The sequence below is a fragment of the Pseudonaja textilis genome, chromosome 10 (genome assembly GCF_049901715.1).
Source record: "Pseudonaja textilis isolate UNSWEBS1 chromosome 10, rPseTex1.2, whole genome shotgun sequence".
Lineage (NCBI taxonomy): Eukaryota > Metazoa > Chordata > Lepidosauria > Squamata > Elapidae > Pseudonaja > Pseudonaja textilis.
In genome coordinates, this window is record NC_141999.1 from 16,327,233 (window position 1) to 16,470,747 (window position 143,515).

At 41.7% G+C, this 143,515-nt stretch overlaps 5 protein-coding genes across 12 annotated transcripts in view; 1 reads left to right on the plus strand and 4 right to left on the minus strand.

The window, feature by feature from the left end:
• Positions 1 to 8,713: 8,713 nt before the first annotated feature.
• Positions 8,714 to 11,588, minus strand: LOC148124915 (uncharacterized). 6 transcript variants are annotated; one of them, XR_015744806.1, is made up of 3 exons: positions 10,525 to 11,588; positions 9,948 to 9,992; positions 8,714 to 8,919 (listed from the first exon to the last, which is right to left on the minus strand). XR_015744806.1 is itself a non-coding variant. In XM_087939882.1 (3 exons), exon 1 carries the CDS (start codon positions 11,282 to 11,284, stop codon positions 10,643 to 10,645), a length of 642 nt encoding a protein of 213 aa, XP_087796008.1. In that variant the 5' UTR covers positions 11,285 to 11,588; the 3' UTR covers positions 8,714 to 8,919; positions 9,948 to 9,992. The 6 variants fall into 6 exon arrangements, 2 of the variants coding, with proteins under 2 accessions (XP_087796008.1, XP_087796009.1); XM_087939882.1 differs by having other exon boundaries at positions 10,643 to 11,588; XR_015744808.1 differs by lacking the exon at positions 9,948 to 9,992 and having other exon boundaries at positions 10,541 to 11,588.
• On the plus strand, positions 10,674 to 77,881 carry LUZP1 (leucine zipper protein 1). Of its 2 annotated transcripts, XM_087939880.1 has the most exons (5): positions 11,061 to 11,215; positions 26,761 to 26,819; positions 56,749 to 60,008; positions 68,561 to 68,733; positions 70,531 to 77,881. In XM_087939880.1, exons 3-4 carry the CDS (start codon positions 56,850 to 56,852, stop codon positions 68,720 to 68,722), a joined length of 3,321 nt encoding a protein of 1,106 aa, XP_087796006.1. In that variant the 5' UTR covers positions 11,061 to 11,215; positions 26,761 to 26,819; positions 56,749 to 56,849; the 3' UTR covers positions 68,723 to 68,733; positions 70,531 to 77,881. The 2 variants fall into 2 exon arrangements, with proteins under 2 accessions (XP_026558195.2, XP_087796006.1); XM_026702410.2 differs by lacking the exon at positions 26,761 to 26,819 and having other exon boundaries at positions 10,674 to 11,215.
• Positions 77,882 to 78,276: 395 nt separating this feature from the next.
• On the minus strand, positions 78,277 to 105,142 carry KDM1A (lysine demethylase 1A). Of its 2 annotated transcripts, XM_026702411.2 has the most exons (20): positions 104,740 to 105,142; positions 103,354 to 103,519; positions 97,185 to 97,244; positions 92,435 to 92,568; positions 90,646 to 90,724; positions 89,040 to 89,132; positions 87,987 to 88,093; positions 87,539 to 87,620; positions 86,809 to 86,903; positions 86,212 to 86,354; positions 85,766 to 85,856; positions 85,263 to 85,397; positions 85,056 to 85,129; positions 84,343 to 84,454; positions 83,394 to 83,526; positions 82,493 to 82,680; positions 82,138 to 82,252; positions 81,382 to 81,509; positions 80,598 to 80,744; positions 78,277 to 78,874 (listed from the first exon to the last, which is right to left on the minus strand). In XM_026702411.2, exons 1-20 carry the CDS (start codon positions 105,076 to 105,078, stop codon positions 78,689 to 78,691), a joined length of 2,607 nt encoding a protein of 868 aa, XP_026558196.1. In that variant the 5' UTR covers positions 105,079 to 105,142; the 3' UTR covers positions 78,277 to 78,688. The 2 variants fall into 2 exon arrangements, with proteins under 2 accessions (XP_026558196.1, XP_087796007.1); XM_087939881.1 differs by lacking the exon at positions 97,185 to 97,244 and having other exon boundaries at positions 104,740 to 105,139.
• A 2,000-nt stretch (positions 105,143 to 107,142) lies between these two features.
• Positions 107,143 to 119,558, minus strand: ZMPSTE24 (zinc metallopeptidase STE24). Its single transcript, XM_026702409.2, has 10 exons — positions 119,355 to 119,558; positions 116,989 to 117,135; positions 115,947 to 116,033; positions 114,872 to 114,988; positions 113,193 to 113,345; positions 112,394 to 112,535; positions 110,702 to 110,889; positions 109,914 to 110,018; positions 108,878 to 109,021; positions 107,143 to 107,967 (listed from the first exon to the last, which is right to left on the minus strand). Exons 1-10 carry the CDS (start codon positions 119,475 to 119,477, stop codon positions 107,743 to 107,745), a joined length of 1,431 nt encoding a protein of 476 aa, XP_026558194.1. The 5' UTR covers positions 119,478 to 119,558; the 3' UTR covers positions 107,143 to 107,742.
• Positions 119,559 to 125,530: 5,972 nt separating this feature from the next.
• Positions 125,531 to 143,515, minus strand: part of RLF (RLF zinc finger) — a 19,688-nt gene continuing 1,703 nt past the window's right edge. The window contains exons 2-8 of the mRNA XM_026702408.2: positions 136,390 to 136,544; positions 135,479 to 135,560; positions 134,743 to 134,875; positions 133,267 to 133,469; positions 132,659 to 132,795; positions 131,788 to 131,929; positions 125,531 to 130,636 (exon numbers count right to left, since the gene is read on the minus strand). Of these exons, the coding sequence (XP_026558193.2) occupies positions 125,978 to 130,636; positions 131,788 to 131,929; positions 132,659 to 132,795; positions 133,267 to 133,469; positions 134,743 to 134,875; positions 135,479 to 135,560; positions 136,390 to 136,544 (5,511 nt within the window). The 3' untranslated portion in view covers positions 125,531 to 125,977. The remainder of the gene's footprint in view (positions 130,637 to 131,787; positions 131,930 to 132,658; positions 132,796 to 133,266; positions 133,470 to 134,742; positions 134,876 to 135,478; positions 135,561 to 136,389; positions 136,545 to 143,515) is intronic.

Consider the following 143,515-nt stretch of genomic DNA (forward strand, 5'->3'; position numbering starts at 1 on the left):
TTTATTTTCCAGTGTAGCTTCCAGGCTGGAATTCCCCAATTAGTAGGAATTAAGACTGACCCTACTTACTTAGCTTCTGAGATTAGTTTAACACATCCAGCTATTGCCATTTAAACTGCTATTCTGTAGATAAGGTATCTTTTAACACGGATGAGGCAGGGTTCTGTGATCTCTGGTTTCATCATAGCAATGGGGTAATGGATGGATAGAAGACTGGATGGATAGAAGGGCACTGACAATATGATCCACCTCCATTTTTGCTTCTGTCTCCAATCATTGGCATACAACTCAAAAACAAATCCACAACCTTCACTTTCTGTTCTGGGCTGGTGTAACTTTTATCAGCTTTCCAAGCAAGGCAGATGTGTGCTTATATGTGTCTCTATTAAACCTGTGTTTAATATTGAATAAAATGGTAGTAATGCATGCAGTCTAGAGCAGATAATGTTTCTTCTGAGCATTGTCAATTCTCTGTATGGAAATATTTTGTTTAAAAAATGCAAAACGAATGGTCTTGTTTGGAAATGATTTTTCTACCTTTTCCCATGTTGGATCTGAGTTGTCAAGGCCCAAGCAAAATAGGCAGTATAAAATTAATTGATTTTCAAAAAAAAAACAATTTTAGTGCCTTCCTTCCACTCCAACGATCCAACAGCAGAAATCTGAACACCATTATTTCAATGATTTGAGCACTGGATTTAACACTGGAAGTTTTTAAGAAGAGATTGGATAACCATTTGTCGGAAGTGGTGTACGATTTCCTGCCTAAGCAGGGGGTTGGACTAGAAGACCTTCAAGGTCCCTTCCAACTCTGTTATTCAAATTTGATACATGCTGTAGCCTTTTTGGCTGACCAGTCAAGGAATAGGCATGGTAAGAACATGAGAGCCAGTTTAGTGCAGAGATTAAGGGATCAGACTAGAGACCCTGGGTTCTAGTTTTGCTTTAGACAGGAAACCAATTGGATGATCCTGGGCCAGTCACTCTCTTTCAGCCCCTAGGAAGGAGACAATGGCAAACCATTACTCAAATCTTGCCCCCCAAAACTGCAGGGATTAGTCTAGCAGTCACCAGGAGTCAAAAACTAACTCAAAGTCATCCCTACACAAACACTATTATTCTAAAGGATAATAACAGAATCCTGAAACGTCTCCCAGTTTCTCTCTATCCCATCTGATACTAAACAAAACCAAATTGTAATAGTTTTGAGTATCTTCCTCGCATTTCCTCTTTTTTCTCAGGACTCTATAATCCAGGGGTGTCCAACCTTGGCAACTTTAAGAACTGTGGACTTGAATTCCCAGAATTCCAGCTGGAGCCGTGGTGGCACAGTGGTTAGAATGCAGTATTGCAGGCTGATTCTGCCCACCTCCTGGAGTTCAATTCTGACTGGCTCAAGGTTGACTCAGCCTTTTCATCTTTCCAGGGTCAGTAAAATTAGGACCCAGTTTGTTAGGGGCAATATGCTGACTCTGTAAACCACTTAGACTGGCCTGTAAAACCTTATGAAATGATATATTGGTCTAAATACTGTTGCTGTTGCTTAAAGCTGCCAAGGTTGGACAAACCCTGCTATAATCTTTTCTTCAAATCCCTTCCTAATGGTGTGTTTCTTCTCCCACTTAACAGCTCTTTCATACTTTCCCCAAGGTCAGACCTCACTTCCTTTATGGCTGCTGACACTTCCAGAAAAAATATTGAGAGATTTAGAGATTTCCTTCTTAATTTCCCAATGTAATTTACTCTTTTATTTATTTTATTTTTTTAAAAAAAATATGCAACATTATGTACCCAAAGTTTTTGTTTCTGCCATCAAAATGATGAAGGCAGCACTGCACTGGTGTGATACAACCACTGTGTGTGTGTGTGTGCGTGTGTGCGTGCGTGAGAGAGAGAGAGAGAGACAGAGACAGAGAGAGACATAACGAACAGGAAGGATGCTAAAATGGTGCAGAGCACACACCACAACACTGATTGTGCTCTTTTGCCCCATCCACCGACCCTATTATAGCTCTATTTTCCAATCAATGTCATATTAAACCCAGCATTGATATTGGAGCCCATCTATCAGTAGTCCTTGTTTAGCGACCACACAACTGGGACTGTCAACTTGGTCTTTAAGCAAAGTGGCTGCTAAGTGAAACCCCAACTGGGCTTGTAATCTTCCTTCAGCTTTCCTTTGCTTTACAAACTTGCAAAGGTTGCAAATGCGAGGATCGTTAACAAGGTAACTGCAAACAGTCGCTAAATAAGGCAGTCGTTGAATGAGGACTTACTGTACATCAGCAAATCCTCACTGTTGGAAGGAAAAACATTTGATTCCCCGACATAACAGAGACCCAGAAGACTTCAAATTGGCATTTCAAGATGAGGCAGAGTCAGCACAGACAACTGTTTCCACTTAAGAAGTCTGAAAACGACCTCAATGTATCCAAGGGCAGAGATGTGTGACTTATTTTGAGAAAAGGGACATGTTTGATCTCGAGATGACAGCACAGCAGATTTATCCTTTCAGAAGCCAGAGTTGCCAGACCAAAGAAGCAGTCAAGGTCATGACACAAAAAACCCCCAATACATCTGGTTCCATTCACATTAAATTTAATTACGATTGAACAAATTGGCTGGATCTGGCTCGCCTGGTTGGTGTGTAAGAAAGATTTTTCTGCATGTTCAGCTCTGGCAGGAAGGAAAAAAATTGACCATCTGTTTTATTGAAGAAGTAGTTTGCTTGGGATTATCAATAGATCATTTTCTGTTTGCATGCCGGGCAATAAATTAGTCACACAGGAAGTCTGTCTTATTATGAATTGGGTTGGAACGTTGGAGCCGAAAGGAAAATAGTCTTATTTTTAAATTCAATTTAAACCAGAACTGTTAAGGGAATGAAATAACTGTCTCTTACTAGAAGAGGGCGCTATTTCCACGCAATTTGTTGTATTGAGAAAATATTATTAGGAGATTGAAAAAAATCAATTGGCTGAATGAGTATTATTATTATACATAAAAAAGACAGTTACACAGCAAATGAGATAACTATTCTGGGTTTTGTATCACAAATCACTGGTCGAACTCTTCCCAAATGTTTAGGACTGCGTGATGTATCGACGGATTATGTGAGCAGATCCCAGTAAGGTGGCCTTCTGCAGCTGACCAATGGTGATTTTGTCAGGGCCAATTGTTTTCAAGTGCTTGCCTAGGTCTTTAAGCACAGCACCCAGTGTGCCGAGTACCACTGGAATCACCTGCACTGGTTTATGCCAGAGTCTCTGCAGTTCGATTCTCAAGTCCTGATATCTGGTGATTTTTTTCAAGTTGTTTCTTGTCGATTCTGCTGTCACCAGGTATAGTAATGTCGATGATCCACACTTTTTTCTTCTCCACAAACGTGTTATCTGGGGTATTGTGTTCCAATACTTTGTCAGTCTGTATTCGGAAGTCCCACAATAGTTTTGCATGCTCATTTTTGACCACTTTTTCAAGCTTATGATCCCACCAGTTCTTTGCCACAGGCAGATGGTTAGTTGTGACACAAGTTCCAGTGGACCATCTGAGCGACGGAGTGATTATTATTGTTGTTGTTATTATTACTATTACTACTACTATTATTATTTATTGAATTTATATTGCTGCTTATTCGCCCATGGCGACTCGAGGCGACTTACAGAATGTAAAACCACTTTTAAAATTAAAAAAGAACAATAAAAACTAACAAAGAGAATCAAATAAATTAATAAAGTACAATAGAACAAAATCTGGAATAAATAAATAAATATATCACACCCCAACTGCTACTTCCCTTGCCCCGACAACAGATCACAAGAGCCATTTGAGGGGCTCCATCCCGCTCTGTGTTCCCCAGGCTCAGTCACAGAACCAGGTCTTCAGTGCCTTCCGGAAGAGCATTAAAGAGGGGGCCATTCTAATCTCTGGGGGGATGATGTTCCAGAGAGAGGGAGCCACCACGGAGAAGGCCTTTCTTCTGGGTCTCACCAGGTGTATCTCCCTCAGGGATGGGACCCCGCAGCATTCCCTGTCTCCCTGCTCTAATGGGGAAGGTAGATGTGACTGGCAAGAGACGGTCCCTCAGATAATCTGATCCCAAGCCATGAAGGGCTTTAAAGGTGACAACCAGCACCTTGAATTGCACCCGGGAGCAAATTGGCAACCAACTCTTCAGCTCCTGCAGGAGAGGTGGCACATGTGAAGTGCACACTGGGATCTGCACAAAACCATGCGGGCTGCTGCATTTTGCACCAACTGGTGCATACTAATTTACTTACAAATATCCTTCCAATTCTAGATTCCATCTCTCTCTTTTTCTGCGTAAGCATCTACAGCATTTTTTTTCTGCAGTTGATGTATCCAGTAGAAACCCCAAAGTGGCAGCGGGCTTTGCTAATTTGAAAGGAGATTGGGAGGAACATTCTCCCTGTAGAAAATAGAAATCTTGGCCTTTCCTAAGGCCCTTGAAGACCTGGTTCTGGGCCTGGGGACTTGTGTGTGTGAAGAGTCCCCACTCCAGCTTGTGCTAACAACCATTGATTGTGACAGTCTCCTTGGCTACTGTGTCTTTTCATTTTTGTATTTATGATAGAAAATGGCTTATTTCAAGATTGTTTGCCACTCAGAATCACTTGCTGAGATGGGCAGCCATACCAATTGAATGCATCAATGAAAATAAATTTTAAAGTGATTTGTGGTTTGATACCCCAAATGGGAACCTTTCCCCCCACACACCTTTGTTTTTTCTTTACTGGTGAAATTTACAAAACAAAACAAAAGGATTGCTGCAGGGGGAAAAAAAAGATTAATAGTATTAAACAGTGAGAGAAAGAACCTATAGCAGTGTTTCTCAACTTCGGCAACTTTAAGATGTTTGCACTTCAATTCTCAAAATTCCCCAAAGAACATGCTGGTTGGGGAATTCTGGGAATTGAAGCCCGTTACAGTTGCCAAGATTGAGAAATACTTGATCTATATTATAATGTTTAAAATCAACTACACCTAAAAAACCTCCACCAATTAATTGGGGAAAAGATCCATATCTAAATGCAATTAATTCAATTCTTAAGCAGTGCATAGGAAATCCATGGTACTAGTGATGGGTTTAGATTTAGGTCTGCTTAAAATAACCATGGGATATGTGGGAAACGTTCCCCAATATGGTGCCCTGGTGGTCTCTTCAACTCTGGCAAGGCTGACAACCTTTTGTACTCTCCCTTGAGCCAAACCATCTTTCAACGGCTCAAGCCAAGTGCTGAGATTTTCCGTATTCTTACTTGTACTCAGGGGTGGGATTCAAATTTTTGAACAACTGATTATGTGGGTGTGGCTTAGTTGGTGGGTGTGGCTTGGTGGTCATGTGACTGGGTGGACATGGCTTGGTGGTCTTGTTATTGGCTGGGTGTGGCCAACTCAATATCACTCATATCGAGGCACACATCTCCTCACTTGGCCTTTCATGACTGTGGGGATGCTGCAACAGTCATAAGTGTGAAAAAGGGTCATGTCACTTTTTTCAGTGCCATTGTAACTTTGAATGGTCACTCCACACGAGCAAAGTACCAGCAAAGGAGGGGGAAAAAACTCCAGAGAAGTTCCAGAGACAGGAAGTCTAGTCCTGCCAAGAATATAATAAGGGTTAACGGAGAGGCAGTTTCTGTAAGCAACACCAGAATGTTTCCTTCCTGCCTTCCTTACAGGATTAGGCCAGTAATTTCTTCTAACAACCAGTTCTCTGAACTGCTTAGAATGTTAACAACCGGTTCTAGAGAATAGGTGCAAACCTGTAGAATCCCACCCATTAGTACTGCAAGGTAACCTTCTCATCCCTCATATTAAGTGAAACTATTTAAATCTGGGGTTTCTCTAAACCAGGGGTGTCCAACCTGGGCAACTTTTAAGACCTCTGGACTTCAACTCCCAGAATTCCCCATGGGGAATTCTGGGAGTTGAAGTCCAGATTTTAAAATTGCTAGGGTTGAAAACCCTTGCACTAGTCCAGTGATGGCTAACTTTTTCCACATCGTGGGCCGAAAGTGCTCTCACATGCCTGCACCCGTGATGCAATGCGCGCACACACACCCCGCCCTCCCTGTGCACATCACCCCCCAACTCCCACTCCTCATGTCCTGACAACAGATCACGTGAGCCATTTAATGGGCTCCATCCCGCTCTGGGTTCCCTACCCCCTGCGCATACACATGTATCTCCTGCGTGCATATCTCCCCCTGCACATGCACGGCAGTTACCTGACAATCAGCTGGCTGGTGGTGTGTGTGTGTGTGCATGCATGCGCAGTGAGGCTCTTCCGGGCAACCTCTCGTGTGTTGGCAGAAATGGTTCTGCATGCCACGTCCAGCATGCGTGCCATAGGTTCGACAACAAATCAAAGGGGAACAGAGAATCTTAGTTTTTTATTTTTTGTTTCTAAAGTACAAAAATTACATGCAAGCTTGAAAGTAGGATTTTCAGGGTTTAGCACTTTCCAAACTGGGATGGGGGAGGGTGCTGATCAGTACAAAATCAGCTGGGAATTTCTATCCATTTCCTTCATGAACTTAGAAAGTCCTTGGCTGATGGAGTCTGGGTTATAGCATACTGTGAATACTTAAGGGGGAATGAGCTATTAACTAAAAGGATGAGGCTGGATCTAAGAGCTCTTCAGGAATTAAATGGGTTATATATATCAGGTTGGGAAGTGTGCAAAGAACACATAGTGTATGCTGAGTTAGCAAAGGAAGGAATAATGCACTGACAGCAAGCTTTGAAGCAGCTACCACAAGATGGTTTAGGTTAGCTGGCTTTGAACACAAAAGGCTGTGAATTTTTCTTATCCAACCCACTGAATAGATTTTTGCTCTGCCTTCTAGCATATTAAAACACGGGAACCTCCAAAGGTTGGTTAGGAGAGCCACGGATTTTATGAATGCCTTTCCCCCCACCCTCAACGTAATTTCTGCTTCCTGCATACAGTCTATTAGTTCAAGAATTTAAAAGCTAACCGGATGAGGCAGCAAAACCAGCATATTGTAAACAAAATCTGCATTTTGAAATGCAAGGTTCTGGGGGAGGAAATAAGCTTTTTCTCTTTACTTAGAAATTAACGAAGCCTCTACAAAACATTCAAGGTATGTGTAGCATCCTTTTGCATGCACCAATGCAGCTACTGTGCTAATGTGCCACAAATATCTGCAACCTTCCTGTCCTTTTCTATGCTGGCTCCTGAGTGAATGGATACATGTGAAGGTTTATGAATTGATCAAGGGAAGAATGAAAGGGGATAAAAGGAAAACCAATGTTTATAGTCCTTAAACAATTAAAACATTGGGGAAGTGAGGGAGATTTTAAAAAATCTCCAAGGCTAGAGAAGTTGGTTTAAATTAGTACTGTATATTACTCATTTTTTTGCTTTAAAATAAAGCTGTACTTTCAGGGTTCAAAAAGCACATCGCAGGGCAGAAGTATTCTACCTTGGCAACATTAGGACTTGCAGAGTTCAATTCCCAGAATTCCCTGGCCAGCCATGCTGCCTAGGGAATTCTGGGAGTTGAAGTCCACACAGATCAAGTTGCCAAGGTTGGACACTCCTGCTGTAGGACTTCTTGAAGCTTAGCAGGGACTTTCTTTTCGATCTAAGGGCCCCCACTGTGGTGGAGTCAAAAAGCAAGATTCCTGCTGACCAGGTGGTTTTTATTTCTGAGTTTTCACCTTCCTTCTCTATTAATCAGCTAGCATAAAAGCCAAATCAATGCTCGAGTTACATTAAGCTTTGTTAGTGAGATGATTATTCTAAGGCTATCCTAAGACTGCTGGTAACTCTTCTCACACTTGGATCAGAGTAATCTGATTGAACCAACATCCAATCCTTGATGAGAGGAAATGTGTTTACTAGGCCAAGGGTCCCCAACCACCGGTCCCTGGACCGGTACCGGTCCGTGGATCATTTTTACGGGCAAAATTTGAGCTGCCATCTTGCTGCCATCTTGTTTGGTTGCTTCGGGTTTCTTCCGGGTTTTCAGTTGGAAAGTACTTCCGCGGTTTTTCAGTTTGGAAGCGGCGTTAGAAGAGCCGTCCTGATGGCGGTGGAGTCTTGCGTTACTCAGGTACCGGTCCGTGGAAGAATAAATAATCGTGAAACTTGTCCCTGGTTCAAAAAAGATTGGGGGCCACTGTACTAGGCTATGCACAGGAGGTTTTGAATTAATCTGTAAAATGATTATACCACAAATCAGATTGTTAAACTTTCTCCTTGGTTTCATATCAATATTGAGCTTATGATTCTTTTCCCACATATGGTATAACATGTTTTTAGCAGTGGAGAACAACTGTACTTCAATCCAAACTTGTCTAAAAGGACAAGTTCTCACATCTGGAAAGATAATTGCCAGATTAAGCATATCATTGCTTTGCAAGCTTTTTTGATTAGAAGTGTGTAGACTTAAACAAGTGACATTTGCACTAGAACCATTAATGAAGCTAGGCTGCTACCCACACATGGACACCCACCAAGGAGACTGTAGCAGCTGTATTAAGCCTTCAAGAGAATGCTTTGAGGAAGGGCACTTTGCCAGCATTATATTTTGTAAAATGCCCATTCTGAATGCATCACACGCTACTTTACACATTATAGTGCCGAAACCCCACTAGGTCAGATGTGGACAAGCTTTTGGTGTTGGGTGTCAGGCGTGAAGAATGAGGACCACATATTAAATTCCAGTTAAGCTGCTTTATTGTTCATGCCTGTACACAAGAATCTAGTCAACTTATGGTCAGCACCAAATTGGTGCTAGGTAAGAGGTAACGGAATTCAAAAAGGGCTGAACGTGGATTGCTTGTGGGAACATAAGGACTCCAGACTGATTACTCTCTTGACTCTGCCCCCAGTCTCTGCCTCCTTCTTGTACATCAGGAAGCTCACTGCAGTAGATAAAGTGAAGATGCTTAATGGTTAGCACCAATAAGATTAAAAGCAAGACAACCTAACACAATTGTTTTAACACAGGGATGTCAAACTCACACTAAACTGGGTGTGGGTGTGACCAGCATGTGAGTTTGACAGCCCTGTTTTAAAGTTAGAGTTAATAACAGCCATGAAAAAAGAAAAGCTAATAAGATGAATGTATGTTATTGAGTTATCTTTTCCTTTTTCAACCAACCAGGAAAAAACCCTTTCTTAGATTCTGTCCATGGGTTATTCCTGCCTACTTGGGATTAATCAGCATGTATTTAAAACCACATTCTAACTCCTTTTGTGTACAGGCAGAGTGACAACTTGTACAATGCCATACCTCCTTGCGATTGTCTTGAAAATGCTGATTTTTTGAAATGTGTGCTAAATGTCAACCTGAAGATTTAAATGCTTTTTGATATCATGTGCTAAATATCAATCTGATTTAAATGCTTCTTAAAATATGTGCTAAATATCAACCTGAGGACTTAAATAATTACAAAACAATAACTATACATGTGAACTCTGCACATGTTTAAAGGTACTATTTAATAACTATTATATTTTCTAGTCAATGTCTCTAATAAACTATGACTCTATGTGGCCGCAAAGGAATGCAATGATGTTCACCAAATGTTACAATTACATACCATTACTTTCTTGCAATGAAAAATGTTTATTTACCAATTTCTATAGCTGCCTACCTCAGTCAATGATTTTGAGTGCTTAACAATTAAAAGAATACATTACAATTAAAAATACTAAAACATATTAAAACAATAAAAGCACATTAAAACATTTACAAAATCCATAGGAATAAGATATTTGGCCAATTGGCAATACAGCCAGAAATGAGGCCTTAACACATTATCTTATCTCCTTCCTATGCAATTGACTAAACAATAATACAATGCCTTTTATTATATCACTGTCTTTTGCTTAGACTAAATAATAATTGAAAAAACAAGTTTTTTTAAAAAACAGCAAGCTTACACACCTGAACAATATAATTCTTGTTGTTTTAACCCCTTTCCCTGGGCCTCTGGAAATGAATTTTTTAAGATTACATCAGATTTGTCTGCTCTTAACTGATGTTGTCTGTCCTGATAATCAGCAGCCTTCCAAGATGTTTACTAGATGTTTCCTTTGCTGTAAATCACTCCTCACTCCTTGCTCAAGTCAAGAGTGCTAGTGGGGCCTTTCATGTATTGCCCAAAACAGAGAAAGGCATACTAAAATAAGGAATCATAAAAATATCTCCAGGCAGTTTTCATGTATACGTTTATATACATTCATACCACTGAAACCAGGGGTAAATCTTTGACCTAACCCTACTTTTTCCTCTCTCTGACCGCATGGGCTGAAAATTAGGCCACTTTTTCCATACCGTCGTAAGACGGGAAGCCCCCCACAAACCCGCAACCTAAACCTGACACGAGCTGGACTCAGCCAGCAGCAGTAACGTTAAGCTAACCAGGTTCCCTCAGTGACCGGATTCGTATATTCATCTTAAACTTAAGCCCGGCAGATCCAAGCAACCCAGTCGCTGCGTTCGCACAATATAGGACGCCCACCCAGCTGGACACGGACACAGGCCGGGGCCACGCGGGCTTGGTCGAGGGCGGCGTTCCCACCAGAGGCCGAGCCACGAGCGCCCTCTCCGCGGCCACTCCGGGTGGGGGACATCCCGACCTAAGCGAGCGCGATTCCGAGGCCCGAGGAGAGGCCCTCGCGGGGCGCCCTCCACACGATCCCCCTCCGGCGCCCGGCGAAGCCCGCTTCTCTGCGCGCCGCTCCCAGGAAGGCCGTCTGAAAGTCCGGCCGGGTCTCCCGCCTCCTTTGGCGGGCGGAAGGCGTCTCGGGGGCTCGCGTCCAGGCAGGGAGCGAGGCGTCGCGGCCGTTGCCTCCGCCTCCTGACGTCAGGCCCGCCCGCAGGGGCTCCGGCTCTCTCGCCTCGGCTCCTCGCCGCCTCTCATTGTCGGGAGGAGAAGCCCCAGCTCGCCAGCCAGTCAAGTCCGCGGGGCCGGATCCGCAGCTCCAAGCGGGCCGCCGCCGCCGCCGCCCCCCGCCACCGCGGAGTGGGCGCCCCCCGGCAGCCGGGGTGGACAGAGCCGGCGGCTCCTGACGGGCCTTTTGCGAGAAAAGCGGGAGGGGAAAGGCGGAGAAGACGAAGGCGAAGAAAGTCTGGGGCGCCCTGGGCTCCTGCGCGCCGCGCCGAAGGGAAGGCGGCGGCGGTGGCGGCGGCGGCGCTGGGGAGGAGGACCGGTAAGGCGTGGGTCTGGGGGCCGGCGTGGGTATCGGGTGGGCTGGGGGAGCTTCGGCGAGGGGCTGCATCTTCCTCCTCCTCCTCCTCCTCCTGCTGGCCGATGCGGGCTTCCAAGCGCTGCCAAACCCGAGCTGGGCTGGGAAGGAATTCAAGGCATCCGCTTTGTTCAGCCTGCCAGTGTGTGCGGAAAAGCCTGGAGTTTAAAAAAAAACAACAACCCAGCAAAAGCCGGAGTCCCCGCACTTCCCGGCTGGCCACGGCTTCGGAGGCGAAGGAAAGGAGGGAGGAAGGGAGGGAGCAGGGAAGGCTGGCGCCCGGGAGAGTCTGCCGGCCTCGCGCTTGCAACTTCCGAAGCCATCCCCAAGTTTTCTTCCCGCTCGGACGCAGAGGCGGCCAGGCCCTTTTCCTGCCTAGGCAACGGCCCGAGGAGAAGTGGAAGGGGTGGGTGGGGGTGGGTGAGTGGGCTGCCTTCGCCAGGACGGCTGAGGGTCCGATCCGAGGGGCGGGTGGGTGAGTGGGAAGGGGGGGGGTCTCCCCGGGAAGGCAATGCTGCAAGGAGGGGCGCTCCTTCCCAAGGGAGAAAAGGGCGAGCGCGGCCCTTTCTGCAGCCGGATCCTGAGTAGCCTCGCTCGGGAAGCGGGGCTGGAAAAGGAAAAAGGTGCGTTTCCGAAGCGCGTTGGCGTCAAAGTCAGGCCCCTCCGTGTCGGGAGATCCGACTGGAGATTGCGGCTAGCCAGCCAGCCAGCCAGTCCAAGGTCATCTCAGGAATTGCGGGGAGGGGGAGCTCAGAATTATCGGCGGGACTACCATAAGGGGCCTCAGGACGTTTACCTGGGAGGAGGGCCGGGGGCTTCCGCGAACTTGGTAGGGTTTTCTTTGGCAGGCTGGGTGTGCTGAGGTTGTTTCCCGCAGTGGTTTGGGTACGTGATCCCATTGCAGTTGAAAGGGGACTAATCTTTTTTTCCCCAGAATTGTGCCTTGGAGAGGCTTCTGCGACACCCGAATAAATATATAAATAAATATATATATATTAAAAAAATGCAAACCCTGCCCTGATTTCCCGGGAGAAAGTAATACTTGTATGTATTTCATTGGGCTGTTAAACATTACTGCTGGAGAAAGTGCAGTTAAATTATAATGAGGTAGTGTGCTGGTTGCTCCTGACTTCATTTTTCTCCCATTAACAGTTCAGTTCCTTTGGAAAACAGGGACAGGTGGAAATTCAACTGATGTAATGCCTTGGCTTGCAAAAATGGCATCGGGCGAATATCTGCCTCTTAGCCTGACTTGTATGGAGTGTTTAAAAGAACAGGAGGCCTTCAGAGCTGGGGAAGCTGCACCTTAGAATTGGGAATAAATATGGATGCAGCTTGGATTAGCCTGACTGAAGATTTCTTAACTTCCAGTTTGGTATTTGGAGCTGCAATTCGGGTCCCCCTATTTAAGTTTAGGAAAATGTGTGCATCTTCATTGCTGAGTATAATTTACTGTCAGACAGCTTTTTTGTGGCTTCTCTTTCTGCAGTATTCTGGTGCAGTATTTTATTATCTTTCAAACCTTTTTATGAGCAGCACCTGGCTTTTCCCTCATTCTTTTATCTTCATGGCAGCCTCTCTGAGGCAGAAGACTGAAACGCCCACCTCTCTTTATATTGCTAGATCCTGGCTAGATCCTGGCTTTGCTCCCTCTTAACATGGAACTATTAACCATGGTTTTAAAGACATAGAGTTTGTGTTCATTCCATGTGCAAAGGTAGAAACAGGCAAATTTCACATTGTATTGTGAACTTTGCTTGTATCATATCAGGGGCTTCATCGGTTTCATGGGTTTTAGCTGCAGTGAATGTTAAATCCTTGGCTGTTTCCCAGAACATTGGTGGGAATGCAGTTGACTGAAACTATAGGTGGCCCTCTCCCTTCCTCCCAATTTTTTTCAGAGAGGACAGGTGGAAGCAGTCACTACTGCAGCATAGCTCTCTCTCTCTCCCTCCCTCCCTCCCTCTTTCCCCCTCCCCCCATGCTTCTGCGCAGGTATACCTATACAGCTTAGAGATTCTGACTTTCTTTACCCATGTTTGTGGTTTAGAATGACCTTAGAGCAAAGAGATACTTCTTAGTAGAAAAAAACTGTTCTTGGGCAGGGTGTTGGACTAGAAGACCTCCAAGGTCCCTCCTAACCTTATGATTCTCTATGACTAATGTGGACAAGGCTAATAAGAGCCAGTGTAATGTGCAGGTAGTCCTTGACTTACAATATTTGTTTAGTGACTGTTTGAAGGTACTGCACTGAAAAATAGTGACTTATGACTGTTTTTCACTCTTACAACCATTGTGGCTTTCCCGTGGTCACGTGATCAAAATTCAGATGTTTGTCCACTGACTCACATTTATGACAGCTGCAGTGTCCCAAGGTCATGGGATCACTTTTTGCAAACTTCTGACAATCATGGTCAATGCTGAAGCTAGATTCACTTAACAACCATGTTACTAACTAGTTTAACAAAAGCAGTGATTCACTTAACTGAGGTAAGGAAGGTTGTAAAATGGGACAAACCTCACTTAACAATTGTCTCACTCAGCAACAGAAATTTTGGGTTCAAACTGTCATTGTAAGTTGAGGACTACCTGTCACAAATCTGATGTCCAAGAAGGAACAGAGATTGAAGTTCTGGTTCCTTCTCAGCTATGGAATCTGCCTGAGTGACCTATGCCAGCCTTTCATCCATTCAGCTCAACCTATTTCACGAGATGGTTGTTGTGGAGAAAATGGATGGTAGCACGGTATTATATAGTTCACTTTGAAAAAACCAGTCTGATATATTGAATAAATTGTTGGATTGAGACCAGAGAAAGAGCCAGATTCAAGCCTCAGCCACGGAAGTTAAATGGCTGTCTTTGGACCAGTCCCTCATTCTCTCAGCCCTATCTTCCTCACAGGGTTGTTGTTGGGAAAATTGGAGAGAAAAGCTGGCCAGCTTGAGTTTCTGGAGAAAAGGTGGGATGGGAATGTTACTTTCCATCAAATAAATACAGCTGGTTCTCAACTTATGACTACAACTGAGCCCAACGTTTCTGTTGTGAAATGTTTTTTAAGTGAGTTTTGCCTCATTTTATGACCTTTCTTGCCCAAACTGTTAAGTGAAACACTGCAGTTGGTAGGTTAGTAACCCGGTTGTTAAGTGAATCCGGTTTCCCCATTGACTTGGCTGATCAGAAAATCGCAAAAAGAAGATCAGGTAACCTTGGGGCACTGCATTGGTCACAAATATGAACCAGATGCCAAGCCTCTGAATTTTTATCACCTGATCATGGGGGATGCTGCAAAGGCTGTAAGTGCGAAAAATGGTCGTAAGCCACATTGTTCAGCCCCGTTGTAACTTTGAATGGTCACTAAAACGAATTGTTGCAAGTCAAGGAATACCTGTAAGAAAAACAAAATGGAGATTGAACTAAGGGGATGGGAAAGTGCAGCATTTGCTGCCTTTTACATGGGATGCTGTTGGCATAACAGGAGAAAACATGTCTGTCGGTTTGCTGCTTCTTCGGTTAATTAAAATAGTGGTGTAAAAATCCTCTGGCTGCGCATGTGTGCGAGGGGAATCCACCTACGTGCAGGTGGAGCGGGGAATTTTTAAAACCCCACAACAAGCGGAGACTCCAAACTCCAAAAGACTTTAGATTAATCAGCCAGCCTCCCCCTCACCCCCCCTGGGTAGAAATACTTTTGCTCAATTTACTCTGAGGAATTTTTTCAGCATTTTTCCCTCCTTCCTCTTTTTTTTTCCCCCTCTCTCCCCCTTTCTCCCTAAAGTGAAACCATCCTTGCACTAAAAGGCAGGGCTTGGTGTGAATCTCTGCTTGTTTATTGCCTTGTAAGTCCATTTTTGTCCATTTGGAGCTGACAAGAGGGTGAGTCTGCTTCTGAGGGAGGGAAGGGAGAGTGGGAGGGAGGGAGCCAGGCCCCTGTTAAGTTTCTGAGGAAACATGGCATTTGTTTTCACTAAAGATCTCTGGAATTTAGCACTTTTGGCTGTGGCCCTCCTATTGTCTCGAAGAAAACCCAGGGAAGGGTTTCGGCTTTCCCGTCATGATTGATTGTGTTTGCCTGTGCCACGGTGTGAAAGCATGAGCGTGTTGGATAGCGGGAGTGCCTTTCCCTGGACAAATAACACTTGTGTTGCTGGACTCCTGGTTCAGGTTGGAAGATACAGGTAGTCCTCGGCCTCCAACCCCAACGGGGATCAGAATTTCTGTTGCTAAGCAACACGGTTGTTAAGTGAGTCATACCCTTTTTTTTTTTGCCACGATTGTTAAGAGAATCACTGCAGTTGTTGAGGAAATCATGCGGTCTTTAAGCAAGTATGGTTTTGAATGTGGCAAGGCCGTAAATGGTGATCCCGTGACCTCAGGATGCCACAACCGTTGGAAATACTATGCCAAACGCCAAACACACAAACAAACTTTTACTTTTAAATGTATTGATCAATATTTTTTGGTGTGGAAAATTATACAGGTAATCCTCAACTTACAACTGTTCTTTTAGTGTGCTGGTTGCAAATGCACGGACTGGTTGTAAATCACATTTTTCAGTGCCATTGTAACTTTGGACAGTCACTAAAAAAACAGTTCTAAGTTGAGGACCTACCTGTACTATAATTCCTTGCAAGTTTTTAAAAAAAAACACCGTATATTGATCAATGCATTTAAAAGTAAAAGTGTTTGTGTGTTTGCTGTCTGTCTGTGCTATTGAGTGGGAATACTGATTCTAAAAAAAAAATGGGTCTAGAATTATAGCAGCCATCCCTAATTTGTGGCCTTCCAGATATATTAAAACAAGAAAAATGCTCTCAGATCAGCCATTCACTATCTGGTCTGGCCTTTATGTAAGAGTCCACTGGGGCTGGGCGGGTGATAAATTTCAGTAAATAAAAAGTTTGAGTTGCAAACAGTATCTGAGCAAATGCTTTCAGGAAGTTCAGGAAAACGTGCAGCCTCCCCTTTTCATTGTTGCCCCCCAGCAGGTACCCTTTTTGAGGTATTGTCTGCGGTTCTGAAGTTAGCAAACACCCATATGGGCCCAGATCCCCTCTCTCAACTCAAGTGCACCTCACAGGGTTGTGTTGTGAGGAAAATAGGGGGAAGAAGGAGCATTAGATATGTTCCTGCCTTGAGTTGGTTATAAAAATAATAAAGCCTGGATATAAAATAAATTGCTTCAAGAAACAAGCAGAGAATCTAGTTCCAAACATTAGCCTCTCTTGGACATGGAACAGGAGAAGTCCTCTACTCCATTTTGTTTAGTATGGAGCCATCTTTAAGAGATCATCTGTCATCATGAGGTGAGGAATCACTGTAAAGGGTTCCCAGTCATATGTCTCCACCTGGCTGGAAAGGAAATGCAAGGGGAAGTCTTGACTGATATTTGGAGGCCATCATAGTTTGGGTGGAGAAAGACAGACGTGGGCTTAAACTCAAACAAGATGGAGTTGTGGTTCCAAGATGGTTCCATTTTTGACTCTAAATGAGATTGAGCTTCCTTGAAAAAGAAATCCTATTTAAGGATTCTCCCGGATTCATGACTCTGGCTAGTAGAGCAAGCGAAAGCCTGGCTAGGAAGATCTTAACTGGCATTAGGTGGTATACTAGCTGCATTTGTTCCTGAGAAAGGAGGCACCGACAATAATTATTTGTGGGTTTTTTGGCTCTTTGCTCTGCTGCCCAAAGTATAGTATGTAAGCAGAGGATGCCTGTTGAGTTCCATATGGGAAGCCAGGCAAAAAATGAGAATTCTTGGGAGGGCAGAGGTACTGACTGTTTCAGGAAATCAGAGAATTTATGAACTTGGAATGCAAGAGATGGAGCTATGCTGGAGAAAAATGCAACACAGGAGTGCTTTATTTGGCAATATTATGGTGCTGGGTGGTAGTTTGCATCTTGACTTTGTAAAATGCTTCAAGTTAAGTTTGTTTAAAGTGCCACAGAAACTAAGGAATCAATTTACTTCTAAAGAATATGCCTAGGTTCAGGTAATACAGTTAATTTGTGGTTAGTGAATTAACAATTGTCCTCTATCCCTGCTGCTCACTGAGAAGACTGTGATCCAGAAAGTAGTAAACTGGTAGTAACTTCATTTTCCATGAATTTGTCCAATCCCCCTTTAAAGCTATCTATGTATCAGTCCCAGATCTTCTTGTATTTCATTATAACATCTGATACACTTTCCTCTCAGTTCTTATATTATGAAAGAAGGGGGAAAGGCCATATTTTTCATGCCAAACATGTTTGGATCTTCTGATGCCTGCCTAAAATTCTAGCCGGTTTGGGCAGTGGGTTTGGAATTCTAGAAAATCTTAGCATATTTTGAAGTCCCAAGGTGCTTTTTCAAGAGGAACTGGGCTTTCTTTGTTTTTCCTTGCAGACATTTCACTTCTCATCTAAGAAGCTTCTTCAGTTCTCTTATTTCTTGGATGAGAAGTGAAACGTCTGCAAGGAAAAAACGAAGAAAGTCCAGTTGCCGCTTGAAAAAGCATCTTTGGGATGCTTGATGGTCACCTGGATGACTGAGAATCTCCATAGACACATTTTGAAGGCATTAGTAATGATGGTAGCTGGATTATCAGAAAGTACACAGTGTTTTGATGAATCTGATCCTGCACTGTGCTTCTCCCAAAGACCAGCTAGATGATCTTCTGAGAAGTCTTCAAAGATGGCACAAGAGTCATATCTCTTTTCTGCTAGGGTCCTCCAGCAACATGTTGCAAGAAACACATTATTTCCCAGATTGGAGGTGAAATACTGATATCATCAGTATTGATGATTATCGAGTATCATAACTGATTCTCCTTGTTTTGGGGGATTTAACACAGTCCAGATGTTGAAGATGCTGGAAGAGAATATCAATTTGGAGCAAAGAACAAGAGTATGGGGTTATTTGATGCTACTATGAAATCTGGGGATGAGAGAATCAAAATCCTAAATAAAAATACTCACATTGCTATTGTTATTTTAAAGGTGAATAAACAGTGAATATTTTGGTTGTTGGACTAAGATGGTTTTCTTCTGGACTAGTGCAGTTTTCCCTACTATGTAGCAAAAGGGAAGGTAGAGAGATGAAAGGTTAAAAATATAGAGGAGGCCATTAATCTTCAGGCAACAGAAGAACTTTACCCTTTCCTTCTTACCTTATTTTTATTGCTGTGGTACAACTACACCAAAAGAGAAGAAGAAAGCCAAAATATAGATACTCAAAAAATGTTAATCTCCCAGTCACTTACAATTTTTCAGGAATGTCTAGTCTACTGGCTTGTCAACTGTTTGAAAGAGCGCTGTGTGATTGCTCCTGTCTTATGGAATGGCCTGCGTTTTGCAAGACGTTGGACAAGGAGAAAGGAGATCCAAATTCAAAGCCATGGAAGTCCCCTGCAGGACTTTGGGCCAGTCCCTTTCTCTCAGCCTTTTTTAACTTCAGTGGGGAAGGTGCTAGACTGGGTGCTGGGAGACCCAGGTCTATGTACTTTGCTAAGCTGTGGGTAGATTTCATCTGGATCACTGCCCCTAACCTAACACTTTAACCACTATGCCATAATGACTCTCTTTTGATTGTTGAGATTACCATTAAATACCCAGATAAGGTCAGAGTAGCCCTTGATAGACCCGTCCTACTGGAATCTAAAGTCGTCTACTTTAGTGGCCCTAGATGTCAAGATAATCTCACCAATTGCAAGAAGGAGTGCTTTTATTAGTTCTAAAGCTCTTTTCAATCAGCTTCATGGACTGCCTCCTGATTTTAGTGTTTTGTGAGCAGGAGAAACTCCTATCCATTTTTCTCCATGTATTGTATGATTTGATATTCCTAGCTGATATTCCTTTATTATTTTTACAAATAAGGCAGCAAATATATCCAATATATTTCCCTCCCAACAACAACAACCCTGTGAGGTGAGGTAAGCTGGGCTGAGAGAGAGGGACTGGCACAAAGTCACCCAACTGGCTTTCATGGCTAAGGCAGTACTGGATTCACAGTCTCCTACTTTCGAGCCTGGTGCCTTAACCACCAAACAAAACTGCTCTAGCACGCATCATTTTATACTTAAAATTAATCACATTTGTTGTGTGGTTGATCCATCCTTCACTTAAACAAGACCTTTTTACAGTCTCTTTTGGTCCCTTTACCGGCTGAGCCATGGGAAAAGGGCTCTAGTTTGTGTTATGAATCACAATATGAACTTGCAGGAAAAGCTTCTCGGGCTTCGTGGCTGTTGAATCATCAATGGGAAAATGAGTTCACGAAGAGAAAATGACGTGAGCTGAGCTGTTCAAGGGAGAAGAACGGGCAAGAGTAATAATTAGTGAAGTTAGCGAGAAATACAACTCCGTTAAAAAAAAAAAATATTGGTGCAACGTCAACCAGTTCTACCTGGGGTTTTTCAAACTTTCTCTTTGTCAGCTTCTAAATGAAGAAGCAAATGTTTAATCCCCTCTCCATCTTGCCCTATCCATTTCCCCCTTAGAAATATGAAGATAAGTATAAAACAATCTGTAATATTAAGTGTGGGGCAGATAGGTTAATGAAAACTGGTGAAAGCAAGGCATTGAAAACACCAAGGTACATTTTATCGCCGGGGAAGGCGGGGGACGGGACTATGGCAACTTTACGATTTGTGAACTTCAATTCCTGGCTGGCTTAGGAATCCTGGGAGTTGAAGTCCACAGGCCGTAAAGTTGCCATAGTTGCTCACCCCTGCTTTAATGTTTACAACAGAGGTTGGAAAGTAATGTTTCATTTGATTTTTTTTGTTGTTCAGTCGCTAAAATCGTGTTCGACTGTTTGCACCCCAAAGCAATATAGGCTCCCTTGTCCTCCATTATCTTCCAGAGTTTCCCCAAATTCATGTTCATTGTGTTAATGACACTAACCACATTTGATCTTTATTGTGTCATGGAAAAAATACGATGCCATTGACGATAGGGTTGCTGGATTTTGTGTATGCGCGTTTGCACATATGACCGTATCTCTTTAAGTTAGTAGGCCTGTACGACACGCACACAACAGTTTGTTCTCTGAGTTTATGATAGTGGCGACTAAGACAGGAGTTGTAGCTTATATTTATTGAAGGAGCTTTCAGGGTCGAGTTTGTACGGTAAGCTTAACCATAATCTGTCAGCAAGATTGGCTAAGTGCCTGCGGCATGCTAAACTAACCCAGTAATCCATTTAGTGGCTTGGTAGCATGTGTGAATAGTTCTCCTGAGAGTTATATTGGCTTTCCCTAGAGAAATCCATAATTTTTGCAAACTTACTTGGGAGAAGAAGGATAGGATTTAAGAAAGCTGTGCTTTTTGGGTGGATTTCCCTATAAACTTGTTTTGTTTTGTTTTAAGGAAACAATAACCCTCTTGAAATTATTTCCCCCTCACATGTTTCTGTCAGTTGCCTGTGCTCAGGCTGACTGTCACAGTTTAGGAAGCAAAATAAAGTTTATCATTAGACAGGGTGGAAGAAGGATGCCAAGATATGTGGAATACCTCCCTCAAAACAAAAGAAAAATCTAGAAAAAAAGAAGATTCCTTCAAAATGACCGAATGAGGGTTAAGTAAAGAAGATGGCTGGAAAACAAAGCCTCACGCAAGTTCTTGTGTTAAAAATGCTCCTTTTCTTCAAAGGAAAATAAGGTATATATTTCACAATTAGCTATCTTTCCAGATTACATAAAAGTGACCTTTGGCTAAAAGGCAGAAAAGGAGGTCAACATTTTAAAAGTGATTTTCAGGGAGGTGCGGCCCATTTCTGTGGTGAAGCTAGACATCTGAAATTATCTACTCAGTAAAACAGTGTGAACGAATGCATTAGTCAGTTGAATTCCTGTATATTTCCTTCTTCCTCTGTCTCCAGCCCCAGCTTGTGATTAAATGTTATTGTTGAATAGTTCATTAAGCTTTTTAAAATCCCGATGATACATCCAAGCTACCAGGGTTCATTCCAAGCTTACTCATTTCTTTTGAAAAAGGTTATTAGCCAAATTATTGGACGCCCTTCAAGACAAGGGTGGCTTACAAAAGACTTAAAATCATAAACAAAACCAGTAGCTTAAAAAACATAGCACCTCACTGGGTATAATTGATCGCTGGACCTAAAAACAACACCATCAAATTTAAAGCTTGCAGCGCATCACCACAGAGTAAGAACATTAAAACATTTAAGAGTTGTATGTGGAGAAGAATCACTGCAATTATGAAATTTGGGATAATCACAAATATCTTAGACTCATTAATTTCCTTAGGCCTGTCTAAGAAGGATGACTTGGGTCTGGATCCAGTTCATTTCCTGTGAAGAAACACTCACCAGAATTGTACACATTGTAGGAAATTGTATAACAGTGCTTTGTGGGAGGAAAGTCAAAAATAGTCTTGATGGTCAAAAATCAGATGAAATCTAGTGGCATCTTTCTAGACCAGCGGTGTCAAATTCGATTTCATCGAGAGACGCATCAGGGTTGTGTTTGACCTCGGGGGGGGGACAGGGGGGCATGGCCAGCTGGACATCACTTGTGCCGGGGGCGCCTGTAGTGGCCGAAGCGCTCTGCCAGCGAAAATGGGCCCCCAAGCTGTGTTTTCGGCTGTGACGGCCACCTGAAACCCTCTGCCCACCCAAGCTCCATTTTCACTGGCAGAGCCACCGCAGGCCAGTCCGCTGTTTCCAGGGCAGCCCCACAGGCCAGATGCAAGCACCCTGCGGGCCGGATGTGGCCCGCAGGCCTTGAGTTTGATACCCCTGTTCTAGATTAACGAATTTTATTAAAAGGCAGAAGATTTTATAAGCTACAGTTTATGCCAATTTAATGAAATGTGATCACCTGGAAAGATGCTACTTACCCAATGTTTAGGATCATCAGAATGGTAAAATCTTATTGCATTGCAAGCAGTCTACAACTTACAACCATCCATTCAGTGACTATTCAAATTTGCAATGACGCTGAAAAAAAGTGACTTACCACTTACAAAGTTCTCATACTTACAACATTTGCAGCATCCCCACAATTACATGATCAAAATTTGGGCACTTGGCTACTGGCAGGTATGTTTTAGGACAGTTGTAGCATCTTAAGGTCATGTGGTTTCCATTTGCAAACTTCCCAGCTGGCTTCAGACAAGCAAAGCCAGTGGGTGGGAACTGGGATTCACTTAATGACCAAATGATTCCCTTGAAATGATTCACTTAAGAACCATGGCAAAAAAAAGTCAGAAAATCGTATGTGACTCATTTAACCACTGCCTTGCTTAACAACATAAATTTTGGTCCCAATTGTGGTCGTAAGTCTAGGACTGCCTGTGTGGGAGGGGAAGAGGTTGAGCCAGAAATATTTTTGAGAGCAGATGCACTGTAATGCAAATCACTCTGTTCCATAAATGTTGCAATCCTTTACTTGTTTACCTGGGACTTAGTCTCATTGATCTTAGTGGGGCTTAAGTATTTAAGGGTAGCTGTGAATAGGATTTACACGGATGACATTAATTTCCCTCTTTCATTAAAAATCTAGGGTGGATTAATGATGCCGCTTATTAACACTAACATTTCAGATCCAGAATCTTAGCAGCATAAAACAGTGAGATAAGACATAATCTGCAGAGGGATAATTTAGAGAGGCAGCAAGGAAAATCATAACATATCTGTGCTAGTAGTACCTTGCCTTGGTAGCATAAAATTGCACCAACAAACTATTAAAGCCAGATGTTGTAGGCCCCAGGTTTGTTTATAACAACATTTTTTTTTGCAACAGTTGAAATATTGCAAAGAAGCAGGATTTTTTTTAAAAAAATGTTCCTAGATGCAGTTTCCTTCTCAACTGAATTGAATGGCTCTTACTTACTTCCAGGAAATGGAATGCAATTTGGGAATTGGTCTTATTAAACTCAGTGGCTGCATTTGCTTATTATGCCAAGGTGGCATACGGTTTATTTTGTCTTTGATTTTATGAAAAGTAGCTTGTTAACATTCAGTACTATATTATACAATTTAATTGTAATACGTACTGCTTATAATTAAAATTAGAAAACATGTCTATATATTGTAATCTTTCTAAATGTGTAAAATTATATTACAATATTACCAGGTCATATGACATTATACAACTCTGCTACACCTTATTTTTATTAGCTTTATTTTCTCAATAGACAGCACATATTTTAATAACAGAGCAATTAAATATTGGCCCATCTTCCTCCACCTTCCAGACGGATTGAAATGACAATTTCCAAGTCGTAATGGGCAGGGCTGGAGAAATTTTATTTTTAGCATTAGATTCTCCCATGCTATGTAGCATATCGGGCAACAGGGTTGACAATATAGAAGTAATAATCCCAACATATCTAGGAGGCGTTTGAATGGAAAAGATTATCCTCCATTGTGTCAGTAGATCTTTCCAGTTTTGCTTAACTGGAGATGCCAGGAATTTCATTTGGAACCTTATAACCAGTGAGATCTCCAGATCTCTGGTTAACTTGTCTTCATGGACTAACAGTTTCCAGAGATCTTTCATAGCTTCACTTGGAGATATAAATGGAGCATGTTTTGCTTCTCATCCAAGAAGCTTCATCAATTCTGGTAAGATGGTGGTGGGTGATGGAAGGATGAGCTGATGAAGAACCGATGAAGCTTCTTGGTTGAGAAGCAAAACTTCTTCCTCAAGGAAAAAAAAAACAGTCCAATTGCCTTCTGAAAAAGCACCTTTGAGGCAACTATGACCTGGATGACCGAGAATCTCTGCAGACATCCAGGTTTTTAGGGTGAAGTCCTTCCAGGTCTGGTTAAAGATGTTGAGGCATTCTGCTTGAAGAACATACGTTTTATTACTGAGCTCTGTGTTTGGAATTGAGGCCTTCGGGAGCTCCAGTTCAGGTGCTGCTTAATGAAATGTCTTTAACCTTCCTTAGAGTTTTGTTTCTCTCACTCGCTGTGCTGGCCCTTTCACCATGGCCTAAGGCCTGAACAGTCATACTATGTAATAAGCCTATTAATGTTTGCATGCAGAACTGGTAACTGGTTCAGCATTTTAGCAACTCATCTTGAACCATCTCATTCTCCACCGATAATTAACTTTTAGAAGGATGGCTTTGATGAGCCTCATCTTGTTGGATAAGATAGCAAAAAATATCAAAGAGCAAAGATAAAATAGCTAAACTTCAAGGACGATTTAGCTCCTGATGGTGATGATGATGATGAAAATGATAATTTAGCTCCATGAAGATCAGCTTTCTAATCATGATGCTTGCAGTACAAGTACTGTAGTCCCCAACTTACAACCGGATACTCAAGGACCACTCAAGGACAAAATTTACCTCCCCAATGTTCCTTACCACCTGTTTTCAAAGTTATGATGGCCGCACACACCCCTGTGGTCATTTTGGGCTACTGGCTCACCTTTACAGCAATGTGCCGCATCCTGTGGTCAACATTGCTGCAATTTGTGATTATACCTTTTTTGGTTTTCAGTGTTTACTCCCAAGTTTCTGGTATTGACTTAACAACTGCTGCAAAAAATGTCATAAAGGAGAATTACCTTGCAGTAAGAGGGGCAGCAAACAAATCAAATGGACGGATGGATGGGAAGGGAAACATCTTAAGAGAAAAAATAGCCCAATTGCCTTTTGAAAAAGCCCCCCAAACAGCCCAGTTGCCTTTGAGACTAAAAAACCTGGAGTTTTTAGTCAAGTCATGCCTTTACTTGTGACCTCAACAATCTGTGAATATAATCCCAGGGTCAATTACATTCGTTAGTTAAGGTCTACCTATTCAGCATTTAGTGATTTGCTAAGCACAAAGGATGGAATACTAGGATGTGCTAGAATAGTCCCCCAGTGGTAAGCAAGATGCCTTTTGGAAACCAGAAAGCCATGGGGGGATTTGGAAATGAGAAGCGGGGGAGGAGGGGTGGCTCTGTAATTTTAAAAGAATGCATTAAATCCAATAATTTACAACATCAGGCATCCTTGAAAGTTGAGAAGGAATGAGAAAATTGTTAGCGTGTCAGAAGAGCACAAACGTTTCAGAAACAAATACTACATACATATAATAGGAACCACATTCAGATCGTGAACAAAAACATCATAATAGAAAACTAATTTCATGTTTGCATCCACACCACATACTTAGTCAACCGAGTCACTTAGAAACCTAGCGGCTACACTCGTTTTAGCCTTGGTTAACTTTTTGTATGGCTTTGTGTGATGTGTAAACCCAGATTGTTCAGTGAGTTTATGATGCAGTGTATTGTACAAATCCATAAACTGGGTTAATTAAACTGTTTGTTTGAACATTATCCAAAAAGACATAATCTGAGAAACTAACTTAAACACCCACATCGGAAACAACGCTTGATCTTCATCACTGATTGAATAAATTTAGGATGATTTAAGATGACGATGGCATCAGATTGGAAACGTAACATCCATCAAGACTCCCAAAGAATTAATCCCAACTATCCAAATTGCACAAGATCTTTGAAGTGTTTAATTTGAGATCTGGTTGATCTGTGTGATGAGATCTTGTGTTATTTTGGCAATTTAAAAAAAGCCCAGATATTTAACTCTGGAAAGGACTGTGCCCAACATGATCTCCAGCCACTTGATCTAACAGGGCAACATGATCTCGGCTGCACAACCCCAGATAACCACTAGATTGCAACAATGAGTGAGCATGTTCTGTATTTCTTTTCAACCACATCCCAGACACCTGTAGTTTAGCAGCCCAGCTACACTAATTCTAATCTCACCTAGTATAATCTGTTCTGATTGACCAATCCTTTCTAGAATCCGCCAGACAGAAAAGTGTCTCTGGTCAGCATGGATAATGCTGGTTCTAATTCTGGAACGTGGAAGACCATCCATTGGGAAAGTTGCAAAATCTCACGCCATGAATGAATGAATGCGTGAGCAAGTAAGCAAGCTCTTGATGTTCAGAATTGCACCTGGAATCTTCTGCATGCAAAACCAGCATGCTGCCTAATGAGGTTGCAGCTGGGGGGGAAATGATTTCAGCAGCTGCTAACCAGAATGTTTTGCATGCCTGTGGTCCCAGATTCCCAAAAGGGGGATGCGGGGGACCGGTTCAACCAGTTACAAGCCCCTTGATTAGGAATGGGGAACTGCTGGTGTCCGTAATCTCTCTACCTCCCAGGCATGTCAGTTTATTTAGTTATCCCCTACACACACACACACACAGAGGCTCAGCTGACTGTCTACACTATAAAGGAGGAGGGACAACAGCCCTGTCCACAACTCATGGGAAAAAGTAGCCAATAGAGCTTCCATGGGTCACCTTATCCCAAAAGTGTAAAAAAATGTAAAAGACGTTAGTTCAACTTGTGAAATGCAGACACTTTCATAATTCTTCAAAATTCTTCACATACTTTGGACTACTGCTCCCATAATCTCCTGCCCCTTGGCCATGCAGAATGGATCTTGTGGGATTTGAACATCTGCCTGGAATTAAGGTTGCTTGCCCATTTTCTAAGTGCCACACATTGATTTTATCATGTTCGTATTTTGCAGGACGCAAAACTTGGTTCACGTAAAGTTCTTTGATTTAATAAGCGCTGCCAGTTTAAGTGGTAGGTGCTTGAGATTTTGTTCTTTCTTGCTGCAAATGCGCAGGTTAAAAAAAAAAAAAAGCCAGAATCTGAGGCAGGTTTTAGGAAATAGAATTGTATTATAGGTAGTCCTCAACTTAAAACCGTTACTGCGTCCCCATAATCACAGGATCAGAATTTGGCCCCTTGTCAGTCAGCATGTATTCATGACAATTGCTGAATCCAGCATCGTGTGATTGCCATTTGTGAACTTCTCACCTGGCTTCCAACAAGTAAAGTCAATAGGGGGAGCCTGATTCACTTAACAACACTTATGTGGCAAAAAAGGTTGTAAATCAGGTTGATCACGTGGTGACCTGGTTTATGACTGTCCCAATTTATGACTGTGATGGGCAGGATCTACCCTGTTTCCCTGAAAACAAGACCCAACTGGAAAATAAGCCCTAGCCTGATTTTTCAGGGTGCTTGTAATTATAAGCCCTACCCCCAAAATAAGCCCTGGTTAAGATTGTCAGCCAGACAGATGCATTTAGTACCGTATTTCCCTGAAAATAAGACCTAACTGGAAAATAAGCCCTAATGCCTCTTTTGGAGCAAAAAATTGATATAAGACATGGTCTTATTTTGGGGGAAACGTTGTATTACGGACATAAGTTGAGGTGTACCTGTATTCCACCTGGGTGAACTGTAGCAGACTATGATTTCTTTCAAAATAATGGATCAGGGAACCTGGGCATTTGCATATCTAGATGGACATACAACACCTCTTGTTTCACATTCTCTGTATTGCAGTCACATTTGCTTTCTCTAGAATTTGTTTCTGTACTTTGTCATGCAAACGTTTGACATACAGAGCTTGTCATACATAAATTGAGACGTTATATGGGTGCAACTCCAGACTGAGCTCTTTCCTTCTCAGACAGCACCAGCTTATCCCAGTGTCCACCTCCATCTGTGTGAGGGTTGTACTGTGCTTGGTTAGGCCTATGGAGGACCACACATAAAAATGAATGTTGAATTATTTGGCAGAATACCAAAAGTTTAATGGGTGATGTAGGTGCCTTAAATGTCTCTAAAATCCTTTTGTCCACCTTCCTGTACTGCCTGGGCATTGTGGGAGTTGAGGTTCCCATATCTTTAAGTACCACATTGGCGTGGCTGCTAAATACTTTGATCTTTTTGTTAAATTAACAAGTTCACTTTGTTTGTTTGGTAATAATTTCCAAATCCCTTTCTCTATGAGTAGCACTTCCTACAAACTTGAAGTCATCTGCAGAGTTCAAGACACCAATTTTCGTAGTCAAGGCCATGAACCCAACTTCTGAATACATTGGTCCTGTGACTATAAGCTGGAGAGATCAGTTCCCCAACTGCCCCTGGGGTTGGCTTATGATGATTAATAGCTTTTGCTTTTGTATCTGTCAACACAATGGACAGGCTTTTTGAAATATAGATTTTTCATGGTGATGTAGGAGTTTTATCCCAATATTCTTCTGAGCTAGGAGGTCTTTCACCTGATGACCGATTCCACTTCAGTAGAATCTAACTCTGTGATATAGTCCAGTCCAGATAGATGTGTTTCTCTGTTTCTTGCTTCATCATTGTTGGTTCAGTTGTAATGTAATTCATTTATAATGCTAAGCTTTTATTCGTGCTTTGCTGAATGACTCTGCACACAAGGTTTATAACTCTTTTCACCTTTGAATAGTGAACCAGGGGGCTGCTGCACTCCAGGAAATCAAGAACATGTGAAATTGGGCAGATTTTTACTTTGGAAGAATTTGTTCTGATTACATTTAAATGTAATTAAAATTAAGAATAATAAATATGTTCAGAGAGGTGGCAGTCTCTGGTCTATCTTGCTTGAGGTCAAAAGCTAAGTAGGTTTAGAATTGTTTTTACTACTTGCATGAGAGCCAGTTTGATGTAGTGGTTAAGACATCTACTACTAGAAACTAAGACTGTGAGTTCTTGTCTCACTAAGGCTGGGCCAGTCATTTTCCCTTAGCCCTTGGAAGGAAGCAATTGCAAACCACACCTGAGTAACTTTGCCAAGAAAGCTGCAAGGACTTACTTGCCCAGGCAGTCTCTGGGAATCGGACATGATTGAACAGAAAACAAAACCCCTATTTGGATGGGAGACTACTAAGAAAAGCCAGAACTAACTCAGACTGGGAAACTCAAAATAATTGCGGAAAAAGGCAAAAGCAGGAAATGTGTATTGACCCATTGCCAAGGAAACTATTGGGAGTCCTTGGGAGCTGGGCTTGATTCAGAGTTTTGATTCTTTCTGTTACGTTATTTTAACATTTCTGCCTCTGGTCTTCCCTCCTTCAACTCCAGTGACAATTAATGTTCTTATATGTCATCACAGGAGAAAAGGGTGAGGATATTTCATAAATCACAGTTGTTTATTGAAATATTAATTCGAGCCATACACTTTGCACCCTTCTTTCCTTGTTGTAATTTTCAGTAGTGCTATTAATGAACTGCTTGAGTGTAGGGTGTTCATTTTTGGTTGCTTCTCATGAGTCCAGCTTTTCAGTAACATACTTATTAGCTCATTCCTATTTCCAGGCCAAAGACAATAGTGTTTAGAACATACAATCTCATTCAGAGGGGAGGAAGAATGCTTGATTGTTCTAGATGGAAGTCACCCTAGATGAATTTGTGTTTTGTTGGTGCGGGAATGAAAAATGACTAGATTGGGTCCTTTTGCTCCTTAGCATGATCCTAACAGCTCTGCATCAGACTGATACTGAGTGAGTGGGCTTGTTCAGAGGCTATAGAGTTCAGTGTATATTGTTCATAAGATGGATTATCTATATATCATGCCCAGAAGTTGGATCTTAGATTCTTTGATTCCTGTTTTCTCATTCTTTACCTGCTGATGGGAGTCAGTTCCATCCGTGGAATCTTTGCCTAAGAGCATCAAATAATATTCTCAGATAATCAGAGTTGGAAGGGACCTTGTAGGTCTTCTCGTCCAGCCCCCTGCCCAAGCAGGAGACCGGGTGTGTGTGTTAGAACGCAGTCAGCGATGTCACGTATGCGCGATAAGGACTCACTGGGCAGGGAGGGGAGGGAAGGGGCGGGCAGAGAAGAGCAGGATCACGATTTACCAATTCTCCGAAATGAATCATAACAACCGGTTCTATAGAAGCGGTCTGAACCAGTAGAATCTCACCCCTGGTCTAATCCTATCTTTTTTTAAAAAAATCTTGTGTATCCTTTCATCTTTTCTACTTTGGCTTTTGGAGGCCAGTTCTGTACTACACAGATTTTCCTGGCTGTTAGGCAGTGTGATGGTGAGATCCTCTGTTCAATATGCGCCAAAGTGCTGTTTGCGTTGCATTATTTGTGCTATTTTTCAAGAGCTGGGTGGCGGATATAACTCAATACCCTTTCTTGACCTTGAAAAATTTGAACTACTTCTTGCCGATGTGTTCCAACTGCTGGCAACCAAGCTGTCACTTAAATTTAGAAAGAAATGCTTACATTCTTGGCTGTCTCTTTGGCTTTATTTTGCTATAACCCTTTAAAAAAAAATTAATACTTCTTCCATTACTTTATAATTTCACCATCTTATGCTTGTTTTATTGCATTTTACAGCATGCCTTATAGCCTGACCTGTGATTACAACAATAAACTTATTTACAATTCTACACTTTCTTGTTTAATATACCTGCACTGATTTTAATAAACTATTTCAGGTTTAGGCCATAATCTGACACATATTTTAATCTGCTTAAAGTTTAATTGCAGTTACATACTTGGAGCCACACTCAGGTTTTAGGTGGGCTTACAAAGTTTTTTGTTTGCCTTTTAATTAGAAGCATTTCCTTAATTTAATGATTTCCTTAACAATCTTATGATTAATTGATTAATTAAGGTTGCAATCTTCCCAAGAGCCTTCCAGCAAAGTCAGTGGCAGTAGCTAGATTTCCTTAACAACTGCATGAATCACTTAATGACTGCAGCAAAAAAGTAAAGGACAGATAGTCCTTTACTTACAACAGTTCATTTAGTGATGGTTCAAAGTTACAACGGCACTGAGAGAAGTGACTTATGACCATTTTTTAACATTTATGATAGTTGCAGCATCCACAGAGCCTCGGTGGTGCAGTGGCTAGAGTGCAGTACTGCAAGCTACTCCTACTGCAATTTGGCAGATCGAATCCCACCAGGCTCCAGGTTGACTCAGCCTTCCATCCTTCCGAGGTGGGTAAAATGAGGACCCAAATTGTTGGGGCCCATAGGCTGACTCTGTAAACCGCTTAGAGAGGGCTGTAAAGCACTGTGAAATGGTATGTAAGTCTAAGTGCTATTGCTATCCCCCTGGTCACGTGATGAAAATTCAGATGCTTGCAATTGACTCATACTTACGATGGTTTGCAGTGCCTCGTGGTCATGTGATCACCTTTTGCGACCTCCTTACAAGCAAAGTCAATGGAGAGGCCTGATTCACTTAACAACCGTGTTGCTAACTTAACAATTTCGGTAATTCATCTGTGGTGAAGTCGTAAAATGGGAGTAAAGCTGGTGTCTCACTCACAGCAACAGAAATTTTGGGCTCAGTTGTGGTCATAAGTCGAGAACTACCTGCAGTGTCTTGGGTCTCTGAGTTTTCTTCTGTTAGACCTCACGTTTTGAAGGCTTTATATTGTGCCAATAAAAAAGGGGAAATGGAAGAAGAACGAGATAGGAGGAAAGGGAGACCAGCAGATCGGAATTACTCTAGGCCCTGCCTTTTTGGTTTCCCCATAATCTCATAGGAAGATGCATTGCATCGACTCAGATTATTTGCACACTGATTCTGCTTGAGGGCAGCTTTCCATCATTTCCAGCAAAGGCCGAAGAGCGCCAAGATGCCAGAGCGTGCCACTTGTTCAACATTCAGAAAGTCCTAGGTGAAATTTCTGACGTAATCAGGCAGGGTTGAAAAGCATCATCTCTTCAAAATTCTGGAGAACTATTGCAGCTGTGACCTGGATCGACCCCACTGGTGCAAAGGCAGGGATGGGATCCGACTGGTATGACTACCGGTTCTGTCGCTCTGCGAATGCAATTTACGACCTGCTGAGCTGCTCCTTAGTTCTAGGTTGGTTCTCTCCACGATTAGTTTTCATTCATTGCTTTTTGTCTTGCCTTCAGGAGCTTTGGAAAATAGGTTGAAACCCACCCACCCCTTTTTTTGTGGCAGCCCCTGAAATATTTCTCTTAACTACAAGTAGTCCTCAATTTAAGATCACAATTGGGACCAGATTTTCTATTGCTAAACGAGGCTGTTTTTAAGCGAGTCATATACCCAATTTTACTTTTTCTTGCAGTCATTAAGTGAATCCAGCTACCCTCATTGGCTTTGTGTGTTAGAAGCCTCCCTGGATAAGTGCTCCTTGGGTAAGAAGCCTCCGGAAATGCTCATTGCATGACTCCAGGATTCTGCAGGCATCATGAATCCATGCTGCTTGCCAAGCACCCAAATTTTGATCATGTGATTATGGGGACATGATTACGGTTGTGAATGCAAGAACCAATTTTAAATTATTTCTTTTTTTGGTGCCATCATAACTTTGATCACTAAACAAATGGTTGTAACTCGAGGACTATCTATCGCCTATTGCCATTTGAAACGTCACTTTTAATCTACAGCAAGGGTCTTCAAACTTGGCAAGTTTATGACTTGTGGACTTCAACTCCCAGAATTCATGAGCTAACATGACTGGAGGAGGAATTCTGGGAGTTGAAGTCCACAAGTGTGAAAGCTGTGAAGTTTGAAGACCCTCTGATCTACATCAATGCAGACAAATTTTTGTTACCTTCTCATTTCTTTCCTTGTGGGTCAAACGTGACCCACATTCAGTTGAGTCTAATACCAATGGGGTGCCCTGGTTCCAGAGAAACTATTGACAGGATCCATTCTCACAATACTGTAATCATGCAAGATCGGTCACCTCTTTTAAGTCTGTTTTGTTTCCTTCCTAGTTGATATACCTGGTCTTTTTCCAGCCAGAGACCTTTGCTTGCATTTAACTCCTCCTCCTCCTCCTCCTTTTTTTTTCTTTTGCTGAATTTCAATGTGCTGTGTTGTGTGAACCAAAGAGTGCAGTTTGCAGAAGCCCCATTTAGTTTTAACAAGCTGTTTTCATAATCCATAATGGATAATGGCTGGGCTTGAAACTTAACCAGATTTTGCCAGGAGCCAGATCTTATTCTAGTCACTTTCCTTTGGAGATCTTTCACATAAACTCCTGCACCCCAGTAACTGCAAAAGTCCTCATGTCACCTTTTAATACATGATGATTAGATCAGATCCTGGGCTCTGCCCGAAAATACTGTGCCCATTACTCAAGTTTTCCACAACCTGAAGCTCTTAAATGCCCCAAATTCTTAGCCAGGCAGCTTGGAATATGGGAGAGCTATTGAATTCAGCACATCTGGAAAGCACCAGGCTTTAAAAAATTGGTCTGCATCCTTGGGCAGATGCCAGGGAAGGCACCAAAACACACACACACACACACTCACACACTAGCACACACAAAACCCCCATGTGTCAGCAAGTGTCACTGAATGGCGGGCAGGATCTTCATCAGGCTTGACCTGGGGGGGGCGCATGGCGGCTTGCTTGCTATTTTTTGCAGCCTGCTGGAGTTTGCTGCATTAACGAGCTGCACTTCAGCATGCTGGGGATTTATTTTGCTCTGGTTTTTTTTTGCTGCAGCGCTGCAGGCTTGCTGAGACGCTGCCCCGTTCTTTCCTTCCTTTCACTTTGTGATTGGGTCGGTGGGATTAGCTGCTTTGAATGTATCCTGCCATTACAAAAAGAAGAAGAAGAAAGCCAAAGGAATGCCTGCCAGGATTACTCGCTTCTGTGATTTGAGAAGTGTGTGTGTGTGAGAGAGAGAGAGAGAGAGAGAGAAGGAGAGAGCGAGACAGACAGACAGACAGAGACAGAGAGGGAGAGGGAGAGAGAAAAGGAGGAGGAAGAGAGAGGGAAAGAGGGGGGAAGAGGAGAAAGAAAGAGAAAAGGGAGGAAGAGAGAGAGAGAGAAAGAGGGAGGAGAGAAAGAGAACCAAGGAAGAAGAGAGGGAAAGAGAAAGGGAGGAGAGAGAGAAAGAAAGAGGGAGGAAGAAGAGGGAGGGAGGGAGAAAGGGAGGAGGGAAGAAAAAAGGGAAGAAGGAGGGAAAGAGAAAAGGAGAGGGAAAATGACAGAGAAAGAGGGGAGGAAGAGAGGAGGGAGGAGAGAGAGAAAGAGGGAAAGAAAGAAAGAGGGAGAGGAGAGAGAGAGGGAGAGAGAAAGAAAGAGGGAGGAGGGAGGGAGAAAGAGAGGGAGGGAGACCTACATTGAAATGGCAGTCAGTCAGTCACCTGATTTCAATGCAGAACTTTTTAGCTTGCTGGTGTCTGGCTGGCCCGCCCCCCTTTCCCATAGGAGTGTGCAAAGCAGCCATGAAAAGCTGCTGCGGGGAAGGGGGAGGAGGAATCTGTTGAAATGCCTTTCTGAACTTGTCCTTACATGCGCGACCTAAGTGAGAGGCACTGACGGAAAGAGCAAGAAACCAAGGCATCTTTTAATTTTCCTCCATTCTTACCATAAATAATTTGGATAGGGCCTTCCTCTGCCTCCCTGTGCCCCCTCCTTCCCTCCTCCCCACGGATGTGCTGGGGGTGGGGGTGGGGGGTGGAGAGAAAGAATTTCGTGATAGATTGCTGAAGCATTCCCTGAATTTGGTGGTGCAGCTGAGAATGCCAAACAGACGGAGGGAGCCTGCAAATGTTGTGGTCAGTTGTTTTTGTAACTTGGCCAGGTCATCTTGGAACAGGAATGCCCCCTAAAGTGACCTCTGGCTCTCCTGGTGACTTCCGTGCAAGATTTAACCCATAGTGTTGTCTTTGGATGGTGCCTGGGAAACCATGAATAGGACACCCATGTCTTTTTATTTCGCGTGTGTCCTGCTTTTGTTGTTCGTTCAGAAGCTCAAAATCATCTAGAGCAAGGCTCTTCAAACTTGGCAACTTTAAGCCTAGAGGACTTCAACTCCCAGAATTCCTGAACTAACCTGAGTGGAGGAGGAATTCTGGGAGTTGAAGTCCACAAGTCTTAAAGCTGCCAAGTTTGAAGACCCCGATCTAGAGAGTACCTCCTGATTCTCCCTACCAAAACAGCCCTGCGAGGTAGGTTGGCTAAGACCAGGGGATTAACCCAGAAGTCTCCCACTGGGCTTTCATGGCTGAAGAGAGGAGTAGAAACCGGATCTCCCCATTTCTGGTCCTATCCCCCGTGCACCGCCGTGTCATTTTGGCTGCTCTTGGGAGCTCATCGCAGCTCCTTCAACAGAGAGGCTGGCTCCTGATCAGTAGGTTGGGCAGCAGTCTGGATTCAAAAAGTGGGACGGTGATGGGAAGCGTGTGTGGGCATGCCGGTCACACCTTCCGGGCTTCTTCACAAGCCCAGGAGAAGGCGTAGTTTCTTCTAGGATTTGCTGATGGGAATGAGCTGTGCAGCCCTGGGCACTCTGTATCGCCTCTTCGGCCCTTTTGAATCCTCCAATTATCTTAACACAAAGCGCACAAAGCATTTCTAGATAAGGTTGAGTTGGTTGCCATCATCAGATGGATGCCTCTTGTTGGTATTGAGCTCAGCTGAATATTGTTTTTTGGGGGGGTGGGGAGGGGAGCGGAAAAATAACTTGGCTGTCTTCAGCAGTTAATTCTACTGTGGTCTTCTTGTCCATTCCTCCCCACAGCTCTAGGACATTTTTTTCCATTTGTTTTTAGCTGCTGGATTTGTTGAGGAAACATGGAATAAACCTGAAATTTATTGTTTTAGCTCAGTGATTTTTAAAAGTAGAAAAATAAGGGGGAAATGGCAAGGGAGGGGAAGAAGGAAGGAAGGAAGGAAGAAAGGAAGGAAGGAAGGAAGGAAGGAAAAGGAAGGGAAGGAAGGAAGGAAGGCAGGAAGGAAAAGAAGGAAGGAAGGAAGATATCTTTTTACTTATATTTTGAAATGTGATCCTTCAATCGATTGATTGTTCCTTACCGAGTTTCTCCAACAATACGACTCAACCAATAGGAAGGCCCAGCATGATTTCTAGGCATGAGGTAAAATTAAGCCCCGCCCCCAAAATTTAGGCCTATTTAAACCATGCGTTTCCCCACCATTTCTCACATCGTTCGTTAGAACTACACGAGGTGAAGAGAAATGGGGGGGGAAGGGAAGGGGGGGGAGAAAACTTGCCTTTAGGAGCGCCATGCAGGTAGCCTAGGCTAGAATACCCTGATCTACTACCGATAGAACATCGGCCAATAGAAGTTCCCCGAAGGCAGAGTCACCAGCTGCTTCTATCGGCCGGTAGAAGCGGCCTCGGGGCGAGCGCTTGTGTGCACTTCCCTCGCCATGAGGCCGTTTCTATCGGCTGATGGAAGCAGAGTCACCCAAAGGCAGAGTCACCAACCGCTTCTATCGGCCGGTAGAAGCAGCTGGTGACTCTGCCTTTGGGGAGCTTCCATCAGCTGATAGAAACGGCCTCGTGGTGAGGGGAGCGCGCATTAGTTGTCTTTAAATCTACCAGCAGGGCAAGAGAGAAAGCACACACGTATCTGTGTCTGGATAAAAATTGTGAGATTGCGACGGAGGGAATGGGAGAAAAGGCCTTAGCCCAAATGTGTTCTTGTTTTGCTTTCCTGCCCATTCTCTGATCAATCTCTCCGGGGCAGCTTTTGGCCTAAAATCACCCAGGTCTCCCTCAGCTAAAGGAGAGGGGAGGTCTCCAAAGACAGTCCCTAACCTCTGCCATTTGAGAGGACCGAACTCATTGCTTCTCAAAGTTAGACCTGCAAGTTTTTCAAAAGTTCTTCTGAACGCCTCGGACGTCTGATGAAATCCAGAAATGTCTTGTGATTGAACTCAATCAAAAAAAAAAAAAGAACCTGCACCTCGTCGCCAGGTCCCTGGTTTTATGGCTCCTCTCTCATCCTGAATTATGCCGAAATAAGGGATTCCGAGGCTGGCGTTGGTTAATTGGTTAATGACGGGCGCTCTTTCAGGCGCTCAGAGAGAAAGAGAAAAGGCGTTGGTGAAGTTCTCAGACTCCCCCCAACTGTTAGCAGCGCCACCTGTGAGCTGTGGCAGGATTGCCTCGAATCATATGCAGAGTGCCTTCGCCCCTCCCCCCATGACTCAAGGTTCATACTAAAATTAGGCCTGTCCAATCAGCCCCTGCAAATATTCGTCCCTCACCAAAGTAATAGAAAGGATGGTTTAGCTTCTCCCTGGTCCTTCTTCTCTCCAGCTCCCTCCTGCCCTCCTGTGCTGTGGCGGCGACCCTTTCACACTCACCCCGCTTCGCCACTGCATTCCCATGAGGACCGCTCCCACGTCTCCTTTTGGGAGCCCGCCCGATCTCCCTTCTAAGGGTAGCCGAGCTCTGCTGCCTCCTCTTCCCTCCCCGACTCCCCCCTCTGCTCCCCAAACCAGCGGCGGCAGCAGGTAAAAGGAGTTCGGCTGCCCTGGGACTTTGGCAGGGTGCCCGGAAAAGTTCTGGCCTGGGGAGGGGAGGGCGGCGGTGGGAATCCCGTAGATGCTGAGACCTTCCCTCACCAGAAGGGCTTGGCTGACCCGGTGCAGGGACGAAGGTTAGCAGGGGTGGTGTGTGTGCGCGCGTGTGTGTGACAGGGAGAGAAACTCAGCTTGCTTCCCTTCTGCTAAGAAAAGTTTGCATTCGCTCTCCCACACGCACTCCCCTCGCCACAAATCCGTTTCTATCGGCCAATGGAAGCGGCTGGTGACTCTGCCTTTTGGGAGCTTCCATCGGCCGATAGAAATGGCCTCGAGGAGAATGCGCGTGGTGCGCTCCTCTCAGGAGCACCCTGCCGGCAGCCACGCCTCAGCCCAAAGCAGCTGGTGACTCTGCCTTTGGGGAGCTTCAATCGGCTGGTAGAAACAGCTTCGCGGCAAGGTGAATGCACATGGGTGCTCGAGGCCGCTTCTACCGGCCAATAGAAGCGGCTGGTGACTCTACCTTTGGGGAGCTTCCAGTGGCGGCCTCATGGAGAGGTGAATGCGCATGGGGCGCTCTAGGTGGAGGTGCGCGTGGGGGAAGAAATTAAGTCACCCCCGAAAAGACGTCCTAGCCGTTTTTTCGGGGCTCAAAAATAAATACGACACAGCCTTATTTTATGAGAAACACGGTAGTTGTTTATATTCCATGCATATCTTTATGAAGAATTATTTAACATTAATGGTTATATTGAGTACAAGTCCTTACAATCACAAGTGTGTGTGTGTGTGTGTGTGTGTGTGTGTGTGTGTATGTACAATACACAAGCCTGATGATGGCAGATGAGATTCTGCCGAAACGTTGCTACAACTTTAAAAGCACAACTATAATGACGTGGGAAAATATCCAAACAGAGCTGAATACCATACATGCAAATACCCATGAAAACACACACAAATCCCCATTTTTAAAAATGATTTGCTGTTGTGTGCTTTATTATTATTGATATTAATTTAAATTTAATGTTGCTTGTCAACGCTATGAAGACCCAAAACACCCTCCTGCCAAACCAGTCTTTTTCAACCTTGGCAACTTGAAAATGCCTGGACTTCAGCGTTCTTCAGCGGGCTGCCAAGTTGGGAAATGCTGAACCCCGCAGGACTTCTCTGAATCCACGCAAGTTCGGTGTCTAGAAACTGGAATAATTCTTTCACCTTCCATCAACTCCCTTTTGGAGCACCCTCAAAAGAGAGGCCTCCTCCCCCTCCCACCTCTCCTCCTCCTGTGATGTCATTCCAGCTCTTAAAACATTAATATTCATCAGGCAATTTAGCTCAGAGCCTGAACTGCTGACTGCGAAATTTTACACTCCATGCAGAATCTTATCGGCTGCAGTTCGGATTTGCCTCGAGGTTTCCTTGCAGTTTGGGGTTGCTGCTTTTTTCTTTCTTTTTGTATTCGTGAAGATGCCGAGAGAGACTCTGCTGGCCAGGAGGCTTCTTGGAAATCTTTTTAGACCGAATGCTGCTAAATGGAAAATGTAACCATTTCAATAGGCAAGCTTCAATTTAAGGTTGGAAGAAATGAAATCGAACAAAGGCAATTTGATTGATTGATTGGCCGGATTGACATCCTGCCTTTCATTCAGGAGCTCAAGGCAGAATACATAAGACTCCCTCCCTCCTCCTGTTTTTCTCCATGAAAACTCCTCTGTGGTATAGGTGGGGCGGAGAGACTGACACCCTGTCATCCAGGGAGCTTCTGTGAGTGATGAGGGACTCAAATCTGGGGTTCCTACTTCCCAGACGAAGCAGCCTTCATCACTATTCCACCTTGGCTTTTTGCTGAGAAAGAAGAATTAGCCTAAACAGTGTTTCTCAACCGCGGCGACTTTTAAGTCATGTGGACTTCAATTCCCAGAATTCCCCAGCCACTCCAAAGAAGTCCACGGGTCTTAAAATTGGCAAGGTTGAGAAACAGTGGCCCAAAGTAATGCATTGGGGGGGAGAGAGAGAGAAGGAGGGAGAAAGAAAGGGAGGAGGAAGAAAGAAAGAAAGACAGACAGAAAGAAAGAAAAAAAAGACAGAAAGAAAACATGGGTTAGAACAATTAATCAGTGGAACAATTTGCCTCCAGAAGTTGTAAATGCTCCAACACTGGAAGTTTTTAAAAAGATGTTGGATAACCAGTAGTGTAGGGTTTCCTGCCTAGGCAGGGGGTTGGACTAGAAGACCTCCAAGGTCTCTTCCAACTCTGTTATTCTATTCTATTCTATTCTATTCTATTCTATTCTATTCTATTCTATTCTATTCTATTCTATTCTATTCTATTCTATTCTATTCTATTCTATTCCTAGTACAATACTGTAGCTTGACTGCTGCACCACACTAGCTCGGTCTGTACCTGTGTCTGTCTGCCTAACTATAAAGAATCTATAAGTAGTCCTTGACTTACGACCACAATTGGGACTGTAATTTTGCTTGTAAATTGTGATGGTCATTAACTCAAGGCACTCACGTGACTGGACCCAATTGTCTGACTGTTTTTATTGCAGTTGTTAAAGTGAATCATGAGGTTGTAAGCGACCCTCAGTTTGAATCCAGTCTTCCAAATAGGTGGGGCACTTTTTGCCAACCTGCAAAAAACAAAACAAAACAGGAAACCAGCAAACAAGCCACAAATTGTGGTCATGGGAATCCCCAAAATCTGATTATCACTGGGGAGAGGCGGCATCATTTCCGATGGCCGGAAGTGCTTCGCAGGCTATAATACACCTTTTCTGTTTATCATAAATCTGAATGGTCATAAATGATGTCATAAGTCAAAGTCTACTACTTGTATACCAAAACCATGCTAACTATGTATGATACTTTAAGTTGAACATGCTCCGTAGGCTTTCCTGCACAACTTCATATTCCCACATTACCTGCTGCTACTTCTCTCTTATGGCTGGATGGTGCCACTTTTAATACACAAGCCTAGTGGTTATGGCACCAGGCTAGAAAGCAGGAGCCCATAAGTTCAAGTCCCCCTTTAGCCAAAAGCCAGCTGGATGACTTCAGGCCAGTCGCTCTCTTTGTCTAACCCACCTCACAGGGTGGTGGTTGTGGGGAAAATTGGAGGAGGAAGGCATGAGCCGTGGTGGCACAGTGGTTAGAGTGCAGTACTGCAGGCTACTTCTGCTGACTGCCGATGGCCTGAAATTTGACAATTCAAATCTCACCAGGCTCAAGGTTGACTCAGCCTTTCATCCTTCCAAGGTGGGTAAAACGAGCCAGATTGTTGGGGGCCATCGGCTGACTCTGTAAAATCGCTCAGAGAGGGTTCCAAAGCACTGTAAAGTGGTATATAAATCTAAGTGCTATTGCTGTGTGGGATATATTCTCTGCCTTGAGTTACTTGTAAAAAAATAATAAAGCTAGAATACAAATAAATGAACAAATAAATGAATGATTCACAGCTGAAGTCCTGGAAGTAGTTCATTGTAGGTAGAACATTGAGGCATATTTTATGCAATAAAAAAATTAAGATAGTTTTTTTTTCCCCCCAGAGAAAATATTTAATTGTGGACACCTTCCCTAAAATAGGACACTCCATACAAATCATGATATATAGGACATTCCATACAAATCATGATCACATGGCATCCTTGGCTGTGCTTTCTTCCCACGTAACAGGGCACTCAGGGTGTTGTAACTGGGTAATGCCAGCTGAAGGGCGGGATCACCATATTCATCCATCAAGGAATAGAGTAATGACTTCTACCCACTCACATCTTGATTTAACAACAATGTCCTGGATTGCTTGTAATTAAGGGGTTGATTCATGCGTTTGTTCATGTCTCACCACTTCTTGACTCCCAGTAATGGATGTCATTCCATTGAGAAATAGTGCACTTGAAGTGTTGCGAGATGTGTAAGATGGTGACATCACTTGAAGCTTCTGTCAAACATGGATGCATGTAGGAATGCACCCAAATACTAATGGAATTGTGAGTGCTTATGATCTGGGGAGGGCAAAGAGGAAGTGGGGAGATTGGTCATTTTTGAAGGAATGCTGTTTTAAAAAATAATTTAAGACAAGCCAATATTTTGACCTTCTCTCAAGCATCATGCAATATGTCAAAAGCTGCATTTCAGAAGATGGGAGGGCCAGGGCCCCATGTTTGGTGCTCTTTATTTACTAATTTACTAGTTGATATTCTGCCTGTTCATTTGAAGGCAACATCCATAGCCCTCCCTCATTCATTTTTAGTTGAGCTGAGACAGAAGGACTGAGAACTTCCAATTCAATATCTTGACTATTATATGATACTGATACATGCTCATTGTCTTGTTGGGGGGGAGCATTCTGGGTTTTTAAGCAAATGCAATAATAACTTAATACTTATTTTTGCCCTGGAAATGTTCCTGAACGTCTCAAAATACAAACCACACTTGCAAGAGACTAAAAATGACACACTAGTAGGGCTACATAGGGTGGTTCACTGTCCCTTTCACAGCCCTCTCCTAAGCTTCCAGTCCATTGATGAATGGAGTACATTTCTGTAACAGATTTTTACACGTTCTTTAGTATTGGTCAGAGGAGGAAGAAGACAAAAATTAGTTGGGATTGCTTTATGTGTCACGTGACATCAGAATAAAATAGCTTCTGTAGCAGTTGCAAATAAATTGGCAAAAATCTGATAAAGCAAAGTCAACAAAGATTTTGGTCTGCCAAGAACCTTTGTTGTTGTATCTTCAGATTTACGATCTACAACTTACTACTTCGTTGTTTTTATGTACACTGGGAGCTTAGGCACCGGAGACACATTCCTTGGGTGTTCAATCACGCTTGGCCAATAAGGAATATTCTAATATTCCAATTCCAATTAAGGCAGTGATCCAGTCCCTTCGACTGAATAGGTCTGGCTTTTGATTCATAGGATTCCATTGTCAGACTGGATAAAAGGCTACCTGTGGTACAGGTTAGCGTAACAGACTCCCAGAAATTCTGTGTGACGTTGATACCATTATTTAAAGAAAGCCATCATTTTGGGAATGGCAATTCTAATTACACACCCCACTAAAGTCTGTTGGGAATAACAAGTATGAAATCCAGGAGGGATGATAATCAAAGGAAAAGGAGGAGAATTCTGTGCATGAGAAAATATGGAGATGATGAAATGGATCTCCCACCTTGATGTTGTTGAGTCATGACCTGGTGGAATACAGGTAATTTTCGACTGATGACCACCTCTGAGCCCAACATTTATGTTGCTAAGTAAGACAATTGCTAAGTGAGTTTTGCCCCATTTTATGACCTTGTTTTTGACACAGTTGTTGAGTGAATCACTGCAGATGTAAAGTTTGTAACAGGATTGTTAAGTGAACCTGGCTTCCCCATTGACTTTGCTTGTCAAGAGATCACAAAAAGGGATCGCCTGATCCCTGGGACATTGAAACCATCAAAAATATGAGTCAGTTGCCAACTGTCCCCAAAAAATTTTCATGTGATCATGGGAGTACTGCCATGCTTGTAAGTGTGAAAAATGCCACAAGTCACTTTTTTTTTCAGTGCCATTGAAACTTTGAATAGTCAGTAAACAAATGGCGGTAAAGCAAGGATGACCTGTTAATGGAGATAAAAAGATGGAGTGGATTTCCCACGTTGATGCTGTTGAGTTAACTGGCTCAGTTCTCTCGCTGAGATAGCCAAGAGGAAGTTTTAAGCAAAACACCAGCCGGAGTAGCCTTTTCTGAGTTAGTGCTTAATAACTGGAAGTCTTTCCCTTAGAGTTCTCCATCTGAAGCAATTCCTGAAGACTTCAGGTGGGATCCGAGAATGACATTAGAGCACTGGAGAAAAAAAAAAAGTTTGAAAGGGTTTGTCCCTCGGAAAAATCATAGGCAAATGAAGGACCTGGAACCCATCTCAGTCCAACCCCACCCTAAAAAACTACCTTTCCTCACTTGAGGGAAAATAATTGCAGACAAGTTCTGCCTCAAGTCAGAAACCAGGCAGTTCCTGTCCCTGCGAAAGACAAGATGCTTTCTTCTGGAGTGACTCAGCATCAGGCGTAACCTCATCTTGGAGAGCCTGAATTCTCACTCTGCCCACAGTAAGGGCTGTTTGCTGGACCCTTGGCAAGATCAGCCACAATCCAGCTCCATGTAGTTCAAACTTGGCAACTTTTGTGCGGACTTCAACTCCCAGAATTCTCCCCAGCCACACATCTTAAAGTTGGCAAGCTTGGGGGCGGGGGGGAGGAACCCACTGAACTAGCTCTTCCAATTTACCTGAGAACTTTGTGTTTGCTGCATTCATACAACAGAGCGAAGAAATTGCCCTTGGCTTTGTCCTAAGAAATTGCCCTTGGCTTTGCTCCTTTGTGGGACCTAGGGAATGTGTTTTTGGGGGGAGCAGACCTTCCACCAGGTATTCCACAATCTTCCTACACACACACACACACACACACACACACACACTGCTTCCCTTTAGGAAAGTCCTTAAGACAGGTGTTGTGCTTTTATTCTTGCTGGCTGGCTTCTGTTCTGATTCGTCAGGATTTAATACGCCCAAATTATAGAATTGGAAGAGACCTAAAAGGTTCTTAATTCAGTCCCTTAAGGACTGGAGCATTTACTACTACACCATCTCTGATAGGTGACTATCCAGTCCCTGTTTCAAAACCTGCAGCGAAGGGGAAGAAATCACTGCATAAGGACAAAGTAATTCATGGTTTTTAAAGCAAGCAAATTTCCCAGAGGAAATTCCATACAGGACTTATGGGAGATACTTCCCACTGCAAGCCTTCTGGACATGTTCTTATCCTGCCCGTCCTTCTGGGAGCTTAGGTGTTCTTAGGGAGGGGATGCCATCGTTGTTGATGGTTTCTTTTTCTTTGGACCAAGAAGCAGTGATGTGGTCAAAGGCAATGAAGGAGCTGGGGAAAGTTTGGTTTTGAGCTCCTAGAAGCTCACCTAAGATTCTAGCATGAGAATTCTTAACGTTCAGTTCTTGAGGAGACTTCCTGCAAAAATTGTTCTTCTGAAGACTTTCTAGGTACCAATAAAAGAGAACATTGGTAGCTCGGTTGAAATGAGGGGTCCTTGGTGCTCTCTGAGCTTGGCTGTTTTCTTGCAGACATTTCGTTACCCAAACATGAGCACTTTGGATGTTACCTAGTTTGGATAATGAAACATTTGTAAGAAAACAACCAAGCTCAGAGGCCGCCAAGAATCCCTAAGACTTTCTAGGGTTGCAAATTTTGAGCAGGCATCTAAGGATTAGCCACTGCAAACCCATCCTCCTCAGCAGAGGAAAACCTAGCTAAAAAAATTGCAAAAAAAAAAAAAAAGAGCAACTGAAAGGAGTAGAGAGATGAGGTAGATCCTTTATGGAGAAAGATGACCACAATTGGGGCTTTTAAGCTTAGACTGAAGGCAATTAAAAGAAGACATGACAGAGGTATGTCAAATCATGGGGGAAAGTGGAAAAACAAACTCTTTTTTTTTTTTTTTTTTGAGGGCGGATTCAAGAAAGTCGTCTTCATATGATGCTAAATTAAACAATGGGATTTGTTTCCATTGTTTGTGGGGTGATAGATGCCTGTAGAGAGGCTTTAAAAAGAGAGTGGACAAATTTGTACAGGTCTGGCCTCTCAGCGGTAAGTCAACTTGCTGGCTGTTTATTGCCCCTGGAATTGTAAGCAACATTCCTACAATACCAGTTTCTGATGAATGAGCATAGAAGAAGAAAAAGAGAGAGAGAGAGAGAGAGAGAGAGAGAGAGAGAGTCTTCCTTTTGTCCATATTTGTGAACTGTCTGGATGCTTAAGACTTCCTGTTCTGCATTCCAGAATTCTGAACTAGATGGGAAATGTGGCTGGGCCTTTCATGCACATCGGTGGCATTCATGGTTCACACAGCTACTTGCCCGTGAATCTGTAATGCTTCAGTCTGGATTGTTGCCCATTCCAACTGCGTGTTTCAACCGAGCTTGGCTGAGAGGAGGGAGTTTTTTTTTTAAAATGGCCTGCGTGCAACCTAAGATGGACCACAACACGGCGGGAAAAATAGACGTAGTTTCCACAAGTGAGAATGAAAACAAAAGAAATGGGGAGATTAGCAAGGGTTCTCCAGTAGATTGCACTTGGAGTCTAACGTAGGAATGTACCCTTGGCAGGAGAGGAGAAAAACAGACAGATCTATAGGCTCGGATTTTCTGCACAGCACCCACTTTGCAGGAGTAGTCTATCTGCCTAGCAAGGGCTTCCCATATTAAGCAACACTTGGCTTTAAAATGTCTGCGGCTATTCTTAACTTGGCTGATAGTTCCGAGGCTAGAGAGGAAAGGAATTATAAAATTCAGAGCTTGCTTTGGGCATAGAGATTATGGCGCAGGCTTCAAGCCAGGTTTTTTTCCCCTCCTTTTTTAAAGAAACAAAGCAAAACAGGAAAACTGGGTGTTTCTGCGTGCCGACTTTGACTCCAGATGCCAAATTCCATGAATTTCTTTGGCGGCATCCCAGAGAAGCCAACCGAACACATCCTGAATGAAATGCCGACTTCCACAGCGCTAAATTTTGTGCTGGGGTTTGTGGTCTTTCCGTTGGGTGGCGCTGCCAGGAACCCTGCGCACCAACCTGAATGGTCCCGACTGGCATATTTTTGAGTCCTGAGCCATACCAACATGAGATGTTGTGCCTCCTGCAGCTGACTCACCCAGGGGCCCCTGGCATTGTTTTCCTAAGTTGAGTTCGTATGCCAAGAGGAAATCCAAGAACAATAACTCAAAAGTGCGCAATGTTACGAGCCAAGCAGCCGGGTTCCGGAGGGGTGTGCAAAGAAGCAAAGACGTGCTGGAAGATTCGACAGAGCTGATTATTAAGTTCTGCCACCAACCTGGAATGCAAAGGCAGGCCGGGGACTCACTCAAGAAGCTATTTGCCAGGTGACTCAGAGTTTAGCAGAAATCGGTGGCATTCCTGATTAACTGCTAAACAAGGTTTCCTAACCTGTAGGTCATAACTTCTGGTTGTCCTTAGACTCAAAGTCAATTCCTGTCGTGGGCCTTAGCAAAAACACATGGGGCAAAGAGGAATAAGGGGCCCTGAGCCAGTGGATGCCAACCCCAACCTAGTCCATTCTGAGGACATTACAGATAGCCCTCAACTTACTGTGTTTCTCCAAAAAGAAGCCCTGGTCTTATTTTCTTTTGACCCCTGAAAAAACGGCTAGGTCTTCCTTTTGGAGTGTTCTAATTATTGACTCCCCTCGCGGTAGTGGCACCAACAGCCCTGCCCAGCAAGAGCCCGCTGCTGGCCCACTTCTTCACGCATCGCCCTAGTCTCCGCTTCGCTTTCAGATGTCTTCTGGCAGGCATCTGAAGTCAAAATGAAGGACAGAGTGATGCATGCAACTGGCAGCAAGCGTCCGCAGAAAAAGCATCCACAGAAGAAAGGCGAGGCAGGTGTCGGGGTAAGGCCTGGTAAGCAGGGCAGCTCCACACACCCCCATCCCCACCCTAGCTTATTTTTTTTACCTGTGTGCCTTGCCCCACCCCCTGTAGCCCAGGGTGGGGAGCGTCTTAATTAGGGTTAATTTTGTGGGTGGGGCTTAATTTGATCACATGCACTCAAAAACTTGACAGGACTTCTTTTCAAGGTGGCTCATCTTTTTGGAGAAACACAATCTATTCGTTTAGTGACCATTCAAAGTTACAATGGCCCTGAAAAAAGTGACTTACATGATCAGTTATCACACTTCTTAAATGACCATTGCAGCATCCCAAGATCACGTGATCAAAATTTAGGTACCTGGCCGCTGGCATTTATTTATGAAGGTTGCACTGCCCCCAGGGGGTCACCTGATCACCATTTGGAACCTTTCCAGCCAGCTTCTGACAAGCAAAGTCCATGGGGGAAGCCAGATTTGCTTTAAAAAGAAACCACGCGATTCAATTAACAACTGCGGAGATTCATTTAACAACCATGAAAGATCGTAAAATGGGGCACAAGTCACTTAACGCTCATTTAACAACTGCCTTACTTTAGCAAGATAAATGTTGGGTTCCATTGTGGGTATAATTTGAGGACAGCCTTTATGGAGAATTTCAGCAAGGTTTGGGTTAGATTCACTGATCAAGGAGATGGCTTTGGGTCACTTTTGAGAAGCAAAGTGGGTGTGGCAGCATCAGCAATGAAGATGGGGAACAACAACAGCAGCAACATTCAGCAGCCACCTGGAAGTTTGGGTCAGGAAAAAGGGACATTGATTTCTTTTAAAAGAAACTAGTGAAGGTTTCGCACACCCATTGTAGGAAATGAGCAGGTTGAGCTGGAAGGTGGAGTTAAACATGTCATCAGTTTGGAATCATTGCGCAGCCACAAGAAACCCAAGTCCAGCCCCACCCCCATGAATTCAGTTGACACTTATCTAGCACCAATTCAGTTTTGACTGTTACTTGACCAGATTCTTGTGCATAGTTAAGCAATAATAAATTCTTTAGTGCAGGGGTGTCCAACCTTGGCAACTTTAAGACCTGTGGACTTCAACTCCCAGAATTCCTCAACCAGCCATGCTAGCTGGGGAATTCTGGGAGTTGGAGTGCACAGGTCTTCACATTTCCAATTTCTAAACCCCTGCTTTAGTGCTTTGAACCCATCAAATGTCCCTGATTTTTTTGCACCGGACGCCCATGTTGCTTTTCCTTTTGTTGAAAAGAAACAAAGCTGGTGGTGTCCTGATGCTGTAAACAAGGAGGTGGTGGTGGTGGTGGGGCTGTCTGCAGCCCTTCCATGCAAAACAGAGGTGGTATTCAGCAGGTTCTGACCAGTTCTGGAGAACCGGTAGTGGAAATTTTGAGTAGTTTAGAGTACGGGCAAATCCCACCTCTGACTGACCCTGCCCCCATCTCTTCTCTGCCTCCCAAGTAACAGCTGATTTGCTGGGTCTTCTTTTGTTGCTCTGCACAGGAGAACAGAGCTGGAAAGCAGGTCAGTGGGGGTGGGGAGGGAATGGGGATTTTGCAGTATCCTTCCCCTGCCATGCCCACCAAGCCATGCCAACATAACTGGTAGTAAGTTTTTTTGAATCCCACCACTGTTCCAAAGCCAGATGAATTCAAGGCAGATTTAGAAAGAGAGGTCCATGTTTGTTTTGCAATGTGGAAATGAAAGAGTTAACCTTCTCAGTTTCCCCGGGGCTATCCGGTTTGTGTTTTATTAATATTAACGGGCTAATTCAGCAATAAAATTGGAAAAGCAACTTGATGGGATAAACTGTTACTCTCCAGAAAGGCTTGGCTAATTTCAGCCTGCATTTTATTAGCGTGGTTATAAATGTCTATAAACGGAACATTATTGATATTCCGTCTCAGCTATACATTTCAGCAATGAGCTTGGGAGGCGAGGGCAGGGCCTTTGACACAAATCATCCGGCAGCCTACCGGGAGCTGGAAGAGCAACAGGACTGGGTAACCCTTATGGATTGTGAGGATTCTACTGAAGTACACACAGGTAATTCCTCAACGTGCAACCACAGTTGGGAGCAGCATTCCTGTTGCTAAGCAAGGCGGGGTGTTTAGCGAGATGCTCCCAATTTTACAAGCTCTCTTGCCAGCTTTATGAAGCAAAACCTGCCATCGTTAAATGAGTCATGTGGTCATTAAGTGATTCCAGCTTCCCTCATTGTCTCGGCTTGGTGGAAGCTGGCTGGGAAGGTCACAAAATAGTGATAATGTGACTTTGGGATACCACAAGTCTCATGAAGGCATGCTGATTGCCAAAACACTTGAATTTTGATCACATGACCTTGGTGCCCTGGGGACAGTTGTAAGTGGGAGGATCAGCTGTAAGTCCCTTTTTTCAATGATATTGTAACTTTGAATAACCGCTAAACAAATAGTTGTAATTTGAGGACATGGCCATACAAACAGCAGCCTCCACAAACAGCAGCCTTCAGGTTCTTCCTGCTGTTTCTAAGTTTAGTTTAGTCTGGTCTGGTCTGGTCTGGTCTAGTCTAGTCTAGTCTAGTCTAGTCTAGTCTAGTGTCTAGTCTAGTGTCATTGTCATTAATCTCGTACCACAAAATTAAATGCCATCTTCAATGTACATTATAGCTATAAAAATAAAACACAAACACACATCCTTTGCATTCTATACAATTGAATTGAAACCCCCTGATATTGCATTAATATTGCACTATACAGTAGAATTCAGTATAGTTATTGCTCTGGAATAGAAGCTGTTTTTCAGCCTATTTGTCCTTGTCTTTATTATCCTGTACCGTCTGCCAGATGGTAATAGTTCAAAAAAAAGGGTGCTCAGGATGAGATGGATCTTTAAGAATATTTTGAACTTTCTCAAGGCAGCGGTTAAGTTAAGTAGTGTTGTGTGTGGGAACAAATGTTTGCGGGAAGTATTTATACTTGGCGGAGTCCCCGAAGATGTGACAGTGGCCCTGGGCTTAAAGAGACAAGGATTAGCCACAATAGCTAATGGACCTGCTTGTTCAGAGGCAATTAACATCTGGAGGGCGAGAAAGCGGGACAGCACATTCTGTGTGTGTTGTGGTTGCTTGCTAGCAAAGCCTGGATGGAAATTCTTTATTACAGAAAGTTGATTGTGTGCTATTCAAAGACTCTGGGAAAGGACTAACGTGTAAATCGCACAATTGCTATTGGAATATATAAATCCAAGTTATTTTCTCTCTTCCTTGCTCTGTACTAAAAATCTTGTTATACTGTTTAGCGACCAACCTTCTCTTGGTATGCTGGTTAGAGATCACCTTCTCTTGGTATGCTGGTTAGCGACCAATCTTTTCTTGGTATGCTGGCTAGTGACCAGTCTTCTCTTTGGCCCAGATCTGCACTTAGTGCCCTAAACAGACCCAGCTCTGTAAGAGTTCATTTCAGGCAATAGCGTGGATTTATTTGGCTCACAGTTTGATTGGTCAGCATTTTTTCAGAGTCCAGAATTTTTCCTTTCTTTTTTTCCCTCTGGGTTGTACTTCACAAATTGACTTCTTTGATTACAGAAAAGATATTACATACATTTATTGGGGTCTGGAAGCCTCTTATGGTCATTTTGTGTAAAAATGAAAAAAAAAAAGAATCGTTCTGAAGATTGGATAGAATAGAGAATGCAAGCGAGTAATCGGTTGTAACTTTAGCGAGAGAAGTTAAAATGTATTTCTACTTGTATTTGTTGTGAACAACATTAGAAGCCACTACTTTATATCTTTTTATTTTCTATTTTGCTTCAACTTTTTCCTTTTCTATCACTTTTCACTTTTCTCTCTTTTTCTTTTTTCTGTTACTTTATATTAGTTTGTATTATTTTTTTAATCTTCTTGTTTAAGAATTTCAGTATAAATGGCATGCAAAAATGTCATTTTCTCATTGGAAGCTAAAGTGACATAAGGAGCTTAATGTGAGTATTTGGAGCCTTTCTGATGTGTTATTTAGGTAGCATCCATGCAATTTTTCATTGCAAGGTAACATGAGGCCATGGCTGTACCTTATATTGCCTGTTCCAGCTACTTGGAGTCTTTGAACTGGTGAAAGAGGGACAGATAAAGAAATGATCACAAGGAAGGTACTATGGAAACATGTTTCTAGTCCTTCGCATTTATGTGTGCGCCTTAATAAAAACGTTATTTACTACTAAATAGTGTAGAAAGAAGAAAGCTTTTATCTCTCATGTCTCCTCCCCTTTTCTGTTCCTTATTCTTCTTGCCTACCTTGACATGCCGAAACAAGATAATTTCTTCCTGAAGCAGAACGCATCATTTGCATAGTGTGTTAATGGTTTTTTCTTTTTTCTTTGTTTCGTTTCCCTTGGCTTAGAAGGTCAGCAAATCATCAGGAAATCTAAATTTGCTCGAATCTCAGTAAACTTGTGTGCTTAATGCTGTCAGCAAAAGCTGCTGAATTTAGCTTAGTGTATGAGAAATAAAGCTCCTGGACAAAGAATTGGGAAGTGATGAGAGCAGAAACACTCAGGGGCTTTAGTTTTGTATATGTCTACATTCCTAAAATTCTCCACTCTCTTATTCAGGGTGCTAAGTTTGAGGACTAGAAGAATACTCAGCAAAGCAACATAATTAAATAAAAACTCTTATCACGAAGAAGAATTTCAAGGCACTAAAAAGTTGGTAACTAAATGCAACATTGATTGACCTATAAAAGTGTAATCTCTGGAGTTTAGATTTTTCTTTTCTGATTTTAAATCTATATATTTCTAGCTATATTTCCTTCCTTCCTTTCTCAATACAGTGATAATGCAACTAGAAAAGTTTAATGCACAATGACAATTAAAACGAACAAAAATTAAAGGAAACCCACATATTTATATAGATTTAGCTCAACCTTTAGCATATTATTAAATCCTAGAGCAGCATTTTTCAAACTAGGCAACTTTAGAAAGTATGGAAATCTGGGAGTTGAAGTCTATACATCTTCAATTTGCACAATTTGAAAAACATCGATCTAGGCCATATCGAAAGTCATTTATTTATTTGTACACCACCTGGTTATTTACAAATAACTCAAGGCAATAAACTTATACAACACATCTTCCTCTTCTTATTTTGCCCACAACAACCACCATGTGAGGTGGGTTGGGTTGAGAGAAAGTGACCGGCCTAAAGCCACCCAATTGGCTTTTTTTATCCCTAAAGCAGGACTAGACCTCACAGTCTCCTGGTTTCTAACCTGGCGCCTTAACCACTAGACCAAACTGGCCCTCATTGCTCCATCTTCTCATTTTTACAATACAAAGACATTTCAGTAAACTACAGAATTACCTTCCAAGCATCAGGGTAAGGAAGACTATTCTAAGGTCATCTGATATTTTCCAGATGTTTTTGACTGAAGTCCCCATTGGCTTCAACCCAGCCTAGTTTATGGCAAAGCATTGGAGGAAGTTTCACCCAAAACATCTTGAGGATATCAGACGCTGAGTCTTCCTGGTCTAAGGAGCTGGGAGAGGCCATGTTATATTTTTAATTTAACTTATCTCAAAGCTACCTTTCGTGGTTGCTGTTTATCGAGGGGTGGGGGGGAAAGCACTATTCCTGTCTGACTGACAAGAAAGTCTCCCCTTTGAAAAGGGAAGCAAACATCTGGAGTGGCATGGTCTTGGCTTCTAAATAACACTCCAGAGGCGAAGTCAGGCTGACCTTCAGCTATCTTTTTGGTTTTAAGATCAGCAGTACCATCTCAAGAATAGACAGAAAAATCTTTTACTATTTGCAATAATGCCGTTCTAGTAGATAAACTCCATCTGTGCCAGTGTCTTTCCAGATAGAAATATTGGATGCAGATGTTTAAAAAATTTTTTTTTTTGGTCTATCTGTTTAAGACCACAAGTGTGTGTTCGTATGTTCCCATAAACCCACAACTGTGTTTCCCCTCCTCCAGTGTTTGCTTTTTGTCCTTCTTTCCCCCGCTCCCCTTTTTTTAAACAACTCCTTTTTTCCTTTTTATCTTGATTGTTTTGTTGATGTTTGGTTTATCCCAATAAAAAAAAGAATGTTAAAAAGCAGCGGAAAAATAAAACTAAAGAAGGGAACGGGGAAAGGCTGTTTATAGTGTTCCTGCCCTCTGAGCTTTCATCATCTCCACACCCTCCTTTTTATTTTGAACATTTCTGTGTTAAATATTTTTTCTCCACACGAAGGCAACATATAAATATTTATGATAAAAGGACCCCTGTTCCCTTTCAACCCTAAATTTTCTGCAATAATTGGAACCGCTGCCATTGGAATGCAGTTAGTGGGAGAAATGGGGAATCCATCCCTTGAATAGGTGGGGCATTGCCATTCGTATTTTAGTGCAATTTTCTGGTCCTTTTCTAAGGCTGCAAAGAAAGCTGTGGAAACAGCTGATCAAATTAAAAGAAGCCACCACCCACCCACCCGCCCCTTGCTTAGGAAGGATAATTTTGCATGGTTGTGAGGAAGACCTAGATGGAATGAGGAAGATCCAGAAGGAAGTGGTTAGGTGGTTATAGGGTCATCCAGGGACATTGATTGAAAGGAGATGTAGAACAAACAAAGGTAAAACACCTCTTCACATGGTACAAATTACCTTGAGGACCTTATTGCCAGAATACACTATGACAGCCTCGAACATGGATGACTTTAAAATGAACTGGATAAATTCGCAAAGGACAAGTCTATTAAGGGCTATTATGTCTCAAAGACTCAATCTTACCTTCAGGTTGTGAGCAGCCTAGTTCCAAAAACCAGTTGCAGGAGAAGAATGGCAAGGGAGCGATGTGCCTCTCTCTTCTTTTCACATGCATCATAGAAGCGGTCATTTGGCCATAATGAGAAATAAGATGTTGGACTAAGAGTTTTCCAGCCTTGGCAAGTTTAAGACTCACGGACTTCAATTCCCAGAATTCCCTGACCAGCTATAATCATAAAAAGTATGATCTTGTGTGTGGGTCAAGAGCTAAATAGCCTTGTGAACACAAATAACCATGGTTGAACTACGGTGGCCAAGTTCTTTGAGGCTGGCAAATGTAGGATACAAGAATATTTGGATTGCTGGAAGATATTTATTACCAGGAGAATAATATAACACAACCTTGACAGTATGGCACAAGATAGGAGAACAAACCGATCAGGACAAGATTCAGCCGTCCATCTGCACTATGGTGGTACAGTGGTTAGAGTGCAGTACTGCAGGCTACTTCTGCTGACTGCTGGCTGCCTGCAATTTGGCAGTTCAAATCTCACCAGGCTCAAGATTGATTCAGCCTTCCATCCTTCCGAGGTGGGTCAAATGAGGACCCAGACTGTTGTGGGCAATATGCTGATTGTAAACTGCTTGGAAAGGGCTGTAAAAGTACTGTGAAGCGGTATATAAGTCTAAGTGCTGTTGCTACTGCTATTGCATTTAAAAGACAAAAGCTATTCTTTTGAAGACCACATTTTGGACAGAGGACCTCTGGTTTAAAAGAGAGTCCAAGAGATCATCTCTGTCAAAATTGAACAGCCCTCTCTCAACAGGGTAGGGGGGATACAACATGATCTATCTCCAGTCTACAACACAATCCTTTCAGCAGTTCCAAGAAACCTCCACACCCATTTGCACTACTCAGGTGACCCTGAGGGGACAGATAAACCTCCAAGTGGCCTCAACAACTCTCTAAAAGAATGCAAATGACCAGCTGTCTGCAAGGAATATAAATCCTTCCATTCCCCACTACCATCCGGTCAGAGCTGAAGAAGCTTCTTGGATGAGAAGCCAAATGTCCTTCAAAGAAAAACAAGAAAGTCCAGTTGCCTCCTGAAAAAGAACCTTTGGGACTTGACAGCTTATCAAGGAGATTGTCCTGCTCAGGTTATACCTAACGTAATTGAGGTGTAGTTACTTTAAGTTTCTTTCTCCCGATAAGCCTCCCCATTGCCTTGGCCCAAGTTGTCTCTTGCAATGGTCTTGCCCAAAGGTGCTTTTTTCCAAAAGGCAACTGGACTTTCTTGTTTCCTCTTCTGCTTTCCCGGGGTTAGTAAAACATCCCATCACAACAATTTCCACTTCTTTCATCGCTGGCTATGCTAGGATAATAGATCAATAGTGTCTGAAGGCCCACAGACTTGGTAACAATATTGGGAAAAGCAAACATGTTTTAAAATATTGCCTTGTTAGACCCACTGTGCTTGGTCTGAACAAGCCACAGTGATCTAATTCTGACATAATACTAAACCACAAACAATATTTTACACACTGTGCTCGATTCATAGGTCTGCTAACCCAAAACCAAACAAATGCCTTTTGTGGGTTAGTGTGATATTTGAACCTAGCATAGAGTTAGGAATAAGAAAAGCCATCTTACAGTGGTTGTTTCATACAAAATGCTTTGCCTGTTTATTGAATTGAAGCCACATTCTGGATTTGTATCATGCCTTGGACTCAAAGAACCAATCGGTTTGTAACCAACCTGGCTGAGTGTTTTGTATTAAGGATATAGTAAATTCCATTGTTGGTCTATGGAGATTAGCTCTAGAGTAGCTCCATACTTGAAGCTGGGACGATTTTGCAAAAGAAAACAAGAAAAATAAAAGCTTGTCTTTATCACCAACCTATGGAAGTTGTAATGATCCCAGGCTTTTTCCTGCCTTGGTTTTTCTTTCTGTTTTGTAATTGTTCCGATGATCATTTCAGTTCCATGGGCAAAGTCCAAGTATTCTACAACCTGTCAGAGATACCAGCCCCTGCCTCCAAATCGTGTTGGACTCCTTGTCTCAAATCTACAAAATGCTCTCTTGCCCGTTTTTTTTTTTTTAAAAAAACAAGGCTGAGTAATTCAGTAGGAAAGGAAAAGGAAGTGAACTAACCCTCTGGAAAAGGATATCTGCTGGGTGGGAACCATGTAATAGGACTGTGGGAGATTCACGTCACAAGAGGTTGGGCTTGGGGTATAAACGGGGTTTTCCTTGCAACCAGATGGCATCAGGATTCAGCTGGCCAAGGAGAAGAGGATACAGGAGGATATTTTTTGGCTTGCTTAAAAGTGTGTGATATCGTCAACTTGTTTTTTTTCTTCTTTCGTTTTCATCCTTGACCCTCTTAGGGACACTATGCCATCATTTCTGCCTTTGGGTCATAGCAGGGTACCCTTTGCTCACCCTTACAGAGGTTGGGCTCCAAGAATGCAGGCTGCTTTAGGGGTTTTTCATCCCAAAATGGGGTGCACCTGGCTCTCCCGAGCTATGTTTTCTCTGGCAGAGGGTTGCAAGAGACCATCGCAGCCGAAAACAGAGGTCAGGAACCCGTTTTCTCTGGCAGAGCACTTGGGCTGCCACTGGCAGCCCCCACAACATGATTGATGTCAAGCTGGCCACACCTCCCCCCCCCCCAAGATTATACACAACCCTGATGTGGCCCTCAATGACATCGAGTTTGATACCTCTGCTGTAGAATAAATTAGTGGGGCTTCTGTTTGTTTGTGCCAAGAGCCATATTGGTACTCTGTACTCTGTGTTCCAGGACCCATGCCAAAATGGACGGGGTGGCAGTGGTGGTGGAGAATGCCTTTTTGGTTCTTCACACACCATTTCTAAGAATTATCTCTGCTATTTCTTTTGTTAAATTTGGAACTTTTACAGGATTGGGGATATTCCAATTGTTAGAAGACGAAGTATTTTTCTTTAAGCTGGTGTGCCTTAAGGCTGGGGTTTTCAACATCGGTAACTTTATGATTTGTGGACTTCAATTCCCAGAATTCCTCAGCTGGCTGATGTTGAAAACCCCAGCCTTACAGCCATCAAGTTGACTGCTAGATTTAGCTTTTGTCAGTCCTATCTCAGAAATGTAATGAATCATCCTCCTGAGACCATTGATGAGTTTCCTTCCTTCCAATCAAAGCAAACTCAATCATGGAGCTTGAAAAGAAAAACTAAAGTAAGTCACATTCTTTGCATTGACTTTCTTCTTTCTTTCTTTTTCTTTTTTAGGTGCCGATTCTCTATGAGCCTTATGAAATCAAGGAAAAGTACCAACCAATCATCACATTTTGTTTAAGACACAGGAAAGGGAAATAAACCGAGGGGCAAACATGGCTGACTACTCGTCTTATAAAGAGACTTCCAATCGACATTTGCGCTTCAAACTTCAGAGTCTCAGCCGCCGCCTTGATGAGTTAGAGGAAGCAACAAGAAATCTCCAGAAAGCAGAAGACGAACTGTTAGATTTGCAGGATAAAGTGATCCAAGCGGAAGGCAGCAATTCCAGCATGTTGGCTGATGTGGAAACCCTGCGAAAGCGGGTTTTGAAAATAGAAGGCAAGGACGAGGAGATCCGAAAGGCCGAGGAGCTCTGCCACCTGATGAAAAGCAAGCTTGAGGAAGAGGAGAGCCTCACCCGAGAGCTGAAATCCGAAATCGAGAGGCTCCAGAAGCGAATGGCTGAGCTGGAGAAACTGGAGGAAGCCTTTGGTCGGAGTAAGAACGACTGTACTCAGCTTTGCCTCAGCCTCAACGAGGAGAAAAACCTGACCAAGAAGATTTCAACAGAACTGGAAATCCTTCGGGCGAAAGTGAAAGAACTGGAACAGTCAGAAGACCGGCTGGATAAAACAGAGCAAACCTTAGTGAATGAACTGGACAAATTGAAATCTTTAGCCCTCATGTTCGTCAATGAAAGAAAACATTTCACCGAAAAGGAGAAGCAGAGTGAAAAGCTGATCCAAGAGCTCACCCTAAAGCTGGAGCAGAATAATAAACTGAATCGGTCTGACCAAACGCGCAATGCATCAAATCTGCTGGAGAGATCATCCAACAGTATAATTGACAGAAATGACCTGAGGATTGAGGTTGACTTGACAACTTCAGCGCTATCCTCAAAAGAAACCAGGAGAAAAGCCAGCTTGGACTACCTAAAACACGTGGAAAACGAAACTCGAAACAAATCGGAAAACCAGAAGAATAAAAACCAAGAAGACAACAAAGTGAGGGACCTCAATCAAGAAATTGAGAAGCTGAAGAGCCAAATGAAACATTTTGAGTCTTTAGAAGAGGAGCTTAAAACCCTAAGAGCCAAAAACAATGACCTCCACGACAACTACTTGAGCGAACAGAATAAGAATAAGATCCTCGTGGGCCAGCTGGAGGAAATAAAAATACAGGTGAAAAAGCAGAAAGAGCTGGAGAACGGTGAAGCAGAGATGGAGGAAGTGAGTGTGCCCAGCCGAGTTAAGCATGACCGACCCAAGCATCGAATTGTTACAACCGAGTCAGCAGTTTCTAAACATAAGTCACGGGAACTTTCACCTCAACACCGGCGGGAGAGGCTACGCAATCGAGAATTGAATAATGAAAGTTACGGCCAAAGTAGCAAGCGAGTTACAAGCCCTAATATGAACAGCAGAAGGGCAGCCAAAACATCTGGCACATATACCTTATTAGACTCTTTATCGACTGATGCTAAACGGGTAGAAGACAAACCCACCTTAGGTGTGAACAGTTCTCCATTGAAAGACAACAGCACTTCTGCCACTGAAGTGAAGAAATCTAGGGAACAGCCTTCAGTGCTTAGCCGTTATCCACCTGCAGCCCAGGAGCATAAATCTTGGAAGGCCTCTCCAAAACCCAAACATGAAAATACCACAAGGAATAAAGTTGAAAAAGGACCTCAATCACTGAACGATGCCCATCATGTTAAACCTGATGAACTTGAAGATCAGCCCAGCAAACCAGAACTCACAGGATCTCCTTCTGAAAGGGGACTGAAGATGCTTGCCACAGAACCACTGGTTCTTACAACTGAGACTCACACCTCCAAAGCTAATGGTGGGCCACCCAATGGTGCTGCTTTGTCCTACGGGCAGCATCCCTCTGGAGAAACCCCAACTTCTGAATTCATGAGCTCGAAGATGGAAACTACATTTTCAGCTCGCAGGCAGCATTTGGAAGAGGACTCTCAAAAGATAGTCAATTTCCAAGATAGAGAGCCTGTAAACTCACCACCTGAAGTGACAAAACCTCCTCTTTTATCGAAGCCTTGGCTCATTTCGAAAAGCCAAGAAGATACCTTGCAGTATCATCCAACTCCTCCAAAAGGGGAAACAGACCAAACTCTTTTCTCGACTGTAAACTGCAACAATTTGGACCTAAAAGCAACAAGGTCCAAAGCTGCCAATCCCAGCTGGATTGAGAAATCTGGCATTGAGGAAGGGACAAGCAGAACTGGAAATATCTCTGCTACTTTAGACTTCGGAATAAGAAAAGAGGCCGCTTCCCGAGAATTCCCAACCTCCAGGGGATCCATTCACACGTCTTCCTTTGAAAACGATAGGCATGCTAGCAGCGAAGAAGACCTCAGTAGACCCTCCAAAGCGACACCAACTGGTGCGATGTCAGGCTTGAAATCTCGACGGCCTTTTAGTCCGAGAGAAGCTCTACGCTCCAAAGCTATCATCAAACCTGCTATTGTGGAAAAAGATGTGAAGGAAGTCATGGGCGGGGTGGGTTCTGGTCCGGAAACCAGCTGTGAGAAACCGCCTCCCACCTGTAAGACAGTGGCACATAAAATGACCAGCAGTATCACCATTTACCCATCTGAGCCAATGACTCCAAGGAGCAGCATCATGGACCCTACAAAGGAACAGCTGCAGGCAACAGTGCAAGCCATTCCACGTCAATTTTCTCCAGGAGCCGATGCAACCAGTATTCCTAATGACTTCTCCCTTAACAAGAGCAGTATAACCTTGAAGTTACCAGAGACTGAGAAAAACGGAGAGGCTGTTCTGAGAAGCCGAGTAGAAACGGTCATCTCCAAAAGTAGTATTACAATAAGGCCTTCGGACACCACCGAAAGAAACAGTGACCCCCCCACGGAAACAATCAGTTGGAAGAGTCACAGTACTCTGGCGACAAACTCTTCCGAGGCCAAGCACGTCACGGTGAGAAGCTCCTGGCGGACCAGGCGAGGATTGCGTTCTTTGGAAGACTCTCTCGCCAAAGAGGTTGAACATGTCAATCCTCGGACTCCATGTAGGTCATCTACTGACCCTTCTAAACCAGAAGGGACCACAGCACGCATCTACGCGATTGAGCAGAATTCCAGAAGGGCGAGTGCCGGGTCCAATTCTTGGAACACTCCAGAATTAGACTCTAGAAGGACCAAAAGTAACTTGAGCGCCTCGGAGATGCTAAACCAGAAGAGCTGCGTCAATGATTTTGTGAGCGCTTCCTCTTGGAATTGCACCGTAATGCCAGTAAGTGCGACGTCAATTCCTTTTGTTCTGAAATAACTGCATTGTTAAATTTAGGTGGGAGGGGACTGTTTATAAAAAAGGGAAATTACCGTTTTCTGGGGCCCAAAGCTTTGTTTTAAAGCAGGGGTCTCCAAACTTGCTGGCTGGGGAATTCTGGGAATTGAAATCCACCAGGCTTAGAGTTGTCAAGGTTAGAGACCCCTGCTTTAAACAAGAGAACCATCTCACCATCCTTTCTGATAATAGTGTTAATCACCTATTACAGGTAGTCCTTGACTTACGACAGTTCGTTTAGTGACCAACGTTACAACGAGACTGAAAGAAAGTGAGTTATGGCCACTTTTCATACTTACAACTGTTACAGCATCCCCACACGATCAAAATTCAGACACTTGGCAACTTGACTGATATTTATGATGGTTGCAGTGTCCCGGGATCATGTGAATCTCCTTTTGCGACCTTCTGACAAATCAAAGTCAAGCCAGATTTACTTAACACTAATTAAGTGTCACTAATTTAACCACTGCAGTGATTCACTTAACAACTGTGGCAGGAACGGTCATAAAATGGGGCAGATTTCATGCAACAAATGTCTCACTTAGCAACAAAAATTTTGGGCTCTATTGTGGTCATATGTCAAGGACTACCGGAATGGGCGTCTGTGCATCCGACTGATTGAATGCTATAAATTTCTCAACTTCTCTACTAACGTATTTCTACTGATCGCCTTGCCCTACAGGAGAGTTTAAATGCAATTCCTGTGCAAATATGAGGGGTACTTAGAATGTGTCTGTATAACTCCATTAGATAGAAATTACCCAATCATCATCCATTTCATGCCGCCCGGAGTCTGGGTGCTTTGCTGATATGGCAATGTCTACCATGTATTTGATAGTGGCGTTTATGTACAACATTTTTTTTTATACCCTGCAATTTTCATCCATTAAGTTTGCATACCTTACGTTCCATCTGCAACATAACTTTGACAAGGATATGAATTACAACAATTTCAAGAGGAGTTAAAAAGGGGGGCAGCAAGATCTCTGTGTACCTCAAAGGGAGGGGAAGATATTTGCCTTTTCCAACAATCTGTTCGTCTTCATTTGTGCCGCAAACTCAACAGTTGGTTAATTTTCATTCAGATGTCTTCCACAAACTGCTGATTTTTCTCCCCTGTCCTTAAATGTTAAATCTTGCACTGTGCTTGGAACTGGGACAGAACTGAACAGCAGTGAAAGGGCTTGTCCTACAGTTGACATTTCAGCTACCCCTTGATTCATTTCTAGATATTTGGATCCTTCCTATATTCCCATGGATAGCCTGGAATTTCCCCACAATTATATTAAGGGCCAGGAGGAATTAGTCCATGGATCTTGTTATATCTCTGATATGGTACACATTTGTTTCAATTTTATTGGCAGGGCATACTGGAAACAGATTGGTATTGTGGTCTAATTTTAACATTAGGTAGAGTGCCACCCCCCCCCCCTTTTTGATTTATTTACTGAAATATTAAAAAGAATAAATAGCTACTAAAAGAAGAAAATGAAACATAAACACAGTGGATAAACAAAACAAAATAGCAAACAGAAAGTAAGTTTACAATTGTGATGAAATTTGAAAGTTCATGATTTCCATTAATTAATTGATGATGTGGAACAGAGTTCATTCTATCATCTAAAAAAAAACCTCTCCATGGAGAACTTTATAAAACCCTGAACACAATATTAATATGCTGACTATTGTTATCAAAAGGATAAATGGACACGATCATTTAAACAGAAAACAAAAATGGAAGAGCCAAGAAAAAAAAAATAAGAGGAAGAAAAAAGTTTTTTAAAAAGGCAGCCTTAAAAAAATTTATTCCCATTGTACTCTGACTAATAAATTCACCCACATGTACATAAATGTCAGTGGTTTCCTCCGAACATCTTACTCTATGTCTGCCTTTTTCTGTGAGTTATAGGTCAGTTTGCTTAAGCTCCTGTTCTGAATGTGGGCCGTTAATTTGTTCTTTTCAGATTGTCAGGGCAAGACGTTGTTTGGAGGTGCGAATGTAGGGTGTGTCTTTTCTCAGCATTTTGCAGAAGGCAGCCAGGGGAATACACGGCTGTTTCAAAGAGTTGAAGGCAGGGGCCACATTCAAGCTGGCGTACAGCCCAAAGTGCCCCTTTCCCTCTGGATTTGCAACAGTGCATAGCCCTTGCATCAGTTATGTCTGCAGTTCTCAGCTGCTTAATTTTACGCAGATGTAAAGTAACCACAGGCACACACAACCCTGCCTACCCCTTTCTCCCCTCTGGTGTGTGTGTGTGTGTGTGTGTGTGTGTGTGGATCCTTTGGGATCTTTTGGAATGATTCTTCTCCATGTGTGACAATTGACCATGCCTAGAAAGCATTGAACGCTTGCTGATTTATAGTGTGATGGAGGAGGGATCGTAAATAGTAAATCAAGGAGAATAGAATCTAGGAGATGGGATATGGTATGGCTGATCAGGGTGACTGTGGATTGTTTTTTTTTTTTTAAACTGGGAAATCTTCTTTAGTCTTTGGTTGGTTGAGTTAGATATTTGGAGTCCACAAATCTAAGCACAAAGTTGACAAAGGTTTAGCTGGACTGCCCTGTTGGGATGAAAGGAGTCTGATGCAGAAAAATTTAAGCAAGATAGGCGCTGCCATCATTTCTTATACTTTTATTAATAGCAATAGCACTTAGACAGTGGTGGGATTCCAAATTTTTTCCTACTGTTTCTATGAGAAAGCACTTCACACGCGCATGCGCACACAGCACTCAAAAAGTGCCCTCTGTGTCAACGCTAGTGAGGTGACCTGTTTTTTTTAAGCTCAGCTGAGGCGCGGCAATCCGCTCTGGCGTGTGAATCAGCTGAGCTAAAAAACAAGGGAATACAGGACAGGAAAGGGCAGGTGTGGGTGGGCAGGGCCAGCCAGAGGTGGGATTTTACTCAAAATTTCCGCTACTGGTACACTAGAACTGGTCTGAACCGGCTGAATACCACCTCTGCACTTAGACTTCTGTACCGCTTTATAGTGCTTTACAGCCCTCTCCAAGCGGTTTACAGAGTCAGCCTATGGCCCCCAACAGTCTGGTTCCTCATTTTGCCCACCTCGGAAGGATGGAAGGCTGAGTCAACCTTGAGCCCCATTAAGATCAAACTCCTGGCAGTCAGTAGAATTAGCCTGCAATATTGCATTCTAACCACGGCACTATAGCTTCATTTCTTCTCCCCTTCCTTCCTTCCTTCCTTCTTCCCTCCCTCCCTCCCTCACAATCACACTTAGACTTATATACCACTTCACAGTGCTTTACAGCCCTCTCTAAGTGGTTTTACAGAGTCAGCCTATTGCCCCCAACAATCTGGGTCCTCATTTTACCCACCTTGGAAGGATGGAAGGCTGAGTCAACCTTGAGCCTGGTGAGATTTGAACTGCTAAATTTCAAGCAGCCAGCAGAAGTAGCCTGCAGTACTGCACTCTAACCACTGCGCCACCCCAGCTCATAACTTAATTCTATTAACTTAAATCCATCACAAAATGCTTGCTGTTGCCTATATTGGCCCCTTTGCATTGGATGCCCTTTGATTCTTTCAAGAGTTCCTATCAGTGCCGTCTTATTTTATAGTGTTCATTTTCCCTCCTGATCTTCCTGGAACTTACTGACTTAATGCTGGGCGATGATAAAAATAAAATAAGAGCGATGAGAACTTTGGCTTGGGAAAATAAGCTACATGAAAACCAGCCGAATCAGATAAACATAATAATGCCAGGATTCTAAAAGTAGCACATTCCAAAGTCTTACTTTGTTTGTGTTGTGTAACTGGAATCAAATTGCAACAGATACAAAAGGCCTAACAGCTCAGTTTATGGGTCAGTTATAAACCCAACCTCGCACCCCAGGCTGGCAGCCCCATCTTCCAGAGACTCTTGAGTACTTGGAAGCTACTTTCAAATTTTAAAGATTTGGGAGTTGTCTCATTCACTGTACAGTGTTCAGTTAATTAAAAGAGAGGCAGTTTGGTGTGGAGCTTAAGGAATCAGGCTAGAAACTAGGAGAATTTTGAGTTGTAGTCCCACTTTAGGCATGAAAAACCAGTTGGGTGACTTTGGGCCAGTCTCTTTTTCTCAGCCCTAGGAAAGAGGCAATGACAAACCATTTCTGAAAAGCCTTGCCAAGTGAATTGCAAGGGCCTAGTCCAGTCACTTTCCAAGAACAGAAGAAAAAAAAAAAAGGAATTAAAATCTAATTGAAGGAAGACTATTTCTTCCCTTGCTCTTTTGTCGTGGCCCTGCTACCCTTTCAAAGGACGGGTTCCTGTCGTGACACCGAAAGGCCAGTGGCCCACAGCATATGGTGCAATGCAGCTCACCAGCAGTCCATATAAGGATGTACCACACAGCTCCGCAGGAAGCACAATTCCTGTTGAGAAATCGTGCATTGTTAGGAAGGTTCTTGTTTATTCCATTTTATAACCTGCTGATTTTCCAAGAATCCGAGGGTGGATTTTCTTGTCCAGAATCTCACAAGTCTCCTTCAGCTGTTACATCATTGTGTGCTTCTTGCTCACAGCAACAAGCATTTCCTTGGCCCCTTTTCCTGTCCTTAGGAACATGTCAACGCTTTGGATTCTATAAAAACTTGGATGAAGGTCGACCTTCCTCTCTATCCAAATCTGAATGTCTCAACCGATCATGGTCTATGGGGGAATTTCTCTCGGAGATCTAGAAGGACCCCGAGATAAATTCTCCCATAGATGGTGGTTTAGGCAAGCCGCCATAGTATCCGATCTCCAGGATTGCATTTTTGTTCCCCTTTTGTGCTGTCCTCTCCAAGTCAAACCTTTTCAATGGAAACTGCTCCAAAAGAGCTGTGGTTCTCCAGCCTTTATTTATTAATTGTATTTGGAAAGCTGCCTCTTAGAGGCTGAAAGAGCTAAATTAAATCCTCTTCTGTTTGTGCTGAATGGTTGTGTGAGTCAGATAACTGTCAGTGAAAAGGCATAGCGTGACTACTGGCTTCTGAGGGAGGACAGGGCCCTGCCCGGTGTTGAGCCTGCCAACTACTAGGATGTCCTGAGTACCAGCGACATCTCAACCCATCGGGCAGAGCCTTAACTCTCTCTGCAAAAATTCCCAAGATGGTTAGAGCTGGTCAGGGCTTGCGCTCCTGTTTCACCCCGTTCCTTTCCATCTTTTCTCTCTTCCCTCCTGCCCGCTAGAGAAGAAATCTTGTCTCGGAAATCAGAACACCCAACCAGGAAAGAGCCGTTGTCCAAGCTGTCTTTCAGAATCCTGGTCTTAGAAACCACCTGCTGACGGTAGACTTTCTAGTTAGTTTTATAGCCATCAAGAAGTAGAGACCTATAAACTGCAATCTGTGTGGTTGCGGATGATGACTGCCTTATCTATATCTATTATCTATGCCCCCCTCATCTACACACACATGCACACACACACACACACACACACACACACACACACACACTGGTGGCTGCCCATTTCACCAAAGACGAGTCTGGGTAGAGAACACGAGTTGCAGATGTAATTTTCTGCCTGAAAAAGTCTTGGGGAGGCCTTTTACTCTGCAGATGGATCCTGCCCCCCTTTTTTGGGGCGGGGGGAAGGGTGTCCATCTTTCACAGGTGAAACTTGCTAGGTCCTCAGTCCCTGATGCTTAGGAGCGAGTTCTCTGGATGAGGGTTTTAATCAAATGCAGATTTTTTTTCTGGCAAGGAGGGGAAGGCAAAGCAGAGTCTGGTTATCTTCTCTTCTCACCCCCTCCCCCATTGCTCATGGGACCAGAAAGTGGCAATTAAAAATGTGTAAAGGGGCAGGGTTTTTTTTGAAAGGAGCTGGAGTTTTGAATGCTTGAAGGATTTTAGATCTTGTAATGCAATGCACTCTGCTGGCATCAGCCTGAAAGTGCAGGATTGTGCGGTAAGACGTATGGTTGATTTATTTAATGGATTAAAAAGTCACAGCCAGTAGATCCCAATCACATCTGAAAGGCAGCAGTGGGACAATTAAAAGTAAAATCAAAACTCCATGCTAAACACCACCTGAGATTTGGAGAAATGTTTTCAGCTCAGAAGAAATCCTGCAGAGAACTTCCAGAGTTACGGGCTCCTTAAGAGAGAGAACTATTTGGAGAAAACCAAAGCCCGAATGTTTTGGTTTAACAAACCTGTTTTTAGAACTAGGGACTCTAGAGCAGGGACCACCAAACTCATAATTTTAGATCCCAGGGACCACTAACCGGTTCTGTGGGTGTGGCCTAATTTGTGGGTGTGGCTTGGTGGTCATATGACTGGCTGGGCCTGGCTTGTATGTAATATAAATATTATAAATATTTATATAAATATTGCATTTTTTATAAAAAAGAGCAACTTTTACCCAAAATCAGGCAAAGCAGGCAGATTCAGTTGCTCACAGAATCACAGATTCATTCAGAGATCTACCTATCTGCCACTGGCTAGCTCAGTCTGTTGCATAAAATTTGCTAGCAAGCAAACTCACAAAATTAACTCACAACATACCATGCATGTAAAATTCACATGCATGTGAATTTTTTATTTAAAAAAAGAGCAACTTTTACCGAAAATCAGGCAAAGCAGGCAGGCAGATTGAGTTGCTCACAGAATCATTCAGTGATCTATCCATCTGCCATCGGCTAGCTCAGTCTCTCAAATTTGCTTGCCATGAGTCTGCACTGAATTTGCTTCCAAGCAAACCTTCAGTCCTAAGGGAGGTTTGGCTGTGCTGAGCTGAAGATCTAAAGACTAGCTAGAAAGCAAGATATCCAACCATTTCCTAGCTAATCTAAATCTCCCAGCACAGCAGAACAGATGATGGTCAGAAAAAGGAAAAATAGCAATTTAGCAGGCAACTTTGTCCGGTAAGGAGCGAGTGGGCGGGGAGGGTTTCCCCGGGCCGTGTGGATTGAGCAGCCTTGTGTTTCTGCTCAGCCTGGATTAATTGCTTTGTGAGGGTCCTCTGGGGGTGAGATTTCTCTGTAGCCCACCAAAATTTTCTCACAGCCCACCAGTTGGCGACCGCTACACTAGAGAACATTTAGTCCAGCCCAATGATTCAGAGACACAAATTAGACTGGGTAAAGAAAGAGAAAAGTTAAATTCGTACCATATCCTCAACTAGGATAAATGGAGAGAATTGATAGGTGGTGGTTCCAAAATATTGTGGACAACCAGAACAGCTGTGTTCTGTAAATCACGCTGGTGCATAGTAACTAGAAAACTTTGCATCTAATTGGGAATTCCCAGCTCCTCCCAATCAGGGGTGGGGCTGCTGGGGGTTTGCAGGGGTCTGGGGGAGCCCCTAGCTAAGATTCTGCAAAGTTCGAAAAAACCCCAAATCCCACTCCTGGCTGGCCTCACCCTCCCCTCCCCTCCCCGGAGTCCCCACACGGCCTGTTTTGGATGTAGGCAGGTGAGGGGCACGTGGGGAGGTCTGGGGAGGGGGAAAAATGGGCCTCCCGGAAGTTCAGGAAGGCGCCATGGTGCAGGAGACTGACTAGGCCACGCCCACCATGGCCACACCCACCCAGCAAGCAGGCAGAGAACCCCTTGCTAAAATTTTTGAAGCCCACCCCTGCTCCCAATCCCCGTATTGCTCCTGTTTGATGTCTTTTAATTTTAATATCATTGTAGCATCTCTGTCTCTGGCTACAGATAATCCTCGACTTACAACAGCTCGTTTAGCAACCGTTCAAAATTACAACGTCGCTGGAAAAAAGCGACATGGCCAGTTTTCACACTTAACAACCATAGTGGCGCCTCCATGGTCACGTGATCCAAATCCAGACACTTGGCAACGGACTCCTATTTATGACGGTTGCAGTGTCCAGCGCCACATAGTCCCGTTTTGCGACCTTCCGTCAAGCAAAGTTGGTGGGGGAGCCAGATTCACTTAACAACAGTTTGACAACTGCAGCACAACTTGTATTTGTAGCCTACTCTTGATCCTCTTGCCTTTGAAAGCACACCCAGACCTGGCCCCCAAGAAGTAGCTTCACTGCCCATTTTCATGTCGTTTTAAAACTTGGCTCTTTAGCAGGAGAAAAGAGTTCGAGGGACCATCCTCCCCACTGGAAATATTAAAACAGAGGCCACCTTTCTCCTTAGCTCAAACACAGACACACACACACAAAATTTAGAAACCCATTTTCTGATATTTTCCCCCACAAAATAAAAGCAGAGAAAAACCTTGTGCATGCATGTAGAAAATTGTAAAATGTAATTTTATTTAATATACAATATAAAATTTTGTTCTTAGCGTTTGTAGTAGTACTAAGTACAATTGGCTTGTCAAAGGTGTTTTTTTTTCCCATAACACTACAGTGACTCACTTAACAACTTTGGCAAAAAAAGGTTGTAAAACAGCAAACTCACTTAACAAACGTTTCGTTAAGCAACAGAAATGTTGGGTTAAAACTTGTGGTCAAGGAGGGCTACCTGTATAGATGACTCCCAAGGGACTCTGCTTTGTTGAAAGTTCTTTCCTCCTACTTTTGCCTACAGGAAGACAAAGATTTTGCTCCCAGGAGAAACGCGTACAGCTCCTCCGAGCAACTGACGTCCAGGAGGAGGCCAGAGGCCAAGGCAGAGCTGGGCCGCCAACTTCCGAGCAGCAGGGCTGAGGAGCGGAGGCGGTGGTCCAGAGACCACTCGGAAGCCCACTGAAGTGGCCGAGGGTAAGGGCTGGCGGGAACTGCATTCACGGGCTGAACCTTTTTCTTTGCTTCGTTCTGTCTTTTTGTTCAGGGGTTCAGGGCAGCCCAGATAGTCTTCCTTTCTTCCCTTTTCGCCACAACAACCTTGCAGGTTGGATTGAAAAGGAAGACTTTTCTCAAATCACGTGAAGTCTCAGTCCTAAATCCTTAGAAAGACCACACCTAGAATACTGCATCCAGTTTTGGTCACCCCCTTACCAAAAAGAGATGTTGAGACTTTTTTTTGGGGGGGGGGGAAGTGCAGAGAAGAGCAACTAAGATGATTAAAGGCCTGGAGGCTAAAACATATAAAGAACGGCTGCAGGATTTGGGCTTGGCTAGTCTAGAGAAAGGAAGGACTAGGGTGACTTGATAGCAGTCGTCCAGTATTTGAAGGGCTGCCACAAAGAGCAGGGGGTCAGTTTATTTTCCAAAGCACCAGAAGGCAAGACAAAAAAAAACAATAAATGGGAACTAATCAAGGAGAGAAACAACCTGGAATTAAGGAGAAACTTCCAAACAGTGAGGACAATTAGCCAGTGGAACTGCCTGCCTCCAGAAGTTGTGGGTGCTTCCTCCCTGGAGGTTTCTAAGACTGGACAGCCACCTAGTCTGAAATGGTATGGAGATTCCTGCTTGAGTAAGGAAGGGGTTGGACAAGATGATCTTCGAAGTCCCTTCCAGCCCTATTCTGACTGAAATGTGCTGCTCTTGTTAACTCTTAAACTGATTACTTGGAAATCGCACCAAAGAAGTCACACCAAAATATGGAGGTGTACTAAGACTGTAAAATGATATAAAAGTAGACAAACGTTAGTCTCATTTTGATTTCTTACAGAATGCTGTTGGTGGTATTGCTCTCAGAGCGCAGTATCACCTCAGCTAGCCCCTTAGTTGGTTAAGGACATATTGATGGAGCTCAGTGCATACATAAATCATATGAGTCTATATGAAAATGTCCTGGATTAAAATTTCTACACGTGGAAACTACTGTGAGGTTTCCATGCCGGGCCGCGCACAATTGTCTCTCAAGAATTTTTAATCTATGGCTTTCAAAAGAGATTTAGACTTGGAATAACATTTTGTCACTTTGAATGTACACTAATCGGCATACATTAAAATGAAATTTTATTGCACACGGCTCTCAAATTTCATACCTTCGTATGTAGCGTTTCAATTGGCCTTTATGCAGAATGGAAGTTATTTTGTGTGGAAGAAAGTCGCTTAATGTCCTCCTGTAGTTCTTGAATAGATTCACCTCAGAATGTAGGTTTAAGGTCTTTTCCAATGTGACTGAAGTATAGCATCCAAGGCAGCAAACATAAACCATACAAACACAGAGCCTCAGTGGCGCAGTGGTTAGAGTGCAGTACTGCAGGCTCTTTCTGCTGACTGACTGCAGTTTGGCAGTTCAGATCTCACCAGATTCAAGGTTGACTCAGCCTTCCATCCTTCCGAGGTCGGTAAAGGAAGGACATCGATTGTTGGGGGCAATAGGCTGACCCTGTAAACCGCTTAGAGAGGGCTATAAGTCTTAAGTGCTATTGCTATACATTTTATTTTCCCCACAACAACCACCACCCTGTGAGGTGGGTTGGACTTAGAGAGAAGGCCTGTCCAGTCACCCAGCGGGCTTTTATGCCTAGGGCGGAACTAGAACTCACAGTCTCCTGGCTTCTAGGCCAGCATCTTAACTATTACGCCAAACTAGCTCTAAAACTGATATTTGATGTTGTTCTTGCTCTCTCTCTCTCTCTCTCTCTCTGTGTGTATCCCCAGCATATTTCCTGTTGCAGTTTGCATGATTTCCAGACCTGGAACGCCATCTTTCTCCTGCTGCTGCTGCTGCTGCTGCCAGTCCACCATGGGGGACTGTTCCAGTGCCTGACCTTTTACCCCCTTTCAGTGCTCAAGTACTCTCCCTCTTCTCCCCCCCTCCGACCTCCACCCCCGCCCCCCGCCAGCCCAGATGGACTTTTCTTTTTAATGGTGGCTTTGCGTTCTCTTTCTCCTCCGCGAAGGAGGATGTGGAGACTTTGCTCAGGGGAAACCCCACTCTGGGACTTTACCGAGTGCAAATCAATGGAGACCCTCAGCAAGCAGCTGCTTCTTGGAAGCATCCAAGAACTTTGGATATTTGGCTTGGTGTTTATTTAGACTCCATTCCCGGAGAAGCCTTTGGCTTGGTTTGACTTGAAAGTCCCATGGGAAACCACTTCGGACTTGTGCCTGCTGGTCCTCAGCTTTGGAAAGCCATTTGCCTGACACCGCCTGGCCACAGCTCTTGAAGAACGGCCTAGCAGGGATCGTGGGCCATGGCTTCCCAGGAGTAGCATCTCCTCTTCGTCCTTGCCAGCACTGCAACAGTTTGGCCGCTCCTACCGATGTTTGACTGAGCCATCCAGAGAAGCAATAAATTGAGGCGCCGCGTCTCCTCCACCCTCTCCTGCTCCCCTGGCAGGGACCGGAGCAGCAAGAGTCAGTGGGTTTTCTTTGGCCTGCTTCCTCTCTTGTTGGCACAGCACACCGCTTGCAAACCCAGCCAGATTCAGGGTAATACAACAACAAATCTCCATCGAGAAGCCTCCCGCTCCGCTCCCGATCCAATTGCACCCTGACCCAAAGGGACCAGCATGCTCGGTGAGGCTGTTCCGACATCGCTTGAGCCGAGCCCTAGAAGACTCAAGTGTGGCCGGCAGTTTTGGGGGTGTTGGGTTTGTCCAGCACCACAGCGCATCCTTGGGGGGTGGGGAGGGGGACACACATTCCTTTATTTCTGCTACCTCACCACTTGCTTGGACAGAAGGAGCCATGTAGGATCTTCCAGAGACCCAGCGGCTGCCCTCTGCCACCCTCTGAAACTAGCAAACCGAACTTGGTTCACACAATCATCCCAGCCCCCCCGCTCCCCCAGGTCTGTTTAACATCATATTGTGTGTCTTGTTCAGTTGCTGCTCTGTTGTAAGTCTTCTTACTTGCCTCTGCCCCTGTTTTGCCAAGGTGGGGACTCAAAAACTGATCAGAATTAGCTGCTCTTCCCTTTTTTTAAAGGAATCTCTCTGTCTCCTCTCTCTCTCTCTTCTCTCTTCTCTCTCTCTCTCTCTCTCCCTCCCTCCTCTCCCCTTCCCTTCCCTTCCCTTCCTCCCTCTCTCTCTCTCTCTCTCTTATGCGCATGTACAATCATGCCAAGCACTATAACGATGAAAACCAGTCCGGAGGTTCTCTATGAGCTGTGAGTTGTCGTTTACTCTCACAAGCAACACCCCTCCAGTCCAGCTGTCTGACAAGAGCTACGCAGGAGTTCCAAGAGCTAATTAAAAATGCCATTAGGATGGCAGCCAGTCCATGTGGCTCGGGTAACAATCATGGGTCAAGGGAGGAGAATCAGCCAGTGAATTGCTGAGTCTGCTCAACTGCACACCTTCCTCACCTGCTACTTGCTACCTGCAAAGCTTGTGTTGTCTGGATAGCTGGGAGCAAACATGGGGAATTTTTGAGGTGCAAGTATCTATGGGTACCGTGTTTCTCCTTTTCCTGTGAGTGCTCTGCAAGTTGCTTCACCCACACACTGGGAAGCAAACATGGAGTTGATGTTCTTGGCATTCAAAACCAGGATTATATTTTTCTCTTTCCCTCCCGCCCAGGAACGGTCTTACATTCCCTTCCTTCTGCTGTCATTCTGCTTCAGATGCATAGTTTTTTGGGGGGAGAGGGGAGAATTGTATCAGCACCATCATCCACTGTCACTTCCTCACCGTCAACCCTCCCCCACCACCAGCTCCTCACTGTCAATCATCACCTATTGCCACCATCCACCATCAATCTCTTTCCCCAAAAAACATTTGATGGCTGTCTGGTGGTGTTAGGCAGAGGTCTCCAAACTTGGCAGCTTAGCTGGCTGGAGAATTCTGGGAGGTGAAGTCCACAAGTCTTAAAAGTTGCCAAGTTTGGGGACCCCCTCAAGATGTAGCACTGTGCGCTTCAAAAAGATTTGCCTCCCTCTAAGCCAGCGCTTCCCAAATGTGAGGACATTACCCAAAACTGAGCAAAACTGTTTTTTTTTCCTTTGGGTAACAACACATGGCCCCATTGCCAATCAGAATAGGAACGTTTAAATTGACTTAAGATTGCCACATGTACTAAAATAAATTTGAAAAACCTCCCAAAGCATTCCTATTAAGGTGAAGGGTGATAAAATTACAATTTGGTAATTTGTTGAAAAAACATAAAGATCATTTGGTGATCACTGTTTGTATAATACCCGGTAATCCTCGAGTTACGACCATTCATTCAGTGACAGTTTGAAGTTACAATGGTGCTGGAGGAAGGGAGTTATAACAGGCCCTCAAAAGTTCGATAAGGCTTTTTGGTAAGCAGTTTTGGGTAATGAAGGAAAATGTTTGGAAGCCCTGCCTCTAAGCTAGGGGTCTCCAAGCTTGGCACTTGAAGACTTGTGGACTTCAACGCCCAGAATTCCTTAGCCAGCATGGCTAGTTGAGGAATTCTGGGAGTTGAAGTCCATAATCTTAAAATTGCCAAGTTTGAAGACGCCTGCGCAAAGTCACCCATATAGAAGAGGAAACTCCATTGGAATATTCTTAGCTCAAGAATTAACAATCCCCATGTGTCCTTTTCATAGATGAGTGCCTGTGTGTTCACACAATAAGCTAAACCAAGAAGCAGTTAACAAGTGCAGTGTGTTCCTTGCCATCTTACTCCCACCAAATATGAGTTTAATGAAAAGTTTGGATTTCCTGTGACAGCCATGCCTGGAGTCGTTAGCATGTTAAGACTTACAGAAAGAGGAGATCCTTATAGCCAGAGGATGCTGCATGTACAAAGTCCTGCTTTATGTCAAACCAGGATTTGAAAAACACAATCAGACTTTATTTAAAAAGTCATGATGGCCAGACTGGGGGCCCAGGTGGGGCCACACAAACCAGTGTTGTTATTCCTTCGTTGCTGTTGAAAAACCAGCCGTTCAGGTGTCCTTTGAGGCCTTCAACATGAATCTGGTTCTGGAACCACAAAGAGCATTTATAGCTTCGTCTTGTAATATTTTGAACCTAAACCGATGCTTGTTGTGGAAGCTCCTAGTTTCTCCCTTTTTGCATGCCACGTTTTCTGTAGCGCAGCAGGAATAAAAGGAGATGCAAGGGTTTACGGGTTTTGTTGCAAAAAGTCTAGGAAGCCCAAGGCATGTTGAGGAACGTTTGTGAGCTATCATCTGCTAGTGCTTCAGATATGAATCGGAGGCAACCTAATGCTGGTCTGGCTTATAAAAGGGTATCAGTGCTCATTCTTATAGCAAAATAAAGGGAAAATCTGGGGAGGTACTCAAGAGACCAAAGGCACGTTTCTGTGTTTTGGATCAGCATAACCAGGGTTAGTTCTGTGGGCTAAAGCAATTCTGAATTCATACATCACATCCCCCCTAAGATACCAGCTCAGCCTTTGATGGAGTTGTACCAAAAAGAGCAGCCACCAAGTCTTGCACCTTTTTAAAAAGATCTAAGCCTTTATTTCATGCTCCAGCACTTTTTGGACGGTTGTCATAAGGTAACACTATTTTTATTCTCCAATTTTTGGCAAGTCTTCCAGCTTGACGGGGTGGGGGGTGGGGGGTAGGGTGGGGAGGGAATGGGGAAAAAAAAAACACCTTTAATCGATTTGTGTCCATTGATGGGTGCATGAAAGTTTTATTTGGTCTGTGTTGGAAACCAGCTTAGTAGCCGTTTTAATGAGTATTTTTTGCATGCTTTGTGTGCCTGATCTAGTAATAAGATGAGGCTTGTGGATTAATCCCCACAAAATGCTTTTTTTTAAAACAGTGCCCCCCCCATCCCAAAAGAAGCCATTCCACCACGAATTAAAGAAAGCACTTTAGCGCATGAAACATGATATAAACCGTTCCATTCCTCTTGATATCAGGCTACCTGAAAATTAAACCCGCAATGATTCTGCTGCTATTTGAGCCATTCCTTCAGTTGGGTCAGAGATGCTACAATGCCGGGGAATGGGGGCAATTACAGCATCTAACCCTAATTCCGAGGACTCTGGTTCCTACAGTGTTTGAATTCCTTCCTAAAGCATGTTCCTTTTGGCAATGGAATTTCAGGCATTACTGTTCCTCAATCGGCTAACGTTATAGGCTAAAAAGGGGTCCCCAAACTTGGCAACTTTTAAGACTTGTGGACTCTGGGCTAAAATAGGGTCCTTTTCATTTGTACCTCATCACCTACAGCCCCATTGTATATTTAGACAAGTCAGTTATGCAAAGCTTAGCACTACTAAGTGGCAATGCTAAGCTCGATTAGTCTTAAACTTGATGGTGGTTGGTTGGGCTTAGGGTGTTGTGTGATCCAAGGATTTTCAACTTTTTCAGTGGTTTCCTAAAACACAGTATTTTTTGTGAGATCTGTTCCCAATAACTGATTTAACTTGAGGGTAGGGTTCAGCAAGAAATAAATGTCCCACTTTGAATTATTGTTAGCCCGCGTATCAGAGGCAGTCATAAACTTTGCAACATACAGAGAAAGGGAAGAGCATAGGTGCAGAATAGATATTAATCGGTTTACCTGTGCTAGACTGAGATTATAACACTTTTTTTTTCTAACAAGATGTGGATCCTTTCCTTACTGGGCGGGCCCAGCTCCCATTTGCAAACCCCTGGATTAAATTATGGTTCAAGTGTGTTTTTCTAAATGGAGAAAATAGCTTAATTCGAGAACTAGGTTCAACATGTTGTTAGTTTACTATGACATGCAGACACAGCCCCTGAAAGGGTTAATTTTCAATCTTTAACTCAACAAGGCAAAGACAATCTCTTTTCCCACTCCAAGATTACTTCAGTTAACTCCTCAGAACTCTGTAGCTTTCACTAGTGAAAAATGGGCTTGTCCAAGCCCCAATAGAAATGTTGTGTATACGCCTAGTAGAGACCCTCTAATTTCTTCCTTCCTTCCTAGCTCTATCAAGTTGCCAACAGGCTATCACAGCTCTGGCTCATCTGATAGGATCAACTTCTTTTTTCCTCCTCCACTACTGCAGTCTTTATTCTGGGGATGTGGGTGGGATCCATTTCTGTTTCTTAGGCCTTAGGAGTGTCCAACCTTGGCAACTTTTAAGACACGAGGACTTCAATTCCCAGAATTCCCCAGCTAATTATGCATAGCTGATTGGGGAATTCTGGGGGTTGGAAATCCATAGATCTTAAAAGCGGTCAAAGTTGGACACCCTACCTTCGAATATACTTGAACAGCTGGGAAGAGGAGGTTTTTCTGAGAACTTGTTTGGGACATAAATCTATCCTTGTTTTCTTCTGCGCTCTATGTATTTACAAAATCCATTGAATTGATAGCTACTATATCCATCCTTATTAGGGATTTGTGGGGCAGGGCAGAAATAAGATTCTGCAGAAGAAATGTATTTTCCCTAGTTAAATATTAATACCATGTCTTCGCTGTTATATATCAGGGAATCGACTTCCCATTCTCAGTTTTACTATTCTCCATCAATAATCGTATATTAAACTAGGTGTAGAGCAATAAATAATCCTTATTGCCAGAGAGGGGAAGGACTGTTATTCAATGAATGGCTCTGTAAATCAGGATTATAACCCCTGGCTAACCCCAAGTGCAATAAGAGCCGATTGTATTTGTGAACATGAGGATTTCAGGACATGAAGATTGGCTCAGCTTGCACACTTCTAACGAAAAACAACTGTAAAGTGTATTTGTAAATATTTGCCAATGTTTGGGGTGAATTAACGCATTTGTGTTTTAAACTGTAAGATGTAACTACCATAGGGAATCCTCCCTCCAGGGACTTTCGGATGCTGAAAAATTGTGGGTTTTTTTTTTTTAAGGAACAAAAAATAATGCAGCTTTGTATTTGATGCACATGAATTTTCTTCTTCTCTTTCTTAACTCAAGAAACTTTAAAACATGCAGCTTCTCCCACCAGGAGATCAGGAGACTTCCGCTTCTTAACAAGGACACGACCTGTTCTTGCTCCTTTCCTACCGCTGCTGAAGCAGCATTGCAGCTCTGATTGAGGGCCGGGCATCTTGTTGACCAAATCAGAGTTCTGTATGCACCAAGTCCCAACTTCATGAGACATATAGGTATGCAAGCCGCTGCCAGCCAGAGTAGACAGTCCTCAGCATACTTCGCTTCGTACTAAGCTTCTTGCCACTAAGAGGCAAGACTGATTTAGGGATAAAATGCTGACGTCCAAGTGCCAAGAACGTAGGGTTTTAGCCATAGGGTCGGTGAGAAAGACCCCTGCATGTATGCAGCAGCTGGGCAGTGCCCCTGAAGCACTGAAATGATGCCCCCCCCCTTCTCTGCCCACTCACATTTACGGAACGAGGAGGCTGCATTTTGCTGCTTTAGTTAAAAGCCCAACTTGATCGCCAAAGAAGGAAAAGAGCAGGGAGAGACTGCTGTGCAGAAGTTCTCCCCGTCTTTTTGTCTTCTTGGTTAGAGACCAAAGGAATTACTTTCTCTCTTTTTTGGAGGGTGGGGGTGGTAGTGGCTGTTGGAAGCCGAAAATCCGCCTTCCGTACCTGCACAAAGGGCATATTGGTCTTCCTGCCGTATGAAACACTTGAGAATCCTTCAACTTCTGTGGAATGTATTTTTAAGAGATGAAAATATATTTTTTCTATTTGTTAATGTCCAGATGGGGTGGAAAAGGGACTGCAGAAGCCAGACAATGTTACGTGTTCTAAGGCAGATGGGCGTCGCCTGCCTCCTATTCCTTTTCAGGTGAAGAAAAAAAAAAAAAAAAGCAAGTGCAATTTAAGCCCACGATTATCTCGAGCGCCTCAGCTCCCAGCCTGCCACATGCTCAGCCAATGACCAGCACTACCCAGGTCATGCTCCCCCCTGACCCACAAGGAAGCACTAGAGTACCAGCATGCTGGCTGGGTTGAAAGGCTCCCCCTTCTTTCACCTCCCAAACTCGCCTATGCACTGGACAGGCAGGCAGTGGGAGCCTGCCAGTTACACAGAGCAACGAGTCTGCATGCTATGTTTAAATACATTTTCTTTCGTCCGCATGTTATCTTCTGACTAATGCTATCTGTTCTGCAGTACATAATCAATAAAATTATTTGTATGTTAAATGCAACTTGTGAGGCAGAATAAGTCCTTTTGCTTCTTATATGGGAAAGAAAATCCAGTCACTTCCACACAACTTACTGTGATGCGTTGGCATTGTGATTGCTAAGCCTGCATCTCACCTCACTGGGTCCACAATTTAACTTTTTAAGCCAACAAAGATGACCCAATAGAAGAGACTATTTGTAGCTCAAGGTTGGGCTGTGGGGCCCTTGGTGCTCTCTGAGCTTGATTGTGTTTTCTTGGAGACATTTCATTATCCAACTAGGTAACGTTATCAGTGCTCATTTTGAGTAATGAAATGATTGCAAGAAAACAACCAAACTCAGAGAGCACCAAGGACCCCACAACACAATAGCGTGCCATACTCAAAACAAAACAAAAAAACAAACACTAGGAGTTTTTGTAAAAAAAATTAGGAAGATTTATTTTTTTTGCTTTCTAAGCCAAATCCATGTAAAACGAACTTACCTTAATTACTAACAGCTATCTTACAAGAACTCTAAACCATAGGAAGAAAGTTAACCAAAACCTCATATGTACCTAAAATGCTCCAACTTGAGAAAGACTCAGTTTATTTTCCGAGTAGTGTGAACACTACTCTGGTGGGCCTGAACTGGGCTGGCAAATCAACAGCAGCATTTCAAATGATGGATGTATCTTTGAAGGGCTTCTCTGTTGGGTCACATGATTTCCAACTTCTGGATTAAGCCCTCCAACTGGTAGTGGTACAGAACACAATTCCACTTGCTTGTAACAGCCCGTGCCAAGGGTTCTCTGATCCCACCACACCGTTTCTAGCATTGGCATCTTCACATAGGAGGTGTCTGTTGTGCTGTTGCCGCAGGGGTCGCTTGGCGAGGAAGAGTGTACATCGCACCGAGAAACTGGTCTGCAATACGGCCAGCTTCTCTCAGGCCACTTAGCAGCGCTCCATGAACTGTCGCTGGGTAGTTACGAATTGTATGTTCTCCGGCAAAGAAGAGACGAGGAATTGGCTGGGGAAAGAAAGAGCAATGACGTGAGACCTTCTGAGGAAGGTAATGGGCCCCTGGTAAAATAAGGATGGTCCGGGAGTCAGCTGTGTTTTTAGTGAGGTCCCCGGAAATGGAAACTGGATGGGAGGATAATTTGTAAATTTTGCTGAAGCAGCAATAAGAATTGCGAAAATGTGATAAGCATTTATTTCGCAGATGAAGAGGGCAAAGGAAAATAACATAATATTCCTCTGATGCAAAAACAAGAATTTAAATTTAGCAAACAATAATGGTGAACCTCAAAACATGTTCAGATCAGAAACTTTTTAAAGCATGGACGGAAGGATTTGCTCAGTGGTGTAGGGACTCGTATCTGGCTTCCAAACCAAGTAACAAACATCAACCTCCACAGGCGGTCCATCTTCTTCCTTCTGGAATTTACCCACAGCCCTACACCAAAGCCTTAAATTCTACATCAGTCTAGCCCAGGGTTTTTCAACTTTGGCAGCTTGAAGATGCGTGGACTTCAATTTCCAGAATTCTACAGCCAGCATGCTGGCTGGAAAATTCCGGAAGCTGAAGTCACCAAGGCTTAGAAACACTGGTCTAGCTGCTTTATGTCTTTGAGAGTTATAAATCATAAAAGCTGATGCCTGTTAATAAAATTTTGTTAGCTGGAAAAGATGCCACCAAACACCTGATTTTTCTGCCATCACAGACTAACACAGCACTCTTACAGAAATGTGAGTACATCTGTTTCTTTGTTCCCACATGGAACTCCTTAATGCCTGAGTTCATTCAGTCCCCCCGACTGAAAATGGGTTAACAAAATACAGTTGCAATACATATATAAAATAACACAGTTGTTTAGCGGATGGCCTGATCCGCACAGTATAAGTCAATGGCTGTTTTCCCCAGCACACAAATTACCCAATTCACCATCTTCTAGTTGAGTGTGTTGTGAGAATTGGGTTGATATAGTTACAGACCAGGGTCCAGGTGACTTCTATGGACAACGCGACACTAAGTTTGGCTGCATGATTAGATCAATCAAAAGTTGTTATGGCTGGAAGAGGGGGAAGCTGATCCAAGGAATCAAGAAAACAGTACGGGTAGTTCTTGAATTACAACCCTTCATTTAGTGACCATTCAAAGTTACAAAAGCACTCAAAAAAGTGACCTATAGTTGTTTTTTCACATGATGGTTGCCAGCATTCCCATCATATCTGGACCCTTGGAACTGGCATGTATTTATAACAGTTACACTGTCTTAGGGTCATGTGATCAACATGTGACCTTCCCAGTTGGTTACCGAAAAGCAAAATCAATGGAGGAAACCAGATTTGCTTAACGTCCACATGATTCACTAACAATTGCAGTGACTTACTTAACTATGTCATAAAATGGGGAAAACTCACTGAAGTGGCCAATAAATTTGATAAATAAAATGAACAGCTGCCTTGTTTGGAAATAGAAATTTTGGACTCAATTGTGGTCCTAAGTTGAGGACTATGTAGACTCTCTTGAAGAGAAACTGAGGTTAAACCATGAAGGCAACTTCACCCCCCACCCATGGCAACTATTAGCCATGTAAAGAAGCAAACCTGCACCTGTTTCAAATAGGTAAAACACATCATTGGAAGTGCCAGAATTAAGCCCAAGTCGCTGGGTTCCTTATGCTAGTCACATCCTAGCAACATATGGTTAAACTTGGCTGTTTTTCAAAAGGACGTTTTAGATTTACCTGGGGAGCTCCTGGAATGGCTGGTCCAGGAGTAATTGGCTGAGCCATCAAATCATAATCATTTCCTGAAGAACCAGCTGCTACATAGGAATAAGAGCCTCGGGCCCACGGATCAGCCCGCCATCGAGATACCACCGTCTCTTTGGGCTGAGAAAGAAGCAGAAGAGAAATTCAATGGGAACACGGCCGAAGTAAGGTTTTTATGAAGTCTTGGGGATAAGGGTTGGGCGAGAATGTATGAAGAGGCAAATCAAGCTTATAACAAAAGTTGTCTTGCAAGCAGCAAAAACCTGAAAAGTTCTGAGGTGCCTTGCAGAAAAGGTTTAAGATTCCTTAACATCCAAGAGAGAACAAGCAACAGGTAGATTGCTGTCATCTCACCTCCTTCACAAAGAATGCAAAATGGAAAGAGACTGTTGCCTCATCATGGGCTATTAGTGCAAGAGGAAAGTGAAAAATCCTAAGACCTCAAAACTGATCAGATTAACAACATACAGCAATGAGAATGGCATTAAACCATTTAAAATATGGAGTATTCAGCAACCACAATTTTTCTTTAAATCAATAAAAGATGAAGCAGAGAAGGGAATTTCCAGCCTTTTCTAATACAGCAAGTTTAAAAAACAGCCCATTTCTAGTTTGGTAGATTTGCTTCACAAAGGGTATTTCTTGAACGGAAGCTGCAAGGCTTTTTACTATGATGGATAGACAGGAAACCATGCAGGCAAAAGGCTTCTAGACTATGCATCACACAAAACGTCCAGCATTAGAAAGGACAGGATACCTGTGGGACAGCACTGCTGCCAAAAATACCCTTGAGGATAGCAAGGCAGCGTCCAACGATGACATCATCGCTGATGTTCTCCATAATTCCTGCCGCTTCTCCTGCCACCAAAGCCAGAAGGATCGGTGCTGTTTAGGGAAACAAGTTTATGGGGCATTAACAGACAGAAAGTCCAAGAAATGTTAACTCCACCCACCTTGTGAATGTTTGCAAACAGCCTAGAAATGAAACAGATTTCCTAGCCATGTAAAATGGTTGAAATTAAGGTGGTCTTACAATGATGCTGAATAGGCTAATGATTTGAAAACAGCTAAACTTTGAGCTATTCTGTTCAACCAGATCTGTCCAAAAAAGAAAGGTTTAAGAAAAGCTCTCAGAAAGTGCATGCTGAAACACTGGCTGACATCGGTGTTCCCAGTTATGGAGGGTCAGGAGCCAATGAGAGTTATTCAGGGATCAAGGAACCATTTTTTCACTTAATATAGTGCTGTTTCTTTCCTTTGAGGCTCATGCAACCTCAAGATCTCCACAGCATGTCCTCAATTTACTGCCACTTCTAACTTTTCCAGGTTTGCAGGCTCCACAGTTCTTAAAATGAAGCCCAACAACCTTGTACTCAATCTTTAAACTTTACTCAGTGTTTAATATTTTATGTACTTTGAGCACTTAGTTTGCAATCCCGGTATATGACCTTACGTATTCAGGGATTCCATGCTTGTTGGAACATGAGAGTGTTACACGCCTTCACACAACTACCTTTGTAAAGATTCCAAAACAGGAAAAGCTCCCCTCTGCTCGCCGTTGTACTGCCGACATGACCAAATAAATTCACACTCGGATCCCAAAAAACACGATCAAAACACAGAACAACCTATTAAGCAAAGGAGGAAAACATTAATGCCAGTTAAAGTATTCCTCATAGTTTAACGGCAGATGACAGAACTTCAAAAAAAGGTATGTCTTTTTTATTCTTGCAGGAAATATTTCAGGTATTGATAAAGGGCTATTTTGCCTTTTTCACAGAGTAAGGCCACAGGCACAATCACGCTGACTGTCCACGGTGAGCTGACCAGTTATGCTAAATAAACAGTCTTTGTGCTTTTCACGTTACCTTGTTAAGGTTTCCAAATCCCATTCGCTGTACAGCTGATGTCTTCCACTCCGGGAGAGGAGGAACAAATTGGACTGCTGGAGGCTGCTGCTTTAGCACTCCCAAGGGAAGGGTACACAACACAGCGTCACACTTATAAATAAAAGTCTGACTAGTGGAACGGGTATTGACAGCGATCACTTCACATCCTAGTGAAAGAATGCAAAGAAAAGAAACTGTCATGTTAGGAAATGATGAAGGGAGAATAAATGGCTGAATTAAGTGCCTAAGTGGTTCTCTGTTTTCAATTCACTGGTTCTAAAAAATTAAATGGTTTCGAATTCTACCAGATCTCAATGCCTTGATTCCACTCTAGAGTTCTTTTAGTTGACAATTTTTCCATGTGACTTGGACAATACAACACTGTGGCACTGCAGAGATTTAAACCTGATTTGACTTCCTTGTTTCAGCCAAAAATGCCTGTCCCACTGGAACCAGATTATCCTTGTCTAAAACCACTTCAGAAGTTTTATTATTTTCTACTAATTTTTCTCCTACTTTCTACTAAGCTTTCTATGCCAATCAAGTGCATCATATTTTACCTGTTCATCTTGACTTCCTGTGCAAATGAGTTGCCTATTTCACACTTCTTACTTTTTGCTTATTGGTTCACCATAAATATGAATACTTTGGTGCTATTAAAACATTAATTTTGCATCCATACTTGCATCCACTATCTGACCGTTCTCTTTGTTGCATTCATTTATTTTGGGAGATCCATGGGCAAAACAGGTTTGTATATCAGTTTTGCAACCATAGAAAATAAAACCTCCAAGCGCTGACAAATTGTGTGTGCCTGAAGACAACACCAGAAGAGGCATTTGAGTAGGATAATCAGAGACAACTCTTAGGTTTTGCTTACCTGAAGCAGTATAGCGAACCTGCCGAACGGCTGTGTTCAGTTTGATATCTAATCCTTCTGCCAGAGCCACAGGTACACAAGAATAGCCATTCCTCACAGTCAGGTGACTGCCTGTGAATTCAAAATCATCATCCTGAAATGGAAGCGGGGAGGGAGGAGATTTAGAAAACTCATCAGCACAAAACATTTGTAACAGTAAGTTAACCTAAAAGTCAGTAATTTCTCCCTCATATTGTTCCATGTTTTCTAAGGGTAAATGGAATGAGTAATTTCCATGGGTGACAGGCCAAAAGGATACTGCTTGAATATAGGCAGGCAATAGGAAAAGAAATTCATCTATCTGTTGTTACACAAAGTCCAGATCAATCTTTCTCCAACCTTGAATCTCTTAATATTCAGAAATTGTGGGAACTGCCCAATTAAATCCCTCCCCCCCCCCCCCCTAGTTTTCCATCATTAAGAGCATAGTCGTTCCTGTTTTGGCAAACAAGAGAGTGATTCTAATTGTCTTCTCTTCCCCTCCATGTCCCTTTTAAATTTTATACTCCCCTGTAAAAATTCAGAAGTATTTATCAAGTAAATTATAATATTTATCACTTGATGTTTTTTCTGAATAATTCTGGTGCCCCTAATTTGAATTTGCTGATGGATAATAGCTCTGTTGGGCTAGGGACAATGGCTCTTCAGGCCAGTTACATCTATTGTTTAAAAGTTATCATAGTATTTATTTTTCCATTTTTTCTTTTGGATTGCTTGTGCAAGATCAGTGCAACTTAGGCATCACACGTAGACTCGTAACTGAGTTTTCTGAATTTTAGCTTTAGTCTTGTTACTAGCTGTATCATTTGTACACTTCAACGGAAAAGAATGCTTCAATTCCCCCGACATTGGTGTTTATTCATTCAGACCCATTGAAATTTTAGTATGGAGGGAAAAAAAGAATAGTTACCTGGTCCCAGTGCTTCAGTGACAAAGTGGAAAGTGGTGTGGCATTTGCAAATTCAAGATTTGCAAAATGCCAATCGAGAATCTGCCTGTCCCTTGATGATAAATACACATCGCTGCACATTTTTGAGAGGAAATAAAAGAAAACACTGAGTATATGCTCTTATTTTCCTTCCTTAAACGTCTAACAGTTTTACTTAAATTTCCTGCACCAAAAGCTGGTCTAAAAAAACATTATTAATTATTCTGCAAGGAAATAAAGAGATTAATTTGTAGGTCATAAATGAGAGGATTGCCCATAAAATGGTTATGTAACTGTGAATAATTATTAAAACAAGGCAACTGCTAAAGGAGGGCCACTTACATTAAAAACTTCTTATTCTTTATGAATTTGTATGAATAATACTGGCAAGAAATCGGAGTCCTGGATTAGTTCTTCATTGCTATTCCCTAGCAAGCTGACCATGTAAGAGAAAATGTTACAGGACAAGGGAGTTCCCACATGAGATGAAAATCCATTTTTAAAATCTAATTCATTGCATTTGAATTGAAGTGCAAACTTTCTCTTCAAAGGAATCTGCAACTCTTCTGATTGCATTTATTGGCGTAATTGAACGTACTTGTAGATTAAACACCAGTGTAGTCTCCCTTTGCAATTAGTTCATTGATCTATTTGACCATCAACATAAAACATCCAGTCTTTTTCCTAAGATTTACCTTGGAGGATTTGCTTCTAGTTCCTGGAGCTTCTCTTCCAGTTTTACTTGTGTTTCAGCTAACTCATCATACTCCTAATCACAACATAAGGACAGAAATATGTAGATGATTACTAAAGGCAATATTTGTAGAAATTGTTTATTAAGTGTACAGAATAGCTTAAATTAGACATTTCAATAATAGCCAATGAGACCCATTAATTCATACCTTACAAAGAGCAGTAAGATCTCTGTGCTTGCTCTTCACAAGGAATTCTGCCGTAATATCTCGAGGTGGTTTTACTTCTGAAGCTTCTTTGTATTGTTGGTGAAGCTCTTTTATTTTCTCTTTCAAGTTTACCATCTGTAACAGGGAGGAAAAAGATAACGTTTTAAAAATGTAAATCTTAAGATTTTTAACTGAAGCAAATAAAAGCTGAAGAAGCAGAATCATTTACTTACTGAAGCCCATTTTTAATGCACTGGTTAATCTGCACTCACAAATACTAGGAATGTGTAAACTTCAAAGATGATTTCAAAGAAAGTACTTTGGATTTTGCACAAGTATAGGCACAACACCTTCTGGCAATTTTTAAAAGTAACCTAACTTTGGAGTTCCATGAAAAAAGTGGTGGCTTTTTTTATAATTTTAAGGAGTTGGCTTTATAATAAGCCAACTCCTTAAAAGCAAGTCAACTTTTTTCAAAGTCATGCGTTAAAAGCAATGCTAACCTTGTTAAGGAGATCTTTAAGTTCTTCCTGAGTTTTCACTATCTTCTTCCAATGTTCTATCTGTTCATCCTTGACATGTTTCTCCTGTAATCTATGGAAAGGAAAGAAGTCAGCAACTACCACAGACCTTTAGCAAAGATGCTGCTATAGTTCAGTGAGGAAAACTACACTGCAACATTTTCCCATGCCAATTCTCTCCAGAGCGTGCAAGATATTTGATATTCAATTTTCTCAAGGTAGAAAAAAAGTGCAATAAAATGAAACAGAGGAAGCCAATGAACTATGAATGCATAAAAAAGGAGGAATTTGAAGCTGTTATCAGGATCTAGGCCATAATGTGCTATGTGTAAGACTGCTAATGCACAATGGCGCCATCACAACATGGATGCAAACTTTGAGACTTAACACCTGGCACATCCCTTGAGGTGACATTTAGCTTTACTTACTGTATGACCACTTCCAGGGCCTGGCCAAGAGAAACAGGCTTGTTGTTGAGGACATTGAAGTCCAGTTGGTGACTGAGGTATGAGGTAGCTTCTAGCAAACGGTTGAACTCCTGCTCTACCATTTCATCTTTTTCCTTTGGAACCTGTGGGTTAGCAAGAGGAAGTAAACAGGTGCAGATAGTTCAAAATGGAGAAGTTAAACCAAGCCCTTAGCCTAAAAGTACATTTTCCATGTAATGAGCATTTCAAACCCTTCCAGAAACCTATTCTGAGTACTCATTCAGCAGAGAAGGAATGACTAATTTTACATTTTATGACTAAATCACTGAGGTTCAGAAAGTTATTATGGCCCAGCCATTTCCAACATCAGACTTAATGTATCAGCTCCTGAAATGCATGTGATGTGAGAACATTTCATTCAAACTTAAACATTATTAGGGAAAATATTTTCTCTTTGCATGCTACTTGGAAATTTAGGGAGGAGTGTTTAATACTGGAAATCAACTTGGCAAAGACTCTTACGTCCAGTCAACAGATCACAGTATTTTCAACTAAATCATTTCCTCAAAATTGCTTTCCAAGAATAACTAGACTTACCGCTTGTCCATTGGCTTCATAAAGTGGACATTTTTGTTTTATTTTGGCCAGCTCCATGTTTACTTGCTTGCTTACTACGGCCATTGGATTTCCACCTGCAAATATTTTATACAGAGAAAAAAAAACCCATAAATTTAACAAAACAAGGGCTCAAAATCTGGAAGTACCTAGAGCTATAATGATCAAAGCCAGGCATTTAATCAAAAGCTAGATAATATGTATGTGGTCTACTGGGCACGAAAGGGCATTATTCATTTCTTCCTTAGGCTTTTTTGCACATTTTGTTTCCTTTAAGAGAATGGACTAATTTAATCTTTCCTAAACCAGCACATTCCAGGCATGCTAACTTACAACGCTTAGCATCCCAGCCACAATGGCCAATGGTAGCTGAACTCTGACAAACGCAAAGACAGTGGGGTTGTAGAAAACATGTGCTAAGCTGTAGTACATTCTCAGTTTTATTCCAATTAACAGGCCCAAAAGGGGACACTTTGCAACCAAGATGTTCATTTCTTATTGGGAAGATCAACTACTATATAGAACAGATGTGAAAGTGAGAGAGATCTCAGTGCAAAGGACTGAGAAGAAAGAACAAGGAAAGAGAAGATTAGAAAAAGTCAATTTCTAATTCTGTGTGAAAAAAAGCAATACCCAAACCTGGAGATTATATTTTGCAAAAGTATGTGACTGTGTAAATTGAATTCAAATACATTTTCAAGGTAAGACTCACCAAGTCCTGTAACTACCATGGCTCCTAAATCTGCAACGTAGTTTCCTTTGCGAAAAGTAGCAACCCTGCCACCTACACGATCCTTAAAAAAAAAAAAAGCACAATGTTTATGACTGACAACTTCTGGGTCTTCACTATAAACCTATCACTAAGCCCTCTGAAATACTACAAAACGTAGGCAAGGAGAAAGCTTCATACACTATGTGCCATTTTAAGGAAGTCTATTCAGCCTCATTCTTATGCTTCTGTAAAAGATAGGCTTTGCATAAATAAAGGGAACTGGAAATTACATAATTAGTATGCGAAGTGAAGATCTAGGAAGGGGAACGAAGAATCTTAGCCTCTCCCTTATGCATCGTGAGTCCTCCTCGCCGAGATTAATGGAGAAAATTGGCTTATAAGAGTGTACTTTTTACAACGTTGACACACTTCAGCATTGCCCACTCACCCGCGCTTCTAGTAGTGTGACATCCATTCCAAAGCTCTGGAGCTGCCGAGCTGCTGCCAATCCAGAAACTCCAGAACCAATTATTATGACCTTGCCAGTCTTCTTGGCTAGAAACATCAAGAAGTGCTATTATGTTCGGGAGCAAACGAACAGAGAGACAGGCTTTTGACTAAAGGAGTGAATAGGAGCTAAACACATCGTCAGTAAAATGGGGACCCAGATTGTTGGGAACAATATGCTGACTCTGTAAACCGCTTAGAGAGGGCTGTAAAATATACCTAAACAAAGACTGAATTCTCCAGCCTGACAGGCAGCCTGGCATTCTGCTGCTTAGCTGAAGCCTAGGAACTGGACATTGCCCTACTCTTCCCTATTGTCATCTAACCACGTCCTGAATTCCAAAAAGTGATCAACCACACCGCTTGATCTATTGGGATACTATATTTGTTTTGTTATTTTGAGGTGGGAGGTAACTATTGACAGACAAGCGAACCATGTTCAGTGGTTAGAGCTATCAACTCAATAGCCTGTCTTTCTAAACTTCAAACCTTCAGCTATCCATCCTGCATTTGGCTGCAATACAGTCGTCTCATTCTGAGCTAATCATAGGCAAATTTAGCTAGTGTTTTACAGGCAATGGTTTAGCATTTAATATAAGCTGTGTGTCAAACCATGTGCCAGGATTCCGACAGTTACCCCAATTAAATCATGAGTCTTGAGTCAAACTTCAAAAACTTCAAAAGGATTTATTGGGAGTTAACATATCCAGCACTGCCTGGGTGTAGCCGACTCATAATTCACTGTCACCCTTGACCCTGGTTTCCCCCCACCCCCTGGGTGTATCATAATTTATATTCTCCAATGAGACACATCCATAGCAGAGTCATCAATACTAGTTAAAACAAGCATGGCTTAGAAGGATGTGTGAGCCTAACTATGTCCTTGAAAAAAGGAAGAATCTAGAAAAAGTGTTCAGTTTTAGAGCGCTGTCACTTGGCCTTAACTTAAAAGATGAAATGATTTAACTTGAAATTACAAAAAAAATGTTCTTACTTGGTAGGGGCTTCACTCTTTTGTAGATACCAAAATTGATTAAGCCATGCCGTTCCAGGTAGCTATGTACTCGATGGACAAGTACCGTATCACCTACAACAACAAAATATCTTTTAATGGACATTTATTATGGAGAAGGGGAGGGATATTTCTACAGGACTTGACAGTGTCACTCCAGTCTTCGCTTCTAATTACATGTGTGATCCACATTAATAGTTGATACAAAGTCCAACAAATAAGAATTAGAAAGGGTCAGAGGGATTTACTGAGTTAATGAAAAAAGTGTCATAGTAGAACAAACCAAGAAATCCTTTCCCCCCAAAATCTCCACAAGCAAATATTTCATATTTCACCCGTGACTTTTACTTCTTAACACAGCCCTTTTCTCCAGTAACCATGTGTGAAAAGGACATAGGACCCAATCAAGGCGCACTGCAGTGGTTATTATATAAACAATACATACTGAAAAAGATCCTACCAAAGTGAGTCACTCCTGCAAACAAAAGAAATGTGCTGATATTTATACATTTCAGGAAAGGGGGAAAAAGATGCAGGCACAAGTATTCATAATTAGACAATGCTAGCGTACATATTGATAACTAATAGATCTTGGGTTACTTCCTGACTTTCTACTAGCTAATATCACACAGTGTAATTGTCTTACTGAGAAAAAACAGATGAAAAGAAAGAGGCTCAAGCGGCCTGATAAATGTTACAACAGACGGGTGTGAGCCAGTTCTGAGGCAATGGGAAAAAAATTAGGTTTTCATCTGATTTAATTCATCTGAAAACTTACTTTCCCCACACATGCTAGCACAGAGAGGCTAAGTGGCAACATCTGAAAATGACCTGATGATACAGTGAAACCTCAAGAAATAGAGGCGCCCCAAAAGGACTGGGATTAGGGGATTTGTGGTATTTATTTATTTGTTTGTTACATTTGCCACCTATCTCGCCATGGGGGCTATTCTACAATAGCTTACAACAATATTGTATTGCTTACAACAATAAAAAGGAAGAAATGAAAAGAGTGTAAATAGAACAGAAATGAAATTACAGAACAATAGACAATGAAAAAGAACATGAGAATACATCAGTATGAGAGCAAAGACATGGATGGGGGAGAGCAGAGAGCAAGGGGTGGAGAGTGGAGCCTGTCATTAATCCAGCAGCCAGTATATTAGCACCTTTTACTGTTCTTGGATCGTTCCCATAACTAGCAGAAATGGGACAAGTTCCACAAACGTAAGAACCATTCTCTGTAAGTTGAAGTATGAAAAATCTCTTGCTTTGGCACAGAGGTTTTGTAAAACATGGATGAAATACGTGCCATTCTGTACAGAAGGAACAGAAATGGTAGCATGTCACAACCCAAAGCACAAACATCAGTAGGTTAACAGGTAAGAGGCAAAATGGCAGGAGGCAGAGATACAAAGAAAAAGAGGCTGGAATGGAGAGGTGACCATCTGAAGCATCTCTTCAGCTTCAGTGTTTCTGCTGTTATTATTCTGAGCCTTTCGATTCCTACCACCACCAGTCAAGAGCTATCTATCTTTGTCAAAGAACTATCTATGACATACTGAAATCCCCCACACCAGCAACTTACTATTATAGGGTGCTTCTAACTGCTGTAGTGTTGCCTCAAAGGTCAGCTGAATCTTTGGGTTATCCAACCAGAGCTGCAACTATGTTTAATCACACACACAAAATGTTTTCGTCAATATCCAGGCTGACATTAATACAGGTGTTAACAATTTTAAATGTAGACTTTGCATTGCAATTTTACATGCATTAATTTAAGAAAAATTTAAACTATGAGGATCCATTTATACAGGTAGTCCTCGACTTACAACCACAACTGAGCCCAAAATTTCTGTTGCAAAGTGAGACATTTATTAAGTGAGTTTTGACCCATTTTGCAACAGTTAAGTGAATCACTGCAGTTGTTAAGTTAGTACTATGGTTATTAAATGATTCTGGCTTCCCCATTGACCTGGCTTGTCAGAAAGTCGCAAAAAGTGATCACATAACATAGGGACACTGCAACCATCATAAATATGAGACAATTGCCAAATGCCTGGATTTTGATAATGTGGCCATGAGGATGCCACAATGGGCATGTGAAAAACAGCCATGTCACTTTTTTCAGTGCTGTTGTAACTTTGAATAGTCACTAAATGAATTGTTGTAAGTCGAGGACTATCTACATTCTTGTAGAATATTAAAAGTTGAAACAAATTGCTTAAGAATAGTCAAGGTTGTTTCAGGTAGAGGTTGCATGTAGCCCACACTGGCAGAAATTTACTTAGCTTTCAAAAACAGAATAAACCAAATACTCATTGATCTGAACCCAATATCATGCCAGTGGAAGAGTTTAAACAGGCTGTGAGCAAGTTCTTGTGCACAGTTTTGTGATAAATTCATCTCTTCTTTCTCAAAGCAACCGATCAGCAAAGCCATGTATACATTATATAAGCTGGCACCCTAAACTGAAACTGGAAGAAAAACTAAGACAAAAAAGGGAAATACAAACAAGGCACAAGTCCAGGTGGTTAAGAGGAAGTTGTGAGTATCAAAGAAGAAGAAAATATTGGAAGGGGTGAATTTATTTATTTAAACCATCATTAAATAATAGTTAAGCTTACTTGTACCCTTAAAGTCCACAACAATGTGTCCTTATTGTGGAAAATACTTTTACTAAGTTGCTTTTGAGCAACCTATCATGAAACCACATCTTCAGCTAAATTTATATATTTAGTTATACCCCACCTTTATTATTTTAATAAATAATTTGAAGCAGAAAACATACTTAATACTCCTTCCCATTTTCCCCACAACAAGAACCTTCTGAGATAAGTTGGGCTAAGAGAAAATGACTGGCCCAAAGCTGGCTTTCGTGTCTTAAGGCAGGACTAGATCTCACAGCGCCTCAGTTTCTAGCCTACAGCCTTAACCAGTAGACCAAACTCACTCCCTATTATTATTAAATAACAGAACTGCAGGTTTTTCATTTTAAAGTGTTACCAAAACCAAGCAAAATTGCCAGCAGAAAATAATTTCAACTGTGGAAAGAGAGAGAGAACTGAAAATGACTTAAGAGAAGGGGAGTTTTAATGTGTGTGGCTACATTTGTGGAATACATTAGTTACACACTAAAACATGGTTTATGGCTTCTCTTAGCAAGGGGAAATTTCTCAGTATGTGCCGTCACAATTCATATTAAATAAGCTGTTTTATACTGAACAGTTCCAGCCTTCTACATATGAACAGAATAGCAGTGCTAGCAGAATCCAGTAAACACAAAACTACTTTTATGCTTTAGAGATCCAAAAATACCTGGGAAACCTTATCATCCTGGGGAAAAAAGTGTTTTGAGTTTGAAATAATTATCATACCGTTCGGTTTCTGATGTAAAGAAAAACCTTCTGAGTTTGCTGGGGCCCACTGATAATATCTGGAAAACAAGCTGCTTCTTGTGATGTCATTCGGTCGTGTGGAAGCCTGCTCTGGAAAGCTGCGCCTTCCACACCTACAATGAAAGAACAAGCATGTGACAAGTATGCAAAAGTACAGGAAAGAACAAAATCTTGCTATGCACACAGTGCAAAAACTACAGAAATAGGCAGACTCAGATGATATATTTTCTTTGCTCTTTCACAGAAAGAACATCTCTTAATGCACTATTGACAACACACTCAAAACCCATTTCTAAATACTTGTCTTTTTCTTTAAAACTAAATCCTATTTCTCTTTTTTGCAGGGTGCACCTAACCTAGTCTACTTAGAAGCAGGGTTCTTATCTCAGGAAACTTATTAAAAAGCTTGAGACTTCAGCATACAGTCTAGTCTTAGACATCTTTAGTCAAATGTACTACTGAGCTTCCGTGTAGACATGGCAATCTTAATGAAGCATTTGTATACCAAGTCAAACATCCATCAGGATCCTAATAAGTGAGGAGGCTTGCCAAAAGCAGTCAATACTTCACAAAGGCATTCTTTTTGGGTGCAGGCCTTAAAATGGAAATTATAAATAAGTATAAACAAAAGTACAGGTAGTCCTTGATTTACAACAGTTTATTTAGTGACCATTCAAAGTTACAACGGCACAGAAAAAAGTGACTTATGATTGCTTTTCACACTTGTGACTGTTGCAGCATCCCCGTGGTCATGTGATCAAAATTCAGTCTTGGGGTAAGTGGCTCATATTTATGATGATTGCTGGTTCCTAGGGTCACGTGATCCCATTGTGACCTTCTGACAAGCAAAGTCAACAAGGAAGACAGTCACTTCACAATCGCGTCACTAGCTTAATAACTGCAGTGATTCACTTAATAACTGTGGCAAGAAAGGTCATAAAGTGGAACAAAATTTATTTAACCAATATCTCATTTAGCATCAGAAATTTTGAGCTCGATTGTGGTGGTAAGTTGAAGACTACCTGTAGATCAGGTACAGGTAGTCTACCTGTACCCTTGAGGTTCTCAATAGGTTATGTTTTTATTGATTTAAAGGTGGAAGCTGTCAGCTCTATTAACCGATGCTTTATTTTTTTTAGCATGAGATTGCACGAAAATATATTTATGCTGTCCCAATGTGGCACTGTTTATTTTCTTTCCCCTTCAGTTCCCATCTACAAGGGGTAGAACAAACATTCTTTCCTTTTTTAAATTCTAGATTCATTTTTTTAGTTTTTATTTTGTCCTCTCAAAAGTTAGCCAGTAACCCTGATTCAGTTTCTTTTTTATGCTAATGATAAGGCTGTCTGGCTCGAAATAAGACTTTCCAAGCATTTGCTTCCTATTATATAATGAGATTGCTATGACAAAACAAAAGCTGCTTCCTGAAAAATGCCAAGCGTGTGCCATTCCTCTTGGGAAATTAATGAATTTTCTATTGAAAAATTACTTGGACACTTTCTTTCAATCCTCAACAATTTGGGAAGAAGAACCTTTTCTTTCCAGGTCCACAAACTTGAAAACATAAGCTTGTATTATGATACTCTAATGGCACCAATTATGCACCCGCTGCAATAAAAACTTCTAGAGGAAGTGTAATCAGCCATTCATTATTAGGCCCACAGATTTGTAATTATGCTGATTCCAGCTTTAGAAAATTAGCCCATTATAAACTTTCTAACACCTTATTAGAAGTCTTTGTTCCAATATGTTTGTCACATCCGGAGACTGGACTAATATTTCTATAAAAGTTATATATGTGGTGCTACTACTTCCAACGCTACCAAGAAGATGTTTAGCAAGATATGATCAAGACAGGGTCACACAAGCTCCTTGCATGCTATATAAATCAGACTTTCAATCCGCCTTCTAGCTTCTGGGTGAAAAATCCAAGCATATTTTTGGCTACTTCTCTCATTTTTAAATGTGTCCACTAAGCCAAACTATTGAAAAAGAAATATCAGATTTCCAATATCAGATGCCAACATGCCTAATATTTGTTGTTAATTGCGAAGTTGTGTCTGACCCACCATGACCCCATGGACAATGTTCCTCCAGGCCTTCCTGTCCCCTACCATCCCTTGGAGTCCACAAGCTCAATGCCTAATATATAAGCTTGTATATTTTAAATTTTAACCCTTGAGGAATTCTAGCACTTCAGAATGAAAACCACTGATATTTTAGTTGCACTGGAAAAACAGGAGCAAACAGAAGTTATGATTTATGTATCACTAGAAAACAGTTCTGCCTGAGTACTTACTATTGAACATAGGAGGAAATCACACTGAAGCAGCATGTATCTCTGTACAAAATCCTAGTATTATGGATTTTGTGATACCCATTTGTGATACTTGATCTACAACAATAATAAACTCTAATACAGGTCCACAAATGTGTATAATTGCAATTATCATTGCATAAATGGAGACCTGAGATTGCATAAACAGAGGTCTGATTTAATATTACCCCTTATTTATGGTCAGCAACCACTGGGAGAATTAGGGCACTGATGTTTCTCTTCCTGTTGGGATTTTTGCTCTGGGCAAAATATAAATCCTGAATTGCCCTTGGAATGTTTATGCTGCAGTTACAGATTGATTAAATATTCATAACATGTCAAGTGCAAATAAATCTTAAATTTTTAAAAATAAACTATGAGATCCAAATGCAGTTTGGATGGGGTAATGAACATTTTTTATAGAAATAAAATTAGTTTGACACTGGACCAAATCCATGGAGCAATTCATTTAACATTCTGTTCTATAAATTGCTCCTATTCACAAAAGTCTGCCAGCAGCACTTTCAGCTACCTTCAGGAAACACAACTGATATAATGCATATTCTTACAATTATAAGAGCTCTGTATAGTAACAGTATGAATGCAAGAGCTGAATAATTACATAGCATGTAACAATCTGACTGTCGAATGTTATTTTCTATAATTAGCTCTTCTGTAGACAAAAGCTTGAAATTATAAGGTAGAAACTGAAACGTGCATTATATGTATGAATGTAAATCTGTATATTTAAATGTAGTGACATTTACATAATTCTTGGATGTAATATAGATGCAGCTAATTGTACAAACAAAAATAGATTTGTCTGACAAATCATCTTTTGCTAGATGTTGTCCTATAATATGGTTAGCTTTCCCATTTCAACTGAGAGTGACCGCCTAATGGTATTTTCAAGAAAGACAGCTAAATAAAATATCATTACTGTAAATAAGCCACAAGTCATTCAAAGTGTAATTAAGTAATAGCTTAAGTGTATTCTTTTCAAAGGAAATGCAGGCCATAAAATCACACTGAGGTGGACTGAAAGTATGCTGAAAGGAAGATTCAGGGCTTAGCAGGAAGAACCTTTCATCCCTGTCCCTGACACAAATGTATAGTACTTTGAATATAGTAATTGGAAGTTGACGCTCTTGTGGTCCCAATATAAGAATATATTAACCACTGGAATTTTTGCCTTCCCCAAGTTGCCTAGAAAACTATACGAAAGTATATTTCAATTTTTTAAGCTATAAAGGGCCTCCTGAGTAACTGAGCTTGGCTGCAAAATCTAGATATATTGTCTAAGATAATATTTCCCAACTGATGCCACCCAAATGTTCATCACTGGTCTCATCCTTCCTAGCCCCCATCCAAACAGTCATGATGACTGAGGATCATTTCTTACCCAGTGTATCTGGAGGGCATCAGAATTGGGAAATTATTTCAAGGAAGAAGAGATTACAAATAAAAATCACAAATTCAGAACCACTGATAAATAAAATTACTGTAAATTAATTCCAGAACATATATACATACTACCTTCTTGAAATTTAAAAAAAAGACCACCAAAACCCAAATGTTTAATACTAGCACATAAAGACTCATTAGTTGGACCTTATTGTCAGACTTGCCAAGACTCCTTCTTTATTGCAGCATAACAGCACTTAACAGAGCTGTCAGCTCAAAATTTTAAACCCAACCCATATTTTGAAATAATCAGAAGACATGACAAATAAATTTATTTCAAGGTCTATACTTTTATCTCTTCAGCATGTATATCCAAAATAATCACTCACTTACACAGATAAGGCTTCAAAAAATTAAACATATGATAAATTGCTCTGAAAAGCAGACCAAAGACAAATAATCTACACCTTAACCTGGCCACTTCTGTCCTTAGATACAAAAATTCTAGCCTGCATGCATGAACTGGAACTGAGATTATCATTTGTATCAAAAGTTTTCAAAAAGGTTGTCAAAGCAAGAGACTAAGACAGATTTATAATCAATCGCTAAATTAACAGTGTAAACCAAATTAGTAAAAGTGTGGGGTGTCTAGCTAAGGAGTTATTTGTTCTTAAGACTCATATGCAGAATTACAGTATGTAATGGAAAAGGCCTACAGCTCTGAAAGGAGGGAGGGAAACTGCCTTTTAAATTGCATAAACATAAGCCTCTGATTTCCATCATATTCATAGAAGAGCAGAGGGTTGGGAATACTGCCTAAAAATTTCAGAATGCTTTCTTTCCCCAGCTGGGATATAAAGTTTTACTTTCCTTTTTTCAACAGGCAAATGCATGTCCCTTGTACTTCAAATTAAATCTGGGCCCGCCCACCCACACGCACTTGCAAGCATCAATCCCTGATTTGGGGGCTCTTGCTACTAAGTGGCAAGCATCAAACGCCACCCTCACCTGATGCTTGGCAGTCTCCATACCCTCCAGAACTGTCGTCTTGAAGTCCTCCTGCTTGCCCTGTGGAAGGAAAGAGGAGATCTCAGGGACCTTTCTCCATAAGTTCAAGTCATTTGGGGACAGGAAGGCCTGATAGTTGGTGATTCAAGTTTAGAAGTTCACCAACTAATGGAGGGAAAAACATTTTCTGAGAATTCGAAATCCTGAAATCTGAGTCGTGGGTTTCACATACTTTCCAGTCTTCTAATGCTTCATCCTTGTTGTTGGAACCCTTTGTCAGACTCTTATAGGGAAAAGATAGATATACACAGTATTTTCAGGGCACCTGGTGGGTAAATATGCATGAACCAGTGTATTAACAGTTTATGACAAAAGAAATATATATACTTCCCATTATAATTAGGAAGAACATTTAGACGAGTGGTCTAACCAAGGGTTTGAAACACCAAGGATTTTTAAAGTCTTGGTTGGGATGTCCTTGGAAACACATATAATTTAAAGGGCAAGAAATGTGATATATTATTTTATTTTTATTTATTTTATTTAGTCAAACATGTTTATATACTTTTCTTCTTTTCCCATAATCTCTTACTTTCTAAGACTTTGTGCATTTAAATGCTACATAACCTTTACTATTCTACGATTCACATTATATACAATGCTCTGGCACTTATTCAAGCATCACTGAATTATCCTACAGTGTTAAAGCTTTCAGCCTATTCAGTGAAAGAGGCAGGAAGTAAATACACTTGAAGGAAGCCCTGACCTTCCTTCTCCTCTCATTTCCACTTTTCACCAATACCAGGAGAAAACAGGTATCTATATAATGGGGAATACTTCAAGGAATAATTTGTTGAAGCAACTCTGAAGAAGAAATGTTCAGGTTGTTTCAATAAATCAAACTTACTTGCAAAACAGAATATTATTTATTTATATCACATTTTTATTATTTTTATAAATAACTTAACAGATTTTCCTCCCATTTTTCCACAGGCTAAACTGTAAGTATGTCTGGGAAAAAAAACTTGTACTGTTTCTTCTATCGTATATCTCATTTCAGAAGACTTGCAAATATATAGTTATATAATTATCTTTCTGTCCTTTTCTCTCAATTTTTTTATTTCTATAATACACTTTAAAAAAATTCCCATGGAAATACAGTTATATAATTCAGCTATTTATTAGTAGCAGTCTTACACTAGAAGCTCCAGCCCTATAGATAATTTAAGGTCTATCCAGTCTTGTCAGTAGAAGAGAAATTACTGAGACTCAAGCACAACAAATTATCACGGCATCCTTGATAAATAGAACAAACTTATCAGGACTCAGCCAGTGATTATGGTCCAGCCAGAACACAATACAACCTCACCCATTTTTGCTGAGTTAAGGGCTATAGAGCAACACTGTTAGCAATAGTTAGCAACTGTCTTACATTAAATATACCACACTGTACTGTGTTAATTCATTTTATCTTGTTATACTAAGCAAAAAATATATGCTTTCCAGAAACCCATGGCATGTTCAACAGAAGAATTGTTTGTACTTGAACTGTTAATTTCTTTCCCTTTTCAGGAAGCAGAGGCACAATTGGATAAAATAAAAAGGAGGTTTTTTCCACCTGCAACAAGTTGGGTTTCAACAAGAAGCACCAACTTTCTTACCGCCGCTTTAAAAAACGCAAATGGAAACAAAAAGCTGTAATATATTCCTTTTGCCATAAGGCCAAAAACCAGAAAAATATAATTTCCCTCTTGTGCCATTAGCTTTCTGTTTCCTCATTAGCAGTAAGGAAATTGGGTGGGTGGGGAGGGGAATCCTAACTCAGAGTAAAATAATTTTAAAGAACACATAACCAGCAACAGCCTCTTTACTAAGGGAGAATTAAGAAAAGCTTTTTTCAAAATTTGCCTTATTTTGAAGAAAGCTTCCCTCAATTCTTCCCAAAATTTCCTTTCATCTGCAAAATGAAGCAACCTATATGGGATGAAACACTTTTTCATCTGAAGATACAGGGGAAGTAAAGATGTTATACAAAAATGAATTGCTTACTGAAGCTCATCTTGTGTCCTATTAAAAAGTCACCCTTCATGTAGCTATTAAACAGGAGTTGCGGTACAGAAGGGGGACCTAATGTTAGACAACGGACATAGAAGAAAACAGAAATGAATGTTATAATATCTAAAAGAGGGGATGCAATAAGGCATGAGGTTTTTTTAACATTATGTTCCTTTAATGCACACCATGCAGTGCTACAGTAGGGACAATGCAAGCAAAGAAACGTGTACGAAAGAGGGGTTGCACAATTAACAGTACTACAAAAGAAGAAAAACCTGAGGGAATGGCTAAGATCTGGAAGGACGTGGTTGTACAACAGCAAGGTTCTAATTATCAACAGACATGGAATTATTTAGTGGATAGATATGACACAGCTAGGAATTCGCCAGCCCTCTAAATGTAGATAACTGTACAATCAGGATGGCCAGTAGTGAAGGATGATGAGAGTTGTAGAAATTCTCAATCTTGATAAACCCTTTCTGTTGTAGAAAAACAAATTAGTAGATAATCTGTACTGTAGGAAAATTTATACTTCCTCCAAACAAAAACATTAGCATATATCAATTTTCCCTTCATAGCTTATAGCAACCTCAGTAAAACTTAAAGCTGTATGATTACTGTATAAATAAGAATTAGAGTACAGTGTAAATTGAACTAAAACATATTTTTTAAATATGACAATGATTATTTAATTGCTTAACAGATAATGTATAGAGATGCATGCTAGAACACTCCAAACCTCTTTTTAAATAATTTTTGTACTGTGCCTTTTGCCCGTGTTTTTCCTTGTAAGACAATTTTAGGTACAGTTTATCCTCAGGAATGTGTATTCTCAAGATTGTGAATTTGAATTATACACGTACTGATTCTTTGTAAACCACTTGCAGATGAATTCTAAAAAAAAAACATAATCCATTCTGTATTTTGGGGTAAATGGCGTGTAAAGTGCCTTCTTTTGCTGTTGAGGGCAATGCTCAAACTGTGTTTTTGCATGGTATTCACACTACTTAACTCACAACTAGAACCACTGCATTTGAACTCGGCTCTCTCTTCCTACATTTCTACATGCTGTTATTTTCATTCTCAAAAAAATACATTCAAAAGAGTAGTCTTTTGTGTTGTGCAGTTCATAATCTCTCTGATGTTTACCGCAAGATATTTGAAAATAATTCATCCTATTTCATTTTGCATTCCTTTTCTATGGCAAGATTATTAAAACAGCATTCTTTAGTGTAGCTCTACCACCACTTTCCTTCTTTGCTGAAAAAAATGAAAAAGTAGTAGAATCTTTTTCTCTGAACCAGTGTTCATGTGCAGGAAGAGATCATGAAATATTTATAGATCTAGAGATATATTCAAAGCTGTTGAATTTCTTTTAATTGAAAGGTTTCTTCTTATTTGTTGCAATAAAAAAAAATTACAGAAATGCAATTGGGGGATTGTAACATGTTTTATTCAGATATTCTGGTACAATTTTCTGAACAATTCAAAAGCAGATTTTTGCTACGAAAAAATAACTAATCCGATCCTTGCTGTCCCACCAATCTGTAAAACAATTAAGTCTTACGTGAAGAGACAAATGTGCTTGATGATGCACTTTAAATAAAATTACCCAATATAAAGACCAGTGAAAATAGTTTATACCCGTTAAGATTGATAAGTATCTAGTTACTAGCTATAAAAATGAAGAGTTTAATCGTCTTCTTCTAAAGATTCAAAAGAAAACAACCAGGACTCTTTCTAAACCTTGTACTAAACTCGTAAATGACAAAAAAAGAAAAGAAAAAAGGAGGTATATGATTGTAAGAATGGATCTGAGGAAAGTAATAGAAATTTTCCACAAGTGAAAATAAAACCTGACTTTGCAGTGGTTAGGGCATTGGATTAGCACCAGAGAAATCCACATTCAAATCCACTAATTGCCATAAAGGGTTTCTGGGTGAATTTGGACTGGTCACAGCCTCCCAACCTACCTCACAGGAGTGTTGCTATGGGAAAAAGGAGAGGAGAAAATACTATGCACACTGCCCTGAGTTCTAGAACAAAAGGCAAGCAATCAATGAAACAAATACTTGGGATCTGGAAAAGGAACACACATGCTGACAAAATTAGAAAGATATAATTATACTGATGTACCATAAACAAACTGACAGTAGAAATAGATTGAAAATAAATGCTAAAGAATGAATAAAGATAAAAACTAGATACCTTGTAGCCTTGAAATTGAAGCCAGTGTACTGTTTTGCTAATTCTGCAGTCAATAGAATTTTTTTTTCAAAAAAATAAGATTATGACAAAGTAGTAAGGCACTAGATGCACTGTAATCAAAACATTTTTCAAAGACCAAAATTGAAATTCCTAATTAATGAAATTTAAATTAAATTGTCAATGAAAGTTTCCTATTAGCAGAAACTTATTTGTTTATGAAATTATTGTGCCTTTTATCTCCAGGTAAAGAAGTGAATTCTGTGATTCATACAGTCATATATTAGCAAATACATCTAATGTTAAATCCTTCCTGGATAAGCAATTTGGAGATACATTTGTACCTTCAAAATATTCAGTTTTAACTATGTATTCCCTCTTGCTCTCTGAAATAGCTACATACGTAACACGGAATACAAAGAACATGGATGACAATAAGACAGATCTGGAGTTACTGATAGATCTCTGGTAGGTTTGGAACAGATCAGCAGGAACCCCAATTAGTTCCCAATAGCCTGCCCTATATTACACACTGAAATAAGGAGCTTGGGTGACCCTGAAATGAATGTTTATATGAGAAGACTGTATTTATCTACCACCCACATAAGTGCATGTGATAACTGGATTTTTATTTCTACTATCTTTATAATTGCACTCCTATCAATTGGCAAATGTTATTGTCTTTCTGCAATAGAGGAAAACGTTCCCAGCACTTAAGTATTAAACAGAAAAAGGATACAAATGATTTCTGGTATAGAGAACATTGGCAAATATATCTAGCAGCAAAAGCAAAAGCTTGCATTTTTAAATTAAGAATAGCAACACAAATGCCTAGCACAATTCAGCAAATTGAAAGTTAGAGAATAGATATTAGAAATGCTACCAAGCCATGTCTCTTCCACAAATAATATAGTCAAGAAACACAAAACAAATCTTTAACCAACTTATACAACTCCAAATACACTTAAACAAACTGGCTTGTTATCTAATTTTATAAAGTTCATTCATTACTCCAAGTGGATCTATTCAACAATCCAAGAATGGCTAAACCTGGATCTATTCAACTGTCTAAAATCAGACTGTGGTATCTACTAAATTATGCCTTCTCATCTGATACCATCAGAGGTGGTATTCAGCAGGTTCTGACCAGTTCTGGAGAACCTGTAGCGGAAATTTTGAGTGGTTCAGAGAACCAGCAAATACCACCTCTGACTAGAGAGTTTACAGTATCCTTCCCCTGCCACGCCCACAGAACCAGTAGTAAAAAAAATTGAATCCCACCACTTGATGCCATCTTCTTAATTGAAACAATAGGTTTAGAACTTCAACTGCAGGAAAGAGTGCCAGTTACCAACCATGTGCAATCAAGATTAACTGTGTTTTTAAGAAAGGCAGGTGTCAACTCTTTTTCCATAAGGTACGACACATTGTTAACACTATACTGTACATGTAGTTGAACCGTAGCAAAACAAGATGCTAGAAACTTTCCTAGCACGCAGGATGACTCTTTCTCTGAAACAGAAATATCTGGTCATTATTTAATAGAGTGCAGAGGGAAAAAAACTATAAGCAATTCTCACAAAAATTTAACTTGTTTTATTTACAAAAGCAAGACCCTATACAAGTCCTAGTTACAAAACAAGTGAACCATTATATTAAACAATGTCCAATAATTCTATCTTGCTGAGTAACTAAAATACAATAACATGCAGTACTTAAAAGATATAACTGACTATATTTAAAGAGAAAAAAGGAAATGAATAGAAATAACCTTTTTTCTTTGTTTCATATCAAAACCTATGATGAACTCAAGGATGAGGGTGTGCCACTCTGTGCTGTCCTGAAAATAACACAAATATCTCAGGGGTAAAATAACTGTTGCCTTGCTGGATTGGGATCTTCTACTTACCAGATGGTTCTTCTGGCTCACTTTCATTCTCTTCCTCAGGAGGTGGAGGAGGTGGGGGAGGCGGTAGCTTTTTCTCCTTTTCTGCTTTAGCATTTCTTTCCTCTTCAGAGTAATACTCATCTTCAGAAAGATTAGCAAGGCTCTCATCCATTTCTCTGTATTCCACCTATAATTGGAGTTGGCCAGAAGAAATGTTGATGATCAACTAAATTTGCAAATTGTATTGAATAAACTGAACAGGCTTCAAATTAAAGATCCAATACATCATAGAAAAAGTCACAGAGTTATCTGTATAAGATTATCTAACCCTATGATGTATTCTGGAAGAAATTCACGTGGTCGTTACAGATTCCAAAGCCATGGCTTAAGATAAATTATTTCATAATTTGATTATAAATTCAAAACTGTTAAATACCAGTGCTTTTTGATACAGAATTTGATTTAATTCTACAATGATATGCAAATTCAATATTCTCTTCCTAGGAAGAAGAGAAGAATTCTAGAAGCTCCCAAGATTTTCCCCCCTATCCAAATAGTAACATTCTGTAAGGTATTTTGCAAATGGCAAAAAAAAAAGGGGGGGAACATGAGAAGAACAACTGTATCATGACTCTACCCATAAAGAAATTAAGTTAATCCAAGAACTAAAAAAAAAAAAAACACCTACCCCTCTGTCCACCTCTTTAAGAGCTTGGTGCATTAAAGGATTTTAGAATGGGAATATAGCAGCCCGAGGCCCGTTCCCACCTCCAAAAACAAAAAAAGAAAGTCACGAATAGCTTTACAATTTTTACATTGAACAAACTAGTAAACATTTTCTTCCAGTGAAATGTGGTTTATAGGCGTTTGAAAATTTAAACGCAAAATAATCTTTCCACACTAAGCTTTCAATTATCAAGCTTTACTACTGCTACATAATGCTTTGAATCATTTCGATACCAGGAAAATAACACAAACCGGTCTCTGTCTAGGGGGGAAGGCCACTTTCATTTTAAAGCTCTCGATTTGGGACTGAGTGGTTTCTAAGAAATACACTAGGAGGGAAGGTGGCTGCAGACGAAGGGGCTAAGGAAGTCCTCTGCCTGACTCAAGAGGAAACGCCGTTCTCCCGCCCATTTTGCCCACACAACAGCCCTGCCATGCAGGCCTGCCTGAAAGGTCAGGGTGAAGGTCAACCACGTACCACCCATTTTTCCCCCAACCTAATTTTATATTTCGAGCCGGGCAGAGGGATTTAACCGGTCGGGGGGAACTCGCAGGGAAAGGGGCGAGCAGGTCGGCCTGAGGCGACCGTCACCTCCGCTCCGCTCCTCCGGGAGCGCCTCCCTCAGGGGCAGGCTAAGCCCAGGGTGGGGGGGAGATCCTGAACTCGGCGCAGCAACCCACCTTGGCTCGTTTCCGGCGGCTGGTCCTACGGCCCTCGGGGGTCTCGGCGATGCCGGTCGTTTCGGAGCCCACGGCGGGGCCGGCGGGAGGCGGCTCGGATAAAGCCCCGGGCGGCGAGGCACGCGGCGGTTCTTTCTTACGGGGCGTACGCTCCGAGGCGCCGCCGGCCTCCGCCGCTGTGGCGGCGGCCCCCAAAGAAGCGGACAGGGCCGGGGGCGGCGGGGGCGGCGGAGGCGGCGGGGGTGCCGGCGCTTCCGAAGCGCCATCGCTCCCCGCGCCGCTCCCGCCGCCGCTTACCGGGGCCTCCGCGGCGGCCGCTTTCTTGCTCGACGACAGCATCGCCTCAGCCTGAGGGACAAAGGCAATTCCGCTCCGAGGAGGCCAGGCGCGCCGGAAGCTCCGCCCCCCCGCGCGGCGCGGGCTACGTCATCATCCTCGCCCCGCCCGAAGCCGGTTCCTCTCTGGGAGAAACGGTCGAGGAAGCGGGTGGGAGCTGGAGAAACGAGGGTTTTTTGTCTCTTCTCGCGCGCCGTAGCCTCTGTCCCAGGTAAATGCAGCACCTGCAAAGCCATGGATTGCCAAGTGCTGCTGTACCTGGGCGGGTGAGGACCAAGGGATTTAGTGCAGTCCCAAAAGGTGCTTTTTCAGGGGGCAACTGTACTTGTAAGCAATTGACATAAATAAATAAATAAAATACTTCCATGGGTGTTTTTTTCTTTGAAGACGTTTCGCTTCTCATCCAAGAAGCTTCTTCAGCTCTGGCTGGCTGGTAGTGGGGAATGGAAGGATACCAAATAGTTATGCAATGTGGGGGGGTGAACACCCTTCGAATGGTGTGGGAGTATGACCGGATTTTCCGAAAGGTTGCAGACTACAGGAACCATTAAGCACTACTCAGGTGACCCTGAAGATACAGGTAAACCTCCAAGTGCTTCAACGACCCTCCAAAACGTTGCAAATGACTAGCTATCTGCAAAGAATATAAATCCTTCCATTCCCCACTACCATCCAGTCCAGAAGCTTCTTGGATGAGAAGTGAAATGTCTTCAAAAGAAAAAAAACAAAAGTCCAGTTGCCTCTTGAAAAAGCACCTTTGGGACAACCACGGCCTGGATGACTTGAGAATTTCAAGACTTTTAGGCAACTGGACTTGGATGAGAAGCGAAACGTCTCCAAAGAAAAAAAAAATACCCAAGAAAGTCCAGTTGCCTAAAAGTCTGTAGAAATTCTCCAGTTGGGACAACCACGGCCTGGATGACTTGAGAATTTCTAGACTTTTAGTGCAGTATTTCTCAACCGTGGAGACTTGAAGATGCCTAGGCTTCAGCTTCCAGAATTCCTCAGCAAGCATGCATATCTTAAAATCGTCCAGGTTGAGCAACACTGGTTTAGTGCTTGAGTAGCAAAGTGATGACTGTGAATCCAGAGACGGCACACAATATAGTCCTCAAATATTTGTGTTAAGAAATATTTTCTGGATTGGTTCATTTTAAAGATTATGTAAGGATAGATTCATTTCGGATTGGTTTTTTCCCCCTGGGAAAAACAGCAACTCTCTATGGAAATACAGTAGTAGTCCTGAATGGGTGACCCACAGTAAAAGTTTTTATCACAAACTTGGCTTTAATAGACGTCCTTTCTAAGAAACCTTTTGCCTGCCCACTTTTTTCCTCAACAGATGCATTGCAAAGACCTCCAAACAGAAAAAGACTCCTGACTTAAGAGACTTCCTTGGAAACAAGATAGAATAGGGAGGCAGAAACTTTAATCTGGAATGTATCATCTTCCCCTTTTTTCTATGGAAAGAATAGAACAGAGCTGGAAGGGAATTTGGAGGTCTTCTAGTCCAACCCCCTGCTCAAGCAGGATAAGTGACTGTCTAGTCTCAGATAACTGACTGTCTAGTCTCTTCTTAAAGTGGAGTGCTCACAGCTTCTGGAGGCAAGCTGTTCCACTGGTTAATTGTCCTCCCTGTTAGGAAGCGTCTCCTTAATTCCACGTTGCTTCTCTCTTTGATCAGTTTCCAACCATTATTTCTTGTCCTGCCCTCTGGTGCATTTGAGAAGAATTTGACCCCTACCCCCTTCATTGTGGCAGCCCCTCAAATACTGAAATGTCACCCTATCACGTCTCCCTTAATTCTTTTCTTTAGACTAGCCAAACCCCAAGCCTACAGCTGTTCTTCATATGGTTTAGTCTTCAGGCCTTTGAACATCTTAGTTGCTTTAAGACAAACAACAGAAACCAAGGTGGTGTCTGTAGGTATACCAACATCTTACATGGTAATTGGGACACCCAGAAAACCACATTGCAATTATTTGCTACCAATAAAAATTAGGTACAGGAGACAAGGCAAACCAAATTCCAAACCATTGTAATAGTAATATATGTAGGACACATAAGTAAGGTATTTATCATTTGTAATTTATTTTCTGTTTCCCCTATTTGGGGAAAGGTGTTTTCATCACCTCTGTAATTGTATTGCGGATAAGAACTTCAACTGTGGAAGAAAGCTCCACTGTTCTCATCCGGTTAGCGATTGGGTTTAGAAATGTCAAATCCCAATGGTCCAAAAATTATTCTTTAGATCTTTATCCTCTACCCCTGCCACAGATGACTAAGAGAGTTTTCCATACTGTCTAAGAACATCTGGACAAAGTGCTTAAAAGGTACAAAAGTCACATTCAAAGCTTTCACAGATTCAAGCATGGACATGTCGGTTGTGACAAATTATTTTTCCTTTCAAGCATGGCTTTGTGATTAAGATAAAAGTTACACGTTACATTTCTCCCTCAACTCCTGATTACAATTCATTTGTTAGTCAGAAACAGGACTTTGGGGAGGTCATTTCAAATCAAGTGAACAGCGCATAGAGCTATGCAGGATGCTGTGTTTAGGAATGAAATGGTATACTGTATATACTTCTTTTTTTAAAAAAAACAACCCAGAAACTCGATTTGGGGAGAGTAGGTTTCTCTTATGGGCCTCCTCAGTTCTTTTCCCTCAGTCCTGTTTAGTTTCCTTTAGTGCTTGAAGTCTTTCTAACAGTGGAGGGTGAGAATAATGCCACATTGAAAATAACCAGTCTGAAACGGGGAATCCCAGGTTATCTTTGTTCAACTTGATCAACGCAGAATACAAATCTTTTGCCTTTCCGAGTTTCTTGGCAAATGCATCGGCTTGAAATTCAAATCGCCGACTTAATACAGTCAAGCAAAAGGAAAGCACCTGCAGTGGAAAACAAAGAAGATGACACGGGATTAAATTTCAGAATGAGTTTCACAGTCTTTCAAAACCATTTCTCCAAATCTCATCAAAGCTTCCGAAATCTAAAAGAGAGGAGAATTTGATTGCAGAAATGAGCTCTCTTTCTTTCCTGTCAAGCCCCAGATGCCACCCTCCAAAAAAATATTACCGGTACAAGGTACAAAGAGTGAATGAAATCATCTTGAGTCAGACTATAGCATGGAAGATGGAAGGGTTTTGGAAAACCTCAGAGTAAGAAGAGCCTCTAGTAGAGGGATTAGAGGCAGAATGTTCTGACCCAGGCTTCACAAAATCACAAAGCAAGCTCCTTGGTTCCTTAACTATTCCCTTCTCCTGGCAGCTCTACACATGCACACACTGGGAACAGGCTCCAACTGTTCTTCTGCCCCACTGATTTCCCCACTCTGAAGGCAGCTGATATCTGTCACACGGCCCTGGCCCCATCTCTGCCTCCGATGCAGAGCCTTCCCCAAACTCCAGGACTGGCCTCCGATCAGAGCCTTCCCCAAACTCCAGGACTGGCCCATGTTCCTTCCCAACCTCCTCACTGTCTTGAGTCTGCCACCAGCACCACTGGTTGCTGGTGGGCCACAACACAGAAGACTTCCTGTGTTTTTGTGAGCTTCCTTCCTAATTGGAAGGATGCCCTGGGTGAAACATTTCTGGGAAGACCAAAGGTCTGGAGGGAGAACTAGGAACAGAAATGACCATTTCCTTGTCTCCTTTCATGGGAGGATGCTAGGACCCAACCCATTTATACAAACGGTAACAGTAATTTAGGGACCAAATTTTCCATACGGAACCCAGGCAACTTGGCCAGGAAAGCAGCTCCTATCAGTTGAGCAAAGCGCCAATCAAAACCGAAGTTTACCTCATTGTAAGGTGAGAAAATAAACTGGAAGATGATCAGCAAGCCTATCAGGGTAGGCTGGGTTTCATAGAATCCAAAGGCAGCGAAAAGCTCCTTTCGACCAATCAACACCGCAAATAAGAAGAAACATAAGAAGGAGTTCATCTGATAGAGAAGACAAGACAGGGTGTTAGGAAAACTGTTTAAGCACCTTGACTGTCATACTTAAAATGATCTATAATAAACGAGCTGGGCATTCAGAAGGAAACAGTAACACACTGCAGCTGAGGTGATTGGTTTGGTTTTGGCCAGTTGAGTGCACCAAGTATGAAGGTGCACTGAAAGGGTGATTATTAATATTTCATTTTTATCTTCTCCTGTCAAGGTTGGATATCACATGCTGGGTAACACAAGAGGGAAGTGGGTGTTACATCCTTTATATCCCGCCTGCATGGGTATAATCCTGGAACATCTGGTTGGCTACCACAGGCATCGAATGCTGGACCAGAGAAGTATTTAGTCTGGTCTACCACAGGTTTTTTTTTGAGTCTGCAAAGACAGGAACCTCTCCTATGGAATGGACATTCTATGGATAAAGATATACCATTTTATAGAATGTGGAAGCATTCCCAAACTCTAGAGGGCCTTTTTCTATTTTGTTTGGCTATGCACCTCACTCAGAGCCAGCAATCTTTCAGGTTGTTCTATTGCAATCAGTTCTATATGACAACCAAGGCAGGTTAAAACATAAAAAGGAAGTCACAAATGATAAATAAAAGCAACCTTTCTTCAGCTCTGATCCAGTCCACTGATACATACACCTCTCTAGGGTTGCTTTTATAACTTTTAAAAAAGGCTAAAGATTCAGATTTCTTACATAACGTGTCATTTAGTCTGTTTTAACAACATTGCCCAAAGCTTGTATATGTCCTCATTCCATTTTTTTTTATTATAAAACAGAAATATAAGAAAGCAGAAAGTGAGCAGAAAAATGGAACTGCTTTATTTTCTGAATAAATAGTAACAGTAGATAGGTGCCCAATTATTTCTTACATACCTGGCTAATGACAATATTTTTAATGGTGTGGCCAAGTTTCCAGTGTCCCAACTCATGTCCCAGTACAGCCAACACTTCTTCATTTTTGCAACCTTGCTTCTTACTCTAGACATGCAGAGAAAAATATAAATCCATCTCTTTAGCTTGCGGGCATGCACACAGAAATAGGAATGGATAGAACACAATATCCTTGTTTAGATTACCAGGTCTAGGTGAATTTTTAATAGGATTTTAAAGGGGCAAGACCTAAGATACTCATAGCTCCTTTAAAAATGGGCCAAATAGTTGCTTTCTTGTAGAAGTGAAAATTGAACAGTTCCATAAAACTGTTGAATTAGCCTATTTTACCAGTTAAAACTACATTTCCACAAACCCATTTCCACAAACCCAAAAGGTATAACTAAGGCACAAAAGGTATAGCCTTTAGAGAAGAAAACACTGCCTACGCTTGTTGTACACACAAAGGTAACTTTCTCCAAACTTGGAACTGGAGTAGGAAGCAAACAAACAAATTATATATCAATCTAATCTAATATATATGTTACTTATGTATCCAAACGTATATATACATATATGTTACTTATATATCCAAAAATAATAAACCACACTGACATTTATTTCTTAGCAATTTGTTATCGTTTTAGCCTTAACAATCAAATATTCAGTGTGTGCCTGTTTCTTTTCCTGTAACTGCTGCTTGGCCTTTCCTTTAGGCAACCCAACTTTGTTATTTGGAACCTTTGGATCAGGTCTGTCAATAATAACAACATAAATGAATCAAGGCTCACTTTGGTTTTCGCCTTTGTCTCGGGTTCTCCCTCATTTCCTCCAGCTACCTGTGTGTCCACACCAGGCCCTTCAGAATGCTCTTTGTTAAGGGCAGAATAATCTTCCAGGAGAGTGTCAAACAACACAATACGTTTGTTCTTGAAGAAACCGTAGAAATAAGCATTGCTATGGGAAGAACGTTTGGAGCCTGGGGAGAAAGAATAGGGGAAAATTCAGTCATATTACAGCATTCTAGACTTTGTGAGGGAGAGGGCTTATTTGGCTTTCAGCATCAGATAGTGCCTCCTGTTAAGAGACCAGCAAACTTGTCTGGGTATGAAACTGTTCTCTTACTCCAGATGCACACAGCTGGGGACCCAACCACATGGACTATAGTGCAATTGGAAAGGTCTGAAATCAAGTTTAGCATCCAGAAGAGCTTTAAGGTTGAGTGCTAAACAGAAGCTACTTCCAACTGTGTAGCTACAGAAAATAACAATGACAATATTATGAAGTATGGAGAAAAGTGGCACAGGCCGAATACCTTGGGGTGCTTTGTGAGACCATCCACCTAGACACAGAGCAGGATCAAACTGCTTAACCCGAGGAAGGAGGCGGCACTGCATGCCAACAAACTTAGATGGTGATTGTAGAGCACACTTTCTGTACCAACAGAGTGAAGGACCATCTTGGCAACATTACAAACCTTTAACGCAGGAGTCTTCAAACTTGACAGCTTTAAGACTTGTGGACTTCAACTCCCAGAATTCCTCCTCCAATCATGTTAGCTCAGGAATTCTGGGAGTTGAAGTCCACAAGATTGAAGACCCTTGCTTTAATGTGACAGTGAGGTTTCAAGCACTTAAGGCAACTCTCTTCAGTCTGGATGCTCTCCAGATAAGCAGACTTCACATCCCAGAATTCTCAGTAGCAGTCAAGCACATCTAGAAGACAACCAGACTGGAGGAAGCTGGGTTAAGACCAAAAAGTCTGGGCTACACAGTACCAGTTCAAGGCCTGAGATTTGTTGCAGATACTTGTAAGGCTTATACTACCAATTTTGAAATGCTCTGAACAGTACAGCTTGATGATTATTATTATAATCACTAGATTTAGACAAGTCAAGACGTTGAATCAATTCCTTGCTTTATTATATGCTCAGCTACAAAGTAATGGGCTGAGATCCCAGGAAGCACACCTGGAGGAATTCATATTCTTTCTTTATGGCTGAAGCAGGTTTCCACAGTCAGCAAGCTAAGGCTGCCTCCCCAATTTCAGAAAACCAGTGTAGTTTGGTAATACAGGTAGCCCTTGACTTATGACCACAACTGTGTCCAAAAAAAATCCATTACTAAGCAAGGCAGTTGAGTTTGCCCAATTTTACAACCTTTCTTGCCACAGTTGTTAAGTAAATCACTGCAGTTGTTAAGGTAGTAACACCAGCCAGCTTTCCATACTGGCTTTGCTCATCAGAAGTTCACAAAACGGGATCACATGACCCTGGGACACTGCAACCGTCATAAATACATGCCAGTTGACAAGTGCATTTTGATTCCATGATTACCGGAATGCTGCTCCCATCGTAAGTGTGAAGAAATGATCATGTCACTTTTTTCATTGCTGTTATAACTTTGGACAGCCACTAAACGAATGGTTGTAAGTCAAAGACTACCTGTCTTCAGAAATGGAAACCGAGCATCCTGTTCTCATACCTTCCACAACGTAAACTTTGGTGAGTGGGAAATCTATATCCTTTGCCATTGCCTCAATCTCCTGCTTAAGCTCTCCTTCAGGAAGTGGAATGAATTTGTCAAACAACGGAGCAATATAATCAGCATAAATTGTGACAAGAACCTAGAATGGAGCAAAAGGACTTTGATAAAGATACTGTTGTTCACTTAAAACAGTCCAGCTTGCACTTTTACCGAGCAAGTTGGAAAGTCATTATCAGTTGAAGTCATTTTATTGGTGCTGAACTAGAAAATAGAAACCACTGGGAGGGGGGAAGGGGGGGGCATATTTTATATAGTGACTGAGATAAGAGTATTATATGCACAAAGTTGGAAGAAACATTGACAGCAGAGGATTGGATAATAAAATTGATGGAGCTCATAGAAATGGCAACGTTGACCAGTTTGGTCTCGTGGGGCAGAGGAGAAAGCAGTTGAGACTGTTTTAAAAAGTAGAAGCCTCAAAATGGAGTTTTTGCTGAAAGAAGGAAAAACTGAACCGATGATTTAGGAGGGACGAGAAAGAATAATGTGGCCCTTATTAAACAGAAAGGGGGATGTCAACATTCTACATTTTCTTTCTTTTTCACTTTTCACTTTTTTCTTATTCCTCATCCCTTTCTCATTTTTTTCATCTTTTTTATACTTTTATTGTAAAATTCAATTATTTTTTTTAAACAAAGGAAAATCACTATCAGCCAGTGGATAAAGAACAAACACTTAACAGAGGAGACCATTTTTGAATAATTCTAAATAAAACATCCGGATGTTGTGAACTCACCAAGGAAACAACTAAAGTGAAAAGCCAGGCATAGATGAAGAAATAGTCTCCACCTATTTTGATGATATAAAGCAGGAGCGAGGTCACCGGCAGGAGAATACACTGTGTCACAATGAACTTCTTGATGGCATCTTTAAAAAAGAATCCCAGGGTCTATTAAAGAGAAGCATACATAATAAGGTGTGGGTGGGGGGGGGGATCTGAAATGGACTCCATAAATACCACGAATTTTACATTGCGTGCACCAAAGTTACATTTCAAAGTTCTCCAGCCATTTAGCCGAGACAGCTAAAATTGACAGAACATTAAAAACATCCCTTTTATTTTATTTTAACTTACTGCACCTGTGTCTGGTTTGCCAATTGCACAGTGGCAGATCGGACAGCTCTCTGGGGAGTTAACGTCATTGCCCAGAAGATCACTGGTTGCCCTCTCCCCACTTTGGAAGAGCTTTATAGCTTCCGCTGCCTTAAGAAAGTTCAAAATATTCTCAAAGATCCATCTCATCCTGGGAACTCTTTCTTTTGAACTATTACCATCCGGCAGACGATACAGGACAATTAAAAACAAGGACAAATAGGCTGAAAAACAGCTTGTCCCAGAACAGTAACTATATTGAATTCTACTGCATAGTAGAATGCAGTATCAGGGGTTTTTAACATTCAACATTCAATTGCATAGAATGTGAAGGATGTGTGTTTTGTTTTGTTTTTATAGTATTCTTATGTATAATGTACACTGAAGATGGCATTTAATTTCGTTGTACGAGGTGCAATGACAATAAAGTACTACTACTATTACTACTACTTTCCCAAGTATGACAAAGCAGCCCATGCAAAAACCCAAGACACAAAAAGTTTACTCAAGATGGCACTTAAAGAGAACGTGCTTAGATGTGCAACCAGAAAATAGCTAAAATAAAACAGAAAAGCAAGGACATGGGCAACTCCCACAGACATCTGCAAAAGAACTAGGGCTTACACGCGAAGTACACTACGTGTTTCAGTTGTTCTCTATGAAGCTCGTATTTCAGCTCTTAATCACAGTAATGCAACCATTATCGAGGTTGTCTTCTGGAGAGGAGGCTCTGTGGGAAGGAAGCTCTGAAGCAGAACAACTAGATTCTGTACTCAGCTCAGCATCAAATGTGTTAACTCTCAAGACTCTTTTTTTCCACTATGTATTCCAAGTGGGCTGCAATTAACAGACATTTTGGTGTCATTTTTAGCATTTGGGGTGATGCTGCTGTTATTATATTATTATTATTGCTATCCTTGGGATGGTGACATTGTTAGGTGGGCGGCATTCCTTCTTTCGAGAGCAGGGCATTGAAATTTCATTTTAATGTGTGCTGTGGTGTATACAGGTAAATGACAATAAAGGTTATCTTATTGTTACAGGCAGAGAGAGCTCTTGCCATTCCTTCCTCAAGATTAGCTGGAGTATAGTTTCCATCAGCCGTTAGGCAGCATGGTCAGTCATGGATATCTTATTATTTATTAAATTTGTCCACAGCTGTTTTCAATAAAGTTGACCTGTGATAGTTTACACAGCATGAAACAACCACAGTAAGGAACTATAAAACACGGGTAGGAGAACTCAAAACAAACGCAGCATTAAAACATCCACAGTTAGATATTGCAATCTATTGAGAAGAGAAGGTAGAAATGATGTAATACCTGCTGATTGAAACCATGCTTTTCCTCAATGACAAAAGTATTATACAGGCTCCAGGGCAGACCTGTGACCGCACTGAAAAGTGTAGCAAGCAGGAGGAACACCAACGATTGGACAATCTGTGCATCAGAATAAGGAAGAGAGGAATTGTTACAAATATTATTCTTAGCTACATAATAGGGTCAGATTGAGACTCAGTCATACTTGCAAAGTCTCCCTACACTATAAACGGGTTATCAAGTTAGTTACAACTATCTTGATTTTAATGGTTTATCTTAAGTATGAGCATGTCTGAATTACAGCCTATAATTCCTATGCACTTTGGAGTTATGTTTAGGGCTTCTGCAAAATCCCTGAAATTTTATGCTGGTGTGAACAGTTTGAAGCTCCTCCAGCCACTGGAAGCAGTTAATCCTATGTTTCTCAACCTTGGCAACTTGACTTACAACCATTTGTTTAGTGACTGTTCACTTAAAGTCAATGGGGAAAGCTGGATTCACTTAATGACCATTCACAGGCTTCTGACTCTGTTTTCACGTTTCTTAGAAGAAGGTCTGAACAGCAATAGCACTTATATACCGCTTCACAATGCTTTACAGCAATAGCACTTAAGACTTATATACCACTTTACATTGTTTTACAGCTCTCTCTAAGCGGTTTACAGAGTCAGCATATTGCTCCCAACAGTCTGGATCCTAATTTTACCGACCTCGGAAGGATGGAAGGCTGAGTCAAACTTGAGCCTAGTCAGGATCGAATTCCTGACAGTGGAATGCAGAGTTAGCCTGCAATGTTGCATTCTAATCAATGCACCACCATGGCTTCTTTCAATTAATTTAAAAGGGATTAGGGAATTACTATCCCATCTAGATACTACTGTAGCTAGCTAGAGAGATCCTAAATGGGAATCCAGACTAGATGGGAATAGCATTCCACCTTGTAAACCAGATATTTGTTTGGTTTGATTTAGCACTCCTTTTCTTACATACCTAAACGTTTAAACAAAAGTTATTAAGGGATTACTTGGCACTTTACCGGGTTAGTATTCATCTGACTCAAGCAAACCAATACGCCTACCTCATATTCAGGTCCAAAACCAGCACGATTTGAAATGTCTCCAGATACAGACCAAAGAAAAGGAATTCCTCCACAAAGAAGAATTACCTGTAAAAACAAAAATACGATTTTATGGAAAAGGCTAACACGATATAACCTTTTTTAATTGTGGGATTCCAGAAATCAAAGAGGTAGATTCAAAGCTGCATTTATTTAACTGTAAACCTTACTGGGTATCAATCAACTAACAGCCAAAGCTAATGTGAGCCCAAAGCTCATTCATGTACCAGCAAATAATTTAATGCTGCAGCTTAATCACCTGAGCACTACTTTCACTGATTTTTCCCCATTCTCTAAGTATTAGAAAAAAGAGGGACATGGAACCTCTGAGCTAAAGCTCAATTGTATGCAGGTTGTAGAGACAGAGAGAAAGAAATGGAGCATTATAGACAAAATGCTGCATAAAATAGAAAGATCAGGTAACGGAATGAGAATTAGCTAATCCTGCATCAGCTAATACACTCTTACATTTGTGGCTGGCTCTTGCTCTACTATCTATTGCAGGAATGGACAACTATGTCAATTTTACAACCTGTCGACTTCAACTCCCAGAATTCCTGAGCCAGCTGACTCAGGAATTCTGGGAGTTGAAGTCCACAGGTCATAAATAGCCATAGTTAGCCCACCCCAATCTACTAGGTCCTTCTCTACTACTGACATACAGTCCTTGAAGGGGATAGCTTCAGGAAATGTTAGCAGGAGGAGGAAAAGCCACTCTCAATCCTATCTGGGCTTCTTCACAGCATTTGCTTCCAGCTCAAGATCTCTTTTATTCAATATTTTATGAAGGGAAGGGAAGGGAGTGGGGGGGAGGGGAAGGGAAGGGAAGAAGCCCTCTGGATTTTTACATTCTATCACAGAATAAATCCTTCTGGCAGGTTTGTACAATTCCTTTGTCAATATTCTTGTGCTTGTATTCAAACATACTCACAAATATACATGGAAGAATACATTCTAACTCACTAAAAAATACACGAAACCAAAGAGCATGAAGGATACCTACCGTGCCCTCTAACTCTGAGTACAGTCCTGACCAGAAACTGAATGCACTTTTATCTAATTGATAAAGACGGGATTTTTCAAACGTTTCTGAGTCCATGATTGGCCCTAATTCCAGTGGGACATGGGTGGTTGTCTTGTAGACAGTCCTCTGAAATATTTAAAAATAAGCAGTCATTTAGCTGGCATTTTCAAAAATGTTTTCATGTGTCACTGTAAGTTCAAAGTCCAACAGCACAAGGATTGTTAAAATATGGTAATTTAACAATCTACTATGATTACAAAAGCACGCATGTGCGGCTAGTAAATACATCCTAAATCAATGAATCCAAGTTCTATTAGTGGATAAAGAATCTTCCTTTGTTTACCTGATAGCTTTTACTGAATAGATCTGATCAATTCTTTTAAGGCTTAGGGGCAAAACTACTTGGAAAAACTAATCAAAATTTGTTGCTGAGGCGAAGTGACTAAAGAAGCCCTGCTCTACTGTAACATCGCAATGTCAAACACTCTCATGATACCATAGATTGGTCTGTGTTTCATTAAATTTAAGAGGATCCACTCTAGAAACAGACTCTACCAGTTAAGAGGCTCCTCTCAATACCCTAGGGAAAGGTGTGTAATTTTCATAATATGATATTGGCCTTAATAATACCAGTGCTGAAGATAAAACACGGTATTAAAAATGTTGAGGCATGCATGTGTTTTGATGTATTTCAAGTTAAGACACCCAGCAGTTCTGCTGGGAGGGGGGGGGGAGAGAACAAAGGGCATTGTAGAACTAGTATCATACAGGTAGCACCTCAGGAAACACCTTTATCATCTATCAAGGATCTCTTTATGTTCTTAATTACTTAAGTTTTGAAAATATAGGACACCACTGTGCGTTGCATTTCAATTCCCTTCTTCCTAGCACCTATGGGAGTTGAAATTCGAAAACACCCCTCAGGAGAGACCAGTTGAATGACAAAGACAGCCTAACACTGACCACAGCTTTAACGCAAGTGAAGCCACTTTAAGGAAAAGAGTCAGTTCTATAACATCCCAAAGGTGCTTTTTCAAGTGGCAGCTAGACTTTCTTTGCTTTTGCTTGAAGATGTCTCGTTTCTCATCCAAGAAGCTTCTTCAGTTCACACAAAGGTGCTTTTTTCAAGAGGCAACTAGACTTCCTGGTTTTTCTTTGAAGATGTTTCACTTCTCATCCAAGAAGCTTCTTCAACTCTGACTGGATTGATGACTGAATCCTTCCATTCCCCACCATCCAGTCAGAGCTGAAGAAGCTGAGAAACGAAACATCTTCAAGCAAAAAAAAACAAAGGAAGTCCAGCTGCCTCTTGAAAAAGCACCTTTGTGACAACCTGGATGTCCGAGAACCTCCATAGACACCTGTCCTATAATGGTTTAGGTCAGGGTAATTCACAAGGCATGTACCAAGAAATTAAAAGACGCTTTCCCCTGGGGAGGAAAGCTATGGCAAATCTGAACAGCATACTAAAAAGCAGAGACATCACTCTGCCAACAAAAGTGCGTAGAGTCAAGGCTATGGTTTCCCCAGTTGCAATGTATGTCTGTGAAAGTTGGACCATAAAATAGGCTGAATTGAGGCCTTTGAACTATGGCGCTGGAGAAGACTCCTATGTGAGTCCCTTGGACCGCAAGGCGATCCAACCAGTCAGTCCTGGAGGATAATCCACCCGGACTGCTCTTTAGAAGGCCAGATCCTGAAGAGGAAACTCAAAGACTTTGGCCACCTCATGAGAAGGAAGGACTCCCTGGAGAAGAGCCTAATGCTGGGGAAGATTGAGGGCAAAAGAAAAAGGGATGACAGAGAGTGAGGTGGCTGGAGCACTGGAGCATTAGGCGTGATATTAAATGGACTCCAGAAGATGGCAGAGGACAGGAAGGCCTGGAGGAACGTTGTCCATGGGGTCACGATGGGTCGGACACGACTTCGCGACTAACAACAACAACACTTCTCTCTAAGTGTGGTGCACGGTCTGCAATCCCGCCGGCCAAACTCAAGCTGCCCAGCCCAATCGATCCTGGGCCGAGCATGGCTGGTACCTATCGAAGCTCGCGTGGCAACGTTAGGGGATCGAAGTGTATAATCCTCACGCCGACCCCGTTACATTCAAGAGACGAAAGAGAGATTGGTAAGAAAAGCCGCGGTCTCCCAAAATCGGCGGCAACCTTTGGGAGAGCTACCCGCAAGGCTTAGAAACCAAGCCCTGCCAGCGGTACCCGGCAGCACCAGGTGGGGAAGGGCCGCTCGGCGCAGCACCAGGCGGCGGGGGGTGACCCGGCCTCGTCTCGTCACGGCCTCAAACGGTGCTGTCAAGCGCGCGCGGGCTTGGGCGGGAAGGATCTGACCTGCCGCCAGGCGAGCAGGGCCTCCCACAGGTAGACGGCCCAGGAGAAGAGCAGCACGGAGCAGAAAATCCGGTCCTCCACGAGGCTCTGGGCCCAGAGATCGCCCAGCAGCGGCATCGCCATGTCTGGCTTCGATCCGCCGCTCTTCCCACAGAGCCGCCAGCCAGCACGCTAGGTTCCTCTCAGCCGGCTTCCGGCTGCAGTGACACTCAACCGAGCAAACTCCGGAAGCAGTTCCTCCCCGAAGAACTTCCGGAACAAGCGCCCTCCCATACGTTGGCAGTACTTCCGGTTCCGGAAAGGCAGAAGAATCGGCCATGTGTGGGGCGGGAAAGGAAAGAGAAAGTGTATTCTCGCCCTCCGGCATTTTGGATGTTTGTAGCTTGCCGTTTATAAAATATTTTTTAAAAAGCCTTGAACTCAGTGTTTTGTTCTGGTGACTGCCTGGACTAAGTTTTGGAAGTCGTTTGCCATTGCCTTCCTAAGGCTGGCTGGCTGTGACTGGCCCAAGGTCACCCAGTTTGCTTCATGCCCAAGGCAGATCTAGAATTCAGAGGCTCCTGGTTTTTAGCCTGGTGCCTTAAACCAGGACTCTCCAATCTTGGCAACTTTAAGCCTGGTGGACTTCCAACTCCCAGATTTCCACAGCTGGCTGGGGAAATCTGGGAGTTGGAAGTCCACCAGGCTTAAAGTTGCCAAGGTTGGAGAGCCCTGGTTTAAACCACTACACCAAATTGGCTCTACCAAAACCTGATCAATTTTAATAACTCTAAAGATGCGCGGATTTCCACTCTCAGGGTTCCCCAACATCATGGGACAGTTTGAAGTTATACGGCACTGAACAAGGGGAACTTGTAACGGGTTCTTGTAGATGTGGTGGTCATTTAGTTTCCAGCCACTGTGACTGCAATTTAGGCACTCTGCGTCTAAGGTGATAATTATGACATTGTAGCATTGCATAGTCGCATCATCATTTGTGACTCTGCTGGTGTCCATCCAAGTCAATGGGGAAACCAGCAGGAGGTTGCAAATAGTTACTGATCTTTACAACTGCTGGCCGCTGTCACTGCATGGGATTAAATTAAGAATAGCTAGTAGAAACTGCCCCAGATTGCTGTCATCAGTACAGTGGTGTGACATCGCACTTTAAAATCATGTTGCGTAGTAAGAGTTGCCAGTTCTAATTAAGTGAGGACTCTATATTTAAAGTTCATGGCAGTCTTAAAACTTAATGGTTTCAACCTACCAAGTTCCTGGGATTTTGAGAACCACCTGGATGGGTGTATTTAAAAAAAAAAAAGACCTGGAAGGCTGCTAATTTCCTAAGAACCCTGAGTAGCTTTCATAATTAAAAGAGGAAATAGTCAAAAAAAGCCTATGTAGCTTACATGCTACCAAGAGTTATTTATGGTGAGGTAGAAGTATAATAAACGATTACCAGGGGAGAAAATCTAGCTACTGTTCTTATTTTGAACTGCATTTCCTCCCCTAGAGCTTACACCAAAGGACTTTGTTATTTTTGCATCTTGCCTTCTACCACGACCTCACTTCCTCTTGAGGAAAACCTTAGCTTTAACTGCAGAAAGATAGGGCAGAGTCCCTGCCATCTCTTGCATTTTCCCCACGTGACCTTTTCAGTCCACAAGTGAAGTGAGGAACCTTCAAGAAAATGAAAATATTTCTTATTTTCATACTCTATTTCTGAGCTATCTATATTTAAACTTAAACAGGATATGCATGAACAGAAGGGAAGTCTTGGATGGGATCTGGTTCATCCTATCCCAACAGAGGTTATTTATTCTACAGAAATCAGATTTATCCTGGACAAAATTGTGACAAAGTCAGTAGTACTTAACAGAATGATAAGAGGCACAATCCACAGCCCCAGAGCCTCTGAAGAGTATCCACTTTTGGGGAGGGGGGGGGGAGAACCTATAGCTTAAAAAAAGAACACCATTCGGTATATTCAGCAATTGCTTAGCTCATAACATGGAAAAAAAACAATAGTAGCTGTATTCACTCAATACAAAACTCACCATAATATGAGATTGCATGATTTATACAACACACTCAGATATTGTGTAGTTCAACTTGGTTCATGATTTTGTGAGTTGTGCAAAGTTATTTTAAACCATGGAACTATTCATCCAGAGTTGTTAAGCAAAGTGCAAATGAAAAGGATCAAATTATCTTATTTCAGACACATCATGTAGAAACCTAGCTCTCTGGAGAAGGCTCTAATACTGGGAAAGATGTAAGGAAAAAAAGAAGTATGGCAGCAATGTGGATGAATTCAATTATGGTAGCAAGGGGGGGGGCACTGTCGGAAGAGCTAAAGGACCAGGTTAGCAACAGATCATCACAGAGAAAATCTATATGGTTGCTAAGAGTCAACAACTTGAGGACACTTAATCATTCCATAAATATATCACAAAATTTACTCTTTGAAATATCTCCAAAAGAGGAATTGTAATTAAAATCAGTACTAACTTATTTGGATACTCTCTGGTAAAACAATGCAGTTTTTGATATGGACAAAAATTCCCCAATGATCCAGGATCTCCTATACCTCAATGATTTTCTATTTCTTTTTAAAGTCGAGGTTCTTTAAGACAGTTTTTCAGCAACTCCATTCAAAGACTTCAACTTTGGCAGTAAGAGGCAACATGCATTTTTTTACTACATCAACTATAAATCTTCAGGAACAGAGCACTCTGTTTCCTTGAATAATAAATAAAGCAGAAAGCAAGAGTCATAGTTAATATGAAGCTCTGAAAAGTATCTCCAATTCAGTGGAGCTTGAGGGATGGACAACAATATAAAGGACATATTTTGCCATAGAAGATCCCTCTCACACCTATGTTACATCAGGATGAAAATATATGCCAAATAAGCCACAAGCATAGAACCACTTTTATAAATTAGAACAGCAAGTTTAGAGAAAGAGGACCGAGAGAAAATAATTTCTGTCCTATTTATTTTGCTAGTCTAGTTGCTGGTAAGTAATTATTATCTTAATCCTAAATTGCTTTGTGAATGACTGTCATTGGTATTTTAATATTTTAAGGTAAGCCTGCTGTCTCATCAGCCATATAGAATTAAAACACCGCAAAATGACATTCCCAATGGCAATTCTAGTTTTTCATAAGGAGTGGGGGCAAAATGACCAAAAAATTAAATATTTCAATCTCCCTAACATTCATTAATACAATGGTAAAATATAGTTATAACACTGTTCTGCTTGTTCAGCACACTTGGAATACGACCCCTAAATTGAAATGGAGATAAAGGAACTAGCCCTATTTTGCTACAGAACACAAAATCCAAGGGGTTGTCCCATAAAGAAGAAAGCAGTCTTGTTTGTGGCCGCTATACAAAGTGGGAACAGTACTAATGAATTGAAGGTACAGTGAAATAGATTCAAGTTAGGCATTATGAGCAGTGGTTAGAATGCAGTACTACGGGCTACTTCTGCTGACTGCCAGCTACCAACACTTTGGCAGTTTGAGTCTCACTGGCTCAAGGTTGACTCAGCCTTCCATCCTTGAGGTCAGTAAAATGAGGATCCAGTTTGTTGGGGGCAACATGCTGTCTCTAGTGTAAACCACCTAGAGAGAGCTGTAAGGCACTGTAAAGCTGTATATAAGTCTAAGTGGTATTGCTAGGAAGAATTTACTGAGATTTGAGCTGTCAACCAGCAGAAAGGGTCACCAGGAGTGATGTGTTCTCTTTCATTAGTGGTCCTCAAACCAAAACAGCAATCCCCACCACCAAGGAGAAAGTTGACCCTAGGATATGTGTCTACCTCTTCAGGATCTATAACGGAGAAATTCTATTATGGATTAAGAAAATGACTTTGAATACAGAATGGGATTTTTCTGACAGATTTGAGGCCCAGAGTTTTTGCCCCCTTTTCTTGCAACACAGATAAAAAAACCTTCACGAAACCATCTTACAAATATTCAAATCCAATCTGCATAGCAGTTAATTACGCAATACAAAAAACCATTCTAGATGAATCACTACAGCAATAATCTTCTGTTCCTTGTACATTTTTTACAGCCTTGATACTTCCTTTGCTTAGGCCCATTTTCTTTTTTAAAAAAAATCTGGGTTTCCCCTGTGCTTCAACTAAATACTATTTAGTTGCTTCAGAATGTCACATGATATAGTAGCACGGTTAACTTTCTATTTTCTAAATGCAGTACTTCCAAAACAGGTGCAAAATATAAGGAGGTCCCAAAAAGCATACCCACTGGCCTGAACACGAGTACAAAAATTTATTATAATTTAATGAATATCATCTAATGTAGTGAAAATTTATTCTAAGCGATTAACTGGAGATAGTAGCACTGATGTTGTTGCCTAGTTTGGTAATAATGTAATGTCTGCAAGAAAATCACCAAGCTCAGAGAGCACCAATTGGACATTGATTTTGACAAGTTATACAGACAAGGATATAAGATAAGGCAAGAAGAATATTTTTAGAGGCAGCTATAAACAATAATTAAAAATTGCTTAAAAGTTATGTTAGAACTTGGCCTCCTGTCAACAGGCCTATTGGAGAATAGATCTTGAAAACTCGTATTAAACTTCTGTAATGCTTTATCGGGGATATTTGATATCCACACATTTCAAGTAGATACCTACTTACGAATTTAGAAATTTAAAAAATATTCTGTGCTATATTAAATCAGAAAAATATATATGTATGTATTAGTTTTAAAGAAATATAAAGAGTAGCTGTTGATGTTTCAGTTATTCAGCATTTGTACCTTTGAGACTACAACTGGGGATATCCTTGTCAAATTCCCTAGATATTAGGTCCACTATTCTGTTTTATAATTCCCAATGTGCAATCCTACCTATTCAACATTACTCTTAAACACCAGCAATTCTCAGTGAAAAAGTCAGTTGTTGAACCAGCTATAAGTAGATAAGAAACTTTAAGAAAAACTTTACTGAAACTCTTCTTGCATTCTCTTCTTTGGAGACTCTACTATGGTGATTATTTTTCAACCTTATGACCTATAATTTGGTAGTCAAGTATTTCATAAACAGAAAAGTATTACATAGAAAATGCCCAAAAATATTAAGTTGTTATGCTAAAGCTAGTAAATTCCGATGAATGGATCGGACCTGGAAGCTCTATGTCATTTATGACAAATACATTGAACAGATTTTGGATTAAGAAAGCAGGTTAGTCATTGTGCTCTGAACAAAAGAAGTTAGAATTCCTTGAAGAGCTAACATTTGTCTGCAAGTTATGACTTGCTAATGCCAGCTGGGGCAAATATATATTGACATCTTTGCTTTTTAAGTTCCTTCTTCAGAGTTAGGTAAATGTGGGTATCTACTTGCAGCTGTTCTACGTAGGATGTGACAGCTGTTTGGTTTGATTCTAGAAAGTAATTCTGGTCACCTATTTCACATGTACTGCATTTAGTAATTAGTAACAAAAATAAAGACTAAAAGGGACAGGAGGGAGTGTTTGCAAAGAACTGAAATTTTACAATACAGATCCTTTGAGAATAATCACTTAAATTAGGAAATATAATTTATAAAAATTCCTTTACTTATCAGAGTAGGTTTAAGGTTTACAAATGAAATCTAACCCCTTTATGCTACTGTGCTCATATGGTAACAGTAATTTATTAACTGAATTTACATGACAGGTTCAGCAAAGGAAAGAAAATGACATATTCTGGATTTTGAACCTCTTAAAAAGATTGAAAAAAAAAATCCTTCATGTTCTAAAAAGTGAAAGGGGGAGAATGAATGCCCAGAATACATTCTGCCACTGAAACTTCTTAAACCAGCTTCATTTCGTCCATCTGAAATGCAACTTCACTACCAGGAACAATCTTTATTGGTTTTTGCTTATATTTGGATTTTCTTATGGACCAGGCTCCCTATAATGGGAGTTGGCTTCTAGTTTTGTCATGGTAACATTCATATCTTTAGCGAGCTGCTCAGTTCCTTCTTGACGTATCTTATACAAACTTCCTTACATTTAATTTCACTAGTTCCCCAACATGTTCTTTTTTCTGCAAGATTATCCCACCATGATTGAGTTTCCTCCCTTCAGTATTAAAACACACTCTACAGAATTGCTTCTCACTACACTCAATTCAAAGGTGCTTAGGCTGCCAACAGGTGGTTGTAGTCAACCAAAATGGGTGAAAAAATTCCTTTTATTGAAACTCATAACTCAAAAAATATAAGATGCTGTAGTGTACAATATGTTACACAAAGCACCCTGAGGTGCACATTCAAGTCAAGTAAGATCACCATCTCTCCCCACCCACTCCCACCCCACCTTGGTACCCCCAAGTACTTGTTCCATATACAATCATGCACATTTAATCTGTGAGAGGAAGCCCCCTCCCCCTTTTTGATATTCTGTTAATTAGCACCAAAGTGTCAGTTCTCTCTCTTAATTTAGTCGGGGAGCTATATTAGCCAATACTGTAGACAGATGTCATACATTCATGGAACTGAACAGTCTAATCTAACCTCAACAACATGTGCATGGAATCAGATTTAGCATTTCCCCAGCCTCTTTTTCATTCTTCTCTTCCTTCTTTCCTTCCTTCCTTCTTTTTTTAAATAAACACAACTATTTATGAACTTCCCACACAAAGGTGATCTGTTTTTTTTGTTGGAAAAAAGTCTATGAGGGAGGGGGAAAATTTAGATCTTTCGAGGACAACAACTGGCCGCAAGTAATGAAGCTGTTTTAAGGCGTGGTCCCCACAGCCTGTCAATGCCTTGCCCAAAATGGCCCTCAGGTTCTCCAGAGAAGGGAGGGACGGAGAGTCCGTGGATAAGAGGGGCTGCATTCCTCTCAGCTGCCCATGAGCTTTGGCACCACTGTTTTTCTTGGACATGGCTGCAGGGGGGACATTCGCATACAAGCCCCTGCCCTGCGACACGTCCCGTTTGGAGTCTTTAGCCTTCTCGATCGCACCGCCCGTTCTGTAGGGTCCAACTGGCGCCCACTGATTTTCAAGGAGCTCATCATCATCATCATCATCGCCATCTTCCTCCTCCTCTTCTCGCTGCTGGCTTTCCTGAATGAACTTCAAAAATGAAGATTCAAAGCCCATGGGCTTGAAAGACTTCAGATCAAAGGGCTTCTGGGCTTTCTCTTTCGGAGCAGGAAACGGAAGCTTTTTTGTCACCTCCCGTGAGGAGGACTGCCAGGCACTGGCCTCTTTTTCTCCGGGCAACAGCAGGCTCGATTTTGCACAGTAAGAGGCGTTCTCTTGTCCATGATTTCTCAGGATATTGCCAGCCTCGGACTGTTGAGATGACCCCACTCGATCACAGTCTTCCGAACACCTGGTTTTGGGGTGGTGGATCTGTTTTAAAGTGCCTGAATACACAAGGACATCCGCCTCCCGGGACTCCTCCCCTTCAGAATAACGATCCCGTTGGCTGCCCTTCTCATCACAACTGGAGTTCGGAAGATGCCTCTCCCTTGGATGCTCACTTGCAAGGTGCCCTGTGACATCTTGTTTGAAGTCGGAGTTGCCCTCTGGCTCCAAATTTGCTTCCATGTAGAGGTCAGTCAGTGCTGTGCCACAGTCGACACACAGAACAAGCTCATCGTACTGCTGCTCTATATACGCACCCGCCATCTGATGGGTGCGCTTATAGTGCCTCACGATGCTGCTTTCCAGTTTGACCACAGAGGGGCATCCCCGAACCATGCAAGGGTACTGCGTTTGGTTGCAATTGTCTCTGCACATCTGCAGGGCTTCCACCCTTGTTCTGAAGGCATACAACTGCTTTCCTTTATTTCGGCTGCCCCCCCTTTCCCCTTTTTCGCCGCTCTGCCTCTTCTTCCCACTCCCCTCTTGCCTGAGGCACCGATACTTTAAGCACCTTTGCTCCTCTTCATCTTCAAGGTGGCTCTCCTTTTCTTTGGCTCCTTGCAAGACACCGTCATAATTGCTGTGCCGAAAATACACATGCTGCGAATAGCTGCTATAAGTTGTGAACACTCTGTTGCAGCCGTTCAGGTCACAGTGGATCTCAATGCCTTTGCTCAGGTCCTCCTCCTTTTCGTGCTCTTCCATCAGGTGGTGCTTTAACTTGTGGAAAGAATAAAACGCAGCCGGACAGTGAGGGTGATGACAAGGAAACCTGACAGTTTCAGAAAGCACTTTGGAATCACCTTCGTGATCAAAGGCATGGTAGTCCACGCAATGCTTGGCAAGCGATTTAGAACACAGGAAACGCTTGCTGCAGGCCTTGTGTTTGCAAACAAAGAGTTTTTTACATTTGGCAAGTTCCCTCTTGGTTCTTTCTTTGTCTTTTTCAAGGCAGAGCTGCTCTTTGTTATACCGGTGCACAGTCCTGTAGTGGCGGATCAGCCCTTTCTGATTGGTGAATGCAGAGTTGCAGTTCCGGTGGATGCAGTGGAACGGTTTGTGGTACTTATGCAAAATGTAGCATAAATTCCCTTTGGCAACGGTTCTTTTACTTCCCCTCCCTTCGTTGGCTTCCAGTTCGTTTCGATGGCTGTCCAGCGATGATAATTTAGCTTGCTTTCCAGGGATGCAGCTTTCTGCCTCTTCGCTCGATTCCAAGTCGGTTTCGGAACTGAAGTCCTCCTTCTGGGAATGACAGTGTTGATCCCCACTAAGTTTCATTTTGTTGTCGAGTTCTCCATCTGTGCTGGTGTAGAAAGCAGACATTGAATCTTCAGTGCTGTTCAGCCTATCCTCGGCAGATTCATTCATATCCTCAAAGCTTTCGTTTGCAAACAGCTTCTGGCTGACAGTCATGTTGCCAAGCTTATGCTTGTTCCTGTAATGAACCCTAAGATGCGTTTTTCTTGTAAAGGATCTTTGGCAAATATGACATTTGAAAGGGGAGTAGCGATGTTGGAACATGTTCAGCTGAAGCACCATCTCTTTTGAATAATTATGTTTTTTAACATAATGGGTCAGCAATGCCTCTCTGGTCACAAATTCACATGTGCAGCCTTGACGCTCGCAGAAAAATGGCTTGGCAGCCAACTGGGTAAGATACTGGGTTGGGAGCTTGCCTCTCTGTTCTTCGGGGAAATGGTCAGAGGTAGATTCGTCTTCAGAGTTGGGGCACTTGGAGGAATAGGACTGCAACAATCTGGAAGGAGTATGACCGCTAGAATTATTTAAACTTAAGTGCTTCAAGCCCAGGAGAAGTTCCAACATGCTGTCTTCGGTATTTGACATTTTTGAATGTACGCAGAACGAGCTTTCTGGGGAAGAAGGGCACAGTTCTTCCTTAAGATAGTTTCTGCTTTTATAGACATCGCTAAAATCTACAACGTCCTGAGAGTCTGAGCTAATCTCTCCTGCAGGGCTTTCCAGCTGACTGATATCTCTATCTTTCCTTCTTGGTTTGAAATGGTAGGGATGAGCCCTTCGTAGATGTTTCTGCATCCCCTTGGAATTTTTGTACGTTGATCCGCAGCCTTCAAAGCCACAGGTGAACTTTTTCCCGTCAAAGTAGACGGCCACGTTAGAGTAGCGCTCTTTCAGGTTGGAGGGAAGGCAAGCTTTCTCCTGAGGTAGCGCAGCCCTTGAAAAGGCCTGGCCCTGATCCACGGCGTCAGTCACTGAGGTCACCTGATTCTCATTGGCCAGGCATGAAGCGCGACTTTCCAAACTGCCGTTATTTTGGCCACCCTCTTCTCCATCAGAAAGGGGCTCCTGTTTCATGCCTAGCATGTCTTCTCTCTTGGTAGATCCAGAAGGCAAACTAAGGTTTCCCTGCTGATCAGAAGATTCTTTGTTTTCTAATGCCTCCGAATCCAGGCGGCAGGCGAGCCCGTCCTGAGAAACGTTACCTTCCTGCTTAAGGGACGCCTCCTCCACTTCGCCGTTCGACATATGCACGGAGAGGTGATTTGTTAATTCCGTTTTAGAATAGTAGAACTTCTTACAACCGTGGAAATTGCAGGTGTAAGAGGCGTCCCGGAAATGCTGGGCTTCGTGATGGTACAGCTGCCCCAAGTCGCTGAAAACGATGTTGCAGCCGTTCAGTTCGCACTTGTAACGCAGGTCGTCATGCTGATGCTTGTGATTGAGCAGCTCGTTCACAGAGCCAAACCGAGCGTAACAGCCTACAGAGACACACATGTAGGGCAGAGGGCCACTGTGGACTTGTTCATGCTCCTGTAGGTGGAAGGCAGACATGAAATGCCGCCGGCAGTAGGCGCACTTCTCACGCCGGTTTTTCATGTCCAAGTAGTGCATTGCGTTCTCATCGTTGTTTTGGTGTTCAGCTTTTAGGTGAACACTTAAGTACTTGAACTGCTTGAAGACTCTGGAGCAATCCGTGCCCGGGCAGGGGTACAGGTCTCGGTCTTGCAGGTGACAGCTTTCTAGCTTGCTAAACGTTACATAGTCCTGTAGGTCACTTCTGGGTTTTTCACAACGGATGATTTTGAAAGGGTGGGCTGCAGAAGCCATCCTGGAGAGGTTGCTCTGGGCCAGCCTCCGTTTTTTCAACAGCAATTTCTTCTCAGCCCGGCATTTTCTACTGGGTGGCATTTTCACATGCTCCATCACATGGGTCACAAAGATGTCCTTCCGCTTAAACTTTTTGGTACATACCGGGCATGTAAAAATGCCGTCTTCCATGTGCATCTTAGAATGGTGGAGGATTCGAGCTTCGATACACTCCCGTTTGCAAATGACGCAAAAGAACTTGTACTGAAGCCACCTCTGGTATCTCTCCGAGGAGCCAATTGGCTTTTTGATTCTTACTCTCTCTTTGGGCCGATTTAAATAGCGGCTTTCAAAACTATTCTCTTCCCTACTTTCTTCACAGTCGCTGGGGAGACTATCTAACAGCTCAGTTTCGTTGAGGGACAACATCTCATTGCCACTCAGGTCGTCTTCTGACTCTGAAACTTCTTTCCCCAACAATTTGAGGCAATGCCGCTTTAAGGTTTTCCAGTCCCAAAATTCTGGATCGAAGGGCCAGTAAGCCTTCAGAGCTAACAGAAGCTCACAACGGAGTGAGTTTGGAACTGGTGCATTTTCTTCATCAAATTTCTGATCTGGTTGTACATACAATTCTTCCAGTAGACTGTATCCTTCTTCGCTTGGCTCCAGTAAGTATTCGGTGAGCTGGCATGCCCTTCTGACCTCAAGGTCTTCTGGCAGCAAACATGCAATTGTTTTGCAAACAGAGCTCTTCATATCGTCTTTTTCGCTGGACCGGAGCTGCAGAGCTCTCACACACAGCAAGATGGATACAGCAAGGCCAGCTTCTTCTGCCTAGGAAAATGAAAAAAAAACAACAACAGACAAATCAATGACTTGTTTTATCTCTGAATTTTCTCTGAATACTTTTGGAGGGCATGACAGCTTCTCAGTTGGAGAAGATTAATCTTTTTTTTTTTAAACTGCAACATTCAATATCCAACAATAAAGCCATTCTTAAAGTACCATGAGGAATAAATAAACCTGCTCCGGAGTGAGAGGTCATGAGTGAAATGAAAGTCAAACCCTAAGAGGAAAAATAGAATGCTCTGAATTTATTCCGGCTTTGAAACAAACAAGGAAGTTCTCCCAAACTGAATAGAGGGTTGTTGTTGTTGTTGTTTTTGAAAAGCTGCAGGTCAAAGCATCACTTATTAACCTAAAGCTAATTTTTTTTATGGATTTTAGCTTTCTTGGGAATTAAGTATACTCAGGAAGTGGGCACTTAAATCTGTAGAGGACTCAGCTGTTAAGTTTGAAATTGGCCAGAGATGCTAGTGGCCAGACATCTAATTCTAGATTCTCTTCTGATGAAAAACAAGAAGAGTCTCCCAATTTCTCTGCAATTGCTTTACCACTTCCTGTTTCAGCTCTAGGCTTTTATGTTGTTGAATTATTTCTCTTATCTTTTCAGACAGAAACACTGTGAAAAATCACCAGAAGAGCAACATAAACAGAGCAGAAAGCTGCAGGGACTGGGCTAAAATTTATTGTGATCCACTGTCATTTGCAGACTAGGATAAAGAGGCCTTGAAAGATAGGAAACTCTACCCTGCAAGGACTCCCTGAAAGGCAACCTGAAGCAGAGGGAACCTCAGCTAGCAAGAGTAAAGAAAACTTTTAGAGTCGCAGGTTGAGCGAGAATAGAAATGAAAGATGTGCAAGCTAGAAGGCAGCAAGTTATAATTTGAAGTGGCAAAAATATATGTAATCTTACATGAGTTATATAAATATACAACCTGCCAGTGGAATCTTCAGTCTATGGAATCTATCCATACTAAAGTACAATCAATTACCCTGCTTTCTGAAGTCAAGGCAAGAATGCACCTCCAAGTACCTTACATATATTTTTAATAATTACTACATACAGTCTCCATTATGTGATACATTTTCACTCTCCACAAAACCAAACAGCAGATGTTAATAAACCGCAAAAGGATACGTACTTCAGCTTGTATGACTCTTATGAGGAAGAACAAGTGTTGCAATGTTCTGGCAATAATGCCAAATTGCCGACATCGCTCCAGAAAGGAATCTAAGGATGGGTCAATTCTTCTTTGTAATTTGCTCCAAAACAGAGTTAGTTCCCTGCATAAGTTTGGGGTGGGGTGGGGGGAGTGGGGGGGGCGGGACACGACACAAGGAATTAGAGGGAATGTAAAACATTTACACAACTTCCACAATTGCCAACCAACCCCAGACAAAACATGATGAGAAAATATAGGCCAACACATTTATGTAGTGCCAAACTTAGGAAATAGGATTCTAGTCAACATCTAAGTCAACATTACCGTCTAAATCAATTTCACTTTCTTTTAATGGGAGCCACAGGTTATTTTAGAATAAACTGAATATCCAAGGATGTAGAGTGCACATACTGATGTTGAGGACCCAAAAACATACGTGTCTTTTGTGTTTAAGTAAAAACCCAGAATGATACAGCAATCAAGGATTTAACACATTTCATCCACTTCTTATTTATACTTAAAACAACCTAGAAAAATTGTTCTTGAATTTTAATGATGCAGGTAGAATAAGTTGCAAGAAAAGGACCTGTGGCATACAGCTAATTTTACCATGTGGAGTAGGACATGGCTTTTGTTATCAACACACTATTACTTATTGATTTATAGCAGCAAATATAGCAGACTTTTAACATTTTAAAATACTTGGTTTCTCTTTTATTTTAATGCTTCTCATCAACAGATCAGAATCCACCATAGTGTATTTTTGTCAGCTGTTGAATTAGAAAATTTAAGAAGCTGTTTTGGTCAGGATGGGAAATTCTGAAAGCCAATTCTTGGACAGGCCACTTACCAAGAGCAGTATACGCTTGCTGCTTGAAGCTGCTGAGTGAAATATGTTGTACAGAGAATAAAAGCAGTGCTGTCTTGGCCTTCAGCTTCCAAATTGCATATCATATCTAGGACCTCTTTGCAATCCACTTTTGAAATCTTTATGAAAAAGAGGAAAAAAATTACATAAGTAATTTAAAACAAAACCTCTTTTCTTGCTAAACAAGATAAGCCCACCAGGACAACCACTGCATTCTGTTCTAATGCTAAGTTTTCATTTGGTAACATGTTTAAAGTCCATTATGAATAATCACAAGAAGAATAATTTAATGTGGATTCCTACATGCAGTAGCTTAAACAGCACTGCCAAAGTTGAGGCTTCCGATGCCAAACAAGAAGGTACATTTTATTTTATTTCTGAGAAGGACAAAGAGAAATAGCACAGGGCTATCTCACACAAGGGAATCACCTGTCTCCTCAAATCTTCTGCAGAGTAGAAAGAGGGTTTAGCCCCTGCTGAGATGAGAGCCAACCCTGCGATCTGTTTCCAAATTTGATTGTGTTAGTTCAGATACTAAAATTAATATCAGTTGTTTTAAGAGTAACAATATATAGGGATTGGCCATTTACCTCTTTGATGGACTCTTCATTTGGAGGCATGGAGCACAAGCATGTGATATAGGACTGAAGAAAAGGAGAGACATCTGGAATTTCTGCAGATTCTTTACACAATTTGGACAAGGAAGCGGCTTGAGGAAGGCGGCTTGTCTTCATCAAATGTTTTATTCTCATTTGCAGAAATGCCAACCCTTCACGTTTAATCAATTGATTCACTAGAAAAAGATGATAAAATGTTATTAAGTACTAGTTTAATATGAAGACTTAGAAGTTCAAGGGAAAGAACTTGACAGCAACTGTTCTCTAAAAATTCCTGAATGTCCCACACAATACTTTCAGTTTATTATAAAATTCACTAGAAAAATGGTTCACAGCATGTCTTTTTTTTCTGCAAGTAGACAAATGCATCTCAAATATTTGTGGCACTGGTGTGAGGCTGCATGATCCACCAAATTTCTTCTACAAACTTGCTCATACATCTTGCTATCCTTTCTTTCAACTGAGCAATCTTTGAGCCAACAGAATAAACCATGATGCCACATGTTTCAAAGCTACATGACCCAAATCCCATAGCTTTGCAATCACCAAATGTATAATTATTGCACAGGGGCCACATTAGTCTCCCTGGGTGCATTTCAGATGCCTTCCCCATTCCCCATTCTTCTGTTCTTTTCTGAAAAGTCAAAGTTCCCGTATCTAGACTAGCCTCTACATTGGGGCAGAATGGTGGATCAACTCCGCAGCGATTTTTCTGGAAAGTTGCAAAAGAAACTACCCCATGGCATCTAGTCACTGTCTAACACAAGGACCTTAGAGGAGTTCTCTCCATCTCTGCCACCACAAGTAAATGAAATGCAAGACAATGTGGATTATCTGTTTTCGATATAACTTATTTTAATAATAATTTTAAAAGTAAATAAAGGCGGTGGCTAATTTGCAATAACCACTAACAGAAAAACAATCAGAATATTGTAGTTGCTCAAGAACTAATATTTGACATTTTGCAGACGTTTAAAAATGCTTTGGAAAGGTGAAACGATTACCAGAACTTTTTTTAAAAAAGGAGGCTTCTTTTGCTACAATAGAGGAAGGTCCAATCTAAATAAAAATGGTGGATAAGTTAAGAGACTTAAAATGACAGCTCAGCTCAGCTCAGCTATAAATGTATAAATACATTTGTTATTACAGTAGTTCTCAACCTGTGCCCTGCAGACCCTTGTCATCATGTGGGGTCCGCGAAGGCTTGAAGAAGTGTTATGATTTAACTCTTGAGTTAAGTCTTTGGGGTCCCTGTCCACAAAAGGGGCCTGTGGTGAAGAAAAGGTTGAGAATCACTGTGCTTATTACACATAGCAGTTTTTCAACACCTATCTTCTTGCTTGGTTCCTCGGAGGTAAAATAAAACGAAATCCACTGAGACAGATTTAGTTCACACTTGAGTGGCAGCAAATTAACACGAATGCTCAAAATTGTAGCTGAACAACTTACTTTCTTCTGCTTCCACTGGCTGCTGTGAAAGGATCTTTAAAAGAACTGGATTCTTCCACACACCTTCTTTTGAGATATCAGCTAGAATTTCAAGGCTATTATCTCCAAACTCAAGTAAAGCATTATGGGAGTCCTACAAGGGGAAAAAAAAACCTTTTAAATTGTTATGTTTAACTTGGAATCATTGCTGTTTGTGTCATCTCAATTTGAATTTTAAAAGGGAAAAATGTACAAGCACGTTACATGCATTTTTACACTGCCGATCTGTATGTTTTGGAAGGTTGCACATTGTGTCCTGTATCTGTATTCTGTGCCCACCCATCCTCTATTTCTTTTATCAACTGAACAAAGACAGAGGATACTGCAGGACAGGAGCAAATTAATACAACAAAAAATGTGTCCTTGGATTTTATCTCTGAATTAATAAACACAAAGATTATATGCTTAGGCTGGATTCACATGCTTTGCTTAATACAAAGTAGTCAGCTTGGTTTTGGTTTAGCAGGTGATCTGTTTACTTTCTAAACCACAGTTCATAGCTTACGGAATCATACAGGCCTTACTTACCCTGGTTCATTCAATTAATGAGGATTAAACAAGCTGTGGTTTCATCCAAATATGCTAACCAGGCCTTGATATCATTCAAATAATGATACACAGACATTAAGACTCTCTACTCATAAACAACACATGCTGAAATAATGTTTTTTGCAGATAAAACAGTCAATATACTTGCCTGTATGGACTGACACAATCTTAATAATGATTCAGACAGCTCTTCATTTTCAGGCACAGACAGCAGTTGTTCAAAGCAGCTCCTGAAATAAGCAGGTTGTTAAAAAGACAGGAAGTGGCAACTGTTGTTGTTGAATCATTTTGTACTTTGCTTTTTCGTCACTCCAAGCCAAAAAGATACACAAGCAAGCTAAGAATTCGAGGACCTTTTACTTAGCAAAAATAGAGTCAAACACACTGAAGCTTTGTTTTAATAATTGTGAATAAAGAACATGCCTCCCCACAATTAGTGTATTAAACTAATCTATTAGACTAATTGTGGGAAGTCATGTTCTTTATTCACAAATACCTATTCAGTACTAAAGGATGACACTTCACAACCTGCTACATTTGTGTAACAACATCATTTGTGCGATGGCATTATTGCATGATGTAAATCACTGTGAAAATCTGGCCTGTTGCATGAAAAGTCCAACAATGGTGAGTGCCATTAATTTGAGGTTTCAGCATAACTGCTGTTAATACACAGCCACATACCCGTAATGAGGGGGGGAAATCAAGATTCTTGGTAACTATTCTTCTATATTAACATCAGTGTAGGGTTCTTTAAAAACAAAAACAAAAAAAACCCACCCTCCTGATTATGACTTTCCAAAACTCCTCTTATGGTTCTTAGGATCCCATGGACACCATTCAAAGTTTTTTATTCCACAGAGAATATGTAATTTGGTGCCTTTTCAGATGTTTTGGACTACAATTCCTACAACAGATACCCCGTTGGGGCCAGAACAGTTGGAGGGTGCCAGACTGTCTAGAAATAAAATAGGCCACAGGTACATATAAGAAGAGAAGAAAAGATTTTACCACAGAGCAAAATTTCAATTAAAACAGAATGCCTGGAACCAAACGTACAATACTAGCCTGCCAAGTACCAGAAGAACATCTTCACATTCTGTAGTCAAGTAAGGTCGGGCACTGGCAAAACTCTGAATGGCAACTCGATATACTTCCAAAAAAGGCAAAACTTGCTCCGAAGTACCCTGATTGCCAGCATACTGTAGCAGAGTCTAAAACAAAAACAGATCAGAAAAGGATTTTGATTATCAGCTGGAAATTCTGAAATTCTGGCTGCCAAGCAATACTGGATTCTATAGTAACACACTGAGGGAATTATACATTTTGAGTTGTTTTAAAAGCCCCCCCCAAAAAAAGGAGAAAAAAACTCTTGAAAGAGCCATGCGGAGGAAGAAACAGCTTATGAATTAGAAAATCTTTCTTTGTAGACTACTGGAATCACGGGATCTACTTTCTGAATCCATAGTAATCAGAGGTGGTATTCAGTAGGTTCTGACCAGTTCTGGAGAACCAGAAGCGGAAATTCTGAGTGGTTCAGAGAACCAGCAAATCCCACCTCTGACTGGCCCCGCCCCCATCTCTTCTCTGTCTCCCGAGTTCCAGCTGATCGGCTGGGTCTTCGTTGGTTGCCCTGCACAGGAGAACGGAGCTGGAAAGCAGGTTAGTGGGATGGGGAAGGAATAGGGATTTTACAGTAATCTTCCCCAGGAATGGGGAGGGAATGGAGATTTTACAGTATCCTTCCCCTGCCACACCCACAGAACCACTGATGGTAAGGTATGTAACGTGACTATAACATTACAACTTGTGTTCAGAAATGGTTTTAGCTTACTTAAAATATATATTTCATATGTACAGTCACATCTGCTGACACAAAATAAACAATGTTTCTTCCCAACATACTAGTGCACTTCACAAACCGTATCTCTTATCTACAGCATATGGAATAACCTGCCATGGCTAGATTGCACAAATCACAATAAGCCAAAAACAAACAAACCGCAGTACACACCAGGGAGATGCGTGAACTCAAATTTGTAATCTAAATGTGATATGAGAAATCCGGGATCAAATTTCTTGAAGAGTTTTTCCTTGCTTAAAAACAATAATCCATATCTTATTTCAACAGTATCACTAGGCTAAAACAATAGTGAAAGAAATACAGAATATATATAGAAACCTTAGTCCAAATTCTTCCCAGTAACATGGTTGCTTTAAACCAACATATATTTAATCAACAGTATTTAAATGTTTTAAATGATCACATCTATGGCTGGTTGGCATACCATGCTAAACAGCTTGGTTTTGGCTTTGTACAACGTGTGAATTCATTAATTACGATTTAGTATTTTGTGCAAAGAAGGCCTTTACAGCTTGCTCAAAATCCAACTTTAGTCCTTTTTACTAAAACTTTAACCAAAATCATGATTATGTTGGAAACTGTCACAACCAAACAAAACCTGAAGATGCCAGTGTTTAAGTCTTGATTTTTTCATGTGAGCTGTTTTCACAATAACACAACTGAGTAGGAAGAGGAGAAATATAAACGCTCTTTGTTTTGTTGGCTGGATTTCCACTTCCATTTCAGATTGTATCACCTAAGAAAATCATGTTTTGAAGTACCTTCCAAACAAGAATACAAGTTCTGCTACTCCCATGACTTACATTATTGCCTCAGTTCTGCCTAAGAGGAGGAATAAGCCTTCATGAATTCAACGCAAAAACAGGGTGGTGGAATTGCACACCAGATTACAGCTGCCTTATGAATGGAAAGCATTAATGAGCCTTTCTATGTAGCTTTGACTGCTCAAATATGTCCTACTTATGTTCTGCTAATTCTTACATTACTCTGCAAGATACATCAGTATATTTGCCACACTCTACACGAATCCATCAAACCTTGGAAAGCAATACGGCTAAGTTGTTCTTTGTAAGCATGTTCTGTAAACAGAATTTAAATGGCATGCTTTATTTGTTGTCCCCTGCCCTGGGAATATATGTACAATTCTTTAAAATGCCAGTTTGCTGTAGTAAAGGGATCTGGGACTTCATTTTCCTTAAGTCACTTGTGCAAACAGTAAACCAGTCAGAAGTGAAAAACAGTCACAATGTTAATAAGAATCTGTGGTCAAAACCCCAAAAGCATAGACACCTGAAATTCATCTGAAGTAGCTACTTCAGATCATGGATCCAAGAATGATTATATTTGCCCAAAGACTATAATGTAATGAGTTTGGAAAATTCAGGAATTTCCAGGTATGTCAAGCCATCTGGGAAAACTGAAGCTGCACATAATATAGTGCCTTTCACCACAATAAACATAGATTGTAGAAGTTACTGCAATTTCTTTTGGATACTTAATTTAATAGTTGAATTCTTCGCTAGATTAGCTGGAAGGATAAGTTAAATGAAGCTTAGGTAAAGAGAGGTGCTCACGTTTGCCCTTTTCCTGCCTTTTTAAACCAAAGCACTTTTCCATGAATTCTCAAATGTCAAAGCTAGAATATGTAGAAATAGCTGAAGTGCATAAAAGCGAGAAATATAATGGCCGAAGAAACCCAATCTCATGGTTGAAATACCAACTTATGTTGAATCCAGAGAAACAAACAGTATGCTCCACAAAAAAACAGCATAGCTCGAACTTCACCAAGCCATTTGAGAGGTAATATTATTATAAATGGGAACAGAGAATCCGGCTATATGAGGCACCTGCCATATTCTCCTCTATAAATCTAACAGGCATTGCTCTATTGTGTAAGAGGCAAAAATCTAAACTTATGTTTTAAAAAAGTAGCTGTACAACGCACTTATCACACAAGGGGAATGTTACATCTAATCTGCATTCCAAAGACAGCCAAAAGAGTTTGTCTTCTGAATCAGTGGCCGCCACGAGCAAATCTCGGTGGTCCACGAGAAAATTTTGGTGGTTCACAGAGAAATGTCACCCCAAAAGCAATTAATCCAGGCTGCACAGGAACACAAGGCTGCACCACCCATATAGCTCGCGTGGACACAAGGCTTGCGTCACCTGCATTGTGAACAACATGAAGTAGTGAGGGGAGGGGGGAAAGGACAGAGGGGGGGAATTTGCCCCACTCACCCCACATGTCTCGCCTGGCCACTGGGCTGCTTCTTTCCGCTTTCTTCTTCTGCTTTCTGCAAGGAAAGCAGCAAACGTCTTTCTCTCCCCGAAACTCCACCAGAAATGAGTCTTTGGGACCCAGCAAGGCATCCTGCTCCAAGAGGCTGTGCCACTACGACAAGTCTCACAAAGACTCATTTCTGGTGGAATTTGGGGGAGGGAAAGAAAGACTTCTGCTGCTTTCCTTGCATGAAGCCAAAAGTCTCTCTCTCCCTCTCTATCCCTGAGACGGAGCTGGAGACGATATCCTACGATCCCAAATAAAGAGTAATCCATCGGTAGGAAAGCGGGCTGGGGAATTTTCCTGCAGACTTTTTGGGGGATTTTCCCAGTGTCTGTAGTCCGCGGGATTTAAAATTATGAATTTGGTGATCCCTGAGGTCCAAAAGGCTGGTGACCCATTCTGAATTATGGACACAACACCAACACTTCCATAAGCCAACCCAATTCAATCAACTTATTTTAAATTAGAAATCTATTTCATTTATTTGTAACTATGCTAGGATGCTTTGTAGGTCAATGTCTTCCCCCAAAACAGAGAAAAAAAATTAAAATGTTAGGAAGCTAGTGAAAACAGAAGTTCATTTTACAACATTTGTCCAGAAATTACTTACTAAACCTCTCTGTCAACATACAGAATCAAATATAAACTTGCAAAGTTCTGTTCTAAAGCTCTTCATCTTTGCAGTGTGCCCTTTCCCAGTCTCCCTACAGATCTTGATAATGCCAGAGTCTCATAGGTCTGGTAAAGCAAATTACATTGACTCCCACCACACAACTGTATATACACAAGTAGAAAGGAATTTTCTAGCTTTCCTTTTCTCTCCTCCTCCTGCAGAACTGGAGGATAAACCCGTGTCTTTCACTTTAGCAGACTCCTAGGTTTAAATTATAGCTCTTGTGAACAGCTAATGGTCAACCCCAAATCTAGAAACATCTTGAATTTATTGACTGTGTTCTGGCTTTTCCTGGACACAAAGGAGATTCAGGAAAGAATCTGGGCAAACACAGGCATCCATGTAGGATCCATGCAAATATGAAATAAGATCCATACAACAAGAATGAATCATATTCCAAGTTGTAAAGCCTTTAGAATAACCTCTACAAAACAGTAAATAAGCATAAGTAAATGTAAGTGGAACAGTCATAAATTCTTCTATTTTTTATCTTTCACTTCCTTCCTTCTATCCATTTTAAGATTAATCTCTTTGGACTAGATAGAGCCATATAAATAATAACAAGTAGTTATATAAATAATAAGCAGGTGATCTGTTAATAAAATAAATATTAATGATATTCAAAATACTTGTCAGAATTGCAAATGTAAAGAATTCAGGTGATAACCACATTGAACATTGTGCTTAACCTAGCTGAGTCAACTACTTGGACAATATTTTGAATCAGAATCTAATGGAAGGGATTAGGTTAATGTTTCACCATAAAAGTCAATCAATTTTAAAATAAATCAGACTTAGAATTCCATTTAAAGGCAACAATTAGTTTATAATTGATCTGGCTTGGTATATTACCTGAACATAACCATTGGGAGCTGTCTTTCCCAACTTTCAATTTCATCTCTCTTACTACCTGTTCCTATGCATCCAGAAGTTTAAGTTTCTTTCCTTTTAGCAGATAATCTTACAAATATAGTAGTTTTAACCATTCAGTCGTCTGACTTTTGATAACTTTATAGCCAAATGCTCTCCATGTTACCTTCTCAATCACAGCTTCTTTCAGTTGCTGGATGTTTATCTTTCTATCAGCTGTGACGGTATCAAGCCATCAAGTTCTTGGCTGCCCCTTCTTCTTGACCCATTAACCATTCTTAGCATCACTGACTTCTCCAATGAATTTGCATGCGTGAAACTTTATTAACAAATAAGCAGCCAAACTGAACTTGTAGGATCCATTGGGAAACCTTGGTCTTTCGTATAAATAGGTTATTATATTCTAGATGTTCCTGCTGCATTTTAAATATCTATGTAAAATAGTTATTCTATATGTTGCTAATAAAAACAGCAGATTTTAAAACTCAACTAGAAATCCTTAACAAGCTCCTAATTTTACTCAAAGCTAATGGGAGCAGGTGGACTTTCTTGATACTACAGAATAAGAGATACTATTTGTAAACTTCTCTAAAAGGTCAGCAATTTCAGTGTCATCACATCTCTATTAGTCTCTAGTCCAATAAAGTTTTTCACAGAAAACTCACACATATTAATATAAGAACCTTTCCCCCTCCAATCCTTTCTAGCCTTAACCTTCTCTTGTAAATACCAGTCAGTTAAGGTAAATCCAGTTATCTGAAAAAGTTTACAAGCTAGAAGAAGCTGGTCAAGTAATCCAAGCTAAGTAGGCATTGACTTTGAAATTATTCAGCAACCAAGTAACATTTGTTTATATTTTTTACACACATAAACTGTTCACATTTTCAGCATCACACTATTTTTCCATTAGACCTACAGACCAGTGGTCACCAACCGGTGAGCCGAGGCCCACTAGTGGTCTGCGAGAAAATTTTGGTGGTCCGCACAGAAATGTCACCCCCAGAGCACCCCCAAAGCAATTCATCCAGGTTGCGTGGGAACACAAGGCTGCCCGCCCACATGGCTTGCGGGCACCCTCCCTGCCCACTCACTCCTTACCTGGCAAACTTGCCTGCTAAGTTGCTATTTTTCTTTTTCCCGACCATCAGCTATTCTGCTGTGCCGGGAGATTTAGATTAGCTAGAAAGCAGGAAATCATTGGATTTCTTGCTTTCTAGCTAATCTTTAGATCTTTGGCTCTGTTAAGCAGAGTTGGACCTTTCTTAGGACTGAAGCTTCTATTATTCAGTGCAGACCCAGGTAGCCGATGGCAGAAAGATAGATCTCTGAGTAAATCTGTGATTCTATGAGCAGCTCAATCTGCCTACCTGCTTTCCCTGAATTTGGGTAAAAGTTGTTGTTTTTTAATTAAAAAAACAATATTTACATAAATATTTATAATATTTACATACAAGCCATGCTCAGCCAGTCACATGACTACCAAGCCACACCCACACATTAGCTCCCCCAGAACTGGTTAAAAAATTTGAATCCCACCCCTGCCTCTGTGTGTTTGTGTGTGTGTGTGTAAGAGAGAGAGAGAGAGAGAGGTTAGATTAGATCTTTCTCTCTCTCTCACCGTCAGCAAGCTACCATCAGTGAAAATTCATATTAATGGTCCCAGGATTTAAAATTATGAGTTTGGTGGCCCCTGAGGTCCAAAAGGTTGGCGACCCCCGCTATAGACCACACCTGGACTACCAAAATTAGCATGAAGAAAGGAATGCAAACCCATTTATTCTTATTAAAAATTATAACTTCCAGAAGAATATTGTACAAAGATTAGTTTCCAAATCATTGACAAACTGAACCCAGATTCCATTATTATCCCACTAAAACTACTTTGTTTCTTATAAGTGCCAACTGCTAGTCAACAATGTTTCCAAAGCTTAAAAACACAAACCAAAATCGTAAAAAGCCCCGATTAAAACACAAAGCATCCATAACAAACATAAATTAAGCCAACTGCTCTCTAATACACTTGCAGCATTCATTTTTAAAAATGCACAGTAATCATGTCAAATTTAAAAGAACCCAAAGTAATTATCCATTAAATTTGCTTGAAGAAGATATCTCAGTTCAGGGATACCACAAACAAGTATCTATCTAACTCCCAAAGGCAGGATTCCAACATATTTTTTCAGTTCTGGAGAGACTACAGATAACTCCTAAAGCAGCCCAAAGTCGATAGAATTTTGCTCCATATGAAACAGGGCAAGTACAGAAAGAAAATAAATCACAGGTTCCCTTACATGGAGATTGGATTCAAGTATCCTTCAAGTTTTCCCCTTGTACTCAATTCAAGAATTGGAAAAGTTCTCTAAGAAGGTTGCCATGGAGGCGAGGACACAGACCTCAAAAGCAAAACTGAAACAACTACGGATACAAGTAGTCCTCGACTTATGACCACAATTGAGTCCAAAATTTCTGTTGTTAAGTGAGACAGTTAAGTAGA

Coding starts and splice junctions, on each gene's coding strand:
- LOC148124915 (XM_087939883.1), bottom strand. CDS start 11,284: ATGCAGCCCCTCGCCGAAGCTCCCCCAGCCCACCCGATACCCACGCCG.
- LUZP1 (XM_026702410.2), top strand. CDS start 56,850: ATGGCTGACTACTCGTCTTATAAAGAGACTTCCAATCGACATTTGCGC. Junction 60,009..68,560: donor GGAATTGCACCGTAATGCCA/GTAAGTGCGACG, acceptor TTTTGCCTACAG/GAAGACAAAGATTTTGCTCC.
- KDM1A (XM_026702411.2), bottom strand. CDS start 105,078: ATGCTGTCGTCGAGCAAGAAAGCGGCCGCCGCGGAGGCCCCGGTAAGC. Junction 103,520..104,739: donor GCCGCCGGAAACGAGCCAAG/GTGGGTTGCTGC, acceptor CTCCAATTATAG/GTGGAATACAGAGAAATGGA. Junction 87,621..87,986: donor TCACACTACTAGAAGCGCGG/GTGAGTGGGCAA, acceptor TTTTTTTTTAAG/GATCGTGTAGGTGGCAGGGT.
- ZMPSTE24 (XM_026702409.2), bottom strand. CDS start 119,477: ATGGCGATGCCGCTGCTGGGCGATCTCTGGGCCCAGAGCCTCGTGGAG. Junction 110,890..112,393: donor CAAAGTTTACGTTGTGGAAG/GTATGAGAACAG, acceptor CTTTCTCCCCAG/GCTCCAAACGTTCTTCCCAT. Junction 107,968..108,877: donor TTTTCTCACCTTACAATGAG/GTAAACTTCGGT, acceptor TTTCCACTGCAG/GTGCTTTCCTTTTGCTTGAC.